This window comes from Cinclus cinclus, chromosome 3 (assembly GCF_963662255.1).
Source record: "Cinclus cinclus chromosome 3, bCinCin1.1, whole genome shotgun sequence".
Lineage (NCBI taxonomy): Eukaryota > Metazoa > Chordata > Aves > Passeriformes > Cinclidae > Cinclus > Cinclus cinclus.
The window spans coordinates 58,549,889-58,676,064 of NC_085048.1; the positions used below are offsets into that span (position 1 = coordinate 58,549,889).

Below are 126,176 nucleotides of genomic sequence, written 5' to 3' on the forward strand. Positions count from 1 at the left end.
TCGTGTTTACTCAGAATGCAACAAAAAATTAAAAGAGGGAAGTGAGGCATTAAATTAAGAAAAATAATGTATTTATAGAGGCACTAATAAACTGCTAGGTTCCCATTTCATTTTTTACTTACACTTTGTATAATTTCTCTGTAAATGACTAGGAGAATATAGTGCAGGATGTCTCTAGAAAAGGAGGTTCACCACTTGCATTTATTTCCGCAGTGCTCTGCATGAACGTGGCGATTGATGGGCAAAAGCTGAGTTCACAAGTTATGGTCCCTCGGTATGCAAAGCACACTGGGGGTGAGCACCAAAACCGAGCAAGAATTGTAGCTGAAGTGCAAATCATATACTAATAATCTGGCTTTGGTTTTGATGTGGTATATATAATTAGCATAGCATAGCGGCATGCAACTAAAGGCACTCTTTTATTAATATAGCTTGTTAGCAGAATGGTAAGGGGGGCTTTGTTTGTGTTTTAAAAATCGCTTCCACCGGTGGGAAATGGTGCCACCTCTTTTCAGGTGCGTTGTTAAAGCCAAGCTGTTGGGGAGGATGGGTTGATTTTTTTTTTTTTTTTTTTTTTGGGGGGGGGGGGTAGAGCCGGGAGTGGAGGACGGTCAGCACATGCGGGCGAGCCGGGATTCTCCTGCTTCCAGGTCTGTACTGCAAAGCGCTTGGAGCAAGCGCCGCGGGGAACCGCTGGCTCCCGGCTGCGGCCAAGCTGCCCTCAGTGGTACGCCTGAAGCGGGGGTGGTGAGCAGGGAGACAAGCAATGTGGGGCAGGGAATGAAACCGTATTTCCTTAAAAAAAAAAAAAAAAAAATAATAATAATAACAGAGAGAGAGATGCGGAGACAGCCCAGGCTGCCCGAGGGAAGGCGCTTCCCTTTTCCGCCAGGTGGCGCTGTCGCGGCGCGGTCGCGGCCCTGAGGGGCGGCGGGCCCGGCCCGGGGGCTCTGCTGCCCTGCCGGGGAAGGCGCCGGGAAATGCCGGGGCTCCGGGGCTTTGCCAGCCGGCTGGAGGCTGGAAGCACCGGGCTGAATGACCGTAATGGGACCGCCCGACGAGTGCCGCTGTCGGGGGCGCAAAAAGCTGAGCTCGCTGTTGGGGGCTGCCTCCACGGGGAGCCGGGACTGTCTTGTAGGCTTTTGGGGCAGCAAGGGAAGAAAAAAACCTTGAGGACTGTAAGTGCAGGGCGAAAGCACAATAACATCTTTGACCACCGTCTTTCCCCCCATTAGAGCAGCCCTCAGCGTTACTCAGCCGTGGCTCGGCAGCTGGATGGCCGGGGCCAGGGTCCGAGTTGAGGAAGCTGCTCCTGATGGCTCACGACGCTTTTGGCAATTGTTTCTCCTTCGTGAGGCTTTCGAACAAAAGTTTGTGTCATGTCTCTTTACCGACCAAAGTTGGGAAAAGACTACAGGCTGTGTCCCCCAAAAAGTCAGGAGCTAGAAGGGAATTTTCAGACACTCAACCTGTAAAGTGCTGCTGGTGGAGCAAATTTCCCTTTGGGGCTGCAGCTGTAAAGCTGCATGGTGGTGAACACCACCAGCATGCCCGGAAAACTGTAGCTCAGGGAAAAGTTTCATCAGAAGCAACTTTCTCGGTATCTTCTATTTGAAGGACACAAGAATAAACCATAGTACATCTTTTTATGTGGATTTTAAGACAGTTAAACTAAGACAAGACTGCATTTGAAAACTTTAAACTTGGGAAAAAATTAATACGTTAAGCTTTTTTAGTTTTTTATGCTGTTTGTCTGCTTCTTGCATTTGACTTATCTTGGTACTGTTCTCACAGTGGTTTTATACTGGGCATTCAAGAGACTGGTATTTTTGCAGGTGGCAGGTTAGTTTCTTGTCAATTTAATTGCACCTGAACAGGTTCATATGAAGCTCAATACTCAGTTTGGTCCAGGTTTCCTGGCCAGCCGGACACATACCATGTTGTATAGGTTTTAAATGATATAATCTTGTTCTGTGAATTTTGCAAGGTAAGCATAAGACTGAGAAGCCTCATCGTGCTCATAACAGCAGCTGAGCTCTTGTCTGGAGAGACAAACTTTACTATTTACTGTTGGGTGGATAGGGATTTTACATTTTGTTCTGGGAGGATTTTGGGGCGGTATTTTTAAAGCACTATCGTTAGCATCACTTTGCTGTTGAACTGGAAAGCTCCCAAACACATCTAAGGCTTATCTCTCTGCTGTGTCCTACTGTGCGTCTGAATGCCGCATTTAACATTTTTTGAATTATTTAGAATTAATGGGAGCAATTCTTTGACTAATGCATTCACATCAAGAACAGATATGATGATAACAACTGTTCTTGGATGTTCATGTTCTTGTAGTGGTACTATTACCTAGGCAAAACAGTCTTTCAGTTGAGACACAGTACAGCAATGTGAATTTCTTAAGGCTTGCCTTTAAAGACAGTGACCACTGTAAAACACATCAGACTGGATAGGATGATTTCTGCCAGAGAAGACTATTTCCTCTAAGAATCAACAGTTCATATCTTACAGCCACAAAGTCTTATGAAAGCTGATAAAGAGCTTTTGAATACTTCATCCTCTAACTTCCTACCAATGTAAGATCTACCTGTTATTGCTTGGTAAATAAAAGAATTAATACTTTATTACACTGAGAGTCTTATAACAAGTGCATATAAAAATTCTTAGTGTTTCCATCCTTGTAGCATTAATCTTCCATCTATTTATCATAGTTCTATATGGAACTTAAAGGCCATACAGGCCGCATACCTCTCATTATCTTACATATTGGCTGTAAATGCCCTTAAGAAGTCCAAATTAGAAGTCTGAAAGTTGGGTGTGCAAAGGAATATCAGTCATGGCAATGCATACCAGCAATTCCATTAGTTCAGGCGCCAGCAATCAGTGTGCTGTTCCAGCTATTATTTTATGCATTCTTGGGCTTAATGCTCACAAGCAGGTGGTTGTCAGGCTTAACCAGATAGGTGATTTCTGTACAGTTTCTGATCGGGTAAGCACAGTCTTTAGGAAACTGTAGCTCCAAAAGTGTTAAAATTAAGTATACTCAAGTGCTGAGCGTTTCCCTCCATAGATGGAGTTTACAAATAATTTTTGTTAGTTACTGTCTTGAGATAATTATAGGCCAATAAATAACAAAGAGTAAGGAGGGTGTGTCTGCAGATTCCTGAAGCTTTTGGATAGGTGAGGGATTAAGAGGTATTATTACCCACTGGACTTTAGTGGACAAAGGATTCCACCCACACAGGGGGCGTCCATATTTCTTCCTGCCAAGCTCCATGTGTGCTACACTGTCAACTGCTACACTGCAGATTCAGATTCTGCCTAGGCTTTCAAAGGAGGGAAATACATGGTTGGCCTTCATACCCTGTGATTTTCTTGTTTTGTGTATCTTCTGTGCAATTTTATTTGTTAAATGTTTATATTGTCTTTGTGAGCCTACACAGATAAGTTTCATTCTTGGAGGAGGGGGAGGAAATGGATTTGCCATAATTTCTTTTATTCAGTTCTGATTAATAAGTCTTGAAGATGGTCTAACTAATGGCTTATTTAAAGTAGTGAGCATGTGCTCATGCCTAGCTTGAAGCACACAGGTAGTGTTGCCTAATAAAATTCAAGAAGGGGGATGTTTCCTCTTGTAGACTTTGAGCATTACATTCAAGAGATCAGTTTCTTAAACTTGTTTTATCCTAACCATATACAATGATTGAATTGAGTAATTTTTTTCTAATGCATCTGGTGAGAAATCTAATCATTCTTAGAAAAACTAACTGCCATGTCAGGAACATATATTATTACAAAATAGAGTTAATAGTGTAAATAGCAAATATTGTCATTACAGTATCTATTTTCAGTCAACACATTGAAATGGGAACACACAAGTATGCAGAAAGCATAGCTATGTGAATTTCTCCTGCAACAGTTGTAAGTAGCTGATGATTTTTTTTTCTTGCCAGGGTTTTCCTTATCAGCCCGGGTAAGGTAGTGCCTATTTAAAATTCCTTGGACTTTTGTGCTGGCCCACACCTTGTGTATGTGTAATTCTCTCTTCTGCTTGTTCCCATGTAATATTTCCAGTGCAAATCTTTCATTGGTTGGACTGCTATTTTCTAGGTCACAAGCATGTTTATAGAAAGAAAACAGATTTTCTGTATAGTTTGTGCCACCATGGACTTCTGGCATCTTGCCTATTGAGGTGTAAATTGTTAATGAGCTGAGCCTCACTGTTCAAGACCTACCAGAAGAAAATGTAACAAAATAATTTCCTTTTCTAACTGCAGCTACTCTTTATTGAAATGCAAAGGATGATACAATAATTCAATGTCTTTAGACAAAAAAAAAAAAAAAGTAAATTAAATGACTGTGATGAGGTCATAACTTGACAGAAAAGAAGATATGAAACTGGAAAAATCATGCTTAGCAGCTGAATGTGATAAAAAATTCAGTGTGATGAGGAAGCATATTTCAGCTCTGTGGAATATCTTCCTTGAAAGTGTTTATCAGTGGTAAGTTAGATATTGAAGACACTTAGGTTTAATCACTATGAAATAAGCCTTAGCTACTCCTTAATTTCTGGGCTTCTGCAGACTGAGGCTTTGGTAGCTATCACAGTACATGTGCACGTGGTGAGTCTTCAGAAAAAGGTGTCCAGTTCCATATATACCTGTGGCAAAGGCCTGTGCCTAGGAGATCTGCCTACTTATTTTGTCTTTATTGTGGCATTGCATAGTCTTACTTTTGTTAGAAAAAGTGATCCTAAGTATTGGCTGAAATTTTGATTTCAAGTCTTAGCATAATTTTAAGTTAATGAATGTGACTGGTGAGATCAAAGCAAATTAAATAAGCTTGAATTAAAATTGCTCATTTTCCTATGTTATTTGCTAGTGATAGTAAAGAAATGTTATGGAAATTACTCTTAGTGTGTTGTGCTCAGTTTTGTTATCCTGAGTTAGCAGAAAGAGAGAAATAACTCTGCTTTTGCAGCCTTATTGTTTCAAGTTAGAAATTTGACCTGTATTGCAGGAGAGAAAAAGTAACAGTATGTGAAGGAATTATCCAGATTGCTGGTTAAGGTCTGCCCTCATTGCTGTTAGCCTGTATGTAAAAACCCAGCTAGTAAACACTTTTTAAAGTAAAATTGTTCCCAGTTGATCATCTCTAATATTCTTCACATTTTGGACTCTACATTTGCTTGCTCCTTTGCCAACAGCAGTACTCCAAATAAGCTTCTGCTGTTCATAATGTCTGAAATTTATCAATGAATTATCCTTGAATTACTTAAGTATGTTTTAGAAAGCTTTAGTTTTTTAGTGCTGAGAATGAATTCTTCAAGACAGTTTCAATACATATGTTTTTATAGACATATCTATTGAAAAAAGTCTTTTTCTTAATTTCAGCTTCCCTTAAACAATAAGTGGATATGTTTGTAGTTGGAATTTACTATAAAACATTTCTTGTGTCTTCTATGGTATTTGCAAGCTAAAATCATCCGGATTTTCTCTCCTTGTAGTTCTGCTGTTACATTAGAATGATGCAAGCTACTGTAAAACCATTGTCTTTTAAAAGAATTGTCTTGTTAGGAGTAGATCTAAATGTAACTATGCAGCTGTAGGAAACAATGGTTATTCTACCTTGTAGTTGTACACTTTCATCAATAAACAGGATGCCACAAAGTTCAAGCTTCAGAATTAGAACCCCACACGGAATAAGAAAACATTAGAAGCATTAGTAAATGCTTTCTGGCTAAGCATTAAGCTTTTTAGAAATGCCACGGTTGGTGTAACTTGTACTGCCAGCATACTTTAGCATTAGGTTTTCCAAACCTCCTATGGACAAGTCTGAGAAATGTTACTTGAAGGTAATTTTCAAGACTTTGTTCTCCTTTCCTGATTAAAGCAGTTTGCTTTGAAGTCAGAGATTTATAGAGTGTGCCTCTAAGAGAGGTAGCTGGCCTGTGAATTAAAGCTCCAATTACTTTTTTCAATAAAGTTGTTTTGAGGTTGTTTCTGTGGTGTTTTGCTAAGAGAGTGTGACACCATCGTGCTTGGATAGAGGCAAGAGTCAGTCAAGCTTGACCAGAAGGAACTGCTTAGTAAACTAACTGGAGTTCCAAATTATTGGACTAACATGAGTAACATGTGGTTTAAAATTATTCAAAAATTCTCTTTCAACCTCTGAAATTATTAAAACTCGAAAAGGAGCTCCTTATGTGGACATATGTCTGTGAAAAACTTAGGAAAAGTTGAACAGCAAGTTTATGTCCATATTTTTTGTTACAGTTTAAACTTTCAAAATGGTTATAGAGGTTAAAAGGACTAAAAATGTAAATGAAAGAGAAAGATGAGGTAGAGTTAGCAAAGAAGAACAGAGGGGAGAAATGAGTTACAGTTCAGTAAAAAATGTAAGATAATCCTTGAAAATGCACTGAAAAGTTAAGTAGAAATGGCCAAGGTGCATGGAAGATGACTTGTAGCTGTGCAGTCAAAATAATAATGGAGTTAATATGAGGAAAACTGAGAGACATCCTCTTACCTGAAGCTACAAGTTACTAATAACATCTATTTTCCTCTGTTCTCTGCTGACTGCAACACCAGTTCTCCCTCCAGACACTTGCCTGTAGTTTCCGCTGCTGAGAGGAAGCAGGGAACTGCTTACTTGGATGACAGCTTTTTTAAGGGCATTTGCCAGTATGACACTTGTTTGACCTATTGAGTCTCTGTTTGGACTTATCTAAGTAGGAAAAAAGCAATCATAACTATTTTACCTTTTTTATGGGGCAAAAAGAAAAGGAGACTAAATATACATTCAGTCCTGTTTTTCTCTCAGAACTGCAAACCTAGGTGTTTGCATCCACACAGGAACTGTGCCACATCATTGCAAATCCCATATATAATTCACTGACATGTTGGAAAGCAAGTGGGATTTCATCTGTAAAACTAATGTTTCTGGTATGAGTTTGATCAGTTGTGCAGAGCACTGGAACTGCAGAAAGCTTGTGCTGTGCAGGAAGCTGATGCTTACTCTGCTCTGCAGCACAATGAGAAGTCTCCCGCCTTTGGCATGTCAGGAGTGGTACCAAGTCACTGAACTAAAGAGCCTTGTGGGGCAAGGCCACCTTGCCCCAAAATGAGCTAGTGTTTCTGCACTAACATTGTTTTGATGGTACATCATTTGTGTATTTTCTGAATTAGACCAGATAAATATAATCAGAGATGTTTTACAGTATTCATTCTGTAACCTATTTCTCATTCTCACATGACAACTGGCTCCTTTTGTGATCAGGGATGTGCTGTACTGCTCTTTTTTACTGCTGGAATTAAAATGGGGTGTTAAAAAGCTTTGTTACCTCAACATTTTAAGTGGTAAAAATACTTCTCGAAATGTTTATTACAGACCTATGGAAAGCAAGCTGAAAATGTGTGTTGGGGGGAACTGCTTAGTTTCAAATTCAGACTGTGCTTTTGAGGTCAAGGCTTTTTGTATGTATCTCTAAGTGTAAATCCTAGCCCTCCTTCTTTGGTTGCTTCTTTTTTGGAATAACTTCTGTGCTTCCAGAAAAAGTATTCCTGGGAAGCAACTGAGTGGGAGTTTCTAATCACTTTGAAGCCAATTTCAAAACTTTCTTTACAAAGTTTCTGCAGTGTGGTATTCCATCCATTTTACCTTTGGAAAACTAGGGTTGCTTCAATTTCACCAATTGGAAAGGAAAAGGGAAGTTAGCAGATCCCGGAGGACTGTTTGCAACTGCAGTACTGCAGTAAGCTTTCCAGAGGAGTACAAGATAAATAGTTACAGCAGTTACTCTTCTAGTACAATGAGTAACCTGTAAAGCCTTCACAACATTTTGAACAGCGATGTCTCTTCATATTTTATTTACTCTTAATTCCCACAGGAAAAAAAGGCAAACACATGCCCCCCCCCCCCCCCCCCCCCCAAACAAAACAAAACCCAAAAGAGAAACAAAGGCTTTGTCCCTCCTGGTAAGCACAGTGTGCCTCTCCTGAATCATCTGTGAAGAGGGACTGCCAGAAGGTTGCACTGAGCTCTGCAGTTCATAGAGTATCAGTGCTGCTCAGATTAGAAGGGACCTGGGCAGCTTGTCTAGTCCAGTCTCTGGCTCGAAGCAGTGACTTCACTCAAGCTGTGAGCTCTGAGTACCTAACTAAGGTCTGTAGGCCCTGGGACTTCATAAAGGGCCAGAGACTGCACAGCCTGCCTGGAAAACCTATTCCACTGCTTGGCCAACTTTACAACCAAAAAAGCTTTTCTTGGGTTGTGTCAGAACCTCTCCTGCTTTAAGTGAAGACTACTACCTCTTGACCACCTTCTTTGTAGGTGGTCTGCAAAGAGCTTTGTTCAGTTGTTTTAAAACAATCAAATGTCACTGAGCCCTTATTCAGTCATTTTATTTTGCAGGCATTGGATGGCCTTCCTCCCCATTTTATTTTATATTTTTTTTTTCAGTCTGAACAGACACAGTTCTCTCATCCTAACAGCATATTTGCTCTTGTTTCCTGACCCTCTCGGTGGCCCGATACTGCAACAAGGACGATTGCTAGAGATGGGCTTTTTCCTTAAGTAAGCCTATTGGAGGGTAAGACAGAAGGAACTTCCAATTCCTTTTATAGAGACCTGGTAATCTCTCTTGTTTCTGTAAGAACGGAGCTGTAGGATTCCAGGTTTCCCTTCAGTGTTGGGCTTGTTTATTGAAACAATACAGTCATATCTCTACTGTATCAGTAAATTTGAAAGGACACAACCAAGCAGGGAAAAGCAGCAACTGAAGATAAACCTAAGTTTTCATCTTCAGGGCTTCCGAGATCCTTCAGGCTCTTCCTGGCTAAGGTGAGACGTGGTGGTTTTGTGTTTGGGGAAACAAAAATCTATGCCCTGGAAGTAAGTCCTCCTGGTTTGGCAGAGCCAGTCCTGCTGGGATTTCTCAGCTAAGCAAGGTGTTTGTGCTTTAGGGAGAGAGGCAAGTGCTCTGCTGGTCTGGCATGGTGCTGGGGGCACGGTGAAGTGCACCCTATCCAAAACTTAACCTGGCAGTATGCCCTGGGTAGTCAAACAGAAATGCCTTAATGCCTGGTGATAGGTTTGAACACTTTTTGAAGTGGGATTGTTGAGTTGTAATATTCATGTAGTAAGTGCACGGGGGGCTTGTGACAGATTTGCATTACGATTGTCTAGGCTTTTTCCTTTCCTCTTGGATAAATAGTACTGATTGCTTGTGAGCGTATGGAATTACTGCATTTTTTGCCCTCCTACGCCTCGCTGATTCTTTATCCCGTTGCCTTTTTTCAAGGGTGGAGGCCGTTCCCAGTTTCGCCGGCTGGCCTTGCCACGGGGAGAGGGAGGGCCGGGCGTGAGGAGGTGAACGGTTCGCGGATCCGGAAACGGTGACAACGCTGTCCCAAGAACTCCGGGCTTTGCCTCCCGGTGACGAAACGCAGCAGCGCTTAACACCTCGTTCCCGTAACCCTTTCCTTCCCGCCCGCTCCAGGAGGAGGAGGAGGAGGAGGAGCGGGAGGGCAGCGGGCGGGGCGGGCTCGGCGCCGTCCCGGCCGCTCCCGTGCGGCGGTGTGGGCGCTGCCCGGCAGGGGGCGCTGTAGCCGCCTGCGCCGCTCCGGCGCTGCGCTGTGAGGAGCCCCCGCGTGTCCGCCATATTGGCGCCCGCGCCGCAGCCGCCGCGCGTTGTTCCTCCATCTCCTGCCGGCGCAGCCGCCCGGAGCCCAGCGCGGGAGGGAGGGGAGGAGGGAGGGAAGGGAACGCCGGCGTCGCCGGGCGGGAAGCGGGGCGAGGAGGAGACGGAAACGAGCGGGGCCCGCGTCCCCCCGCGCCCGCCCCCTGCGCCACCGGCCATGGAGAGGAGGCCGGGCGGCCCCTGAGCGAGGAGCGCACGCACGCACGGACCGAGACTTGCCCCCGCCCGGCCCGGCCCGGCCCGGCCCGGCCGCCATCAGCGGACAGAAGCCGCCCGGCTCCCGCCTCCGCCGCGACATGGAGGCTGTGAAGGCCTTTAACAGCGAGGTGTGTAAGCCCCTGCCAGCGGCCTCCCCTCCTCGGGGCCGGGGAGCGGGCGGGGCCCCCGGGCCCGGCGCCTTCCCTGCCCCCTCCTGCAGCGGGGAAGCTGCGGGAACTGGGGGAGCTGCGGGGAGCCCAGGGATGCGGGGGCGCTACCGCAGGCCGGTCCGGCACTCCCCTCCCGCGTCGGGCGGGAAAGGGCCGTTGTCGCCGTCCCTTGGAAGCGGGAGGGTGGAGAGGGTAATGGAGACGTCCCCCTCCCCCCCAGCTTCTTCCGTCGTCAGGCTGGGGGCGGCTGAAGGGGAAGAATAGATCTGGCGGCGGGCTGGAAGAGGAGGAGAGGACCCGTGGGGAGGTCGAGGAAGAGGAGGAGAAAGAGGTCTCTTCCCGGCGCCTGGCCTGCGGTGGGGCGTATGATGCCCGGCCAACTTCACGCAGCGGCCGAGGCGGCTGCGCTGGGTGGGGGGGGTTGGGGTGTCCAGGCTCGCCGGGCACGGGGACTGAGCCCTTCCCTCGTCTCTCCTTCCACCCTCTTCCTCCTTGCGAATTATATGTGTATTCGAACCCCGCCAGCGCGCACTTTTAACCTCGTGCGGCTAAGCTTTAAATCTGGGGAAAGGAATACAAAGGCATTGGAGGTTCGTCTCCGTGCTTAACAGTAGTATATTCGCAGTGGTCAGGATGGAAACAGGCATTCCCTACATGCTGCTTAGAGCTCAGATCCAGCATTGAAGCAGAGAGCTGTGCAGAAAGCGGGCTATGGCACCCAAGTACACATGCATACATATAGGCTGAGGTGTTCATACTGCACCTGGCTTCTCTTTTGTGCTGGGAGCTAATGTTTACTTTATTGCGAGATGGTTCTTGTGGCAACTCTGCTTTGTTGCTCTCATTGTGAGAGTATAATTTGTATTTTGAAGTTAATGTACGAGCAAGAAAAACAAGTAATTTTTTTTTTTTTACGAAGTCCCACATTTTACAAAGTAGTTTTTAACTTATATTGACCTTAGAAAGTATCAGCTCTTGTCACAATGTATACTTCTACGGACTGCCCACATGCTGAACCTCTCAGTTGCCCTCTCAAGCCCCAGCAGGGATGTAGTACCGTTTTAATGGTTTTAAGTAATGCAGCTTCATTTGACCTGTGGTGGAACAGTGTGGCAACCATGCTGTTGTTTCTACAAGCACGGTAAGATAGATTTTTAAAATGAGCAGGTACTTTCCAGTAACTCAGCAGCAGCTGTGCAGCTCTAACTGATGTGCAATTCTGGGTGTTGTACTTCATGCAATTTGAATTATTAAGTAGAAAAAAGCACATTGTGGCCACTAGAAGAGAAATAAACACTATGAACTTTTATTCCTATTCTATTATTTGATTGGCATATGTGCTATATTGTTATGTAGGGAAAAGGAAGAATCTGGTCACAAGAACAGAAGAACATAAGTTGTTCAGAACATTTTCCTTCTATATACCTATCAGTAGGAGCAGAAGTCTTCCTCTCCATGTTGAAAAACAGCTTCTGACTGACTTGCTGAGCACTTGGGTATAAGTACTGTAACAATAAGTCTGAGACTTAAGGTGGCAGCCATGCTGAAGAGGAAAGCTTTAGATTATGCCTTAAATTTTCTAAATGGTTAAAAAATGGTAGACAGTAGGTTGTTGGAAAAGAAGATGCAGAAGATTTGGCAGTGTCATTTTAACCAACTTGTCTGCTATGATATAGACAGCATCTCTGATTTAAACTCTGTCTGTATTTGAATGCTGGGCTACAATAATGGGAAGGTTTTAAAGATGCCGTGACTAAACAAACCCCTATCCTGGAAGTAAATGGTACCACACTTGCTACAGCTGAAGAATCCCGAGTGTTATTGCTTGCCACTCTTAACATCTCTGTATCCAGTGCAGAACTGGACTTTAACTTCCTGTCATTTTCCATGATTGGACTTACCTATACACACTTTGTGGTTTAGAGCTATGAAATAGTCACTAAATATTTGAATTAGCTAAAGTGTATGAATCTATATATTGCTGTTCCTGCTGTTGGTTTTGATTAATTTACAAAACACTGGTACTTCACTTGTAAAATCCTGTACTTTGTTTATTTTATGTTTTAAGGTCATGTTAAACTCCAGAGCTGACGTCTGAGTCCTGTTTTACAGTTTTTTGGCTTAAAATAGATGTAAATTAAATTTAGCAGCAGATGGGACAGAATAAATTGTATTAAAAACTTTTACAATACTTTCTCTTATGCAGTTTGCATTCAGTTAATAATTTTACAGCAGTTTATGTAACTTACTGGTGAAAACCAGATGATGCTTTAGAAGGAACATTCTAATGCATTTAAACACTCAAGTCTGCCAGTTGAGTACTTCTGGGGTTGATTTTTTTGTTTGTTTTTTTTTTAAAGGGAGGATTTATGTTTGGATTCTGCAGTGAAGCTAAAATAAAGACAGCTATCCATCTAGGAAGTATAGCTAACTCCAGAATTGTATGTGAGCCGAGCAAGATCTTGTATTATAACTATACTATATGGCAGTCAGGACTGAAGTGCTTAGAATAGGCTTGTCATGAATTCAATTAGAAGAATTTCAAGTTTATTTGAACAGTAACTACTGGAAATAATGGTAGCTATTGCAGAAAGCTGTTCAGTGTCTAGTGATGATACGTAGTCCTGTCTGTGCTGTACCTAGTTGTATGTGTAAAATAAGCCCTAATACTTCAAGTCTTGGGAAAGATAAATTTAAAGCTGAGAAATAATCAAGCTCTTAAACAAAACATGCTCAGTATTGTTTTCATGTAATAGTTGATATTTTCCTATTTGATTGAAACTACTTGGCAACTGAAAATGGAAATAATATGCAACTGACTTAATATAGTGTTGAGGTAATTGGCAATGTTTTGTACCAGAGTTTATCATTTGCTACAGCTGGCACCATGAAGGCTTACCACTGCAGAGCCATTTTCTTCCAGGCCTCCATTCAGGCCCTGAGTTTTTTCAAAAAGTACAAAATCAGATTCAAGAAGTCTTGACAGAAGAAAATGCCTCAAGTGCTTGAAATTCTCTGTACTATAAAATATATTTTGTTAAAGAGGAACTGAAATGAACTAGAGGCAAGCATGTGTATCCTCACAGTTCCAGTGCTCAGATGGCCATGATTTAATTGCAGATGTACATAATTAAAATTCAGTATTTGTTATATAGTCAGCTCAGTGTTAAAAGTGTTGCTGTCGTCATCAACTCTAGCAGGCCATTGTCACATTGCTTTTAGGTACTGTACTTGAAGTTGGTTTTGAGTGCTGTACTCCACAGTTTCTTCTTGCAATATTTGTCCTTTTTGCCGTGGCAAGCCAAATTATTTTTCACTTTATAATGTGAAGATCAACAAGAAGACCAATGGATATTTTAATTCTAAAACACATTTAATGATTTTAAAATTTATTTCTATGTTAACATGCAGAATAAATGTAAATAATTTTGCAGTCACATAGTCACAGGATTGTAATTTATTTTAGGGGGGATGGAGATCGCAAATTCATTTTTAAGTACGACACAAACTGAACATTTGAAGTTATGCTTTGTTTAGCTATATTAACTGCATCTGTAAGAATGAAATTATAGGAATCTTGAAAAGACAGAGCAAATTCAACTTGATACTTATTTCTTTAAAACCTGCAATAGTAATTCACTGATCTGGTTCAATTAAACATAGTATTTCTAATAATTTAAAGTTTATCAGTACTTTTACTCACATACAGGCACACATCTCTTCATGTATGAGCTTCATGAAGTCTTGCTGTTTGTGATTACTGATATTTTTGTTTTTGCATTCTCTTTAAAAAGAAAGCAAAAATATCTCCTGCATAAGCTATGCATGCTTTGGTCAAATCATTGAATATTGTTTTCATTTTGAGTTGCTGAGACATCTTTGATTTACAGACATTTAGAAGGTTAGTAATGGTAAAACCTACTCAGGAGAGTTAGGTAGCATATCTAGATTTGGGATTTATGTAGTTGAATCCAATACACAATAGATGTTATCATCCAGTGCCACAAATTTCAGCTGTATGTTATGACATTGGAGAGGCAGTTGAGAAGAGGACGATTGTATATTTTAAAAAAGGTAAAATAGAATAAGGCAAAGCTGGTCCCTTGAAACTCGGGAACAAGAAAGTCATGAATCTTCTGATTCCTTTCAGAAATGCCTTTGTTCACTTGAGCATGTCTTGTATGAAAAGCTCAGTTTCTCTTGGCTGTACAGTTGGATGCTGATACTTTAATGTACAAGAGAATTGAATAGAAAACTAAGTGTCATTACGGAGACTTGGAATAGCTGACGTCTTAAAGTGAGATGCACATAAAGTGCTGTAAGGTTAAGGTAGTGATTACTGTTTGTTTAAAGAGTGATGTGGGTTCCTATGCCTTTTCTCTTTGAGGGTGTGAAAGTCATAGTTAAAACTTCTGCAGCATTGCTAGGTTGGTGTTCAGCTGTTATTGACAATGAAAATGGTTGTCTTTGCATAGTTTATCATAAGGTACACTGAGCTTTTCGTGTGCGTAATGCTTTTGAGAGAGTCAAGTAAGATGATATATAAAGTGACTGTTGCTGCTTTTGGGTTCATTCTGAAATTGACCAGTGGTAGGGACATAGCAGACGCTAATCATTTACTGGTAATGCTGTTGTTTCTGTACTTCATTTGCACTTCATTTTAGGTTGGCCACTTTTATCATGACAATTCTTTGGAAGGTGTATTTTAAGGGTCAGTGAGGAGCAGTTCATTGGTCTACAATTTCAGAAATGTAACCCTTGGAAACGACCCACATTTTAAATACTGGGTATTGGAGTATGGTTGCATAAAGTAGAGAAGGTTAAGCTAAATACTCTATTTCAGACTAGTTTATGGCATATTCTAAGTCAACGAGGCAGGTTTTTTTGTGAAAGAATGCCGGTTGACACTAAAAAACGTTAAATGGCATGCCTCATGCTAAATAGAGATTGATGCTGAATAACTGGGGAAAGCGAGGAAAAAAGGGATGCTTTATAAAATGAGCAGCCAGGGCTTTGGTTAGTGCAAGTAGGTACTAGCAGTTATGTTAAAGAACAGTGAAAAGACACGTAAGCTGCTCCCTTTCAAGATATTTTTCTTGGATTCTGCTGGATGTTTCATGCTGGCCAAAGCCAGCAAAGGGTTTTTTTGTTCCCAGCTGCTGTGACAATGACAAAACCTGTATCTGTTTTCTCTGTCACTGTATTTTATAAGTCGTAAAAAAGAGTACAACCTTCTTTCATATCCTCTGCTGTTTGAAGGACTCTGCAGCTGTGATAAGTTTAAAGCTTTCCTTTTTTTTTGTTTATCTGAAACCCCATTTATGTTCTGTTACTTGTAAACTTTATTGTGGCAAGTTGGGATGCAAATGTCTGGTTTACTTTTTTCTTTTGTCGGAAGAAAAGTGATATGTGCATCTGCATTCAGACGTTCATATATCTGATTCCTATCTCATTCACATATTTTTCTGTTTTTCATTGTTAACCTCTGGGGTGGATGTGAAAAATGTCTTCTATTTCATTTTGCTGTATAATCCTGTAGTGTTTCTCAAAAAAAGCATGAATATTTATATTAATTCCCTTAAGATGCAACAAAATATGTAAGAATTTGTTAGCTTCCTGATTACTGTCAGGATCATTAGTAGCTGTATCAGTGAAATATTTTACTTTGTTGTTTCCCAGCAAGAGTTGAACATTGCTGGCTCTCAGTGATTTTTTTAAAGAGTAGGGAAAGTCCTTTTCTCTTCAAGATGCAGTAAATATTAAATTGATGTTCACCTGGTTAAATGTCTCCATGTGTGCTGAATAAATATTTGCAGTTTTAATATCACACTTTCAGCGACTGATCTGACCTTTGATTTTCATTGGCCACAGAACTTTGACTTCTGGCCTTGTAAAGACATGCTCATGCAAGTATGTGTTTAAAGGCCCAAAATGTTAGGGTTTGGTTTTATTTTGTTGCATATCTTGCTGAAGAACCTAATTTCTTTAGTGAAATAGTATAGGACAGATATCACTAGGTTTTCAGTCTTAGACTTTAAATTTGTTCTTAAGCTGTGATCTAGACCAGATCATTGTGGGCCTGGAGCGGTTGTGTAGGTCTCCAGTTTCTGCAACCTTTCTGGAGTTGTAACTGGATAATTACAAGTATTGATCCTACTTGCTACTCATTTAGAGAGCAGTGAGCCATTTTGCAGTTTGAAACAAATGCCCTTCTGAACTCTTATAACTTCAGATCCTTTGATTGTCCCCAGCTTAACAAGATTGTACATGGGGCTACAGTCTTTGACAGAGTAATTGAAATTATCTTAACAAGTCTTGTTTGGATTTGCCACTGTTTGGGTCGTGCCCCATCCTTGGAAGTATTCCATGCCAAGTTGGATGGGACTTAGATCAACCTGGTCTAGTGAAAGGTGTTCCTGCTCATAGCAGGGAGGTAGGAGCTAGATGACCTTTAAATTCTCTTCCAACCCAAACCATTCTATGACCAAGTCTTTTTTCCTATGACAGATGTAGAAGTGGAGTCTGGTAACCCAGATGGCTTTCTTATGGGAAAAAAGCCATTCAGAACAAAAGTTTTTGATAAGGCAGGTTTAAAAATACTTAATGGTACTTAAGTTACTCCTGTAATGATGTTTTTTCACTTAAGAAAAGGGCCTCTATTTTCTTGTCTCTAAAATTGGTTCATCATTTTACCTCTGGACGGCCCCCAAAAAATTCATCCTGAGTGGCTCCTTCAGCCTTGATTCTAGCCCACATTCATGGCCCCAGCAGCAACTGGTGTTAACTCTATTGGGCCTGGGACAGAGGTGTATAACTGTCTGTTTATATGTGCATCCAGAGCTCAGTGAGCTTGGCTTTGAAAGCTCAAAAACAAAAACAACTTTTGAAAAAAGTTCAGAATAATCTTAGTCCTTGTTCCTGTTCCTAACTTTTCGTAAGTTGCGCGTGTATTTCTATCCTTCCGTTTCTTCACTTCTTTGGAGCTACTTTTCTGCAGTATTTCTCAGGGAGCACTGACAACAGCAGTAGCTAGGTAGGTAATTTTATTAACCTTATTCAGGAGCTGCTTCTACATTTTAGGGTACATGCTCTTTAAGGGAAAAACATGATGTCCAGTTAACTGCTGTACTAGTATTTTATATAAACGTAACCTCTTCTTGCCATATGTACTGATCAAAATGAGACATTTTTATAAATAGAATTTAAAATTAATTGTTAACATTTGGAGGAAATAGGAAGAAATTAGTGCATTGTCACCATAACCCTCTCTGTCAGTTTTATCCCTACCAGAAATGCGTCTTTCTTGTGATAGCCTGCTGTTTCTGCTGTTAGGCTTTTGGAAAGTGAGGTGGCATTTGCACAAAGGTCACTACTATGGATATACAACAACTTAGCATTTTGTTTCCGCTTCTTTTTGCAAGAGTTTGCCTACATAACTCAGCCGTTTTTACTAGGTACAGTTTTTGGTAGCATGAGGTTGTTCTTTTCTCCTGTTTTTGGTTATATGAGTGGGTGGCTGACGCTTTGAAATTCAGAAATATAATGCACATGTTTCATTTACTAAACTACATGTGTGGAAGGTGAGGCTTGGCGCCTTTGTTAATGTTTTTGCTATTGATGGTTTTGGGGGTTGGCAGGGAGTGTTCTGGTTCCCATTTATAATGAGGGCACAAAAGAAGATGTGCCCCAAAGAAGAGTGGTAGAGCTGAGATCCAGCAGGCAGTAGTAGCAAGGAATGGTGGTTTGGGTGGATGGTGGCTGAGCAGTAAAACCGTGAAGGGTAACAACACCTGAGAGGTTAAAGCCGCCTATTTTTGTAGCCTTTGGCTTGTTACAGATACTGTTTATAACAGTTTTGAAAGATTGAAGTAAATACTGCTTTATAAAAAATTGTAACAGCTGAACAATGTGCACTGTCTTTATTCAACGAAGTGAATAGCTTTCTTACACGTTTGAATTAAAATTTATTACTGAAATAGCATGCATTTTTCGGAAAGGTAATTTAGAAGATCCGTCATCTTGCGCGGTTCAGTCTAGGACTCAGTGTTTCCAAATTAGTTTAGAGTTGAGTGGTGAGGTTTTCCTTAACTTTTTTTTTTTTTTTTTTTTTTTTTTTGTTCTCCATCTTCAGTATTCATTAGTTACTTTCAAAAACTTAAGTAGAATTAATTATGTGTATTCTTTGGTTTCTACCCGTTATTCTATAGTTTTTCTCTAAAGTGCGAAATACTCATAATTGCTCTCACTATATAACTTTCGATTTAAGAATGTTGGCCTTGTGGCAGGACTTGATGGAGCTCTCAGTGCACAATTTAGAAATTAGTATGATAGATAAAAATACATTTCTAATACTGGGGTGTGATTGCAGTTTTAAAACGAGAAATGTCATACTTATAAATGCTTTTGGCTTTTTCAGAGGGTAAATCCAAACGAAGAGCTTAGAATATATTAACCAGATTGTTAGAAGCCAGTGGAAAGACCTGGTCAAATCAAAGTCCTTCAGAGTACTGAATATTAACAGATAACAGATTAACAAAATCTGTTATCAGATTTTTATCAGATAATTTAATCAGATAAATTATATCTGATTTAATTTTATCAGATTAACAGATAGAGATTAACAAAACAAAGCTGGTTGACTGAAAAGGAGCAGCTTCAGATAACGTTGGTCTTCAAAACTTGGTTACCAGATAGGGAGTAGTAACCACTTGCTTCTTAACTTTTCACAGGAGTGAAGTGGAGCACTTAAGCACTTAACAGGAAATAAAGACCATTTATATGACAAATATATTGGTTGAAGAAATCCAATCCAGTACAAACTGTGGTTACTTTTTTTTTTTTAATTTTGAATTCTTAAGTTTCATTGTGAATGCAGGGGTTTTACACTATATCCAAGGAGATATTTTGAAATCAACACAAGAAGACAGTTTTTGTCATGAGCTCTCAAAACAGTTGGCAGAGAAGATGTGTGAGTCTGATTTTCAAAATGTTTAAGATCTGTTCCTATATTTCATGTCTCAGAATTCTAGAGGTGTGATTATAGTTAGACTTCTTTAAGCCTTTTAACTCTGTTATGCCATGCTTTACCAGTGCATTGGAACAAGGACAGAAGGTACTTCTCCAGTGTGGGCAGCCCCCAAGCTCACATCTGGAAATCTGTGAAGACTGACATTGTGACATAAGCTGATCAGTTTTCCTCTTGGTCTAGAATTAGCTATGTAATAATGATTAAATATTGATGATGGAAATTAGCCATATGTTAGGACAGATGATGAAATTGCTTGAAGTGAAATGCTCCCATTATTTTCCTAGTTTTCTTGTGTGATACTCTTATCTGGATCTTTTGATCAATCCTTCCTTTCTGTTATTAGGAGTTCAGGCATTGGTGCTCACTCTCACCTGTGTATTTTATTTGGTCCACTTAGGTCTTTCTAAGGTTTTTGTTCCCATGCAGCAAACACCCCAAGTTACTATGAAGACAAAAAGGGGAATTGTATTTTATGACTTATAAATAGCTAAGAACTAGTGGAGTATGTTCTAGAGATTATATGATGTAGGCATCTGTTTTGCAGTTGTGTAGAGTTCAGGAAAGTGGAACCAAATCCAGGTGTTTTTTTTGAATTCCAGTTTTATGTTCATGTGTACAAAGCACACTGTAGAAAGAGAACTTAGAAGCTCTCTTTGAAAGGAGTAATGGCAGGGGTTTAAAAACAATTGTAATGGGCTGGTGGCTCAAATATGTAAAAATTAAAATGGAATTTTGTTGTTCCATCTCAAATTGTTTGGGTTCAGGAAACTTGAAAGTCATAATTGTGTTTCCTTAAAACAAAAGAAGTAGGAGAAGCGCTACACAAATGCAGTGGTGGTAACACCTGACTTTGTATGCTGATATCTGATAGGCTGGAGAGACTGCTGTATTACCTTTGCATCTTACTTCGCTTTGTTTCTTGTACAGTGGTTGGAATGAATATTTAAATGTCCTCTTTAAACATAAACAGTGGTGTCTAATGGAACTGATGTGTGAGGAGGGGCTGAGTTTTTCATGTGAGTGTCATTGGTTGCTTTAATTTTTTTTTTAATGGAACCTGCAGTTAGATATCAAGAAAATGGACTATTATTTTATATTTGTTAATTCAAACCATGTGTCATGCACTTTGATTTTGACAACAGTTGTATTAAGAAGGTTGCTGTTGTGTTGCAACCTGCTTGTTCTGTACTTTTTTTAATGTTGAATTTTGGCAACTCATCTTGGTTGATAACTGAAAGAACAGTTTTTATTTTTTCCGACCAAACTGAAATATCTTATGCTGAAGGGAGCATTTGCCATTCTGGTCATCCTGCATGCACATCTATGGTATATATTTTAACATGTATATGTAGGACTGAGGGTAACAAAGTGCTGACAGGCTTTAAATAGCAGTTCTCATAGATAGGTCCTACTAAGCATCAAGTTAAAATCTTACTCACTCAGAGATGAGGGCTTGCAATTTGAGTAACTTTCCCAAGAAATTAAATTTCAGGGAAGTGTGTAAAATGTAACCTAACAGAAATTTGTTGATAAGTGTATTTTTTTTTAAAGCAATAGATGACAGTACTCTTCTTATTAATATTTAGTAAGCAATTCAGTGATTATTTCTTTGTTTCCAATTTGATTTGATTTATTTTAATGCTATTGAAATATGAAAGAAATTAACATAATTTATGAAGATAGTATGTATTTGACTTGACTTCTAAGTATTTATTTTGTTTTTTTGCATTGGAATTGCAGATACTTGTTAGTATATATGGTGTCTGGTTAGTGCCATGTCATTATTTTATGTCTTTTTAATGTTGTGTCCTGGTAGCAGCCAGAGAAAACTTTAAAAATATTTCTGTAGGGAGATTTGTAACTGATATCCCTCACACTGGTCATAATCTCATACTTAACAGATGGGCTGAGTCCTGATGTATCAGCATCAAAATGTTTATTCCCATAGCTGCTGTATCAGTGTTACAGAGATTTGTCTGTGTGAATATCTGTTCCTTTGTATCTCATCAGACTAGGGTTGTTCACAGCTTTCAAGTCTCCTAAAATTAAATGGCAAAATTATATGAAAAATTATTCCCAGCTACTTTCCTTGTCCTTATAGGATGTGGCAGAGGTATAAAAAAGGGATATATTATTTATGAAGCTTTTAAAATTGTAATAAAGTTAGTACTTCTTTCTGGTTTTTATTCAAAATTTTGGTACAGGAGCAGCTGTCTGGCTCTTTTGCCTGTTGAATAATAGCAATGAAAGATGTTGGAATTGAGTGCTGGGCTTTGTAGAAGTGCAGTGTGCCATTGCCATTACTGCACAGATATGTGTAGTAACTTGCTCTGTAAGTGACTGCCCATCCTCGGGGGTGTAAGTTCATGTGCTTGATGTCTGGTCTGCACTTGAGAAGCTTTTGGCTGTAGCTTAGCAGCATGTAGTACTGCCTTGCAGACTACAGCTGTGTACAGCAGAGTTTGCCTTTTACAGGTAGTTACAGTAGAGTTCACTTTAAGTATTTCTTTAATTCTGATTGTAATGATAAAACTGTTGTTTGTGATAGTGGATGATGAAAATTTGAAATATGCTGATAAATTCCATGACTTTCAGTAGGCCTTCTCTTGAAGCTCAGTTTTCTTAACAGAATTAAAGAAAAAAATGCAGAGCAGAAATTCACTTCTTTACATATAGCATCAACCTGATCTTTTGCATTTCCCCCCCAATCCTGACATATAATTCATATAGTTCATTAGATCTTCAAGGAAGCCTGTATTTTTTTCCCCCTAAGTTTGGAAAGAGGACTTGGTTTATTTAAAATTATATTGGGGGAAAATTAGTATTAACAATGCTTTAACCTTTATATACACTGGAATGTTGCCTTATATGTAGTGTCTTAGCTTTCCCCATCATTACTTTTTGCTGTACAAATCATTATTCTGTTTTATCAGATAGAGGAAGATACAGAATTGTGAATATAATTAACTGGCTTTAATTGCTGGCCTGGTCCTGATACAAAGATGTACATTTCTGTAAGAAAGAGTCTTAGAAACCACTTTTAGATTATTACTTTGATCTTCTTTACAACTTCTAATGCTATATGTGTAATAATCTGTTACATGCTTTACATGGACATTTGGCTGTCATCTGATTCTTACTTTGCAAGAACATGACCCTGGGAATTGCTTTCATTGAGGCAAATTAGGGTTTGTAGCAGGTGTATCTTTGTGGACTCATTTTGTCCCTGAAGTGCCATTCACGTGCAGGTCTTTCCTGTAACGTTTTCCTGTGATTTGTATTCAGCATTTAATTAAACATGCATATTTCTCTCAAAGGTTTATTGATTGTCCCTCACCTAATTATCAAAATGCCAGTGTGGGTAGGATATGGTTGGATGGAATTGTCATACTGGAAACCAGTGAAACAATTTCCCCCTCACAAATTCACTGTAAATTTTATCTGGTGTTTTCTTTAGTTTAAATGGGTTGAGAAGATTAATGTTCATATGTATTTTGTAGTTTCCTGTATTGTTTGCAGTGTATTTGGAGCTGAGCATGTTCAGTCATCTGGAATGCTTGAGGCAGGCAGAATAGTCTTATCCAGGGCTTTCTATTATAAACTGATGGATCATTAGATGTCCATAGACGTTGAAATCAAATGTATGCTACTGTTAAGTGTGCTGTCTTGAAAAAAACACTGACATTTTGTATAGTAACTTGAAAGTATTCTCTTTTCTTCGGCTATGCTTTTTCTCTCAGAGGAGAGTAAAAATATTCCCCAAAGATCATACAGGAACCATGCATTAATGCTCTAACTTAATTATTTAACACTTTTTTTTTTTCAAAACCTGAGCTAATAGTTTGAAAATGGTTTACCTTACCAGTCAGACCCCTTGTGACTTGTCATTGATTGTGTAACTCTTACCTCATCCCCTCTGGTTCCCCCTACCCCATTCTGTAGAATTTTAGTCTTTGTTTCTTCCTTGTGCTTGTGTGATAATGCCATCTACATTTAGAGGGGAAATATTTAATTTTCTGATGTGCTGTTGTTCAAGAATGGACAGTACAAAACAAAGCTTTGTATAAATTTTTTATGTATACTTGCAGTTTTGTTGTTGATTTCTTTAATCGGGGTTTAACCTTTCAGTTTAAGTAACTCAATCTTAACTGAAGCAGCATTCTCCCAGATGTTGCATTTGTGTTGCAGTGACTGCTTAGGAGAGTCTTCATGTCAGAGTGACTCTTGGGTGGATACTGGAGCAATGGTCTTTTCTGGGCAAATATCAGGAGACTGTTTCTTCTTTTGAGTTGGTAGGATAGATGGGAGATAGATTTTGGTTTGATTGAGATCAGCATATTCTTTTTTTCTGCTGCAAAATCAGTTACTAAATGAATAGGAAAAACAAATTGATCCATTGACTTGTAAGGTGGTTTTAAAATTTGGTTTTATTATGTATGTACATCATTATCAGGTGATAGATGTGCAGTTGTTTGGAGAGAAATTCTTAGTGTACATTTTAAAAAGAGACTCCATGCATTATGGTGCTTCCACAGCAATGCTTCAGATTTCAACAGCAAATGTCTGTACTTACTGGGTTTTCGTATAAGAAATGGTGCAAATGCTTTCACTTTGCAAATCTTTACAACAGGGAACTTAGGAAGCTAACCAGAAAAAACAGTTCAAGTTGGTGGTCAAATACCTTTCAGTAGTAATCAGACATTTAAGGCTACTGATCAGTTTTTACCTTTGAGCAAATGTTTTATATGAGTTGATGTATATGCAAAAAAGCAGTAAGTGGCTAGTAAATGGAAAATTTTTTTCATAATTCAGACTCATATAGTAGCTCAGCTCTAAAGCATGGTGTTTTTTAAGTTTACATATTGGTTTCTGTGTGCTCCTTTCTTTGTTTTTAGCTTGTAAACATGAACTAGACTGTTTCAAAACCTCTGAAACTTCTGGTTTTATCTGGCACTTGAAGATGATAGTGTTTCACTTTCAACCCTCTGAAATGAACTACTATTTCTACTGTGAAAAAAAATGCAGCTGCTTGATGTGATATGGCTCGAACTTAATTTGAATAAGACCTTCTAAATGGAGAGCTACATTTTATACTAACACACACATAGCTGACTGTAATTTATACAGTTATCTGAAAGAGTGAGTGTGTTTCATTATGGTATCAGGGCATAGATTTAACAAGTTCACGGTGACAGTTTAGGTTCTGAGTTAATTCCCTCTGGCACATGCCAGAGCTGCCCTTCCAAGCTAAGGACAACCACACTGGGCAGTTTGGAAACACATTCCACCAGCCTTGCTTGCTCTCTGCTCATCTCATGTGGTGTGCTCCACAGGTGAGGAAGATCCTTCCCAGTTATCTTCACTACTGAGGTTGTACTGACATAAGCTTCTCCTTGGTAATCCTGTTGGCCAGCTGAAGAACCTTTGTTCTTCACTTGAAAGCTTCTCCACAGTTTTAGTTATCCCTGATGATTTCACACCAGCCTTGGTGATTGCGCAGTTGAGAGTGCCCTCTAGGTTAGTGCTGTTGCCTAAATAAGGTAGGTCTAAATGTCCATTTACTGCATTTACTACTGACATTTTTCTGGTTTACTCTTGAGTACCTTTAATGCAATCTCTCATGTATCAGCAGATTTCTTTGCTGAATGTTAATAGCCAGCGTCAAAGCCAGTGTCCACTACTTCCTGTGTACTTGAGCTTAATTTGTCTGCCTGATTATTACTTGGTAGTGTAACCAATGTTCCTCTTCAGCTTTTGACAGTCTGACTTTGTCCTAACCAGAATATAGGTGACAGAAGGCACAAGTGGGTTCTGTTGGCACTTCCCTTTACTGTGCACTAAATGACTGTTCATTCAGATTGTTTGCTGGCTGTATTTAAGGAGCAATTGATTGGGTGGTTTGTTATGCAAGGGCCTGTTTAAGACAGCTTAGTTTCTTAGGAGTCTTTTGTGAGAGATCTTTGGTAAATATGTCTTGGTGGTCCAGTTGGTCTTATATCAGTGATGTCTCACTGTGCTCTTGGAGTCTTTCAGAGAAGAACAGTATACTCAGATTTGGCTTTTCCTTAAAACAGCTGCATGGTATTGTCTGTGTCCCCACTCATACTTTTCTTTTGAGTAATTTATGCGATTTTTTCCTGGTACAAACATTTAACCTAACTGATCCATTGTTTCCTAATTCCCCCTTTGAACCTTTGTCAGAAATTCATGTTGCTTTTCCTGTCTTTCAGAGCTATAAGATTGAGACTGTTTTAAATGAGAGCTCATGAATCACAGCTACCAAGTCTTTCATTCTTGAGTTGTGTTCCAATACTTTGTTTTTTTGCACATTGTGAGCTTGTTATTTACCTTCTTGTAAACACACTTCAGGAGGATTCTGGTGTGGGATAAGTTTTTCCTTAGTGTGCAGATCTAAAAAAAAAGGGGGTGTCTTTTTCCATAGGGCTTTATCTCCTATGAGTCCTCCTGTAAGTGTTGATTGTCCTGCACAAGCACTTTAATAGATTTGTTATTCCTTCTGTCTTCTGAAAAGTGCTGATTTTCATGCTTTCTCCAGTTTGTTTCTCAAACTTGATCTTGATTGCACTATCTTTTGCATGTACATTACCAGCCAGTTTATGGTCACTTCCATTCCTCCCCATCTGTTTGAATATTACTACTGATTTTGTCAAGTGTATAATTTTATTTCAGAGAATTTCCTTGACTTTACTGTTTAGCCATGTTGTTGTTTTTATTTTTTTTATTTTGTTGTTTTGGGTTTGTTTTTTTTTTTGTTTGTTTGTTTTTATTCTGGTTTATTAAAAACTTATTTTATGTGAGGGCAGGCAGTTATCTTTTGCAAATGAGCACGAGTGTCTTACAAAATTAAGACACTGGTCTTAGAGAGTAAACTGGTTTAGCAAAACATCTGTAGGAAAGGGCATACAGGAAATATTAAGCTAGGATATAAGCACACTTTTTTACTTTTTTAAAATAATACATGTGTCTTTCCGAGTGTCTTAAAAGAATCATCTATGCTGGATGAAAAACATAAGTTTTCATTACAAGAGAGGCAACCTAGTATTGTTTCTCTACTCAGCCTCTCAATAAGAGAAAATGGGTTTGATGGATGGATTTTTGGGTGGATGAAGAGCTGGCTGGATGTGAGCATTGAAATAGTTGTAGTTACTGGCTACAATGTCCAAATGGAGACCAGTATGAAGTGGTGTCCTTTAGGTGTCCACACTGGGATTGATACTATTTAGTGCCTTTTTTGATGACATAGGCAGTGGGATTGAATGTAACCTCAGGATTGAGGTGGAATTGATACACTTGAGGGATGACATCCAGGTGGAACCTGACAGGCTTGAGGAGAGAGCCCATGTTAACTTCATACTGAGCAAGTGCATGATCCTTTTGTGCCTGGGCCAAGGCAATCACCAATTTTTCCAAGTGAATAAACTTTTCAGAATGAAACGTTTTGTACTAAATCAAAAGCTTCTTGAAGACAATTAAGGGAAAATATTTTTTGAGGAGTTATTTAGTTTCTTTGCTTCTTCCAGGTACTAAATTTGGGATCTGTGTGTTTTTTAAATGGCTGTTAAAATCTGTAATAGATGTATCCATTGTCCAAAAAGCCTCTCTCTACAGAAATACTGTTGTACTCTTTTTATTGATTCCCTTCAACCACCTTTTCCCCCTTGAATTATCAGTCCTTAATGTTAAATTTGCTTCTTTGCTACTTGGAATAAAGTATCAGGATGTTGGTTACAGCCCATGTTATCCTGTTGGATTTTGGCATATTCCTGATTAGTGGTGCTAAGATACCTGACTGCACACAGCTGATGTCTGAGAGTCAGTTGTGTGCAACTCTTGCTTGTTTCCCTGCACTGTGTAGTGGCTTCCTTGATGCTTTAAACTGCCCCATTAGGACCCAGATTATTCAAAGCTGATGGTCTGGTCAGGTGTGATCCCTCTGAGTATCTGTGTGAGTCAGTGGTTCTCCCTCCTTACAGCTGTGTGTGTTGTAGGTGAAGGAGCACCTGTGCCAATCTCATCTAGGACTCTTTAGACTGGCAAGATTGGATTCTTAAATCTAGGCTGATTTCATATATGCTCACGCACCTGTAAATTGCTTTTACTAAATAGTGTTTTGGGCTTGAGAATGCTGACCAGGAATATCCAAAATGACTCCGCTAAGAAACAGTATATAAACAAAAACTTTCTGGTGCTGTAGTGTTCCCAGAAGTAGTTTAGCTCTAGTTGCACAGCATCCAGCCAAACAGTAGCCAGGACGAATGATTACCTTTTGGTAATTACCTGTGAGTAACTGGAAGCTGAAGAGTGAGCTGTAAAACTCAGTCTCCCACAGCACACTTCTGGAAAAGCTGGCAGCCCACAGCTTGGACAGGAGCACTCTTTGCTGGGTTAAGAACTGGCTGGATGGCCGGGCCCAGAGAGTGGTGGTGGGTGGGGCTGCATCCAGCTGGTGACCAGTCACCACAGTGTCCCTCAGGGATCTGTGCTGGAGCCAGTTCTTTTCAATATTTTTATTGATGACGTGGATGAGGGTTTTGAGTCTTCCATTAGTAAATTCACAGACAACACCAAACTGTGGGTGTATGTCAATCTGTTGAAAGGCAGGAGGGTTCTGCAGAGAGACCTGGAATAGTTGGATGGATGGGTGGAGTCCAACAGGATGAAGTTTAATAAATCCAAGTGCTGAGTCCTGCATGTTGGCCACAATAACCCCTGCAGTGTTACAGGCTGGGGACAGTGTGGCTGGACAATGCCCAGGCAGAAAGGGACCTGGGGGTGCTGGTTGACAGCCAGCTGAACATGAGCCAGCACTGTGCCCTGGTGGCCAAGGAGGCCAAGGGCATCCTGGCCTGGATCAGGAATGGTGTGGCCAGCAGAAGCAGGGAGGTCATTCTTCCCCTGTTCTCAGCACTGGTGAGGTCACACCTTGAGTGCTGTGTCCAGTTCTGTCCCCTCAGTTTAGGAAGGACATTGAGACACTTGAGCACATCCAGAGGAGACAACCAGGCTGATGAGGGGCTTGGGACACAAACCCTGTGAGGAATGGCTGAGGGAGCTGGGGCTGTTCAGCCTGGAGAAAAGGGGACTCAGAGGTGACCTTATCACTCTCTACAGCTCTCTGAAAGGTGTTTGTAGTCAGGTGGGGCTGGTCTCTTTCTCCAGGCAGCAACTGACAGAGCCAGAGGACAAAGTCTTAAGCTGTGCCAAGGGAAATGTAGGTTGGATGTAAGGAAAAAGTTTTTTACAGAAGTAGTGATCAAGTACTGGAATTGTCTGCTGGAGGAGGTAGTGGAGTCACCATCCCTGGATGTGTTTAGAAAAAGACTGCATGTGGCACTCAGTGCCATGGTTTAGTTGAGGTGTTAGGGTGTGGGTTGGACTCGATGGTCTTGAAGGTCTCTTCCAACCTAGTCATTCTGTGATTCCCTGAAAACAGAGAAGAAACTGATTGGAGACTCTTGGGGTTTTGCCTCTCTTCTCGCTTTCCCCCATGGTGGTGAAGAGCATACATTTTAGAAATGTATTGCTTTTTGTTGTGTAAGCAGCATGTAAATAATTCAGAATATTTTGCAACAGCAATTAGCATTAGCATTAGTGAAAAGTAGTAACAGTTGTTTTAAAAGTGGATGTCTAGCTGTGAACTGGTTATAATTTCACAGTTTTAATGGAAATCCTTTCAAGCTGAGAAGACAGACACTTATGCTTGGACAAACAAATTTTTTTTCACTTTGTGTTTTGACAGCTATAGGAGGTTTTGGTTAAAACTGGTTTTCACAGGAAAGGATAGAAAAAAAGCATCTCATGTTTGTGCAGAGAGCAAATCCTTTTCTCTTGGAAACTCAAGTATGATGAAAGAATATCTACTTGTTACCTTCAGTGATAAATTATTATAAGCAACTTGGGGAGCATGACCTATATTTAAGATTGTCTAATCCTTTTCACTGTGTGATGCTGTTCACTCTTACAGTTTGCTTTATTAAATATAAACAATTCTGAATTATGTTTTCTGAGCTAGCAATTTGCCGCAAATTTCAGGAAATATTAGAAGGTAATATTAGGAAGTTAAAATAAATATTAGGAAGGTAAACATATTTTAAATATCTGGATGGGTATTAATCTCATTCATTGTATTACATTTCTCAGGCTGTGTAGGAAAGGAGAGGGGTTTTTGACTTTTTCTGTTTCAATTACTGTTTTATGGAAGACCTCCAATTCTTCCTGTCTCTAGGAAGGAAATAAAAGTTTGGTTATGAATGATTATTCCTATTATCAGAACTCCATTTTTGAGCTAATGTCTCTAAACAGATGTTGTAAACAAAAATAAAATGTAAGTTAAGAATGTCTTAAATCTGGTTTGACATTTTGTGTCTGGTCTTTTTATGTCTGAAAGTAGCAAATATCATACAGTCCATTCTCTTATAACACTTAGAGCTGAAGGAGAAAAGAAGAGCATTTCATTCAAAATAATATATTGTAGGTAATGGAGATTTTCACAGTAAGTAAATAGCCTTGGGAAGGAGTTGCTTCTAATTACAACCCCTCAGTCATAGCTGTGAATTTAGTTAGTGTAAAGTTTCACTGTGCAGCAAATTTCCAATGAATACCTGTCCTGCTGGGTTGCTTCTGCTGGGAGATGTATGTACCAGTCAAATGAACAGAGTCAATACTGCATCCAGGGAGAACACTGTTGCAAAACTACACTACCTGTGTGCTGTGGTTATTTTGCTGGTTACATACTAGTGAAGTTAAGATGCTCTACTTGAAATTGAGGACACAGCTGGATTTTTGCTTAAGCATTTGTAATACTTCTGATACCTTACTTTCCTGAGATAGTGCAGTGAATGAAGTCTATGCATTTTACAGTCTGTTTTAAGTGTCAGAATTGGTACACACTCATGCTTACTGGGCTTGATTTTGTTGTTGCTTGTTTGTTTGTTTGTTAAATGGAAAATGAAAAAGCAGTCATATAACGATGAATATACTAAGTTAAGGTTTTGTTACACTACCATAAGGATGTTCAAGTATATCAATGTCTTTGCCCTGGAAAACTTAATAAGAGCTACTGTATTTGCGTGTTGTATTTATTTTGTAGCTTCACCTGAAATGCCTCCAGTTTTTAGTGCTGGTAAAGCTAGGTGTCTGTATGTATGTATATCATTGCAAAGAAAAACCTGCTCTCCTTTAAGCATTTTGAATCTTACATTATATGTTACTGAGCTTTTAAAATTTGTTTTTCTTAAATGGGAATGTCTCTTCTTACTTAATACATAAAATCCACTGAAAATTTAAACCAGTATTTTCTTTCGGAAAAATAATGTGTTCTGCTTACAATTTCAGCTTATATTTCTGATAATTTTCTTTCTTGCAGTTGTACTCGCTAAATGATTATAAGCCACCCATTTCTAAAGCTAAAATGACACAGATCACCAAGGCAGCAATCAAGGCTATAAAGGTATGAAATCCATTAACTTCTTTTGACCTCTTTTACATTTCTTATGTCTGTCAAAACAATTTTGTGAAATAGTTTAAAGAATTTGCTTCAGAACTTTCCACCTCTCTTGTGCGTACAGTTTCCAAGTTATGATCGTATGTGATATCCGGGAATCCAGCAAAAGGCTAAAAGTGTTGTGTGACTTTCATTTGCTGGTTGTCATATGTGAGAAAGAATTATATCAATTTGACTCTGAATTCTGTCAGATCTGAAAGATGGGGTTTTTTACTCAGTTAGAAAAAGAGACACTGACATGCCTGTTAACAGATGAATAAATAGAAAACTACAGTTCACCCTTCCTTCTTCCCTCTCTCCCTTCCTCCTTCCCCAAAATTTATGCATGCCTTTGGATCAATACAACTGTTCATTTTTCTAAATTCCTAGCATACCTTTCCATGGATATTGTTCATAGATTTCAGTTTTCTTGTTGCTTGGATACAAATTGTCTTTAAGTTCTAGTCTTAGTGCACTCATTGAAGCTTATTCCTGCCACAGAGTAAAACTAATTGCTAAATAACAGCACAGCAGAAAAAGTCACTGAAAAATGGTGAAGGAAAGAAGTCTGCCACTAGTGTTAAGCATAAAAACAAGTGGAAACTCAGTGTGAAAGCTGGAGAGATAAAAAAGAAGGCAGACCAAATTTATGTTCTTACTATCTACATTCCTTTGCTGACAATGCAGATACGTTTTCAAATAATGAAATCCATACTGGTATTTTGTGTAATTGGGAAAGAGTAATTTGATGACTGAAGAGTGAAATTCAGTGGCTTCAAGTATCTCTTTAAGTTAAAGCCTGTGTGTTGCAGTATAATGGAAATGCTGAAAACTTATATTGAACTTAAACAAGTAGTAAATCATACTAGATGGTTCTACTAATTAAGCAATTAAATTATACCAAAATATTTTATCATGTACTCAGCTTGGAAATCCTACTTCCACTCTTACCATTTCAATGACAGCATTTAATTGTGTGGTTATCTCAATTATTGACAATTTAGAGCCACTGTGATTATAGGTGAGATTTAAAAAAACAACACCATAGAAGACAGGCCAACTTTAAAGAAAAGTGTGCAGTAGATGCTATTAATTAATGAAATGCAGAGATTAAATTATATGATAAGTAATATTAGGTGAACATCTTCAGTCATGTACAGTGAAATAACCATGTGTTTTGGTGGAACAACTATATTATTCTCCTTTATTGTATTGTTCTCTTTTATGTGCTAATTATATATTTTTATTATTTTAATTATTCATATGCTAATTAAGTGTTTTAAGGAAGATTGTGTATTCAGCTCTAAGTATTGGATCGCTGTTTAATACTCCGAAGTTTCTGTTTCTGGTTTTGCTATCAATATATCAACATACTTGAACAAGTATATGCATCTTTAGATTTTCTCTATTGAAATACTATTGTGTTTTTCAGTTCTACAAGCATGTTGTACAGAGTGTTGAGAAATTCATTCAAAAGGTAAGTCAGTTGAGTGGGGGTTTAGGTACACATATGGATTAATATTTTTAGCACATATTAGTTTCTTTCCATTTTTAGTCACATTCAATTTCTGCTGATAATAGTCAGCAGATCCATAACCCATGGTGCAGAATGACAAATACTTCGTTCTCATTTTGTTCTTTGATCTGAATTGCTGTGGATACTGTTTTCAGACCACTTCTACATTATTTAATGTTAAAAGAGACTGTCAGTGAACAGCTAACAGCAAAACAATTGACAGTTGTTTGGCTAGTGATAGTTGCTTTTGCTTTTCTGCCAGATTTTCCCATCGATTTTAAAGCTGAAGGGAAGATGACCTCATCTTTTTTATAGCAGAAGATGCAGCATTTCAGTTGGTGGTTCTTGCAAGTAAATTGAAACAAAAATTATATGACTAGACTAGAATTACTTTTTGGGAATATGGTATTATTAATTTAAAGATTATTCCTAGCAAAGAAATTTATAGCACTTTCTTTTCTTGCAACAGTTAATTATTCTTGGGTAAAACTACATTTTGCTTCCAGTTGGAAATGCATAGATTCAAATTTGTGAGTCTTCCCTGCTTATCTGTGTTGTACCTGATTGTTTAGGTGATCGTTTTGGTACTGAATTTCTTCTGTCTTTGTACATAGCAGTAAATTATGATCAAATTGCAATTTAGTTTTAACAAACAAGCTAGAGAAGTTGGGCTGTTGATGTTGCAATATTGGATACAATTTTCCTTCTGTTACTCTTTTTACAAAGCAGTCTGGATTGCTCTGTATTAGTGGCCTGTTTTGCTCATTAACTTTTATTCCTTGTTGCCTAGTTTACTCAGATGTGCCTTTTGCCAGTGGCTGGACTGTGTAAATATGTTTCAGTTTCAGCCTGGTATCTTTATCTGTCTTGGAACTATTTATAAATGAAATATTTAGGTACTAGTATATCACTCCTGTGTGAAAAGTGTAATGCATGTGTTTCAAAGCAGTAGTAGAGACTAGTAGTATACTTTACTAACACTGCTAGTTTTTTGTCAAGTAGTTGTCTTTTGGGTCCTTGACTCTGACCTCTTCCATATCTGAGAAAGGGATCGCTATCCTCTGGTCCCTGTTCAGTGCTGCAGGTGAACACAAGGGTAGGAGAGCAGGTATATATCTTATCCATCTCTGACCAGTAGCACTTTGCAGTTTCACATCCTGAAATTAGCTTGGAATTGTCGGAGCTCCAAGCAAATGCTTTTTAGTTGCAGTGGATGGATGTGTTTAGCAGTTCAGTATTCATAGGCACAAGAGAAGTTTTATCCTCTGCATGAATGAATGGCAATTTGTGAGGGATGGGACTGGTTGTTCATGACCCTTCTACAAACTACTTTGAGTTACCTTTACACATTTGCCTCCATTGTCCAATACTGGTTGATGAAGAAGTTCTGCACTGTTCATTTCTGGTTAGAGAAGGCAGGTGTATGTTCTTATTGACAAACTTGTTAAATATTACCCTGGATTAGATGATTCCCTTTGGTGGTCTTGCCGAGGGGGTTTTAATTATTTCATGAGCAATTTAGTGAAATATCCAACTTACTAATAACTTTAAATAATAACCTTTTGCTTTAGAAGAATGAGAGATAAGCAGATGAAAGCTAAGTATTTGATGTTAAAGGGATTAAACTGTATGTCTGGATGTTTTTCTGCAAGCAGTCACTTCAAGTTTAAGCTTAAGATGACAGAATCTTCCATTAAAATCTTCTGTAGACCTGACCAGAGTAATGTCAGTGCCATCTCAGTTAGTTTGCTCTTCATCATTTACAGCTTCAATATTTTCTTTCATAATTTTGTGAGGTTACTGAAAATTCAGATAAAATAATTGTCTGTGGCATTCTTCATTTTGTGACACTTAACTCACTGGTCTATTGTTATTTTGATTGACTGTTGTATTCTTCGGCAAAAGATCACTTCAGGGGGTCAAATGATCACATTTCATATATGTGAGGTTATTCCATTGGAGAGCCACACTTAATTTCTTTGAGTAATCAAATTACCTTATTTATTATTAACTCAGAAAATAAGTAAATATTTGTGTGTGAAGCATGTTCCAGCTGAGATTAGGGATATGCAGTTTCGCTGCCCTGGTTTTAATATTTATTTAATTTTTTACTTGTATTTTATTGCCTTTTCAGTATATTCTGTATTATTACATCATTATAATATCTGTAATTATTATCATCATTATAATTTCTTTATGTGCCGTATTTTAAAATACTTCACCTAATGTATGTCCTGAGTTTTCTTTTTTAATATCTGTGAGCATTATTAATTTGAATATTATGAAAAGTTTTTCTGTATGCAGAATGTTGGCTGTTTTGTATGCAGAATACTCTTGTTTAATAATTTAAATAAAATTTCAGAAGCTACAATACATTGAAGTGATTTTCTGAAGACAGTGTATTACATCCAATTTAATCTTAATGATACTCATGTATTCCTAAAAGGATGCCACACACATTCTAAAACTAAAGAATACCATACTTAAATGCTTTGAACCATGTTTAGAACTTAAAGAAAGGCTTGCAAGTATTAGCAAATCAACACTTCTCAAAACATTTGTTATCTAGGGCATAGTAAAACTAATATTCTGAAGTGTTTGTTTGGCACCTTATTAAAGATTATTAACTTAGTCTGTTGCATAATGTGTCTGCAGGACCAGAGAGGAAAAGGGTGTCCTTTCCCATGTTTTCCATAACACTTGTGTGATATACACCCAATATTTATTAAGTGAATCCATAACATAATGTATTCTGATTATGACTTAATTATTTTGGACCATGTTTCATTCTGTCTTAAAACTGATTGCAGTAATGTGGTGTAATTACTTTGCAATTGAAAGACAAAAATTTTAGCATTAGCTGTTAAGAAAGTAAAATTACATAAGTAATTAGTATTTTAGTTAGCTGACGTGCCCTACAAATATCATGCTGTTTGTAAATTATGCAAGTTTTCCAGAGTTGTTAAATAAGTATCATTGGTATATTCTCAACCAAACAGAAGTCCCCATAAATATGTTTTTCTTCTGCTGGAGAGGATATACCACACCCTAATTACAGCAAAGTAAAATAAACAAATTTTAACTTTAATGTTTACTTTGATCATAAAGAGGGACAAAAATATCCTGAGTTACATTTACAGCTAGTGCAAATTTACTTTTAAGAATTGGGTCATGCTTTATGCAGTTCTTTTAAAATAGGTTGTACGTTTTAAAAGGATATGTGGTTTGTGTGTAATTTTTTTTTAATAGATAGATTTTTAAAATTAATTCTTTAACAGTAAGAAATTGATTTTACACCATTTACATATCTTCAGAATACATATAGATGTGATAATTTAAACATTAGGAGTAAGATGTTTTTTGAAAAATTTTCATTTTCCAGGACAATTTATTAAATAAAGACTATTTTTGTATACTTGGACCCACTTAAAAATTTGAGAGGATTGTTTGTATTTACTCTGCTGTTAGTGGTTTTGGTTATGTTTTACATATGCTCCTTCTAAATTACTATTCTTTGTAGTGCAAACCAGAGTACAAGGTGCCTGGTCTTTATGTCATTGACTCAATTGTGAGACAGTCCCGGCATCAGTTTGGACAAGAAAAGGATGTATTTGCGCCAAGATTCAGCAATAACATCATCAGCACTTTCCAGAACTTGTACCGTTGTCCTGGTGATGACAAGGTAAACCACTTACAGATCTTCCAAGTTAAAACAATCTTTAGAATATCACCTATAAAGAATAAAGAGTTTAATCTCACTTTCTACTTGCTGGAGGGTATCTACTTGTAAACTTGCCCTATATATGTATTTCTTGATGTTGCTTCTCTTAGTGTAGGTAGGGATTGGAAAGATACATCCAATGAGATTAATTAGAATTTTGTAAAGGTCATCTTCCCTTTGATTCTGTGATTATCCAGCAGCTAAATAAGGTTTAACTTGAATAGTCTGAATCACTAGTTCAGCTGTTCCCTTGGATCACAGTAGTTGAGATAGCCACCAAATTCTGTTTCTAAAAGATTGGCTGGAAATAGCAGAGTGCAGGCAGTTTTAATTTCCTTCATATCTGTCACTAGTTGTAGAATAGGTAATGTTTCTTCTTATTGAATAACTGCAAAAAGTTGGGAGTGCTAATGGCTTTGTCTTCACAGAAATTTGTGTAGTAGAGTCATTAGGTAAAGTAGTAAGTGGATGCTTACTGGATGCTACAGGAGGAGTTATATTTAGAATACATGCATTCCTACAGCTGTATTTTTCAACCTGATATATGAAAACCCAAGGCACCCATGCAAGGTGATTAAGGCACGTTCAGCCTTTGTGTTGTCTTAGGATTCCTGCCTTTTTAGAGTAGTTAGGACCTCTGCAGGAAAATGTGTCGGGACCTGCAAATTTTACGTGGTTTGATAAACTTGGGTAAGGATATCTGTCTTCTCTTCTGCAACTGAGTTCTGAGGTGTTGCTTAATAGGTTATTTAGGTTAAATGACATTTTTCTGGTCTGGTTTTAGGTTATCTATGTGTTTAACTTGTGCTGCTTCAATTCCACAGTGTTTTACTGTGTTTTTTATAAATAGGCGTGTTTTTTAACTTATATTTTTATTCATTTAGTTGTATTCCTTTAGCAGTATTAGTGTGTTTTGTAAACTCATTTATCTTGCTACTTTGGGAAATATACTAATACAGAAATAGCCTGGTATATTGAAGAATGAGAGGTTGGAACAAGGATGGATGCAAGTACTCAGTTTGTGTCTGGTTTTAAAAAATATATAGTAAATTTATTGTAGGCTAAGAAATAGCATTACTTGTTCTGTGATATTTCAATGCATGGCAATTAATGTAGTGCATTAGAGGCATTTGATATGAAGAGAGATAGTAAAATCTAGTCTATTTAGGGTCCACAAAAGTCCTGTCAGGTTTATTTCAAGGATATTTTTCACCTCAGTGTAAAACTGTGCTTTTCAATCCCTAGTCTTGCTGCTGTGCTGCATATGGATTCAATATTATAGGAAGGTCTTTTTGTTATGGAAGTAGTTATCCTATATATATTACCTAGCAAAAAACTGAGCTGTCAGAGACCTAGATGTGTACCCGGTTTTGTAGCATTTTGATGTTTAATCTGATAGAAAGGCATATAATGGTTAAACACAGCAGTTATCTTTATATGAGCAGATGTAGAATTTGTTTTTCAATCAAGCAGAAATGCAGTAACATTTTATTTAAAGTTACAACAAAAACACCTCATTAATTCCTTTGTCAGGCCCAGAGAAAGTGCAGGGTATGGGTAGATACTGAGCTGCAGAAACAGTTTTATATTCCTGTTCTGGAGAAATGAGGGAAGTTGGAGCCTCCAGTGGACTTGACAAGAATGGCTTATAATACGGACTTCAAAGAAGAAGGGCTCAGATACTGAAATACTGAGTGGAAGCCTTCAGAGATTTCTTTAAGGGAGCTCTAAATTGCATCTTCCATGCAGTCAAAGTTCAGCACTTCTCTCTATTATAGTTAAGTATCCTCTTGTAGTTCTGGGCGAACAGACTTCTTTTTCTTTGTTTTGAACACTGTGGCTAAGTGCCCTATCTTCTTGTTTTATAAAACTCAAGTAACTAAACCACTTTGTGACAGCAAATGCCAGATCCTATGAAGAATTTCCTGCTCTTTGTAATGCAACTGATTTTTTTCCCCAAAAAAGCAAAATCTTTCCTTTTGGTGGAAGTAAAGCTTATTGGCAAAAAGTCTGGAAGCAGATCAAAATGATGATGTGTTTGTGATGTAATAGAATGCTTCTTTTGTAATAGAAAAAAATGTAATAGAAATGTAAGCTGAGCATTGAGTTACAGCTAATAGAATTGTATGAAGTCTTAATTTTGGGGGTTTTTTTTGCTCCCCATGATCCACCTTTTTCAATATTACTATGTATTTTTAAGCTTTTCAATTCCTCACTTCATCAAGAGAGTTTGCAAAATATGAAGCTGCTTTTCTAATAAAAATAATTACCAGTATTAGTAGTAGTATATGCCCATTTTTCAGTGCACATAAATGATTTTGGTTCATAGGCAGAACAGAATTGCATTTAGGTATGTTAACTATAAAAAATTAGGAGACTAATAATTCATTATTTTAATTATTAGTAATGCTTTAAAAATGCTTCATTAAAATAATTTTCCTTCCATGTCATCTTCCAAGAATAAAGGCACATTTTTGGTTGAGACAACATTGTCATCTTTGCCATTGCCTAAGATCAGTCCTTAGTTTAGACATCAGTTCATAGTTTAGACATCTTTGGTGTGACCCAGTATAACAGTCCTTACTGTATGCAGAAGTCCTTCAATCTAGACAGATTAAGTTGCTAGCTAAGAATTCCATAATCAATAACAACAACAAAAAGCATGACTCAGATTTTTTGTTGTCTTTTTTTCATTTTAGAGTAAAATTGTTAGAGTGCTAAATTTATGGCAGAAGAATAATGTGTTCAAGAGTGAAATTATTCAGCCTCTCTTGGATATGGCGGCAGGAATTCCTCCTCCCGTTGTGACCCCTGTCTTGCCCAGCACTACAGCTGCTATGAGCAACAATACGCCAGGTAAACAAAACCAGATGGAGGTCATACTTCGAATCAAAACACTTCTGTCAGCTTTGGTATGTTGCCTGTTAACATGCTGAAATATCTCAGACAAATGAATGCTAGAAAGAACGCCATCAAGATCAGGGAAACAGGAAAACATTATTATAAATACAGGCTTGATTGTTTTTGCTCTGAGTATCTGCCTTTCTTATGTAGGTAGATGGCAGGAAAATGGATTTTTAACTTTTTACTTTGTCAGAAATTTTTCTTTCAAGGTTAGGATGTATGGGAAATTGGCCAGATAGGAATGGCTTTTGGCACCTGCTTTTGTAACCCACCTTTTGCTGCCCCATGCTGAAAAGCAATTGATATTGACAAATTCACCTTAGTTTTCATTGGCAAAGCAAATTTGTGAGATTTTCGGATCTTGGAGCGCCTTTTCTGCATCTTCCAGCTCAGTATTTTTTATTTTTATATAGTATGACTGCATTAAATTGTTGGACTCATAAGTCTTAAGTTCTGATACAAATTGACTTTTAAAACAGTAATCTAGTAATATTTAACATTTACTGTTGTATCTCTACTTCTGAGCTATAAATGCAAAAGTATTTGCAGGTATGGAGGATTCTTGTGGATTATGGCATGAAACTAATCATCAGAGTGCTTATTTAGCCTCAGTATTTCTCATGAGAAAAAAAACCAATAAAACAAGCAATCTGCATGAATCCAGCAGGTTGAAATTTTTAGTTGAATCTTTAAGACTCCTCCTGGGGATGAAGTGCAAGTACAGTGAGATTTGGACTAGCAGACAAGCAGATTACTAACAGTTATCTTTTGGTATATGTCATTTCCTCTGAATATTTTGGAATACCGTGTGAAACCTATTTATTTTGCCTTCATCGGTGTTTTTGTTAGTAGTCCCAGTAGGTCAGTAATGAAGAGAACTGTGAACTACACTAACACAAAGTAATTCTGCTACTCGAGGAATGTTTATGTCAGTCTGTGTTGTTTCTGTGTGCTCTCCGTGTGTGTCAGAAAAGTAGTTTCAATTGGTGTGCTTTCTCAGTGTTCAATAACAGCAGGTTTTCTTCTTCTCTAACACTATTTTTAGTTTCTGTGTTAAAATATTTTGGCATATTTATTTTTCTCTTTTTTAGGTACACCTGTGACTCCAGTTACCCCAGCCAATGTGGCACAGAGTTTACCTGATCCTTGGGTATCTCAGATTGCTAACACAGACACCCTTGCTGCTGTTGCACAGATTTTACAGAGTCCTCAAGGCCAACAGGTAACTATTTTGTAGACAGTTACACTGTAGACACTGTAGACTGATACTTTGTGTCTTTAAGGTACAGGTAAGGAATGCTTTTATGAGTATCTCTTATATTTATGTCCAGTATCCATGTGAACTTTCCCATAAGGTTGTTAATCACAAAAAAGTTCCAGGTCATTTAAAACTCTGTGTTGCCTATTGTAGCCAGGCCTGTTAAAATCCAGCACCTCTAAACCCTAAAAGTGTCTCAGAAGGTGATTTCAGATAATATGGTGTGTAATGCATACTTGTCTCTGTAGGTGACAAGTACAGATCTATTGAAGATGACTAAATCAAGAGCAGATACAAGATTTCATGGATACAGAAATAAAATAGAATACGAGTTAAAGCAAATGTCTCTGTTGGATGCCTGAAGGAGAGCTAAACAATGTACAGAATTACAGAATGGTAGAAAACTTGTTAAGGAAGCGTACTGTGTATTGATTCTATTTTTTATCTTTCTATCAGCTAAACATAGATTTTGTTTTGCAACATTCAAAAACTAAGATTTTTGGAAGTTATTATGTTCTTCAGTTTTTAAATGCTCAACTCCAAAAGTGTCTTGATGTCCAGCATCACAAAAACTGCTTGTCCTCATAATCTGCAGTTACATAAGTTAAGCACACACAATTGTCTTTCTGTAAAAATGTAGATAATTTTTCAGTCTGTGCTAGAGCTATGGCACCTGCATAACTTTGGCATTATGATTTTTATTTGGACTGAGGTTGTTTTACCGGCTGGCATACTAAATAAAAATCTCATCCGTATGAATAAGAAGCAGTAGCCAGTGAAAGCTCTGGTGCTGGAAATAACTTACTGAGAATGTATTTTGCAGTATTTAGCTAATTAGAGTTGTCTGTAATAGTTCATAAGTCAAGTGGAGGGAATATTTTTATCTGATTACACTGGAAGAAACAAAATTACTGAAAAGCAAAGCAAACTGAGTTTGCGGGATACTTTGTGAAATACGAAGGAAAAGTAGTGGAGTAGCTCTTAAACAAGGGAAAGATAGGAAATGAGAATGGTAAGTATGTGGAAAGTCAGTGAGGTGATTTTAAAGATTGTTCTTAGAGAATATAAAAAAAGAAAATGAAGCATGAGAAAAATATGAAGATGAGAAGGGAATTAAAATTTTAAACATACCAGATCGCAAAGAAATAACATTTGGATATTTAGCTCAAAATAGTCTTAAGCAAAAGAGAAGAGACAGACTGGGTACACAATAAATATGTACATGCAGATGGCTAGGACTGGTAGAGGATCTATGATATTTGTTTATATCCTATCCATTTCTTTTCTTCTTGTTCTCCAAACCATTCCATGTGCCACAGCCTCTCCCTGGCTCCCCAGCTCCAAAGACCTTGATTTAATCCTACGTTTGTGTTTTATGGGTGAGAATGCATGCAGGTAAATTGAGAGTCAAGACATAAGTGAGGGCTGACTAAGAAAGATGTGACCAACAAGAATGTGAAAACAGCAAGAATGGTGCCCACCCAGGATTTTTCCACTCTAAGGCCTCCATCTCTGCCTCTTCGGTTTGATTCCTTCCTCCTGAGAGCAATGCACAGGCTGGACCAACTGTATCAGACAAAAGGGGGCGAGGGGGGAACTCTTCAGCTTTGCCTACTGCAGTACTCAGGGAAAGCTGTTGCTGAGGTAGAAAAACAAATGAAGCCTTTTGAAAGGCTCTGCTGTATAAAAAGTCTATATAACTGTTCTTAAAAGAATAGGGAAAATTGTTTCACGTTATCAGAAAGTAACTCTAAAACAGTCTTGAAAAAGGGTTGCACACTTTTAATGCATTGTGGAAAAGAAATCCAACCTAAATCAGTTTGTGAAGTTTCTAGTGAGGTTTAATATCAAGGGAGGGATTGAACCCTTTAAGAGTTCAGTGGAGAAACTTACAAGGAGTTGGAATATTGGAGGTAAGAGTAATCAGGGACTTGTGTCAGCAAGTTTAAGCTACCTGAATTTGCTCAACCTTTTTTCCACAAATATCTAAAGATAAGGCTCTAGGGATTTATCTTGAGGAATGTCAAAAAACTGCTTCCTCTAATGCCACTGTCATTTAGGAGAGCTTCTTTCCATAGGGCCAACATTTTTTCTTACGGCAAATCTGCACAGTTCTGTGGAAGCATCCCTGTTCAACAGATAAATTGATCTCCACATGAAAAAGCCTTTTATTTCCTCATTAGGACAGCTTCTCTAGAAGATTATATATAGATAGGAATTTGAAATAAGGAAATCAAGATAGACCAAGTGATTAGCTTGTACATTTGCTTTTTATGTTTAGTTAACATAGCAAGATAATTGTATCCTATCAACCCACACCTGGGTTTCACCATGATATTTCACTTGTGACTTGTGCAGAGACACTGATGCTAGCTCTCCCTACGGACAGGTTGCATTGGCGTGAAGTGGAGCTTGCCATAGTGCAGTTTTTTTTCTGTGTACAGTTGTTGTTGCAGGATTCAGATTATCCTAATATAGGTGGGCCCTTAGGAAGCTGGAGTAGGCTAACAGATTTTTTTCAGGTCAAAAGGAATCAAACTGGAGAAACAGAAGAGGGGGAACCCTAGAAAGCAGGAAATCCTGAGTGGTGACTGGCATCATCATGCAACCTGTCACAGCAAGTTAGGAAGAAGAAGCATCTGCCTATCTAATCAGCCCCAGAAAACAAATTAGCCAGTAAGTGGGAACAAAATATGCTGTAAGTGAAAACAAATTAAGACAAAATAATAGCCATAGGTTAGATGATACTTCATTCCTGGGAGTTTTTTTACTGAGTGGAAGGGGAAAAGTCTATATTACACCTTTTTTTTTTTTTTTTTGCTTTAAAAAAATCTTGTTCAATGTATTTGTTACCTTTTCTCTTTTAGCTTCAGCAGTTGATACAGACACTGCAGATACAGCAGCAGAAACCTCAGCCTTCGCTACTTCAAGCCCTGGATGCCGGTCTTGTCGTCCAGTTACAGGCCCTCACAGCACAGCTCACAGCTGCAGCTGCTGCTGCTAACACACTTAATCCACTGGAACAGAGTGTCTCTTTTAATAAGGTAGAAGTAGAATTATAGAAATTTGAAGAAATATTTACTTTTAAAATATATGTGAGAAATTATTTTGGATTTTATTGTTTGACTTCGGACGTTTAAAAAATACATTAGTATACTATAAAGTGCTACAGCTTGAAAATACAAAAAAAAGTGTCTAGACAGTAGTGTAAATGAAAAGATTAGTTTTATATGAGTATAAAATAGGGCTAAATAGCACATTGTAGAATATCTAGAGTTGGAAGGGACCCACAATGGCTGTTGAATACGGTAAAGGATTTGATTTATGATTTAGGAAAGTTAAGCCATTACTACATATTTTTCCTCACCCTTTGTAACACAGCATTGAGAATTGTTTCTTACAAGGTAATAAATGGAAAATACGCAGGAATTAATATACATTGTTTCCTCAGAAGAGTAAAAAGTTGGTTTGTAATTTTCTTGCATTATAAAGTATGTGTCAAGAAAACTTCAATCTTGGCCACAAAGTTATGTAAGTGAATAAATTAGCCTGTAGGTAAAGAAACTTTTGTTGCAAAAAAACTCCAAACCAACCAACCACCAACAACCCCCCTCCAAAAAAAATCAAAACAAAACAACTCTAAACCAAACTACAAACAAAACCAGAGTGTAGGAATTTAAGAATACTAGTATAATGGCATGCCAGGTAGCAACAACCATGCAGGTAATTACAGTCATAGTAGTGTAATACCTATAAAAATGAAAAGGATAAGCTTCTGCTTAAAGAATTATAACTAACTAACTAACTAAAGAAAGAAATAAATAAGCATTGTTCTATTACATTTGCGAGAAACAGTTTGTATATAATCTCTGTAGGGTTGTCCTGGAGTGAATAAATACTAAGAATAAGGAACTTGGAGAAGCAAAAATCCCTTTTTTATTATTCACTCAGATAATCTCTTTTTATTGAAAGTAATGCAACTGTAAAAATAAGTCAGGAAAAGAATGGCCTGTACTCCTGCTATACCACAGCTGTAACCATCCACTTGAGAAGGGTGTAATCCCAGGGAATGAACACATCAGTTAATAGGGACTGCTGTAGTATTTACATACAGAAAGTATTTTTTAGTATGCATTATTCTGCAGACTTTAATTCCAGCACTTCCATGGATTGGTATATTCATAGGTGTGGTTGTCTTGAATTTTGGACAGCTTAAATGAAGCAAATTGAAGGAATTAAAATTCTGATGAGATGTTTGTAGACAGACATAAAAGAAAGGGCATCTTATGATAAAAAAACCCACATTTATTAGTATTGTGATCCAAAGGAAACTGCTAAGCATAGTTTTCATTCCATCACATAATGTTTGTGAACTGGATAACAAATAAATAGTGCAAGAAAATAATTTTGATGTATGCGTAAGTATCTATGTTTTTAAAAAAAACCCAATTTTCAGTCTTCCAATCCTTTGTTTTCAATCTCTTCAGTCTGTAGTATCTTGTGTTACTTAATTGTGCAAATTAATCTGCATTATATGAAAAAATCTTTTGGCAACATCAAATGTGCATGTTTTCTGATCTTGCTACAGAACCAAATGCTTGTCTTATAGTAAAACAAAATTTGATCAACATTTCCTATGCGTTTATGCTACTCCCTTTATTTTAATTTCCAAAGAGACTATCCTGATTCTTACGAAAAAAGGTTTCCTTTCTAATAAAAAGCTTTTTTTCATGTCTTTAATCCTTTCTGTTGCTTTTTTTGAATGTATTTGCTTCTTAGTTAATTAAAGTAATATATGTAGCATAAAGGGAAGGTTCTGTGCCTTTTATATGTATGTGTTAAACTTGGCATCCTTGTATTTAATTTGGTTTAATTTTTATTACTTCACTGTAGAGAGTGTTCTACAAACTGTGTGAACATAAAGATCTTTCAATTCAGATTTTTTTGTTTTCAATATGTACAATGTTACTTAAACCAAGTGTAAACAAAAATCATGCTGCATGTTTACCTGTCTTGGCTTAAAGTTCTCTTGTTTTCTCTGGCCTTGGTTAATCTAAACATTTGTGTCATTTGTCATGAACTGGTGACTAGTTTCTATTTCTTTTCTCAGCCATATAAATAGTGTGTATTCTGTTACTTTCCTTCCTACTTTGTCATGATGGAAGATACATGATGATTAATAATATTTTAAGTTTGAGGTTGTTTTTCTAAAATGCACAATGTTTTTCAGAGCAGTAGCATTTTTTAAGTGCCTCACTGGAAAATATTCTACCAATACAAAAAAAAAGGCAGTCACCTTCCTGTAAACAGATCAGATTTATAGTGAAACTTGTTCTGGGTTTTAACATTGCATCTCACATAAGCTTGATGATCTGTTTCTGCTGTGTTTTCTCAAAGGCATATTCAGTCCTGCTTTCATAAATACTATGTTGGGAAAAGTCGTTCTGAAAATTCTTGATTGATCAGTGATTGATCCATCTTCTGTTAGCTTTTCCTTTGTTCTTCATGCTAGACTTCAGTATTGAGAGTAAATAGAGCGTCCTGAGAGAGAAAATGGGCTACTGAATCATTGTGGCTTGTTGCTAAAGATGTTTTTGCCCTTAATATTTTAAAATGACTGCTGTATGTTCTCATCCTCTTGTTTTTTTTGGTTTTTTTTTTTTCTGAGATTAAGGTTTGAGAGGACGTTATGGTGGTTGGTGGTATAGGATTAGCTCTGCTTTTTCAGAAAACTTCCAGGGTGTGTAAAGATGCATGGGCATGGTTTTAATAGCACAGCTCTATCATTAAATAGTGAAAAAAACTCAATTTCACTGACAACATCTGTTGTGTTTCTTCATGCTTGTTCGTTAGTATTTCTCGTCAAGAAAATAAAGTGCTACTAAAATGCTTCTGAACTTTTTAAAATTAATTGACAAAATTTTTTACTTAAGCAGAACTCCAGTGTAGACATTTTCACGGATAACACAAGAAGTTTATCCAAGTTCTTCTGCTTATCAGATACCTTTCTTTTTATCCATTAGAAGGATTATTCCTCTTACATGATAACTGCTTGCTTTGATTTTTTTTTTGCAGACTATGTGAGAAGTTGTTTTCAAGGAGCAGTATATTTGAAGGAATTCAGGTTGTCTAAATGACACGTGTGTTTGAAAATACAGTAATTCTTTGTGAAGTAATCAAGCTGTAGGTCTTCTCTTGATATGAGCAGAGCAGTTTGATGATTACCAAAGGATTGAATAGTTGACCTCTTCGTAGTAATTTCTTCTAATTAAAGGTACTATTACATAAAATTAATCTTTCTTTAAGCTTTGCTCCAAAGTAGCTCTTAGTTACTGTGGAAGGAACATGTGGTTGTACTTGTTGCAGCAGAGCTCAGGAAAGCTGGGCCAAGATTTGATGCGCTCAGGAGTTTGGTAGCAATAGCAGTATGACATTTAATTTTCTATTCAGGTTATTTGCCAATTTTTTTAAATTGAGAAATAAGAGCATCTTCCTATTGAAAAGGAAATGTACATAAAGGTACATATAAGGAGTGTTCAGTAATTTTTATTTTGTTTCCTTCTAGAAGCTGATGGACAGGTTTGACTTTGGGGAAGAATCTGAACAAAATGAAGAGCCTAAAAAGGAAACTCCCTCTTCCCAATTGTAAGACCAAGCTATGTTTCTTATGGAAAATGCAAAAATTGCCTAATGCTACTTGAAGATTAGGATGAAATAAGGAAAATACTTATTTCAGAGCATAAGTACACTAAAACAGTAGGAAAAGAATTTTCTAAATTAACGTACACATTTTACTTTAAGTCTGTGTGCCAGAGTATTTTTTGACTTTAGTATAAAGTTAGCATGTTCTTTGCTTTTTATAGATACATTAATACAGTTGATGGGATAGTGATGATATTAGAAGGTGGAACTAGCTCCATTGCCCACATTATTTTACATTTTAGTTAAACCAGTTTGAAGACCTATTTACTAACCATTTAAACAAAAACGGTAGGCTTTTTTTTTTAATTTAAGTTATTTCATTTTAGGCCATTAGTACCAGAATCTGTGAACAACTCACTTTTTCACCAGCTAGCTGAACAGCTACAACAGCAAAATTTAGAACATCTCAGACAACAGCTTCTGGAGCAGCAGCAGCCTCAAAAGGTAAGAACTCCATCTTGTGGCTGTTGTAGTAATTTATGTTCTCCACTGATTAAAAAAAGCATATTCCAGGACAAAAAAAAATGTGTTCTTACTGACAGTTTTCCTATAATTTAAGTCTTTGTCACTAGCTGACCATGTAACAGAGGCTTGCAAAGTGGGATAAGTGGAAAAAAGTGCTTAAAGCAGAAGAAACCCACAACCCAGTGTGTGGGGAATACATTTTGCTTCTCTTAGGAAAGAGTACTCATTAGCTAAGTTAGACTTGACTGTGCTTTGGTTGTTCAGCTCTTTATATGGGAAGAAAAAAGCTTTCCCATGCTTGCAGAAGGAATAAGGTGAGCAATGAAGTGATTATGCTCCTTTCTCTGAAGGGAGGATAGAATAGATACTGTTGGTAACTTGATTTCCCCAGGTTTTATGTCTTGAGTAATAATTGATTAAATAATTCTGTTGAAGAATCTGAGCTAAAGAATCGAGTCACATACTTCCTGAGAAATTATTCATTAAAAACTGGTGCTTGAGATAACCCAGTGTTCCTTCTTAACCATATGAATTGTGTCTTCTTCTATATGAACTGTGCGCTGAAGTAACTTGGCTTATTTCTACTGAGATTAGTCCACAGTACTTAACAGTACTTTTCTCCTCCTAATCCCAATTAAAAAAAACAAAACAAAAAAAACCACAAAAAAACCAAAACAAACAAAAGTATTTTGTCTTGTTCCTGCCCAGTTATGAAGTGGACTTCATTTGGAGTATTTGGATCTGGTCTCACAGGAAAATAGAAATCTCAGATTGAAAGAAAAGACAAGGGATCACAAACTTAACAAACATCTGTTGGAGATTTTAGTTCAAGCTTTGTGAAGGTGAAGTCATAGAACCATTGAGTAGTCAGGGTTGGAGGAGACCTTAAGATCATCGAGTCCAGCTATCAAACAGCACGGCCACTGTACCCCCTGAACCACTAAACTGCATCACCCAGCCCAGATCCAGATACCTCTTAAACTCCACCAGGGACGGTGACCCCACCACCTCCCTGAACAAACTATTCCACTGCCTGAGTCAAGTGGCTCAGCTTTCAATCAAGAATGCCATTTAAGCTTTGAATTTGTGACTTTAATAATTTAATTTTTACTAGATATTGCTTCTTTACTGCTTTGTTTTACTGTTGTATTTTCATGTCTCATTTAAGTGTAGTAAATGAAAAACAATAGCAACGTCGCTACAGACTAAATAGTTTTGCATCTTGGTGATTATCTGGCAATTTCTGTCTTTAAACACTAAAAATGTTGTAAAGGAATAAAACACTGAAGAATGATCTGTTTGAGGAGCTTTTGATGTGTCATATCAAAAAGTAACTGTCTAATTTGGAAGTAAAAACACTGAATGCCTACCTTATTGTAAAATTAGCAAAATCAATGTTTACAATACATTTATGGGTAGAATGTTTACTTGACTCTCCCCTCACTCTTTAATTTTCTATTACAAGAGCTGATGAATTTTCCCTTCAGATCCAGTCTGCTTGTCTAGCCAGTATGGAGAGCAAGTTTTATTTTCACCTTGAAAACAGCTAAAAGATACAAACTGCTGCTGGAACTACTTTGTAGTGGCTGCAGTATGTTGTGGGTAATATTTTCTTTCATTCCCTGTGTAAGTTTCATTGCGAAAGATCAAAGGGAAAGAGAAGGAAAGATAAGGAAGAAAACAAAATCATTATGCATCTGGTGAGGAGGAGAGGACAAGATAAAAACAGAAGGAGCAACAAGAATTGTAGGCATTGATATCAAGAAACAAATGGTTGAAGAATAATCAAATATAAGGAAAATGAAACAAAACATTCTGTGAGAAAGCAAATAGATTAACTGAATTACGGTAGAATTTTTTTACAAACTTGTTAATAAGATGTTTAAAAATATATAAAGATAAGATTGTTACTTCTAGTCATTCTGCTAACTTCCTCTCATTCTCTGATCAGATAGAACATGTAGGATTTGTTTAATTAGAAGTTAAAATATAGTGAGGATAAATGTTTACCTGCAGTAATGGATTATAGATTTTAAATTACTTTTCAAAATTCATATAATTTCTGAGTATTTTAATTCAACTTATTCTAGTTGTTGAATTTATCTTCTTAGAGATTTTTTTTTTCCAAATCTGTACTTTCAGGCAACACACAGGCTGTTACAGCTTTTTCTGTACCAAATCGTCAATACCTTGAGTATTCTACATTCATTAATTTTGGTGTTTTTTCAGAACTGCTTATTTTGTTAGACCTCTTGAAATTGCCATGTTGACATAAAGGACATAACTGCCTCACTTATCTTTCAGTAAATGCTTGTCTGAAATAATGCAGTGTAAAAAAGTTCAGACTAGTGTAAATTTTTTGGTGTTTTTAGCCTAGTGTAAATTTTAGTTCAATGGGTATTGCAAATATTTTATTATGTTGGTATCAAACTAACATTTATTAATACATATGCATGGGGAACAAGTGGGTGTCTTTCAGGGTCACTGGACATATGGCTATGTTTATCCTGTGAATTCCTGTTTTGAAGCAGCCAAATTAAGCAGTAAATTGTGTACTTTGCATGTACTGTAGTCTTTTTATTTAGCACGTAGATACTAATCTTTTGTAATCAGGAATATTAATTATTTCAAAGTTTTGTGTTTAAGGATGATACCATAAAAGAAAAGGAATGGATTGATACCCAATTTTCATATTAATGAGAATTGGGAATATTATTTCATATAGTATTACACTTGTAATTGCCAGGGGCTTTATGGTACATTATTAACTGTTATTTAGGCAAGCCCTGAGGAGAATCCAGAAGGAAATTTTGGTTCAGAGCACTCTGCATCACCATCACAAGGGAGTAGTCAACAGCAGTTTTTGGAAGTGGAAGCAAATGTAGATGATTCAATGGATATTCAACAACAGGTAAAACTTTAAAATTTTATTACAGAAATTGAAATGAAAACACATACTAACATTATTTCAAGTCATATATTGTATATTTATTAAGTGTTATTGAACATCTTTTATGTCTAACCTCAGGACATGGATATAGATGAAGGTCAGGATATTGCTGAAGAAGAGATTTTTGACCAAGAAGAAAAGAAATCAGCTGTTCGTTCAAGATCAAGAACTCGTTCAAGATCTCGTTCAAGGTTTTTGTAATTACTTTGTATTAAGGAAATGAAGTTTTTCTGAAAAAAAAGTTGCAATTTGTGATTGTCAGTCTTAATTCTGTATTTTCCAAAATTGTCATAAGCAATTTTTGACAATGAGAAGACATGTTCGTTAAATGTTTGTGTGTTAGATGGAGACTTTTTGGTAAGACAGTTCATTTGCCATATCTGTGGTTTAACTTAAATTTTTTTAAGACCTGTCCAGGTTACAGAAATAACTAGTTAACACAAGCCAGCTGGACAGGCTTTCTGTGCCAGAGAATTGGGTGCTGTAGATACAAATAATTTTCAATGTATTTTGTTTTAAGATACATATTCTATTCCTCACCCAAATAGCATTGCATTTGTTTCCTAAAGCAGTTCTAGTGAATATAATGGAAATATCTGTGTAGTGCCTAAAGTTTGTAGTTAAAAGACAACTAAGTCAGAGTGTTTAATTCAGCATACTAAAGTGAAGTATTTTTTAGGTCACCAAGAAAACGAAGGTCTAGATCACGGTCTGGTTCTCGTAAGCGGAAACACAGAAAGCGTTCGCGCTCGAGATCAAGAGAAAGGAAGAGAAAGTCATCTCGGTCATACTCCAGTGAAAGAAGGGCTAGGGAAAGGGAAAAAGAACGTCAGAAAAAGGGATTGCCTCCTATACGGTCCAAAACACTAAGTGGTAAGTGGCACCTGCTTAGTGTTTTAATAATGTAGGATTAAATGGATAAAAGGCTTTGTTTTCATTGACAGAACAATATTTATCTTGACTACTTATAGAAGTTTAATTCTTGATGTTTCTTGCAACTTAGGTACATCATGTCGTCTTAGGAAAAAGTATCACACTGTTCTACTTATGGTTTTACTCATGCTTGCACTACTGATTTTGCTTCTAAACAGAGAGCAGCAAGGACTGTCTCTAAGTTGCAGTCTTCTTTCTCTTTAATGTTGTCTTTAACTTGACATTTGAATGCGTCTGGCAGTTGGTCTGAAAATTATTAAAATATTAAAGTGTGTGGTGCATTCTTTGAACACTCTGATGGATATCTTAGAGGCCTGGGTTTTAAAATATCTACATGTTTTTTTAAATAGATTTTCAGAGGAACATAGTGCCAAAGTACATGGAATTTGCTGGTGTAAGACAGACCATAATGGCGGTATCTTAAGAAAGTATTCAAAAGTCAAGTAGATTTCAGCCTCTGCAGTGTTGCTGTGCATTGCTTTCATTTCTATGGAGAATTTACATACTAAAAAAGAGGAAGCTAATAACTGTCCTCCACACAGTTGCTAAAATCAAAGGGAATATGTTTTGAGAATTTAATTTTGTTTAGATAGGTTATAAACTGTTTCTAATACAGTTTTGCATTTATCTTGAGTCTTAGAACTGTACTATTCATCTCACAAGATAGGCAGCTCACAACTCATTTTTGTAAAGGAATGAGTGTTCTGTTCTTTTCACATTAATATTTCATATCATTCCAAGGTGACTTTAAACTGGGAACTGTACTACAGTTTAGATGTGCTTTATTTTTTCCCCTCTTCTCTGGTTTTTCACATGAAAAGAGACAAATTGGTTTTATGGTGTAGCTTTCTCCCAGCAGTCCACAAGGCAGGGAGCTATAATCAGAATGGCTGGGAGCTGAGAGACAGAGATCTTAAGTAACATAATGAACAGCAGCAGCATTTGAGGTCCTGTGAAGTTTAAAGGAGATATTAAGGAAGTTAAGTGAAGAGTGGAAACTTTGGCAGGGAGTGGAAACTTTGGGGGGAGCTGATTAAATAAGTGATTCACCTGACAAGCGTTCTACTTCATGAAATTTGTTCAGTAACAGCCACTATTGCTGCTTGCTGAGATCTGAAGAATTCTTTCATAGAGCTTAACACCATGAGATATGAAAGGGATATCTACAAGCATGTGCAGAACAATTTTTGTCAAATTGCTGGTCATTCTCAGCACTGCAGAGTACTGATGTCAATTGAAAATGTCAATTGACAGAATGCAGAGCTCTGGTTTCCATTTTGGTGCACCAGGATTGGTACAGAAAGGAGATGTGTCAAGATAATGATGAAGAAATAATGTTATTGTTTTGTTTTTTCCTGAAGTAATTTATAATTCAGTTTACCTTAGCTGATAATCTGCAGAATTTTACAGTTTTATTTCTATGAAAACAGCTATTTTGTTTAAAAGAAAATGAAACAAGAAGAATGAACATTTGTGGTGAATATGTTTGGTGTTGTTTAACCCTTTGTCTTTTTTGTTAATATATTTAATCTCTATATAGTAGGTAATAGATTTACTATTCTTGGGTTTTTATCAGTGATTCCTGGGTAGTTTACAACTTTTACATTCTTTTTATAGAATATTTCATAAGCTGACGTTCAGTATTTTGATTTTTTTGATGTCAATGTTTTTTTTGACAGTTTGCAGTACTACTCTTTGGGTAGGTCAAGTAGACAAGAAGGCTACACAACAAGATTTAACAAACTTGTTTGAAGAATTTGGACAAATAGAGTCAATTAATGTAAGTAAGCATGTTGCTATGCTTTTTCAGGAATTTTAGACTAGAAATGTAAGCATGCTTACGCCTCTGAAGTCCTTATAGCTGCTTAAACTTGAATTTAGGAGACTTTTCTATCACAGTTAAAAATTGTGGCCGTGGTATTTGCCACCTAGTTTTGATCTACTCTGTTTTGAAGCACTAAAGACAGTACACTTTAAGGTTAAAAGGCTATTCCTAAGCTCTAGCACTTGATGCAGTTTTTAAACCAGTGTTTAACCAAAAGGTTATGGTTTTTGTTTTAGCGATATGTCATGGAGCAGGTGTCATTTTTCCATGGCCTAAGAACACCTATAGATATGTATATCCACATTGTTCTTGGTTACTTTCCAAACAGAGGATTCCTTAAGTAGAATCCTTCTCGATAAAACATGTAGAAGAAAATAAATTGCACTGTAAACAAATGTTTATTCTAAAAGGTGACAGTTAAAATGTGCTTGTAAGTGGGAGATACAGTTGTCATTAGAGTAATTTGGAGTCAGGTGTTTAGAATAATACCTCAGTTGCCTATAATTCAGCTTCAAAAGTAAGTATTTTTCTCCTAAAACAGCACATTTTCCTCTTGCTTCAGCTGTTTTAAAATGCTTCTTGTGTAATTTCCTTTATTTCAGATAATACTTCTACTGTTTTCCTGTCATGTTAATATATTTGAATCTGTAATTAATTAGGAATATTTTTTGTGACTTCACAGAATCTTCTGTTAAGTTTCACAAGTGAAAAAACCAGCCCAGTAGCCAGACATTTAAACCCCATTTTGATTTGCAAGGACTATTAATTAAAGAAAGTAATGTAACAACCATGCATATCCCACTATATTTCAAAGGCAAACCATATTGTAGATAAGTTCATCCTATGCATTCCACAAAGCCTAAGTATCTCGAATAGCAATATGCATCTTAATGCAATTCTTATAAAATATGTGTACAGTCTGTCATCTTACATGTTGGTTATGTGCATTTAAACTGTGTAAATGCACACCAAGATTTTTGACTAAAACTGGTGTAAGCAATTGTCATACATAATATATCTAAGCTTGCAAAGATTGCATGCTATGTCATCCAATAAATAAAACATACTATGTATACAAAAATACGGTAAAACATGAGAAAAAAAGTCACATTCAGGGATGAGGAGTCTGCCCTTCAAAAATGCAGTAAACTTCTAATCACTGTTTTTCTCCTCTGTGAGAGGTTATAGCTCAGCTCATAGAGAATTTGGACTTTAAGGAGAGGTAGCAACCTCTGCTTGTCTGAAGTTGTCATAATATAGCTCCCAGTCTTTGTCTGCTCCTTGTTCAAATCTTTTAATGTCATTTGTGACGCTCATTCTTTAGCTTGCTGCTGCTTCTTGAAAATGTTGTAACTAAAGTAGCCTGCCTGTATCACTCTTAAGTTTTCTCAATGCCCAAACTTGTTTATATGGCCATTTAAGGTAACGGTTGTTTGTAGTGCAAGCCTTTCCTTCTATAGTATTAGTGTTCAATTAGTGTCATTACATAATCTGAAGTACTGATTTTCCTACTTTTTAAGACCACTGCTGTTTTTCCATAGATGATTCCCCCAAGAGGATGTGCTTATGTCTGTATGGTGCATAGGCAAGATGCATATCGTGCTCTTCAGAAACTTAGTTCTGGGTCATATAAAATTGGATCTAAAATTATTAAGGTAAGGTGATTTTAATCTTAAGGATTCTGTTAATTTCAAACAGAGTACAATTCTACTATGATGATTTGTCTTTTATCAGCTGTTCATTCAAATGTAAACTGTGGAGAACAATAACGAAGCAGTGAGGTGTAAACTGCTTTCTCTCTGTGTAAAATGCAGCTTTTAACAGGCAGTATGAAAGATAGAAAAATGACATTATGACTTGATATTTAGGAAACACTTGGACAATGGTTTATGTACATAAACCCTAAGTCCTGTACCTGTCCATTTAGGTCACTTAATATTAGATTTTATGGTGGTCTTAGAGTAAAGTATTTTATTAAATGTTATGGGGGTTTCTTCTACCTGCTTGATACTTTAGGGTAAGTCCTTGAAATACCGTATTTTTAATATCCCCATATATGTTAGGATTAATGTAGAACAAATTTAGGCTTTCTGATGTAATTAATCATACGGGTACCTGTTGTAGAGGCCAGGTAAACTTCTTGCAGGTTCATTTAAAATCCAAACATTGTTAAAACTTGTAATTAATAGATGCTGAGGGTTGACGTGCAGTGACAGAAATTTTCAGGAAATAATCTGAAATATTCTGTTCCCAAGTTGTATGATTTAACCAGATTGTTTGATTGGGTTTTATTTTCAGATTGCTTGGGCTTTGAATAAAGGTGTGAAAACAGAATACAAGCAATTCTGGGATGTGGATCTGGGAGTTTCCTATATTCCATGGGAGAAAGTGAAACTGGATGATTTGGAGGGCTTTGCTGAAGGTGGCATGATTGACCAGGAAACAGTTAATACAGGTACAGGCATTAACAATTCTGATAGTTAGACAATGTGTTTATTTGGGGAATTGCAAATTCTCAGAAAATCTATTGTTTAGGAAATGCATGCTCTTTTTTTCATTTATGTAGATTTTTCTAGCTCTTTGTTTACAATATAAATGGCACTGTAATGATGAAATCTAGTTTGTATTTTTGGATAATAACTTGTTGATTGTCATGACAATGAGGAACTGGTGACAGAGGGTAATTAGTTTAGGCCAATTAATAAAGGTTAGCATATTTTAAGAGTTAGGAACTTTTTGTGCACTGGTGTGTGAAATATTAATTTGTGTAGAAATTGTTATCTGCTTATGATTAGGAAAATCTTATATTCAGGTATAAAATATAAATTGAAATTAGAACTTGTCCAGATAGGCACAGCTTAGCAGAACCTTATGGTATTTTTTCCATGAAGTCAGAGAGACAGGAAAACAAGTAGTGTTAGACCTTATTCTGAAACCCAGTTGAACACTATATTAGGTTTATGAAAGATTTACTTGTACTGTATTTTCTTGAAACAGAGCTAAACAAAAATAAATAGCAGATGAAGACTTTTACAGTAGTGGCAGTGATTCTTCAGGTCAAAATACAGTCTTGGTTTGAGTGAAAATTGAGTATAAATGACAAAAATTTAAACATGTAGCATTACTGAAATACATTCAGTATATTACACTTAAAGTAAAAAATTGTTGAAGAAATGGAGGTTGTGGTGAGGTTTGCTTAACATCAGGATTCTTTCTCATTGTACAGTTGCCGAGTGATGACATACATATATTGGCTACAGGAGTTTTTAGAAAACAGGAGCATACTCTATATTGCAAATTACTAACGCAATGACTGGTGAAAAAACTTGTGAAGTTTTGAAAAATCAGTTTGTACACAGGCAAAATTAAACAGCATTGCAGGTAGATAAAGATATATAACGTTCTTTAAAATACACAATAATAAATAATTGCACTTGTTCTTTTCATGACAAGTTTGAGGGCTATTTGTAATGAATCTATGTAGATACTAGATTAAAATTTATTGTTTAAGAAGGAAGAGGACTTTATAATATCCAAACAAAAATAACACATTAATTATCTTTTTATAATAAAATACATCACTTTTAAAGAGTGGGAAACAGCCAGAAGCTCAGAAGCTGCTAAAGAAAATACTCAAACGACGCAGAGTGCTACAGTTGATAAGAGTACCGTTATTACAACACAGACAGAAGCTTACACACAGCCAGTCACTATGCTGCAGGTTGGTATTGTCTGAGTTTTCAAAAGCCCCTTAGAAGCAGTGGGCAAACTTTTTTATTCAATACAGTTAAATTTTAATGTTGAGTTTAAGTTATAAAATAATTTTGTTTTAAGTCCTGCATCCATTAGTGTTCGTCTCTGAAATATTTTAGAATAGAATAGTTGCTGTGGTTGAGTATAATCTCTAGTTTCATGCAGTTGCTTAATACAAAAGTTTTTATACTTGTTATTAGGTTTTATCTTTCCAAATGCATATAGACGTTTCCAGTTGATGAACTGACATAAAATTGTATGAAGGTTAATATATTTGCATTTACTTGAATTGAATTTTGAGCTTTTTCCTCTTCACAAAAACTGTCTTCAGTCTTCTTATCTCAGCTGTCTCCTAATGTACACTGTGATCAGTATATATTTAAATATACATGTATGTATTGCATTTATACAGCTTCTAATTATGTCATCGTAAATATTACGCACTGTAACGAAATGTATAGCTCAAACAGAAATTCAAGAGATACTAAATAATTTCCAGGATTTCATTTGGTTTATTAGCCTTATAATTACACACACTAAACTTAATCTTCCAGTGCTGTTCTAAAATATGTGAGTGTTTCTAGGCACTAGAATCACTGTTCTCAAAATGCTGCCAAATTTCTACCTATCTGCATTTTTCTTCCTTTTCTCTCTCTGATTTTCTGCATTCACCCCTCTGCAATAGGTATATTTTTATTTTTTAATAGACGTAGTGTTAAACTGTATTTTTGGCTGTCTGAGAATAAAGTAAAGGTAACATAGGATTCTTGCAGTGGCCTTGTTCGCCCATAGTGTACCATTTCAGAATGCAGTCTAATTCTTCAGTGTTTGAAATATATACAAAGGCTTTGGTACATTTAGTGCTTGATGTGAGTTGCAGTTAAATCAGTTTTTCCCTTTTAATGTCCTTGAATACTGTTAAGTATTGAAGCTGCTTGTTTTTCTTTCCATGAAAAAAGATTCCAGTAGCTCCTGCTGTGCCTGCTGTTAGCTTGGTTCCACCTGCGTTTCCTGTCACAATGTCTGTCCCTCCTCCTGGTTATAGCCCAATTCCTCCTCCACCCTTCTTGAGAGCAAGTTTCAACCCTTCACAGCCACCTCCAGGTATGTCAGTAAAAACAAAATGCAGTGTGAAATGGGCATAGGCAGTTCTTGTGCCTCTGTGTACCTCTGAGTTTTTTCTCAGCTATTGGTTACTGTCTGAGCGAGTTGGCCTTTGACTCCTAAATTTCATACTAGATTAAAATTGCTTACATCTAACTTGGTATTGCTTTTATCAATGTATTCTATTGAGAATAAGAATCCCATCTTTTTACCTCTGCAAGGAATTAAAATTTAAAGGTACTTAAAATAAATCTTGTTTTTGAAAAGTAGAAACTCTTGATTTTCTTCTATGGATACTACTTAAAGATGCGCCTGCAGATCATCTGTAGTGAAGATGGAGTTGTTTTGAAAACAATAACAACTGTTGCCTCTTCCTACTAATTTGTTGTTTGCTAGTGTACAATGACACATCTTTTTTTGGGTTAAATAACGTAGGCAGTCTTTTACTGCAAGAGTTTATTTGCTTTTCATGTAATCATTTGTCATTTCTTCCATATAGGTTATATGCCTCCTCCAGTTCCACCTGTTGTCCCACCACCTGTTGTCCCACCACCTGTTGTCCCACCAGTTGTTCCAACACGTAAGTTTGATTGCTCTAACAATTGTTTGTGTGTAATGAAAAGTTTACTTTGTTTACATACTCCTTCTTATTTAATCAAAAGCAAGCTAATCCTGTCTAATGGGAAATAGCAACACAGAAGTTGTTGTTTAGCTGGTTTAAGTAGGTATTGAGAAAAAGACTTACAGAGCTTATAATGTAGACTGAAATATTTTACCAAACATAGACTTACTAAGAAAAGTTACAGAAAATTTTTAATTATTTGTATGCATAGTTCAGTATTTGGACCTTTCTAACACATGTAGCTGTTACTGGGATTATTTGGTTTTAGTGACTGAATAATATATAACAATTTATTTTAGTTTAGCATTCTAACTGTATTCATTTAACATTTAAAGATATGTTAGACTACTGATTGCATAGGTTTACCTGAAGCTCATGATCTCTAGGAAAAAAAACATAAACATTACGTTGCTCATTGAGGACAAGAAATCTATTACCAAAAACGTACCAGTGAGGGTAATTAATTTCACTTCTTTTGATTTATCAGCTTGACTTCTACTAAACTAAATTTGAAGGTTTTACTAGTACTGTGATGCACTTCTGTTATTTCTCTACAGCTTTAGTACAGCCTCCATTACCAATTGCACAGGACACAATGAAGGATGTTCCTTTTACTGGCCTTGTTCTACCAGTTGGCACAGTTACTAGCAATCTAGCTACTCCAACATTATCTGCTGGAAGTGTTTTTAATCCCCTGCCAATGAGCAAATCAGAATCAGATGACAAAGGATCACATCTTACAGACCTTCAGATTTCTTCCAGTGAAAACAACAGATCTGGTAAGAAATGTTTTCATTATATGATATGATCATGTACAGGAAGCATCACATTGTGATTTTTGCAAATCGTAGTCGATTGAGCTAGTAACTACAGAATAGGAAGTTATGGGCTGGGTAGGGTGTCATTCTGAATTTAATTTGGGGAAGTGGTGAGAACCGTCTTTGTCACCATCTGATCATTCACTTCTAGCAGCTTATGCTCAAAATATGTTTTACTCATAGTCTCAAGAAATAAAGCTGAGCCTGGAAACCCTTTAGGAAACTTCTTAAAAATGCAGTTTGATTACACCAGTAGCAATGGAAAGGAGCAAGAGAGGGTTGGCTAGTATAACATCTATAGAATTTTATCAAAAATTTTAATAGTTCCGTTGCATAAATTGGGTGATGGGTTTGGGGTTAGTCAATTTTAAGCTGCTGTACAGTCTTTACTTTGTAGAGTCGTTTATTTCTGTGGCATAATGTCTATGTATTACCAATGTGGTTGGAGTAATACATATTAATTATAGAAACTAGGACAGACCTTGTCAGCAGTATCATAACTGTATGCATTACTTGAACATGGATTAAGCTGCATTTTGTTTTGAATGCTGTGTGTTACACTGGTATTTTTTGTTAACTGTTTTTCTTGTTGCTGCATTTCAGTGCAAAGTGATGTCTCGAGTAGCTCTGGACTTGTTGGAGGAGTGCAGCCACCCAGTGTCTCAAGCAGTTCTGGGCTTACTGGAGAAGGGCCCTCACCCACTGTCTCAAGTAGCTCTGGACTTGCAGGGGGAGTACAGCCACCCAGTGTTTCAAGCAGCTCTGGACTTGTAGGAGGAGTGCAACCACCAACTGTTTCCAGCAATTCTGGTCTTGCAGGAGGAATGCAGCTACCTGCTGTCTCCAGTAGCTCTTCTCTTGCTGGCGGGATTCAGCCAACTAATGCCTCAAGTAGCTCTGGACTTATGGCTGGAGTGCCACCACCAAATGTCTCAAGTAGCTCAGGGCTTCTAGCTGGAGTTCATCCACCCAGTGTCTCAAGTAGCCCTGGCCTTCTGACAGGAATGCAGCCACCTAGTGTGTCCAGCAGCTCAGGAGTTCTGGCAGGTGTACAGCCACCGAGTGTTTCAAGCAATTCTGGGCTTCTCTTAATGCCACCACCCAATGTTTCAACTAGTTCTGGACTTATGGGAGTGCCACCACCAAATATTTCAAGTAATTCTGGACTTCTGGCAATGCAGCATCCAGCTGCAGTTCCAAATATGCCTCATTTAAATATCAGTAATCAAAGAATGCCAGGAATGCCTCTTATAGATATCCGCCCAGGCCTAATGCCCCATTCACCTGGACCAAGGTTTCCATTAATGCAGCCAGGAATGCCACCACAGCGTACTCTTCCTCCTCCTGCAATCCTTGATCCATCTCTTCACCCACCACCACCTCGAGGTCCTTTTCCTCCAGGAGATATTTTTAATCAAACAGAAAGACCTTTTGGAACACCAGGAAGACAAAATATTGATAGCATTTCTAATGCAGAGAAAAGGCTACCACTTGGAGGTGATAACATTCAACAGGAGGGAGACAGAGATTATCGCTTTCCTCCAGTGGAAAACCGAGATAATCTTAACAGACCATCTCCAGTGGACGTCAGAGATTCTGTTGGACGACCACCAGTTGATCCAAGAGAGGGTTTAGGAAGGCCACCAGTAGATGGAAGAGAACATTTTGCAAGACCACATATAGACATGAGAGAAAATTTTGGAAGACCAAGTATAGATAACCTTGGCCGAAGAGAGCATTTTGGTTTCAATTCAGACAAGCACTGGGGACAGAGAGGAGATTATGATGAAAGAGAGCACCATGCCTTCCCTATTTATGGTGGTCCTAAAGGCTTCCATGAAGACAGAGAGAGGTTTCGGCATGTAAACTATAGGTTTGATAGTAGAAGTGGTCCCAGTTGGAATAGAGGATTTGAACAAGATGCTCACAGAGATTTTGATGACCGCAGAAGACCCTGGGAAAGACAGAGGGATAGGGATGACAGAGATTTTAATTTTTGCAGAGAAATTAATGGAAACAGGTTTGGAAGAGACAGAATGCCAAACAACTGGATCCCGCCTCCACATCCACGGGTTTTTGAATATTTTGATGGGGCCACTTCTCAACGCAAAGCTGATAATATGCCCCAGGTAAATGGTGAAAATACAGAGACAGAAAGTCAGCCGCCAACTGCACAGATGCAGGATGATCCAGAACTTTATGAAAAACTGACATCTTCCGTCGAGATAAACAAAGAGAAGAGTGACACAGAAGCTGATATAGAGAGTGAACCAGTGGTAGAAAGCACAGAAACTGAGGGGACATAATCATCACTCAGTAGGTAAAAGATACCTTTTGTAAAGTTGTCATCTCTCTGTAATAGATAAATGGCTGACTGGACCATAGCAGTTCACTTTTGTCTGCCAGAATTAAGTTAATCTGATGTTCATGTTCATCTTTCACTTAAATAACTGTACAACTGACTTGTATAGAACACTGTTCTTAATTTGAACATGGTAGGTAAACGTTTTTTGTTTTGGTTTGGTTTTTTTAAATTTTATTTTATTTCTTTGGTAAAGCATAAAATTGCCCCCAGATGCTTTTAAGTTCACAATGATAAATTAACAGCTTGTCAAACAAAGACTTCCTATGGAAGAAAATGGAATTTTTAGATTACCCTTAGTTTGGCTATCGAAATTGTTATACTTGAAAACAGGTGCTGGTGTATCTTGTCTGTGTTTTTAGGCTGCTGCAGAATTTTAAAGTATAGATAAAGCTGTGATATTTTATGTTCCTACAATTCGGCAGAAAAAAAGATGGCCCATGTTACTCAAGGAGCATAACACAGAGATTAAAAGTGATTTTGTAAAATCTACACTATAGTCTCTGTTTTCTCTAAAGTAAGTGTTTGTGATTTGTTCCTCGTACTGCAGTGGGTTTAAAAAATGAAAAAGTACATTTTAATGTTGGGTGCATTTTGTTTTTAGATGCCAATAAAGCATATTTGTTTGATAACAGTGTTTTAGGTATTGTATTTTTTTAAAAAACCTGCAAGCTCTAAAAACTTGGAATCAGCTATGATATGTGCTTAGTCAGTTGTTGCAGAAGGTTTATATTACTTTTGTAAAACCAATGCAACAGTTATATGTGCAAGAAGCATATGGTTTTTACAACAAAGATCATGCAGTCATATTAGTTTATGTAAATAACATGTATGTAAATATCCGTGTAAACTGTTTGTAGATACCACCTTTTCTGTGCGTGCCTGTGTATGTGCAAGCACTCACAGAATGCTGTAGGCACTTCAATAAAACTGAAATGAAACTAGGTTGTGAAAATTTGCCTTTCACCTTCTTTAGGTAGCAAGATAAAACATTGCACTGCAGTAATGTCAAGCTTGTATTTATCTGCTCGTACTCATTGTTACAATATTCTTACTACTTCTAGAAGGTGGAACACGTATACTGTAAGAATATGCAGTAGGATTCTAGCTTTTTAAAATGCAGATATGCATGAAGCCAAAACTTAAGTGAATATTTGCATTTTCTTATTTTGTAATATATTTGGTGTTCTGGATAGATAGTGTTAGTGTTTGAGTACTTTGTGGTTAATTGATTTTAATGACTCAAAGTTCAGAAATGTTGCATGAAAAGTAAAAAGCTGATGTTGATCTAAAGACCCTACATGTTTTTAACAGAAATAAGAGTTGGGGGGTTGTGTTTTGATGGAATAACATTAAAGATGAACCTCTCTCTAAATTGTTTAGATGAATTGGCTGCTTAGGTAAATTAGTAGTGCCATTCTCTCCTGTTTCACCTACTTCACTGCTTTGTGTATCCCTTCAATTGGTGGTGAAAGATTAAGCTGTTAGGATGATGTCAGATTTTCAGTTTGTTCCATTCAAGTGCATTTCACCAACTTCTTTCAAAATAAGTTTTGTTAAAATTCTGTGCCTGAAAGCATATTTTCACTCAGTTTTAAGAAAGTTGTTTTCCTCTTGCATAATAAGATAATAAGGGTAGATTCTGTTACATTAATGCCCCTTCGGTAAAAGAAACATTTTAGTTTTAGATTATACTTTTGATCTTTAATACTAAAGCATTAACATGTAAGTTTTATTTGCCCTTCTGCTTCCCTCAAAGGGATGAAAGTATGAAAACATCACATGAGTGTAAAGCATTAGCATGCCTTTGAACCTAGAAGCAAGTTACTCGTGTGTGTGTGTGTAGTCCTCTTCCTCTGGAAGGTGGGGTATTTTGTCATGCTGTGTGATGGTTCAGTTTTTCAGTACCAGGGACTTTTATTCTGGATAGTAAACAGCTTAATGAAGATAGCCCTTGGAAAGAGTGGACTTGAATGAATTATTATCTATTGTGCCAAGTAGTAGTCATCAGGTATGCATTAAATAACCACTGCTTTGTAATAGACCTTGCTGATGTGTTTATTACCAGAACGAGTCTTGGGAGTTGAGATGAACAATGTTTAAGGTAAATGTATTGTCACAGGCAGTCTCTGGCTCAAAGAGCTTGACTGATGCTGCTGCACCACCTACTCATAGTGTTCTGGTCAGGCAGGTTAGATTGTGTGAAAGCCCAAAAGCACAAAATAGCTCTAAGGACATTTTATTTTATGAACATAAGGGGTTTTCTTTCATTTTAGTATGTTCCGTTTGAAAAGTCTTAAGTCATAGACCACAGAAATAAATACTCAAAATCGAACACATATTGGCAGTGGCTTTACTTTCTACACATTTTGTTAAAAACCTTCTGAAAACTGAAATTAATCTGTTGTTCTTCTAACTAGGACTGGCAGTGTGCCAAGTTGTTCATAGTATGAAGATTTAAGGAAATTACCAGGTGAAAGTTGTTGAACAGTTTGGTTGGTAGTGGTATAGAACAATGCATTTAATTAATCTATTATCTTTGTTAATATCTCTTCAAATATTAATAAATTGGCTACTGTACATACATGTTACACCATCAATTTCTAAACACTGTTTTTTGTAGAATAAAGGCTTGTTGCACAGTCTTCAGTTACATCATGTTTACAGCTAGAACTGTTCTATTTCTTAGTTAAATAATGTAGCTTGCAGATATGGATTACCAAAAAATAGCTATATTTAGAAACTTAAAGGGAGTTTATATCAGTGAAACAGTCTGGTTTCTTTGTCTTGCCAGTAGGAACTTTTAAATGTTTCAGAGCTGGAGTGAAGACTTTCCTTTTTTATTGTAGATTAAGCCATCATAAGCCAACATGTGCACTAAAAAGAACTGTCCTGACATGCAGACCAGTTCTCTGATGTGATTAATGGGAGTGACTTAATTTTTGCTTTTGCAAAGAAGATCAGGCCCAGGTATTGGGGTGGCAGTTCTGGCTTACGCCTGTTTAAAACTTACTGTAGTGATGAAAGGTTGTAGGCTCTAGCAACTGAAGAAACTGATGCATGATTCACATTAGCAACTGATATGTTGAAAAATATTTCAGGTAGCTTTGCAGGCAACACATTGTATTTAGGCACGCACATTTACTTGAAAACTGTATGCATCAGTAAGTTGTTTGATATATTTACCTTTTTAAACAGGCTGTGGTTCTTTCACTGTAGTGCATTTGAGTAGAACACTATATCCATAAAAATGAAACTTTGCTATAAGAACATGAATTCTTTGCTGGAGCCTTTTCTTGTGAAGTACTGGTATGCTTTCTTTTTATGTGTGGTACTTCCTTTTGTTACAAACTCAGGGGAATATATACTGTTAGATTCCTTTGCTTCAGTAGAGCTTTATAACATACTTAGAGCCACTTCAGTGGTTTAAATGACTTCATGAGCTTAAGGAACTTTTAGCCTGAGTAAGTCAAGATGAGAGTACGGTAATCAAGCCTGTAGTGAGGCATGCACAGGCATTACTTAAGCAGAATTGGAAAATTATAAAATAAACTTATGTATAGAAGGTGATTATAAGGTAAGCTACTTTATTACAGAAGTCTCTGAATATACAGTTTGAGCAGTTTTGACCATGTGCAAGGATATTTTCTGCTGGTCAAACTGAAAGTACTCTTGACTTTTTGTCCTAACTCACATCTTTGAGTAAGTTGATTTGAAACTGATAGAAATGGATCCTAAAGTTCATTCTCTGTCTTTTCAGTAATGGTGACTTTTTGTTACTTGATAATGGGAGAGCTGAACAGTCAGAATCTTCAAATGATTTGGATTGAAAGGGACCTTAAAGATCACATAGTTCCAACTCCCATGCCATGGATGGGGACACCTTCCACTAGACCAGGTTGTTCAAAACTGCATCCAACCTGGCCTTGAATACTTCCAGGGATGGGGCATCCATAGCTTCTCTGAGCAACCTGTTCCAGTGCCTCACCACTTAAAGAATTTCTATCTAATCTAAGTCTGCTGTACATCAATTTAAAACCATTGCCCTTTGTTCTATCACTGCATACTCTTGTAAAGTCCAGCTTTATAATTTTAAAACCTATTCAAAGTATCAGGAGTCATCAAGAGTAACAGGACAAATTTTTGCACTTAATTCATGTTATTAAAGACTCTTTATCTTTTTTATTATTGTTAATCCTAGTAATTAAAGGATCTCTCCTTCACTGTTGTGACATCTACTGCTGATTCTTTTGAATGTTGCAGTAGTTAGATTTTACTTTCAACTTCCTTTCCACAAGTAGGTATGCACTGTGAAGCCATTTACTGGTGTAGATGAGAGATTGTTTTAAAAGGCGTAAAGGCAGGATGTTCTTTTTTGATTTGAAGCTGTTTATTTGAACAAGAATGGTAAAAGCATCTTTCCTTAATTGTAACTAGTCTTACATTTTTCCTTGAAGGGCTGTTGCAGTGATGTTGTTCACTCCACTTATTTGGTACAGGTTCTTTGGGTCCACAATAAACATAATTCAATTAGTGTATGTACATGATATTTCATAGTCAAGAAAAGTCAAGTAGAGCTACTAAAAAGAATATTAATTATATCTCTTTGAGTAATAACTTATATATAGGATCTGAAAAGTGATTCTTGTCAGTGACAAGAGTCTGTTAGTAGGGTTTTTGTTGAAGTTGGTAAGCTGTAATATTGTATTTGCCATTGTTCTTTTATTCCTATCTTGCATGAACTTGATGAAAAAGGGTTGTCTCATTAAATATCCTACTCTTAATATCTTTTAGATGCTCTGCTACCAAAGATTAGAGGAGGCAGTTCTAGCAGTCTAAGCACTCTTACAAATGAAGAGGTTGTTAAGATATATTGTACAGTTGCAGGCAAATGTTTTCTCTCTCAAGGAGTTTTAAGTGCACATTTCAGCACTTGCATAGTAACAGTGATATTAATTATATCACTGGTTTTACTAATCTCATTCTGTATTCTGTCATTTTTCTTTTAAAGTTAAATCACTAATGCTAATTTTAAATTCCCTTATCTAATTAAATCATACTAAAGCCCTCAGACAAGAGACAGTTTTGTGCTTTGAAAAAAAAAATATATGGTCAGAGAGCATTGTAACTTCTAAATAGGCTAGTTGAAGATTTTTTTGCTTTGTTTTAATGTTTTAATGCTGCAAAATTCCTCTTGAATGATTTTCTGTATGTGTATCTGTGTCACAATGGATGTGTTCACATTAGCATGTGTTAAGGTTTCTGTTGAAATGCAGAAAAACAGATTCTTTAAAGCAGATGACTTGATGTGTTTCTCAAACACTTCAAGTAACTTCACAGCCATATTGATTTCTATGCAAGAACATTACAATTGTGTTGGAGCCAATGCTAGAAATCTTTGCTAGGTGAATAGGTGAAGAGTGTTCAATGGATATAGAACTGTTAACTCAAATGTAGGTTGGTAGGATTCACCTAAGCCATAGTCGCAGGGGCTTTGGATCTGAATGTCACTTCCACATAAATAGAGATCATATTATAAATAATGTAGCTTTTTCTTGATAACAGCAGGAATTAAGTAGAAATAAAGTGTATCTCAGTGTATAAAATCCTTTCTAAAAATGCATTCACTGTCATCTAGTCAAAGGGAGTTCTGTCACTGCCACCTCAGTTGATCAAGGGAAAACAAATATTTTGGATTTATGCTGTTTCTGAGGTAATCACATCTCATGCAGCAATGTAGTGAAACACAGTTTAAGTGTGCCTTAAGTTTGTCCTTTTGAAAAGGACCACCTATTTCAAACTTCAGACTAAAATGCAGCGAAAATAATAAATTCTTGTCTGTAGAATTTGAAATGTAATTTTGGGTTCAGTGATTTTCTTCCAGAAAATCTTTGTAATTTCTCTTGTGTAAATACATAAATAGTAAGTGTACATTCAACTTTAAAAATGTTTACTGAAGGTTGTGCTAGTTTGTTCAGTTCATTTTCATTTTCATTTTTTTTAACATGCTTGCATTAGATTTTGTCAAGCAGTTCTATCACAGAATTCCTCTTACAATAAGTTAGAAATACCTTTGAATTATGTCATTCAGTTGCATAACTGAGGTGTTTAAATCTAGGACAACCATAATTCTTTATTTGGAATCTCATGGATTTTTTTTGTGCAGTATGACTACCAATGCAGGTAATTCACTGTTGAGGACCCTAGTGGTAAAGCTGTCTGTGATTAAAAGTAAAATACTGACAGCAAATTAAAATGCTTGCTGATTGTTTTGGAACTTTGCTATTTATTAAAAGCAAAATAATGACACCTCTCAAATACCATGTTGATTAAAAAATGCCATATTAAAACTATGAATTTGTGGGGCTGAAGTTCTGTGAATTGATAAAATGAGTGAGGAACCCATTATTTTTGTTAGATTGTAAAACTTTGAAGTGATTAGGATAAAATGTTATTTTTACAAAATATTGAAGTGTAATTTTTAAATTTTGTGTGCATATGCCTGTAGTTTCTGTGTGTACATTTCATACGTGTTTTGCTCCTGCAATCCTCATTTCATGATCAGAAGCACTGTAGAAAACAGGAAGGTGGCATGAAATAGCATATTCTAGCAGACACCAAAAATACTGTATAGAGTGGATTTGTATGTAAACCAGTGGACAGACAATGGTTCTTTCAGCAGCAATAACTTGTTAGCCTAATTTGAAATGAGAAAAATTGCAATTAGAAAGCATGAATAAACCTTTATTTTTTGAGATTTAATTGAAGTTAATGTGTGCATTCTGATTAAATATTTACTAATTGACAAGCAAGCAAGCATCCAAAGATTTTAAGTATTCCTGAGCATTTTTCTTAGTATTGCTCATACATCAGTTAAAAATGAACACCTCCTCACCCTGTCCAAACAACAACAAACAAACAAACAAAAACAACAAAAAAACCCACAAACCTCAGGTAGGTGTAAATATTTGTGAGCTTACGAGGTTCTTGGAGGTACAGGATGACACAGATGTTAATATACCTGTTTGCTACCTTTAAGTAGCAAATACTTTGGAACCCAGCCAGCCAAAAGCATGATGAAGAACTATTTCACTTGTAGGGAATGTGCTAAACTGAAGTGTTGGTGTAAAATCCAATATTATTTTTTTCCTTGTTTGTGTTATCTCCTAGTCCAAATACTGTCCTTGTTCAGGGTTGCACTCTGAGTGCTGTTTAGAGGATGTTCTGACAAATGCCTGTGTAACCTGTTCAATGAGTAATAAATCCCATGTATTGCATCACTGTAATAGAGACACAACTGAGAAGTTGGGAGTGATGCTGTTTAAGGCAAAAGTATCACAGAAATCAAAAGGGGAGTTTGCCAAATTGTGTGAATCACCAATCCAAACATTGCTATTGAGGAATGTCTACTGTTGATTACTTTTAATTAGATTAGTAGGTAAAAGGGTGCATTTCACAATAGTATCCCAGTTTAACAAGTGCTGACTGCAGCATCTCTTGCTTTCAACTATCGGCAGAAAAAAACAGTTTCATGATTAAAGTTGTTGCATTTTTTCATGTTATTGCTAGACAATTTAAAATAATGTTGCTTTAGTATAAAGCAGTATGTGCTTTACAGCCTCACTTGTTTCCCAGTGGGATGTGACTGTTTCATTAGGTCCAGGATTTCAAAGTATGTTTTGGGTGTCTGAGTTTCTTTCTCAGGGGCCTTTAGAAGAGCAGGTGATAAAAGATTATATGGTTCTAGTTTCCTCGATTTTTCTACTGCTTTTCACACAAAGCCTTCTAGGGGATAACTTTTTTCCCTTTCAAATTCTCTTTCCTGTGCAAGTAATTATGAGCAGGCAGCCCTAATAAAGATTTTATTTGGATTCTAAGAATATGAAGAAATAGATTATATAAAATGTCTGAAAAAAACTGCAAGCACTATACTTGTCTAGTCCCTGTGCTAGCAAATTCATGGAGTTATAGAGAAAGAAAGCAAGCAAATTAAAGCTACTTAAATGCATTGGTCTTGTCCTCTGACGATCCCAAAACATTTTTACTTTCTAAGCAGATCTTTTGTAGTACATAGAGCAGCCCTTTAATATGTGGCCACTGTTTGTTCAAAATCCCTGAGCTCTAGCTTTCTTTTCTTCATCTGCATTCTGCTTTTTTTGAAAGCTTATGTTTTATTTAAATAGCATTTTTTTCTTCAAAGGATTTTAAAAACTGAATGCACTAGGTTAATAAACTTTTCTTATTTAAATTTAGTATGTGCTCCTTAACTCTCCTCAATAAATTTCCTTCTCCATGGTTCTTATATTTCTGTATTAACCAGAATAGAAGTAATGAATGACATGTAAAAAAAAAAAGATAAAAATAAAAATTTTATTCAAAATTATATATATTTGTCATGATAGTCTGGTTCTAGCATGTTCAAGAATGTAACTAGAATGGCATTTTTCACACATCCTAGCAGATTATCCTGTCTCTAATACGCAACTTGAAAAATTGTCCACAAGCTAGAGCAGCTTCAGGAGTTGTCCCATGCAGTTTGTACATAGTAGTAAATACCGAAGTCTTGATTTTTCCTTTTCCATTCCTCTTCTTGTCACCAGATATCCTAATTATTCTTATTCAGGATGAAGAAATTTAACCAACCAACAGATTGGCTAAAAGCTATGAAAAATTTCACTTTTCCCAGCTTGGAGAATTAATTTGTTCCAAATGTCTCTCATCTTGATACATTAAGGTAGACAAACATAAATCCAAAATGAACAAATCTGTGAAAGCAATTCTGTAAATACTTCTAGTATTTTTAGGGTTAAAAAACAAGCTACTTAAAAATTACATTTTCTTAGTGGCCTTTCTCAAGAAATTTCATCATTGTTCTTTTGTCTCACTTTTTTTTTTCCTTTCAAAACAGGGTCCTATTAAGTGTCTTAGAATACAGCTTTGAAGTTCTATGTCATGTATTACAGATACAATCTAGCATTGAATTGAGCTACGTACTCCAAAACACGCAATACATGAAATTTATTATTGTGGAATTATCAGTATGTGTTTATATAGAGATTTTACAGAAGCTTATGGAAAGCTTAGCTGGAGAATTTACACTAGGAAAGGAAACACAGACTTCAGTATTCACTTTTCCTTTTGCCATGCATGCTACACTTAAGAGTCTTCCTGCAGCTGACATGGACTTGTTTTGTTTTCCATCTTTGCTGTGTCAAAGGAGTCAGAGTTAGACATGAGAGTTCTCACATACAGATTTAAGTGCACATCATCTCTGAAAATCAGTTGAATATTTAAAAACCTAAATATTTAGTTGGGGTTCTAAATCTTGCCTGCTATGAAACATTTGGTTGGTTACACCACATTTTTTACACTATTTGGTAATACATTTTTTTGAAAGTAAAGTGAAACAAAATATTGTTGCATGTATGAGAAAGGTTCAGTCTTGTTGGTGGTTGATTTTGTTATGAAAGAATACAAGGTTCCCAGTCTTATACTATAGAAAATGATGTGCTGGTGAACTGTGACAGGCAAAACCTTAAGTACCCTGACACTTGGCTAGAAAAAACACCAATCACAACCTTTCATCTCAGGCTGTGAGGTAGCACAGGGAGTGCAAATATGTCCAGACAAACTGCTGTGTCTTGCCAGGTGCACAGGCTTGAGAGTAGAATACTATTGAGCCATATAGACACAAGGCCCCTGCTCATCCAGGGATCAAGATTATCTTTTCTACCTGAGCCACAACAGTGGTATTACTGCAGCAGTCAGCAAAGTAGTCTTTTTATACTGAACTTTCTGACATATTTTATATTTATAAATAGGAGAAGTATTTAAGGCTAATATGTTTTTCAAAGTAATAATTGCTGCCAAATCAGATTTGTGAACCAGGTGCTCTACTTGAAGGGAACCCAGTTACAAGCAAGAAAGGTGAAAGATGATTAAACCACTGTAGATACTTGTTTGGATTGTTCTGGAACAGAATTGTATCTCAAGATGCAGGTGGTTCCTACTTCGAGGTCTCTCTGGGAAAAGGCCAAAAGTTAATCCTGAAACATTTTGTGGTTCTGACCTTCCAGAATGCTCTCAGTAGGGTGATACCTCAAATACACCTTACATCTGCATTTTTTCCCCATTCTTCGTGTAATTTTGGCCATGCTAGGTAACTGCCAGCACAAATCTGCTACGTCTCCTTGTCATCACTGTTCCTAACAAGGATGTTCTTGAGTCTCCTCCACTGCCTTTTTGTATCCTTCAGATGCCATTTTTGTCCATTTCTAAAGATGTTGAAATAGGAAATTTAGTGGTTTTCTTTAGGCACAAACCCTCTATTGGCATGATGAAATACTTCCCTGATTTTTATTTTCACCCTGATTTCTTTGGCAAAAGCATTTGAAGTGAACATTTTAAAGCTGGTTATTATAATATGGTTCCCAGTGTCTTCAGTCTGAAAGTGAAGTTTTGATGTGTTTTGAAGGAACAGTTTCTCTGTATTCTTACTGTTCCTCTATACTTTTCCTGCCTGCATAGAGCAGTGGTGTCTAGCCAGCCACTGCAGCCTATTTCCTCGCCTTCTTAAGAGAGAAAGTCCAGTGTGTTCCCAAAACATGCTGACATATTTCCAAAAAGCACCTTCTCAGGCTGTGTACAGCAAGAGACAATAAGCCTGCCTTTCCAGGATACCTTATCCAATTTTTTAACCCTTCTTTGCAGCAAGTCTCTGGATTTAGGAAGATGAGAATAGCAGCTGGATGAGTTGCTCCCCTTGTTAATTATCATCTGTCATGGTGCTCAGGGACCTTAGATAAGTTGCAAAGTCAACAGCTGGTTGTGCCTTTTGTGAAGGGTGCTCACTTCTGCCATGTTTGTTCTGTACGCTTGAAATACCAAGCAAAGCCCTAACTCTACTGGCATCTGTGCAGTACAGGAATTGCTAGGTCTTGTCTGTGACACGTGGAAAACTCTCCCTTTCACCCGTGCCTTTTTCTGTTGCTTCTTTGAGAGCAACATTATTGTTTTTCCACTGTTTAATTCCCTCCTGCATAAAATAGAGCTTCATGAATGCAAAAGTGGTAAGAGGAGTTCCCACCCCCCTGCTCATGGATTTGGTGAGGATCTTATACTCTGCATCAGAGTGCCATTAAATTTGTTGTTTTCTAGTGGTGAAAACTTTAACAAATTTAACAAATAATCCAAATTTCTTCGATCATGGTATTTCTATAGAAGAACATATATTTTTCTGGCTGTATAGACTGCAGAAAAAGAAATTTGAATTAGTGTCTTTTTATCCTTTTACCTTATATCTTTATACTTTGTGTTCTGTACATTGATTCTGTGTACAGTCTGCTCCTTGACAAAATGCATTAGTACTTTATTAACTTTCTTCTCTCAAAAAATATGTTTTCTGCCTGTATTTTCATCTGAATGTATCACAGCCTAATGGACTTAGAGGAGGGTGCAAAAATGAGCAGCCAAACAGCACAGGAACTTGGAAATCTCTTCTAATAGGACTGAGGAGTGGATTGTGGGCAAGACAAGGAGAGATCTTTGAAGCTCAGTCACTTTACCTGTGCTTGTTGATATAATATTTTATTTTGCATTCTAAAATGATGAACACTTTTGTAACCAAATCTATAGGAAGTAGCAAGTTGTCAAGTGTCAGTGTATCGTAGGATTTTTCTTTTGAGAGAACCTCTTTTTTTGAAAATTAAACTGTATGGCAACTCCTCTCAGAAAGGTGCATATATTGCATTTGGAAAATTTCCTAAGCATTTGCTGATTTTGTTACTGATGGAACAAACCTGAGAATTTATATTCCTTACTATAATGCTTAGGAACTAGTAGAAAATGTTTTTAGAAGTTTCAGCAGTGACCAAGGGGAAATTACTGTGGTTTTGAAGAACTGTGAAACTAAAGGATTTGTGAGGGATGTTAAGTGAATTTACTGGGATTTATATATGTCTTCACTTGCTTATAATGTAGAATTGGTGCCTAACTAGCTGGCTGCTGCTGAAAGTTAACACTTGTATTTTGGTATTTTGTCTTGCTTTTGGTAATTTTAAATGTACAAGAGTTTGTTTATGTCAGCTTTGCAGACCATGAAGAGTCACATGTAACCCTGTCAACACTCAGGAGGAGTCTTGTAAACTAACAAAAAATTACTGCTAACCGTGATGTTGATAAAAGTTATGTTAAAGGGGAAAAAAGTGATTTTCAATGCAAGAAATGCTTAATGCTTTGTTTATGAGAGTACAATGTCTTTCTTAGTTTGATAGAAACTATAAGGAGAAAAACTGAGCTAAAATCTAAAGCATTTTGCAAGTATTTATTTATTTTATGTTTTGAAAGACATTTGATCCCTCTTTTTTTACTCTTGCTTGTAGTTAAGATATTTTTTCTGCCCTGGATTTCGTTTGCACTTAATTATATTCATTTTCCTAGCCTGGTGACTTGCTGCTGTGAAACCAGCAGAGGGTGCCCAGCACATGCATAGTCGTGGCTGTTTCTTCCTAGCCCACTGTGGTGCAGCTCTGTGGAAACCAGAGAGCTGCTGCCTTAAGCCCTGTACAAGGTGAGGTGCTGTACATCTTCAGTGCAATTCTCAGAATCATTCACTGTTGTGCCTCAGTGCACTGCCTTCTGTACAATTACTGTGTGTACATGCTCAATGGAATAGTTTTCACCCTCTGTTGTACACTAGTTGGATTTTTTATTTGTTTTTTCATGTTGATAGGTACTCAATGCATTAAGAGGAAGCCAGAGGTTTAGTCTTACAATGTTGAAATGTGAAAGGAAGTCCCATAAAGCTAGAGATTTTCATGTGATAACCTTCTTTATGTATGACTAATTTCTTACTCATCTCTTTATTAAGATCTTTCCTGCTTTTCCTCTGAAGTTTTCATTTGCTTTTTTTTTCTCCCCATTCTACAGTGAGTATCTTTTCCCTCTGTTCAAGAACAATGTGATTGTAGTATTCTCTGCAGGTACAGAGTATGGATTAAATTATGTTCTTTACTGTGAATTAAAGGAAGGAAGTAAAGGTGAATTGGTTTTACTTTGGGCCTTTTACAGAATAAATAGCCTTTCAGTTTTTACATGGACATGAGATTTTTCAAACACAGATTCAATAACCTGTTTTTAAAAACTGCTGCTTAAAAAGAAATCAAGCTAATAAATTTTTTTCATTGAATCTGATAACAGAAGTCCTAATTTGTCCCAAACAGTAGGAAAGAGGCTTTTTTCCCAGTTTTAGTTATATCATCAAAGAAAGAAAGAAAGTTCTGTTAGTCCTTTTTCTCTTGTTAGAATTGTTTGTGTGAAGAAGAGTCAAAGAATGGTTTTCACATAGCAATACTGAGATTTGATCCATAGAAGTTAAGCTGTTTGGTTGCTGCTTGAATTACCTTTCTTGGGGTAGCGCAGTAAGTCCAGCACAAATCTCTGGACAGGTCTCCCTGTGTGTGGAGTCAAGGGCAGCATGTGTCATTCATAATCTCATGTTGTCACTTGTCTGTCTTGGATTCTGTCACTCCTTTATCAGCTGGCCACCATCTTACAGAGGGCATGTCAATATCTCATGTCATCCCTCCACCTGTAAAGAGTTCCACTTCTGGATTCTTCTTGCAGCAGAGAAAAGGAAAAGTCTCCTAGCTTCCAGATTTCTAGCTCAGGCTATCCAGCTCCTGGTGAGATGAAAGAGAAGCTTCATTTGAATGTTCAGTGAATAGTAACTGGCAAGAGGGATGGCTTGGGTGGAGAAACACAGCAGGCATGTTCGTAATGGGAGCATAAAGGCTGCTCTCCAAGGCAGAGTCAGGGCAATAAGGACATCGATGGGCTTTTGTAGAGTCACTCTGTTCACATGGCAGATGAATGAATACTTGTGGTATACCAAAGAAAATCACATTGCATATATAAAGCAAAAGACAAAATTCATTGCATAAGTTACTGCAAAGGAAAGGGAAATTTGATGAGGTCTTCAAATTGTTTGCAAATTATGACTGCCTATAGACTCAAAAGGGTGAGAATTGAAGACAACTAAAAATCGTCACTTTGAAAATAAGATACATAATATCTGTAATTCTCTTTATAAGAAATCAAGATCTGAATATATATTAAACTACATCATTGCTAAACAAATTGATGTTGATATACTGTATTTTCTCATAAAAAATATAATGGTCCTATTTGATTCTAGATCAGAATGTTTAGGTGGTCATTTTAGTAAGAGTAAACCTAGCTACAAGGAGGAAAAAACAAAAATTACAAATAGAAAACCAGATTAAATTATCATAGTACTCTCTTTTTTTTTCTGATTTAAACAACTTGAAAATAAAAATTAGAATAATTTTGACTTAAACAATCCTTCTAAAGGTAATTTTAATGCTTTATGCTGTCACTGTGAATGCTGGGCAGGTTCCCTGCCAGGTTTCCAGACCCCTATGTCAGGCCACAGTGCCAGGAGGAGCACCTGTGCTCCATGTGCCCATGCTGTGGATGTAGCTGCCCAGCAGCTGTCGCCCTTGTTTGGTACATGCACTGTTCTGTGAGAAGGCAGTTGGTTGGAACATGGTGCTGGTAACACTAAGGTTATGGATTCAATCTCTCTGTTGGCCATTTACTTTAGAGTTGGACTCAGTGATCCTTGTGGGTCCCTTCCAACTTTGAATATTCTTTGAATCTGTGTGAAAGTTGCTGTAGCAATGAGGCGAGAAGGAACAAGGAAGTCTTCTGTTCGCCCCTTTGGTGGCCAAGTAAATGCAGGTGCAGAAAGCTCTCATTCCTGTCAGAGCAAAGTACAGGCCTTCCTTGGGATCTTCTAGGGGAGGATACACTGCTGGGTGAATAGTATCTGTTTCCAAAGGTCAGCTTTATTCGATGTACTTCAAGTATCAAGGAAATAGGTGTTGTTTTTTTGTTTGTTTGTTTGGTTGGTTGGTTTTTTTACATGCTTATGTGCTTAGGTTTGGGCCACCCACCCTACTGCTGCTCATCACCAAGTGGGTGTGCCTGTTACAAGGCAAGGTAATGTCTCCCAAAGGAGTTACTTGACACAAAACCTCATTCTGCCAACAAACAGAAGTAAGTTGCTTTGGGCAACTTAGCAAACCTTGAAAAAACTGCTGCTTCTCATTTTATTTTATTTTATAGCTCTCCTAGCTTTGTTTTAAGACACTCATAAAAGTCTGAGGGACCCCAGAGAAATCGTAGTATCATTTGGAAGTAGTCAACAGAATTACTCATTGTATCCAATTCTCAACCTCCAACATGGCAAACCTTTCACAGCCTAAAAATGGGATGAGATTTTGAGAGCAGGAGCTCTGTATGTCTTCTAGAATGTTCCTAATTTTCACTGTTATTCTGAAAATTTGTGCTTGCATGTGAAAGTGTGAAAGGAATCGACACAGAAAAGGGTCTGCATTACTCAGGTTTTTACAGGAATCAGGGCACTGCGGTTCCCCATTTTGCTCCAGACTTGTTCTATATCCCTGAAAAAATGTTATTGTTCTAAAACATATCTTAAATATTCAATGCTGACACAGCTAGAGATACTAGCTTACATTAACTCAGGGACCACTGTGGAGTTATGACAGAATCTGTCCCTAGACTGGTGAAATGTCTACCTCACCTGTTTCCCAAATTCCTGCTGGATGTCAAATGGAGCAGTTGGTGATTTCCTCTGACACATGGGACCATCAACTATGGTGTTGGGAGCAGATGCTCATCCTGCTCAGCAGCTCCCTGAGAGGGTGAGGAAGGCATCCTTCAAATTGACCAGAGAGTCAAGTCCCAGCGATCACCTCTGACTCACAATCAGTACCCATCCATACTCATTTCAAGAGAGTATAAAGTTAGTTTTGATAATAAGAAAGAAGTATGCTGCCCAAGCATATAAGGAAGTAGATAAGAAAATAACCTCATGGTAGAATTTAGTCAAAATTCAGTATTTGCATTTAGATTAGGCTCTCCTCTAGTAAAGGTAAATTCAAAAGTATTATCATTCCTTGTCAGAGGGCAGGTCAATTTAAGCATCCTTATGACCAGTTCCTGACAGTTCAAATTATGCTACTATTATACTATTACAGAGCAGATAGCCTGTTTTCTTCCTTTTGTCTCCTGTGTAAGTGGATGAGATGGATGCTGCTTTGGTAGCTATTGATTGCACATTTGCTTTGTGCATCTAAGGTCTCAATAGTGACCATCTGAAAGCAATAATTAAACATACTTGAATGTAGTACATATGTGGTATGTAATTTAAAGCTCTCCTGCCTTCTTTTCTACCCCTTTATTTCATCCTTGACAGTCTTCAGGATCAAAACACATTTGAAGAGCTTGAAGGGCAGCGCTGCCAAAAAGAGAAAGCATAAAAATAATCTGCTGGAATGTATCTGTTGGAAACAGATGAGATGAGCACAGTTGGTCAGAGTATGATGCTAATTACACCAACATGGACATCAAATGGGTTTGATCCTTGTACAGACTATTCACTTAAGAGTTGGACTCACTGGTCCTTGTGGGTCCCTTCACAACTCTGATAATCTCTGTGAAGCTGTGAGAGCTCATTTACACACTCAGCAGTGCTTTAACTGCTATAATAATAAATGCTTTTGATTTCTCATCAATACTTTGAAAAGTGGATTGAATTGCTTCCCCCATTGATTTACCACTTTTTAAAATGATTATTATGAAATTTTAAAATCTAGTTACTAATCCAGCAAAGCATATAAAATATGATTAGTGTCTTTAGAGTAACCTGATGTGCTTACATTTAAAGCACGATGTGGGAGCATCATTGCATTAGTGCCTAAAGGAAAAGGAACAAATAAGGCAAAAATGGAGAAACAGAAAATAATATAACAACACTTATATAAACTTGACCATTTGCTTACTTGATTGTAAGCATAATTGATAAAGCAGTGACAAGTTTTAAAGTCTAATAGGTTAAAACACACCTTTGTCCTTTTGTTCAGTTCATGTTTCTGTTTCCTAGTTTTTTAATTTCCTTTGTGGTTCAAGGTGGATGAGCTTGTGAGATTATTCTGTTTTTTTTTTTTTTTTTTTTTTTCCTAATGAAACTGTTTTGGTTTTTTAATCCTAGAATGTGAAATGTCAGTCAAATATTTTTAAAAACCTGATATTTCTTGAAACTGGTCTGATTTCCCAAAGTTTCATATTAGAAGTTAGGGAAATATTACAGAGAAACTACCCTTCTTGCAAGCTTCTGCTTGATGGCGTTAATTACCTTTTATGAATTTCAAAAATAATTCATGTAAAGGAGTTTAATTCTCTGAAATATTCTGTGTGATATCTTTCACAAATAATTTATTGAGAATCTCCTTCCTCCCATCTGCTTTCAGTGGCACTTCACATTTTTATATCATCTGATTGAAGCAGACGATAGTAGCACTGTGAGATATGATACCTTCTTTGGCTTTTAATTAGATTTTCAAGAAGCAAATGTTTCCCCAGCTGCAAGATTTTAACTGAGACACATTTTAGTGACATTTCACTGATTAGTAAACCTTATTTTCATAACTACAAATGATGTCCATAAGCTCAGATATAAATAAATATCTTGTCACCAAGATCGTTGGAGTTTCAATTGCAGTCTTTCTGGTACCTGGCTGCTTTTAGTCCAGTATGATATTTAGCTTGATTCTTTTAAACAGACTAAAATTTACAGCACTATTAAGTTCCTGTTGGACAGTCAGGATATAAATGTAGATGCATCCTTTATTTGTCTCCTTATCTGCTTTTATTTTATATGGACATCGAAACTGTATTAATAAATCATTTGCACTGTTTAAACATAAGGCTCAAACAAAAATACATTTTGTATGGAAGTTGCCATACAAAATAAGGCTGTCTTGTAGTTGCATCCAAAAATTGATGTATCATCACATTAAAAGAGGTCTTCTCTCCCATAATGGTTTATTTTTGTTTTGCAGGAAATGAGAGTTACAGCTTGTGAATTTTTTTTTTCATCACAGGAAACAAATGCATCTAACTTTACTGGTTCTCTTTAGCTTATAATTGAATAACTATAGAAACTAATCAATTACAGGACACAGCAATCTGCCCTTGGTACTAAAAGTAAAATAATAATTTTAGTCTCAGAGGTTACCCAAGTCCTTTGGGTTCCCTTCCTTTGAGGCATCTGTTCATCCTGAGTGTGATACAGTGCACTGCATAAAAGCACAAGCTCTTGAAGACACAAATATTGTTCCCCAGCAGATTGGTATAAATCCTGATGCAATTGCTCGTGGAAAGTAAAGTACATTTTTATCAAAATGTTTGATGGTTCTTGGTAATTGTGCTGAAATCAACCTACCTAGGATTAGATTAACACAGAATAATTATTCTGTGGGTGGTTATAAATATGCGCTTCCCTAGTCTTTCACGTTGGATTCTCCTGTCTCTTCCCATTCGGTGTAGTATCTCTTATGTGCAAGCTTCCCTTTTTTCTAGAATTGCCCAGCTCTTGCCCACATCATCACCTTATTTCTCAAGGTACTTAAGCCAGGACATAACTTTGTGTCCAAAGATTTTCACTTGGCATAGTTAAGTACAATACTGAAAAAGACTGTATTCTTTTTGAATCATGATCATTTGAAAAATTATGCTACTTTATTCTTCAAGCTCTCATGCTAGGATATTTGTAAAATAAACAAATAAAGTCACGAAATATGGAATTTTATAGTGACAATTATTGTGCCTGTAGATTGTCTGTAAATTCTTTCTTCTGTTTGTTTTGTGGAGATCAGAGGAAAGTACCATATTAATTTTCATAAACCTTCATCTCTCATTGCAGCTTATTCTCTTTCTTATTGTATCAAATCACCTGAGCATTTTGACTGGAATGCTCCTGTTTCCATGCTATGCATTCCTTGTTCCAGATGAGAAGTGCCCTCGCTTTATTACTTGTTGGAGAGGATCTGGAGCTCTCATACAAGCACATCAATGATACAATTTCAGAAAAGTCAGGGGAATCAGGAATTTCTGTCTGTGTTAACATCCTGTCTTACATAAACAACTAATTCACAGGAATATGATCCATTATATGAATTACAGTTTTATGAAAGTTGGATTGAGTGCTCTAAAGTAAAGATCTCATATGGCTTACTGCAGGCTTTATGTGATAGTGGGATAGTGCTTTATGTCTCAGCATTTTGGTTTTTGTAATTTTTGATAAAGGGATGATGACAGGATTTATCTTTTTTTTTTTTTTTTCCTAATTCATTGTTTTACTTGTTTGGAGAGTGACCTATTAGCTGAGGAGCATTCTTGCCTGTGTGTGTTAGGTTTCATAATAGAAGTGCTAGGGACAGATTTGGGCCCTGCTGCTACTACTGGTAATGGGAAGTTTCGTGATGCCTTTAATAACCTGTATGCTTTCAGGGAGATTTTGTCTGAACTGTTTAACAAAGACGAGCATGTTTTCATGTAATTAGAAAGTTACAGACAGCTCTTCTGTCCTTGGAGGCTCACTATTATTTTCTGTATACTCAGTCCCTACTCGGCATAGTTTCTTCAGAGTTTATGCTGCCATAAATGTCTGTGATAGTTGTTCAACATGCAGCAACCTAAAGATGGCATGATGGCATAGCAAAAAGAGGAGTATCTATTACTTTCATAGCACTTAGCTGGTGCTGCCATTCCATGGTGGGACTGAATTAGATTCCCAATAGGGGAATCTTACAAAATGAAGGAAAGCAAGTATTTTTTGGGAATTGATGATATCCCACTTAGTTACATCATTTTATACAGAAGTCACCTTCAGATTTATTTTACTTCATAAGTTATCCTTACTCATGCACATATGGTCTGCAGAGGCTCTGGAGTGACCAAGGAATCAAAGGAGGAAATAAGTCTTTTGAGTGTTGCTTTCTTGATAATTTCTATAATTATAGGTGCTACCTTCTATTCCCCTCGCCCCCTCCCAAAGCCGTTAGAGGTGCAAACAGCTGTTAAATTTAAATTAATTTCAAATTTCAATTTTTCATTGCATTAGGCAATGAAATGTTAATGTTACCTCAGTATATTTGGAAAATAAAAAAGGAGTAATCAGAATGTTGCATTGCAAGCATTTCTGTGTCAGTATTGTACTATTTCTTTTACTTTTTTTTCCCTATAGGGACCATTAAAAATTCAAATCTGGATGTCTATAAATTGTACAGTCTCACTAATTGTCTACATTTATAGTTACAAGCTAGTGTAATATGCAGCAATTTTGACATCATACCAGGGAAATCATGGAAATCATCATTAAAATGGTTGAAACATAATCTTTAGTTTACTCTAACCTGAGGAAGTTTTTCAGGAAAGCTATAAGGCTTAACAGAAAAGTAGAAAGAGCAACTGAGTAATTGACAGGATCTGTTTAATCTCATTTATCATTGATTTTGATTTTGCCAAAACACTAGTTACCATCTGTATTGTCATGTAAGAAGTACATGACAATATACAACAACAACACACACAGTATATTATCCAATCTTTACATGTGATTGAGCATAAGAGCAGACTTTTGGCTATGTTTGCCTTGTTCTCAATTTTATTATTTTAACAGAGAGTAGTTTGTTTTTATAGGTAATTTTGTTAAAGGCTAAGAGAAGAGAAGTGGAAATGTTTTGCTCTGCACTCCATGCCTGCTGTAGTTTGGAAAATGGATTTGCTCCATTAGAAGGAGCACCTTCAAGTAGAGGCAGGGCACCTCTTGCCAGGGTTGCTGTAGTCAAGCACAGGTTGTTTGACTGTAGTACAGGGGAAAACCCACAGAGGGGACTGACAGCAGTGTGCAAGACCCAGCACACCCAAACTGCTCCTGCTTCTCACTCTGCCGCTTCTTACTCTGTCAATCAATGAGCCTTGCTTGCCAGTTTACAATGAGGATTTTGTTTTTGAAAATTCCAGTTGATGTCAATTAAATTCTATGCTTCTTAACAGCAACAAAAAAAAGACCTGTTGTGAATCCACCAGTGTACAGTTGAAAGCCACTTGAGAGTCTGCACACTCAGGCTTGCCCTTCTGTGAGGGATAGGACCTTTCACAATCTTTTTGCCTAGTCTCTACTCCTCTTCTAAAAGCAGGAAAACTTGCAGGCCTCACTCTGGACATTCCCACAATGAAGCCTGTCTTTCCCTCTGGCTGTCATACTGGGGTTTTGGATCCTATTTTCTCAGCCAGCAGCCCTGTTGGTGGCTGGGATGACTGGCCCCTGCAATGCAGTGGCCTTGCACATCTTGTCCTCCCTGGCAGAGATTTGGCACTGGTGGCTGCCAGCTGTGCACCCATAGTGGGATTGTCTACAGTGCAAGCTCTTGGTGTGTCACCCTGTATGCCATTTGCCTTGTCTAGGTACAGCCTTGGTGACCAGCCTGGTCCTGACCAGGCATCACTGCAGCCTCACCGCTACCTATTGCTTTTAAAGCCTGTTCAGCTCATTCCAATGCACTCACTAACTCATTCCTCCAGTGGCCCCACAGCATTGTATACCTGAATCCTCTGGATAAACTGCTCCTATGATACTCCTGTAAACAACTGGAAAGGGCTATTGACAGCAAAGCTGGAGTGAAGGTACAACTGAACATGAGCATGTTAAACAAGTAGAAGAGCATCCAGCGGTGACTGGGCGAGTGCTCTCTGCTACTTCCAGCCAATTGAATTAACCAGCTATATGGATTTGAGAGATTCATCCCTTGTCCTGCAGGCTCCATACTCCATGGCAAGCATCTTGAGACAAATGGCTGTTGTTTGTTTCATAGTATTCAGTCTCTCTTTGATGGAAAGCTCTGATCTGTGCATGGTTTCTGTGGATGAGCATGAGGCTGGACAGTTTCTCACACGAGATCACCTGGGCTTTTCACCTGCTTTCAGGGAGAGCCAAGCACACTTCTTCCCTCCACATGGGTTTGTCTCAGCCACTGCTGTCGCTTCCTGTGACACCATTACGTGCAATATCTGTAGATGACCTCCTGCCTGACTGACTGGCCTCATGTTAGAAAGCTTTTCTCCACAGCTGCATACTGTCTTGTCTTCTGCATGATGAACATGGAGAACAATTAGTTATCATCCTCTTCTCATAGCAAACCTTTACATATTTTAAACATGTTATCACATCTTTCATTAGTCTTCACTCTTTCTAGACTAAACAATCTATTTATTTCAACCTTCCATTCTTCTACATCTGTTATCAATTTTTTGTGGCTTTTACCTGGACTCCCTCCAAACTGTCTTTCTTTCAACAGCCTAGTAGGCAGAGCTGGATATAGTAATGCATTCAGAGCCTTGCTACTGCTGGTAGGGGAAAAATAATTGCTTGATTTGCTTACATTATTACTCTGACTATATATCAGGCTCCCTTTTTCTGCAAGTGGATAGCGTTCTGACTTAGGGTTTGCTTATAGCCTGCTGCAACTCCCTTCAGACCTTTCTATGGTAATTTGGCCTTCTCATTGTGGATCTAATGCATTAATATCAGAACATTTATTCAAATTACTGCAATTACGGTGAGTTCTAATCCAGTCTTGTAAACTGCATGCAGCCTCACTCAGTTTAAAATATCAGATATTACAAATCTCCTTTATCACCAAAGTGTGAGATTGTCAAATATACAAGGCATCAGATTTACAGCTACATCAGATTGTTTTGAGAAACCTCTTGGAGAACCTTTCTGTGATTGATAACAAGCAAAAGTTATTTAGTACGATGGAGTCAGACTTTGCCTGTTACTGTCACAGATTAAGATGACCTCAGGTGACTGATATTTCAGCCACCAAAGGCAATGCTCAGGTGCTGAATTGATCTCTGTTGAGCTGCAGTTGATGGCAGCAGTATTCTCACTGTCAAAGTTTATTTTCAACTGGCAAGGTTGTTCAATACTGCATTTCTTTTTCTAACACGTTTGCAGGATTTTTCTTATGTTTCTCTATCTTCCTTTTCCCTGCCTGTTTGCATGGTGAATTCTTGTAGTTCTCCCAGCTTATGTACCTACTGATACCTCTTAAATTACTCCTTTGGAGCTCTAAGGTAATTAATTATCTCCTGGTATAGTATACTGCTCACTTACTGTGCACTGGGTTAATTTGCTGCTGTGCTTTATTGCTGCCCTTCTGTAAACTAGTCCTCTCTTTTGAACTCTTTCCCCCTCTGGATTGCCTTTGCCTGGGGGTGTTCTTGATTAGTCTCTAAAGCTGGCTGTGGCTGCATTCCCTGTGCTTCTCTAGCATTGGTCTGCTTTTTCCTTCCTAGGAATGTTGAAATCTCTCACTTTATAATCACTTTGGTTTGATTTCCTTTTCATCACTAAATTCTAAAAAGTTGTACAAAACTAAAGTTAAAACTAGAACACCCTCCCACATCTTTTATGGCCTGCCAAATTATTTCTTCAGCAAATACTTGAGTATCTTTTTCTCCAGGAGAAATAGAAGTGGTGTTTAATACAAACTTTGTCCATATTCTAATTTTGAAAGTCTTCTGTATTTTTGTATGCTTTCATGGAGGAGTTCTCTCATCCAGGAAGCCAGCAGAAGACTGTTTCAAAGGTTGTGTTCACTCCTTTAAGTAACCAGGGGAATATTTTTATGATCTACAATCTAATCCTTTCTGCAAAGCAATTGCAGCTGAAAAATACAGCATGAACTCAGAAGCTGAACATTGTTTTAAAACATATTCTGTAGCTTTTTAAAATACATGTGGAAGATACTTCCTAAAGAGACTGCAGGGCATTCTGTGCCTCCTCAATATAATGGCAACCACAGAGCAATGAGATAGAGCCAGCTGTTGTATTGTGTATATATATATATATATATATATATGTATATATATATATATATATATCACACTACCCTTGGTATAAGGGTTGTCAACGTGCAGCATAATGCATATAATCTCTTCTGAGCAGTGAACAAAGCAGAGTTAAGACTGGTGGGAACTTTTACAACCTATATAAATATTAAAAAAGAGGTGAACAAGATAAATGTTATATTGGTACAACACCAAATGAGAGCGTTAGTCTCAGAGTGGAGACCTTATGGTTATTTTGTCTCTTGTGGGGCAGATTGAAACCCTACATCTGCAGCCCTTTTTTCCTTTAGGGAAGGATCTCTGTGGTGCAGCTATTTGAGCGTGTTTCTTATTTTCTTTGTTTAAAAAATATTCTGTAATAGTTATTTCAGACCTCTACAAATGGATGACAAATAGATACGTTTTAGTTAAACCAGAATTTTCTTTAAAACTATTTCTTACCCTGCTTTTAGTGCTATTTTTGTAGCTCTGTGGATAACAACAGCATATTTATTTCTTTGGAGATTCCAAATACTAGAAATACTTTAGGGGAGTGATTTTGGGTTCAGTTTGTATTCATACAGATAGGTTATATATCATGGGTGTTATATAATGCCTGTAATTTAAGACCCCGCAATGAAAACAAAACATTTATTATATTCTGAGGCATTTCCAGGGAGTGAATAACTGTGATTAACTGAATAGACCATTAGCTACCACTATTACTGCTCAAATGCAGCTGAAATAGCATTTATTTAGTGTTAGAAAATATTTGGCAGCTCTGCACTTGAAGAAAAAAAACCCAAAACCTTACATTTGTAAAGTCTTCTACATTCCTAGGAATCTCCAAAGAAATGGTATTTAAAGGAACCAGACTCAATTTTCTGAGGCTGCAACTGTACAATAAATATACTAAGTATATATTTTAGGTGAATATTGCATTTTGACAATCTTATACTAACATATGTAAGAATCCAATAATCAATGTAACTGTGAGCATGAAGTTTTCTATGGATTGATTAAGACTTCTCACATCTCCATTTTATTGTACTTATTTACTTCCAGTCAGATGCATTTGTTCTCTGCAGTACATACCTTTTCCCAAGTGTTTGGATCATTGAGTAAAAATGTTCTGCAATTAGAAAAAAATATATATACCTGTTCATTTTAGCAGAATTTCTAATGAAATAATGATAGCAAGATTTTTCTGTTAGTGATATGAGCCAAAGCGCCCAACCTAGCAGATAGTAGGTTACTTACAAGATTTTACTTATATTTGGGTTTTTTTTAATGCTGTCTTGGTATTGAAATAGGTTGGGGTTTTTTTGTGTATCTTAAAAACCTATTGCAATACTATTGCAATGCCTACTGAAAGCTTTGATTGCAGTCAAAGAATTTTCCTCTGTGATGAATTTTTGTTCAAAACAAGGAACAGAATATTTCTTCAAGGTAGCATTAAGAATCTTCAGATTACTTTTTAACATAATGTTCTTGGCAGTTGAATCTGATCAGAAAACAACTATCCTCTAAAGTTTCTCTATATTCTCTGTCTCAAACAACTTGCTAATTTATTTCATGATTTCTGTAATGCCAGATCTTTTCAGAAATGCTGGTGGTAGTTACAGTAAGAAAATATTATAGTAATTTGCAAGAATATTTCTGGTTTAAATCCTTCAATGAACAGGAATTGCATGAATTTGGCTGTGTTGCACTCTGGAGATCCTTGGCATCCAGAGCAGGCTGCATTCCCCAGCTGGCTGATTCTGATGGATAACTTTCTGTGGATTGGGTGGTCTGTGGAGGAGCTGAGGAGCAGACTCTAGCTCTGGTGATCATCTTTTTTTAGAAAAAAATACTGTCTCTTCACAATTGAAGTTGATTTTTTTCCCCTATTTATTGGAAAAAATAGTGTCTATTGACAATCATACACTTGAAAAAACTAAACATTTTGAAGGACCAAATATTGAATGCCTGATAACTGTGGAACTTCACAAGATTTTAGAAGTCAACCTGTGCAAAAGAGATAATTTTAAAAGATATCAAGAGAATACAACTACCAGTGTTTAAAAACATATCATCTTTGTCAGAGTTAATGGAGAATAATGGTGATGGAGACGTTTCTTGATATGGAGAGTTCAGAAAGATAGGATCAGGAGCTGGTAAAATAATAAGTTTCTGCTGATTGTGATAATTATTTATATAGAGCAATTCCCATTGTTTTTTTGTTAAGATGCACATTACAATTGTTTTTTTAAGAGACAGATTTAAGCACGCCAAAAAGTCTAAAAGGTAATATGAGAGAAAATTAAAAAAAAAAAAATCTATTTAACAGTTCATCCAGTTAACCTGCCAGGATGGATTTAATCGTTAGTCATTGGGAGACCATAGCTGGCATCATAGCAACCTGTAGTCAACAGGTGAAGAGCCTTGGCAGTGCTCTAGAGCTCTGTCCCATAATGATTATATGAGGTATTTTTTATATCTTGTGGCATTTGATTGCAGCAACTGAAATGAATGAGCAGTAACACCAGTGTAGATTGAATCAATGTTTTTAGAAATTGCAGAGAGGCAGCTGACTAGAAAATGGAGCTAATGATCTGAAACAAAATGATCTACAGGAAGATTATCTTCTGCTTATTTATTGCTGGACTGATCTACCATCAATAGAGTCATTTGTAGAATGAGTATGGAAGTCAGAAGCATTCTGTTTACATAATCCATTAATTTTAATTAAATTGCCAAAATATTTTTAGTTCCAGGCCCAACAAGACAGAATCAGACTGGAATTACTGACTTTCTGATCAATAGCAGCTGAGATCACAGAGAAACCACAAGTAATGACAAATCCTAATTTGGACCTAAAATAAGATTATTTAAGTCATTAATTAAAGCTAGATATAAATAATTGCATTTAAATGTAGACTGATACTTTCAGTCTATTTTTAGCGTCTGTAAGAGAAGCTCCATGTTGTAAGGTTCACCTTTCCTGGCTATTCATGCATTTCTAATTCACCAGAGACACAATCCCTGCGCGGCAGCAATTGGAAATGGTATTTCCACTGCAAAGTGTGCACTGTGAAGGGCATGTGGGGAAGCAGGCTAATGGTCTCCAGTACAGGGCTGAAACCAGGCAGAAGATACAATTGTTAGACAGCAGAGTGCACAGAGGAAACACATTCATTCTGCAGACTGACAAAACCCTAGCAAGGCAACTAGATGGGTGCAGGTGGGTGGGTACCTTTGATCCAAAGGAGATTCTTAAAGATCAGGATAAAATTTAGTAGTACAAATATGAAGTCAACCATTCAAACAAGTAAATAAAGTTTCTACAATTACTTTTTGGAGACAGCAAAACAAGGGAGAATAAAAAAGTTTGTTTATTAGTTGTGAGGTATGTCTGAGCCATTGGTGCAGTTGTGTTAAAAAAAAAAATAAAAAAGGTAAAATCTTAAGACATATCAAGCAAGGTAATTCCAGCAGAGAAAGTGAAGTTATCAGTGTCTTAGTCATAGAATCACTTAGGTTGGAAAAAGGCCTTCAAGTTCATCAAGTCCAACCATTAACCCAGCACTGCCAAGTCCACCACTAAATCACATCCCCAAGGACCAGTTCTACGAGTCTTTTAAATGCCTTCAGGAATGAGGACTCAACCACTTCACTGGGAAGCTTGTTTCAGTGCTTGACAACCCTTTTCATAAAGAAAATTTTCCTAAGATCTAATCTAAACCTTCCCAGGTACAACTTGAGGCCATTTCCTTTTGTCCTGTCACTTGTTACTTGGATGCAGGGGCTCACCCTACCTGGCTACAACCTCCTTTCAAGAAGTTGAAGAGAGTGATGAGGTCCCCTCTGCGCCTCCTTTTCTCCAGGCTGAGCACCCCCAGCTCCCTCAGCCACTCCTCACAGGACTCTCTCTCCAGACCCTTCACCAGCTCTGTTGCCCTTCTCTGGACACGCTCCAGCCCCTCAGTGTGTTTCTTTATATTGAGGGATCCAAAACTGAGCACAGCACTCCAGGTGTGACCTCACCAGTGCTGAGCACAGGGGACAATCCCTGCCCTGCTCCTGCTGGCCACACCATTGCTGATCCAGGCCAGGATGCCATTGGCCTTCTTGGCCACCTGGGCACAGCTGGCTCATGGTCAGCTGCTGTTGACCAGCACCCACAGGTCCTTTTCTGCCAGGACACTTTCCAGCTACTCTTCCCCAAACCTGAAGCACTGCCTGGGGTTGTTGTGACCCAAGTGCAAAACTCACTTGGCTTTGTTGAACCTCATACCACTGGCCTCAGCCTACTGGTCCAGCCTGTCCAGATCCCTCTGCAGAGTCTTTCCTGCCCTCCAGCAGATCAACACTCCCACCAAGCGTGGTGTCATGTACAAACTGACTGAGGATGTGCTTGATGCTCTCCTCCAGAACATCAATAAAGATGTTTAACTGGACTGGCTCCAACACTGAATCCTGAGGAATCCCAAGACTTGTGACCAGCCACCAGCTGGATGAACTCCATTCACCACCACTCTAGGCCCAGCCATCCAGCCAGTTTTTAACCCAGTGAATGGTGCAGAAACTCCTGTCCAAGCCAGAAGCAGACAGTTTCTCCAGGAGAATGCTGTGAGAAATAGCATCAAAGTCCATTTCCTCATCCACTAAGCAGGCCATCTTGCCATGGAAGGAAAGTGAATCAGTCAAGCAAGACCTGCCTTTTACAAAGCCCCAGTGTCTGGGTCTAATCCCCTAGTTGTTCTGTACATGCCATATGGCATGTACAGGCACTCAAGATGACTTGGTCCATGACCTGCCCTGGCACCAAGGTCAGGCTGACAAGCCTCTAGGCCCCTGGATTCTCCTTTCAATCCTTCTTGCAGATGGACATCACATTTGCCAACTTCCAGCCATCTGGGACCTCACTGGTAAACCAGGACTGGTGAAAAATTACGGAAAGTGGCTTGATGAGCACTTCTGCTAGCACTTTCAGTATCCTTGTATGGATCTCATCCAGCTCATAGACTTGGGTCTGTCTAAGGGGTGTAGTAGATCACTAACAATTTCCCCTTGGATCGTAGAGGCTTCATTCTGCTCCCTATCCCTGTCTTGCAGCTCACCAGTCTGGGTACCCTGAGAACCACTGGTCTTTCTATTAAAGACTGAGGCAAAGACATTAGGTACTTCAGCCTCATACTTTGTGGCTATATTTTACCCCACATCCAGTAAAAGATGGAGCTTCTCCTTAAGAAGTATTTTTATTGTCTTTTATAGCTGTAGCCAGATTAAGTTTAGTTGTGTTTGGGCCCTTCTAATTTTCTGTCTGCATAACCTCACAAGATCCCTGTAGTGATCTGCCCCTTCTTCTAAGGATTATAAATGTTTCATTTTCTCCTGAATGCCAGTTGAAGCTCTGTGTTCAGCCAAGCTGGTCTTTCCCAACAGCTTATCTTTTGACACATGGGGATGGCCTGCTCCTGCACCTTTAAGGTGTTTTTTTTTCTGAAGAATGTCCAGCTTTCCTGGATTCCTTTGCCTTTCACGACTGCCTTCCAAGGGATTCTGTTAACCAGTCTCCTAAACAGAACTTCGTAGGATGAAGTCTCATCACTCACGTTCCAGTAAGATTAAATCAAACAATAGAAGACACTGAGAGGCAAGCTAGGGAAAGAACAGGAAAGCCAAGAGGCAAGAGGATGCTAACAGATGTTGACTTAACCTAAAAAAAAGAAGTTTGGGAAAGAGATTATGAACCCAGTCTCTCTAACTACCTCTAAGAAGTGTACACCCAAAAAAAAGAGAAAATACCCATATTGTAAACACAAACCTCAGGGTTATATATTGAACGTGAAAATGCAGGCTTCAAATTGGGAAAAAATATTCTAGTCATTAGAGCAATGAAATTCTGGAAGAGCAAGCAAAAAAATGTTTTAAAAAAGTAGGATTGAGCTTGGCCAGTTATTGCAGTTAATGGAAAGGAATGGGAGAGGTCTGCATGCTGAGACCTTTCAAAGTAGTACCCCTGTTTTGTACCCCTCCTATTCCACTTAGTAAAGAGCTATGGGCTGTTTTGTATGCTCCGGATTTCGCTGTCAGGAACCAGATGCTCATAAGTATTCAGTAAAAAATTAAGAGGCTTCAGTTGTGAGAGAAGAAGAATCCTGGGAGTTTGGGTTGTCTCAGGATTGCCACAGGCCATCAGTGTGTTACAGGCCTGACAAACACCCAGAGAGGTGTAAGAGCTTCCAATGCATTTCAGGGTAGGGGTACCGATTTGGGCTTCAGCTCACTTCCTCCATGCTGCTGGAGGCCCAGACAGGAGTTACTGCTGCTTTGAGACAGTACAGGAAGCTGCTGTGTCCTGCTGGCATACAATTTGTTAGTCAATTCCAGCTGATATTCAGTGATTGTGGAATGGTTTTTTCTTTGCTTTGTCCCAGTGTGCCCATTTTTAGGAACACACCAGCCCCACCACTGGGAGGCAGCGACATCCAACCTATCTCTTGGGTGAAGAGAAGTGCTGGTGCCGAGTGCTCTCCTCCCAGTGGCTCACACCAGGGCAAATATCACTTCAGGATAAATTCTGTTCTCTGGGACCCTGGCAGCAAACAGCTCCCTGAAAAAGTCACAGGCACCTGCAGGCTGGCCCAGGTCCTGCAAGCTGAAGAGGTCCAGGTTATTTTAAGGCTTCTCCTGCAGGAGTGATGCAGCATGGCAGCAGTTGCACTGTCGGCTCCCAGCTCTCCCATGGAACCTGTAGCTGTTGTGGGGATGCTCTCACCATGCCTGCCAGCTCTCGGCACCAGCCCACCCTGAGCTTGTCCTCACAGCTTCACAGCTTCAGCACATACCAAAAGGGTTCTCTTGAACTGCCCCTGCTGTGTTTATGGATGTGCCTTTGCCTTGAAGCAAACCAGAGGCATTCCTGCAGTCCAGCTCAGCTGCAGAGAGATTGAGGCTGTTCTTCATTAACGCCTTGAAGTGTTGTTTGCAGTTCCCAGCTCACACTGTCTGCCATTCCGTAGCCACACCAATGAGCACTGTTTGGCTTGAATGTAGATGAAGTGTTCTAGTAAGTATGTCAAGAGTTGGCTCATGATCAAGTTTCAGTCGTGGAAGTGTGTAGGCATACCCCCAAACAAGCTTAAATCTTTCTTTCCATCATGGCAAGGCAGAGCAGGACAACTGCATCAGCCACCAAAGCTGGAAGACTGTATATTTGGATGTTTCTTGTCATGCAAATGCCAAATATTCAAAAATTGTGCCTTCCAAAATTATGAGACTGGCTTCAAAATACTGTAATCTTAAAATAAAAGCTCTAGAAACCTTTTATCTCCTGCTTTTCTCAGATTCTTCTGAGCCTATCAGCACATTTCCCACCTTTTCGTTTCATCTATGAGCATAGAAAAATGAACTAAAATATGAAAACTCCTATTCATGCATGAACAACTCTCTTGAGAAGGAGAAGCTTTACAGAAAAACATCACATCGTGGAGCTCAATGAGGTACTCTGGAGCTGATAACACTGGATTTGATAAAGCCAGGGGCTGAATTGTCCAAAGTTTGTGCAGCTGTAAGAATGATACAGTTCAGATTACAGAATTCTTGCTGACAGCAGATACATATGGATTGAAAAACACCAGGTATAGATTACCTGAAAGGAAGGGAAGGAAGCAAAAAGGTCAGCGGGGGCTACAGTTGTTATCTTGTGCAGTGCAATACAAGCATTCTCAGTCTCACAACGGGCTTCAAGGCTGTGAAATTCTTTCTTCAGCCACTCCTATAAACTTCAGAATTCACCCACTCCCATAAAAAGTTACTTGATACCAGCCTGTGTTTTGGAAGACTAGCAACTAGATTATCATTTGTTATCCTAATCAGGTTTTACCTAGAGAATGCAGTGTGCCCCTGGACTGTTTATTTCTAACTGATATCACATACACCAACATATTCATTGCAGAAAAGCTTTGAAAGTTCTTCAGATTTTTAAATCATGTTACATAGGATTTTTTCTAATGGTTTTATTTTTTTTTTAAATTATGCACTGCTTGTGTTTAAAGTATGCACTACTTTTTAAAAGTTTCATGTGGTTGTTAAACTAGCAGATTCTTGTTAATTTTAAAATACGCTTCTAAATAAATTTTCTAAAGGTTTGGAGACTTTGTTATCCATTGTAAACTAAGTATAAATTTAGCACATTGTAACTTCTCTTTAGTCTTATATCCCAAATAACTTTATGATATCAAGACTCTTAGAAATATTCTAATAGTTAATATTTGCCTTTTAATTTGTTTTAAAAATGAAGTATATAAGAATCTTTTTGTATCCAGATGCAGAAATAATATAGCAGTTCCAATATGGGAACATTACATTCCAACATTACTGCATTTTTTTTCCCCCAAGACCCCTTAGGTCACAGAAAACACCCTCATGATTTTCAAATTTCCTACTGTCTCTTCGTTTATGACAGCACAATATATATAAAACATCATATGATGTTCCAAACATTATTATTATCTTGATAGAGGCTTCTCTAACATCAGGGACAAGTGTTTCATAATTTAATTCAAGTATTGCAATGATCAGCATTCCCATAGTGTAAAGCTTAATGGAACAAACAGATTGAGGTATGTTATTATCAGCAATCTAGTCTTTACCCACAAACTGTCACTGGAATTTAAAGTCAGTTTAATTATGTAGGTTTTATGCTGCTTGCTAAAATGAGGAAGTTTTGCACTTTCTGTTGCTCTCTATTTGAAAACTGCAGTCTCAATAACACTTTTACACTTAATTCCCCCACCCTCCCCCCCCATCAGCCAACACACACACGAACATTGCACTATTTAAATACAGACTCCTGTTTCTCCTTCTGAAAGGAAGGCGTGGGATTCATCTCACTTCACTCTTGCAGTAAATTTACACTGCAAAGCTGAGTGCTCTGTCTCTGTAGCACAGAGTGAGCTCTGTGACAGCCACACACCTCTCATGGCTGCTCCTGCCACTTGTGTTAGGCACTTGGGCAAGCATGGCACAAATTCTCCTGCCATCACTGACTGGCTCCAGATAACTCTGGTTGGATACTGGCATTTATCACAGGTTTGCTTGCCATGGATTGTAAAAAGATCAGTGATGATTTTTTAAGGCAGGAGTCACCATGACACGTCTTTCCATGTCAACAAGCTATCAGCTCTTCTGGTCCTGAGCTAGCTGCTGCCTGGACTTCCACTTATGCTTCTGACTGAACAGTTTGTCTCTCTTCCCCTGTCACTGTTAGTAAAATCTTGACTCTCAGAAATCCTAGCCCTTTTGACAAAAATACAAAAGTAATTTTGCTATCTGTATGTCTAAAATTCTTGATAAAATCTCCTAAATCTTTATAATCCCTAGAGGTGTTCTCAGCAAGGGCTAGACATCTGCTTTGTCTCAGCTTCAGGACTTTTGACTTCCTGTAAAAAGTAGGGTTTTTGTGGGATTTCCTCTCTGCTTTGGCAGCCAGACAGCAATCTGTACATCATAAGCAATCAGGCTGGCTCACCTGTCCTTTATCCTATTTCCTTCTTTTCCACTGGAGAAAGCTGGGAGTACTTGTGCATGCTCTTTATGTTGCTATCTCTCTGTCACCATGTATTTTTCAGAGGAAGTCAGTCTCACTTTTCTTTCACTGGAAATCCAGTGGGATATATCCCTATATATCAAATCAAATTTTGTATAATTGGAGGTGGGCTTTGTGTTTTATTTCAGTTTCTGCTGGCCTCCAGTTCCTCCAGTCCAGAAGGAACTGGGGACTCTGTTTCCATCTTGGGGAGCAAGTTATTTCACTTTTCTGAGTAGCGCAGATGGTACAGAAAAAATATATCACAGAGTGAAAAGTAGAAAAGATCTGCTAATAATCCAAATGAGGTTAAGAAGAGTGATCTGTGCCTCCTGTGTTTGGGGAATTGGCTTGTGTCTCCATAAAGTTTAATGTAAATGGTAACCTTTTTTAGCAAAGCTCAATATGACTGGTCCTGTTGGTCTTAGCATTCTTGTTCAGTATGTTTCTGTTCAAGATATCTTTTGCAAGATAAACAGTAAACAGTAATTTTGTGGTCTAGAGTTTTGTGAAGTTGTGCAACTGATTTGTTTCTAAACTGTAGTGGTATGTGTTTGCTGTTTTCTCAGTGGAACGTTTCATTGAACAAAACACAAGTTTAAAAGGCTGTGAAACAATTCCATTAGTCTAAATTTCTAATATTCCAGTAAAGCACATACTTCATAAAAGTAGCTATATAGATGTGAAATCAATTGGTAGCAAGACTGTTATCACTTGGAATCTTCTGTGGATAATAGTTCTATTTTCAAAGTCTGTATAATTCTTCTTAAAAGTATATGCTAGTATTAGCAGCTTTATTTGAACAAGGCTGTATGGCAAAATATTTCAGTTGTTATATTCTAGTCTGCTAGGGAAACTGAGCTAGAATAAATTATCATTATGTGAGTGCATAAATTATTTGGAAACCATATACAAAGAGTAGTTCTCAATGATACACCATTTAGTAGAGCTCTTCAAGTGGTTTTTTCCTTGTTCCAGTGATATTCAGTATTCTCACTGATGGCTTGGATGAAAGGTTAGAATGTGCATTTAATAAATTCATAGAACAAAACAAGCATTTTGGAACCAAGGCTGGGGAAAATAACGAAGTAAAGATAAAGTATGCCGATGTTTAAAACTAGGTTAGACAAACATCAGCAGGTATCGCATCAGTCAGGGGTGAGCAAAGAGATCTCTTACCTCTCCTACTATCTCTGTTCCTTTAGTGATTTCTATTTATGTGATGATTATAAGAATAATAATTATACATAAAATAAGTATTTTTGTAGCTCCAAAAAATTGCAGGATATGTAACCAAAAACTTAGCATTGGTTCTGGAATTTATTGCATGGCTTTTGTATTTACCTTAGATTGAGGCAATTCTATTTCTTATCATTTTGCCCATGTTGCTGCATGTCCATGATGTTTGCTGCATCAGTCCTGCAGGAGAAGCAGTACTGATTAATCAGCAGTACTGATTGAAAATTACTAGGGTCTGGTGGCTTTGTGAATGCTCTTTTTGAAATAAATAATGTGAACATAGTCAAATGTCTGTGGTAGGATATAATGCATTAATACTCATAAGAAATTTTGGTCTTCAACCTACTTACAGTCCATGGAAAAAGATGGAAACCTTGATCAGGTTACCTTGGGAGTGGGGTAATCACCCTCCAGAGGTACCTCTTCCTCTCCTTCTACATATTCTGCAGTGAATATATATTGGAGGCATAGTCTTAGTCTTTCCTTTCTTAGTCTGCGATACTAAAAGTTTGATGATCTTTGGACTTCACTGAGGAGTATCTGGAAAAATTGTAATTGGCAGAAAATCAGAATAGATAATGTAGAGGTCTGTTTTGACCCTTGGTTCTGTGAAGCCCATTCAATGAGTCATTTCTGAAGGTTTTATAGTTGTTATCAATACATAATGAACATGACCAATTTGTGTTAGAGATAGTTCTACAACAAACTCATAGAAGCCACTTATTAATCTTTTGGATTCTTGCTCATTGCTTGTTAATCCTCTGGACTGTTTACTCTGTATCTTGTGTACAGTGTGTGAGAGAGACAATACAGGACTTTAATCCAGAAAATCTTCTATACAAGATTAATTTTTACAGGGATAATATTATATTGATTTTTTGAAGTGGTAAGGTACTGGGCATTTATTTTTTAAATAATGGTGTATTTAATCCTGGATAAAGTTTTGGGAACCATATGGTAAAAGGCCTTTCTCCTTCATAAGCATTGTGTAGCTAACAGAGAGACTGTAAAATTTATCCCAAATCTTTTCTTAATGAAGCATTTGCTATTGCATGGCTAAAAAAAAAAACAAACAAAAAACAAAACAAAACAAAAAAAAAAAACAAAGTGTCATTTATAGGGCTTTTTAAAAATTGGAATTAAACTCCAGCAACCAGTGATGACTAGTTATTGTTCCTTTTGTCAACAGGCAAGATGAAGGAAGTTCTGGCAGCTTACCATGTCCCGGGCTCTGCAGAGCTAAGTGAGAAGTGCGCCCATGTTCTAGCACGCATCACCTCACATCACATCGACCTTGGGTCTGGAGTGCCAGAAGGATCCCAGCGCTGCGCTCTGAGACGGCTCTGAGCACCTCAGTACCCCGTTTTTGACAGAACCCAGGGATGGCAATATTACACACCAGTATTACCTGTCTGGGGCAGGTTTAATTTTATAAATTAAAACAATAAACTCTATGAGTTTCTAGACCATATTTGTGCTGTTGAGGATGATCTGCTCAGATGAACAGTTTTGCATCCATCGAAGAGACAGGTTCTTCTGCTGGACCAGAAGATGACAGTGGACTGTATATTGTAACTAATACCATTTGTAGCATCTCCTAGTGCAAATAATTGGAGAACAAGTTGCAAGAAAATCCTGTAGGGAATAAGACATACTTTGTTTTGATCTACAGATTTTTTTAAAGAGTTTTGTTTTTTTAAAGATAACCACTTTTAGGTAACACTATGTGTGCAGTCTATGTGCAGCTCCTCACCGTGGCTATCTGTATTCCAGAGGTGATGAATTCCTTGTAAGACACCTCAACCTTTTAAAATTTGTGATTAAATTATGAGATTATGATGAAAAACTAGAAGGGAAAACTTCTAGGGCTTTTATTTGACTGGATGTCTCCAATTACTTCCTGTTAGTGTCCTAAAAGGAGAAGGAAAAGACAGGAAGTAGAAATTAAATATAAACCCCCCCCACACTGCATTTCTTTTTCTGGCATATGCACCTATCTAAATGTGTGTTTGATCTAATATCCAAGGAGAGAGAAACAGCTAAAAGTTAGCTGAGACATGACACAAAAGGAATATGTTCTTTGGCAGTATTTGCTAATTTTGTCTCTTAAATAGCTATAGAAAAGAAGGAATATGTATATGCCCCACCATATGTGAAAAGGACATACTTGCCATTCCTTTATTTATTTTTGCTCTTTCAAAAATTAAAGTGTCAGTTATTTGGAATGCTGTAGTCTGTGGTCTCTTTATGTTTGTTTAGTGAGAGCCTTTCAACAAAATCATTCCCATTACAGTGTAACTGCATGGTGACCACAGCTTTGGGCCTGTATAATAAAGATCTAAATTCAAAATTTTTTCTCATGATTTTCTCTGTTTTTATGTTGTATCTTCAAGTTTTTGTTTGGAGTTCTGCTCATTGCTGTGCTTACATGATTTGGCAAAATTTTTAGGAAGGAAGGTATTTGTATGGTTGAACCTTGTTCTTCTTTGTATTATTATTTACAACAGATTAGAAGGCAGATACAAAATGTTAATAGCTCAAAAGAGATGCTTAAATTCAATTCGCATGGGAGCCCCTGGGACAATAATGACATCAGGCTCTTTGCATCCTAGATTTAAGGTCATGCTCAAGTATTTGGCATCTGGTCTCTATTAATTAGCAATCCAGCAAAGGTATTGGAGGAAAAAGCTGCAGAAAAGTTGGCTGGCTTTGATTTGCTGTGTGTGATATATTGTGCTAAACACACAGCTGTGTTGTACAGCAGAGTTTAAAAGCCAATCAGATTCTTTTTACTTCCTCCTTATTTTCTTCTCCAAAGACAAAATTTTAATTGATAAAAATGTTCTACATGTAGCAATTAAGTTTGTGTGAGCAAAAACTGCTCATGGCATTTCAAAAATAAATGTGGTCCTGACAAGGCTATCTGAGCCATGCTGCATTGTAGCAGGGGGTTTGTCCCACTATGGTTAGCTCATAGCAAATACCTGAATTCATATCAAAAGAACACCTCTGACCTTTGAAATATTTTAGTTGGGCATCACTATTATCCTGCATCTGATGTATGGATGGTGGAGTGCTCACTGCAGGCACATCCATACCAGTGCATTTAAACACAAATAGGAGCAGACAGCAGCTTCTCAGAGGAGTTCCCTGATCAATTTCAGCTAATCTAAGGCTGAGCTCCTGCTCACCTTCTGCCCTGCTCACACCTTCACAGGACCTCCCTCAAAGAACTGCACACCTAAGAGGCTTCCTGGTGTGACTGAAAACATCCTTGTGTAAGAGTTTAGCTTGAGTGCCAGCTCTGAAACCGGGGAGAGGGTGGGAAGGAACACCTTTTTATGTCAGCAGTTTAGTTTCAGGTTGGCTTACACTGATAGAGGACCCATGTCCTCAGGGACCTCTGTGAATTAACTGATCTTAGTACCTAAACTCACTGTTTCAGGATATCGGTTTCCTATTGCTTTCCTAACTAAATCCTTAGAAAAATTATATTAATGGCATCTTTAAAACTACTTGTGCAGTGGCAGTATTTGGGGCACCAGAAAAATACAATGCCGTGAAATGAATATATTCTTCCATCCAAATTTCTCTGAATATCAAAAATGTTTTCAGAAAAACAGAAGAAAAAGCTGTGGGATTTTTAGGTATGAGGGCAGCACAAGCCTGCTGTGCTAGCAGACCCCTGGCTATCAATGGGGTTTATGCTCAGTATGCTGGACCCACCAAAACTGTACATGCTTGAGCTTGACCGTGGCAGCATTTGAATATGAATGACAAGAATGAATTGCCCCAAGAACAGGGCCTTATTTTGGAGAAATGGCTTTTTGTCTGTACTGAAGGCTGTTGAAGTTTGACAGTCCTGTTGGGTGAACTTTTCTGATGAGACAGGAGACTGTTGCCCATCTGTTGAAGGAGTGATCAAAAAACCAAAACACAACAAAACAGGCAAACCTCTTGGCACTCCAGTAAGGGCAAAGGTTGAAGCTTTTTGTTCTTTGGATGAATCCCCCTTTGAGATGCCTCTCCCTTGGCATCTGGACAAACTCTTCTTTGTGAAGGGACATGAATATGGAGAGACCTGCAGTCCACTGGTCTCTCCAGTCTGCTTCAAAAGAAAGTTTCAAAAGTCATTATTTTCTGGCAACTTTAAACATCTGAATGGCTGCAGTGCTGGCTTTACAAAGAGTATTAGCTGATTTTGATGACTTGAGCAATTCAGTATTTGCTCAGTTAGAACAGATACTTAATGTGGACTGTGCATTTTAGTAGGCAAGATTGTTGGTTTTGCTGACTAAATGTAGTGTGTGAATATGGACTTGACATTCAAATAAGATGGTCTTAAGTAATTTCCTTAGCAGACAGTAATCCATTCAAAGAGTAAGAACATCTGTTCAGGGCCCAGACCTGAAATAAATTGTAGGTTTAGAGACAGGTCTTTTGTCCAGCATTGATTGGGTACTAGACATGCAAGAGCAGCTGACTGTCCAGGTCACATCTGGGGTTTCAGTGACGTCTCTGCTACAGCTGAGCGCACCAAATCTTACCTGTGGCTTCAGTTCTGTTCCTGCTGCCAGTCTGCACTGCTGTGGTAGCACAGGCTTTTACAAACATCAGCTTGCTTTAGATTGCTTACAGTTGCATTCCCTTGGGTTTGAAGTATGTGTGTGTATATATGCCACTGTTGATTCAGCCTATACATAGACAGAAATCCGCACCAGTAGTCATCAAATAGTTATATTTGTTAGCTGTCACTAAAAAAAGCCCAAGTTTTTTAGAAACTATGATCATGTTTCATAGGCAATTATGTACCTTACTTTTCTAAATTCTCTGTTTCAACTTTCATCTAGGAATCTGGGTTTAGCTTGGATATTAGGAGAATGTTCGTTACTCTGAGGGAGGTGAGGCACAGGAACAGGTTGCCCAGGGAGGCTGTGGATGTTCGATCCCTGGAAGTGTTCAAAGTCAGGTTGGATGGAGATCTGAGCAACCTGGTCCAGTGAAAAATATCCTTGCCCATGACAGGAGATTGGAAGTAGATGATCTTCAAGATCCCTTCCAACCCAGGCCATTCCATGATTCTGTGAAATCTTGTCAAATATTAACTATGGGAGTCTCAAAGAAGTTTGCAGGCAGAGTATCATTTATTCTAATGTGTAAGTAGATAAAGCAAGTCACCAGAGAGCTGAGCAACTTCATGGATATTTCACAAGAAGTTGCTTCACTGCAATCAACAAAAAAACCCCTAATGATCGTGTAAGGAAGCCAACATTTTAAGAAGTTATCACATTTTTTTTTTCTCGGCTGTGTTTGCCTTCTATGTGAAGAGAGCTCCTCTGTCAGCAGCTTCACTTCACCTCAGCTGCTCTAAGAGTTCTGCGCCCATCCCCTCTACATCTTGCAAGAAACAATTGCTTTGCATTACTCTATAAGGTAACCTGAACAGCCCTCCAGGAATCGCTGTGAGGGGCCAGATCTTATCACAGTTTTCTTAAACTCCATCTCAGAGCTGGAAGTTCTACTTTTCACCAAGGGACCCTATTGCTAGCACAGAGCTTTAAAATATTTTTTACCTTTTACTTATTACCACTAGAAATAAACAGAAAAATGTTTGATCAACTTCAATGAAAAACCAGTCTGAAAAAAATTGCCACTTCCAGCTCAGAGGGAAACGGGTCAAACTGTTCAATGAAATGTTCCTGGATGTAGAAGCAGTAAGCAGTGGTTGCAGAGGGCTGTGGGAGCTGTGCCCTGCCTGACCTGCCTTCAGGGACCTGCTGCCAGAGTTGCTGGGAGGCAGAAGGCACTGTCCTCCCATGGCCCCACAAGGCCATTTCATGGCAGATAAGCTTTGGCAGGAGAAGGGAAGATTTTCCTAGCTCATCGTTACTCCTGGGGACATCACAGCCATCACAGTGATAGCAGGCACTGAATGGGAACTGGGCTGAAGCTGTCTGCATTGGCAATATACTGCATTTTCAAAGCAATAATTAATTATTGTCCTGAGTTCCCAAGGCATGTGGTGGATTCACTGTCAGTGGGAATATTTAAGTCAAGCTTCTTGACCCTTCGAAGGGTGGTGATGTCCTGGTGCAGGCAGAAAGGATGTGCTTGATGTGGGAACTTTGTTGCTGACCTGTGCTCTGCGGAGGATCATAAGGACCTCAAAGCTGGTGATCAAATGACCTGGAGTTCTCTGTTATCTAATCCCAGACTCCTTTCATGGCTGCCACTCTCTTTTGACAACAATATTCACTTTGCCTTCAAACTAGAGAGTTTTTGCTCTGTCTCCATGGGGATCTGGCAATGCAGTTCTCTAACCATCAGCGGTGTCAGAAAAATAGCAATTTCAGTTGTATCTTGTAAAAGTCAGCCAAATAATGATGTTTCCTTTAAAATCTCAACTGTGTAAGTTCATACTGAGCAACAACAACAAAAAAAAGTCCTTACTCTTACTTAGGCACAAAGCTTCCTGTTAAATCCATTTTAAACTGGAAAATTAGTAACTACATATTCAAAACTGCTGAAACGTATTGCCTTCAGTGGAATTCCGGAAACCATCAAAAACCAGGAGAGTGTTTGCTTGTTTGTTTACAAGAAGTTTTGTTTTGAGAAATGGCCAAAATTACATGTGATACCTAGATCAGATTCCTACCCTAGAAGACTTGCTTTTGCTGTGACACTGAAGTGTCATGCACAATACAGATTTGGACAGTTTCAGGAATTCTTTCTCCAAAGCCTTTCATATAGCAGATTTTGTCAAGTGGATTTCTTATGAAAAGCCTTCACGAGGCCCAGGTTCTGCTGTCTGGTTTATTTTGGTTTTGGTTTTATTGCTGGTCTACAAAAGAGCTGCAAAATAAATGTCAGAATGTAAAAGTGAGTCCAGGTAAGCTAAGGCAGAGAGCTGCATGCTTTCCAGCTGGGACACCCTGTCTGATGTCACACACCCCCTCCCACTCCCCAGCACTGGGTGTAATCAGCAACTCTTAAGTGCTGTTCTGAAGTTTGTCTGATGAAAGCCCTGCCCAAAATTGTGCTTGGTTCTCCATGGCTGATGTGAGGTGCAAATGCCTTGGCTTTCTGAAGCTTGGGTAAGAACTGAAGCCCTAGCAGACCTGGAGAACAGGCTTTCTGAAGAAGTCAAGCCACAAATTGACAGAGATGGGACCTGTCATGTTTGTTTCCTGAAATCACTCCTTTCCACAGCAGGGGAAGCCGGAATGGCTTCTAGTGTAAGTAAAACCATCCCTGCAGAGCTTGAACAATAACTGCCGTCTCTATCTGGGAGACACTCAAAGGAATCTTTTTTGTTGTTGTTGGGGATTTTTTATTCTTTTTTTGGAGTGTGTATCGTGTACATCGGCCAGTTCTTTTTCCATAGGCGTTCTCACAGCCTCCCTGTGTTTACCAGTGACACAGGAAGAGAAAGGCTTGTTAGCATACCTTTGAAACTGTCATCATCTCTTCACTCACTAATGCATCTTAACTTCACATAGCCGATTTCAAGTGCTGTTACAATAAGAAAAGCATGACATTTACTTAGCTGTTAATGTAATGTCCGAAGAGAAGTGTATTCATTGCTATTCCAGCTCCACTTCTCAGGCAGTTTTACAGTCAGCTTCTGCAGGGAATACCAGAGCAGTGATTCATCATTAAGGGCAGTCCATCCCACCTCCAGGCCAGAACACTGGATTTCCCAAATGTCACAGTTTATAAAATACAGTCAGTGTTGAGGCTCCATCTTCTGCACTGCCAGTGTTCTGTGTTTGCTTTTAAGGGTTTCCAACCCAGAGATGGTGATTATTTTTTTTTTCTTTATTCATAAGCATAAATTCAGGAGCTCCAGAAGCACTAAACAACATATATTAGGTGATAAATCAAAGCAGTCTTGGAGAGCATCATGTGCCATGGCAGACACAATCAATAGGAGAACATGTACATAGCAAATTAGTTCTGTGATGAATTACATTCCAGGCCCTGGGCCCTTCTTGTGTGTAATCACTGTGTTATCTCTTCCTGTAACAGTACAGAATATGTGCCTGCACTGATCTGTAGGATATGTGTGTGCCGAGAATTATTCACTGAATTCTTGTAGTTCAATTGCCTCTTGAAGTTCATGGCAAAGCTCACATAAACTGCAGTGGGACAATGATTTAGGATGATAAATATGTAACAGTGCACACCAGATGCACAAACTGCTATGCAGAAAATCAGATATTTGCCACATATGGAAACTCTCATCTCATCATGATGATGTCCCCATGTAACTGAACTTGCTGTGAGCCAGTGTAAATATTGAAATTCAAGGGAGAAAACAGTGTCCTGGATGATGATGTCCTGTGTGTACAGTCACATAACAGGTTCTTTCCCTAATAAAGTCAGTGGGAATCAGTTAGTCCTAAATGTGCAAGGCTATCAACAACTGAACCCAAAAGACACAAGAAGCAAACACAGAGATACGGAATGACTCTATTCAGTTTTTCTGCAATGATGGTATTTCTAATCTTTCTGAATCCCAAAAGGAAAATTCAGTTGCTACCTTAAATAAGATTCTAGCAGTTCCTGGGGCCACATCAACCTTTTAGACCAAACAAAAGCTCTCTTGCCCCTAAGATTCCTGGTCTTTACTCAAGAACAATGCAAAATAATAGAAACACAAGGAGGCCATTTGAAAGATGAAGCCTCTTCAGCAGTGGTAGCACTTCAGATGATGAATGCTGCCATTCAAGTTTGGAAAGGCATCTTCAAAATCAATGACTACCTGGCTTGGTGCCCTGTAGGTTTTCCCTCCCGTCCCTGCTGTGTTTCTGTGCACAGGAAAAGTAAAACCATGCTCTGAGTCATGACAATGCTATGAAGTTGAAGTCAGTGACCAGTTCTGCGTCATTAAAACTATAATGAGTGTTGCTGGCCCTGGAAGTGTTGGTCAGTGCTCTGTGGCAAAGCTGTGTCAGTTCTTTTGGGGCAATTGGCCACAGCAGGGCCAATGTGAGTATGTGGATACCTCTGGTCCTCTGATGCCCATTCCTAGCAAAGCATCTGCCATGTTCCAGGGTAGATCAAAGAGGAACTTCTGAGGTCAGAGCTCCAGCAGCACAGAAAAGCATTCTGATGCAGACCTGCTGCAGTGGAGAAGTGTGGGTTATATAACTTCCAAATGCAAAGGAGAAGGGTCTTCTAATGAAGTTCAACTTCACTCTTGGGCTTTTCAGATAATTATGCTATATAAAAAATACAGATTATTTTCTGTTCCCTTTACTACCACATGTTCCAGTTAGCCTAAACCTTTGTTCTTGTTCTTAAAAAGACCAGGTTGTTAGGAATGATTTCATACTATGCATTTATTTCAGAACATCTTTTTAAGTGCTATACATGCTTTCGGAGTGTGCTTTTCAATGGCAGCTCTATGTTCTTGTGGATGAGGACTGTCACCTAGTGAGCTTAAAAGCAGTTCTCTGCCACATCTGGCACTTTGCATCTACAAGGTCTTTCCAGGGCAGTCAGGGGCAGGATGGTGGAGCTTCCCTTCCTTTCTGAGCTCCAGCACTTGCTACCGTTCCCACTGAGACCCATGGGCTGTGGTGGCAGGTACCCCTGCCAGGAGGGCCAGGAGCAGACAGTATGTCCCGATGGACTTGCCAAAAGTTAAACAGCTAAAGCAGACCCTGGGAGTTGGGTTGCTGCCACTGTGGACTCCCGTCGGGAGAGACCTTTGGCAGCATTCCCGGGTCTCTGAATAAGGGCAAAGGGAGCCAATTAGTAGCTAAATGAAATTATGTATTCAGTCAAAGTTTAGACAAGACAGATTGCATTCATTGGGAGATTTGAATAAAAGCACCGCTCAAAAGAGCTCTTGCTCCGAAGCAAGGGCTGTTTGCCCAAGAATATTTTCCTTCTAGCCGATGTAAATCTACCACTTTCTTTCTTAACTTTTTTCTCCCTTGTTTTCTTTTTCCTTTCTTTCTTTTTCTGTCAACTGGCACTGTTGAATCTTTTCATGCTGTCCCGGTTCCCGGCCGTGCCGGGCAGTCCCAGGCTCAGGCTCCTGCAGGAGCGGCTGGAGCGATCCTGCCTGTTGTTCCCCGCGGCCGCCACGGGAGGGCGCTCCCGGCCAGCCCAGCTGGTTCCTGCCCGGCCTCCCCGACCGGCGCCGTCCCCTCCGAGCCATCTCAAACAATTCCAAGGAAAGGGAAAAATACAGTCTGGGGAAGCCAGGGCTCAGGGAGGAAAGAGGGGTTTTGAGCAGCTTTTGCGCTTCTGAGGCGGTCTCAAGGCCTTCGTGCTCCAGTCACATCATCCCTTTCGCCATTCCTCCTTTCACGCAGCCACGTGGAGGGAAAGAAAAACATTGAAGAAATAAACAGAAAAATGTCATTTTGAATCTGGCTCTGTATTTTACAGCCCATTCTGTCATTACTTCCATGGGAAGTGACATATTCTCCTGCAATTGCCATTAGCGGTTTTATTGCAGAAATTTTCAGCATTCCTCAGGATTCCGCTGCAGCTGAGCCCATGTGCAGGCTGCCCAGAGAAAAGCAAACACCCGCACATGTCTCTGTGCTCCAAAGCTGGGCCTGGGGATTAGCAGCTAGTGAAGAGATTAGCTTTTGTGCCTGGGCACTGGGGTCTTCTGAGCACTTGCCACTTGAGCCAGCCTGTGTGGCTGGCCGTGGAGGAATGGCTTCATGCAGACGCCAAGGCAAACAGCAGGTGAAGGAGCCCCCAGCTCCCCACAGCAATTCCTGGGAGCCCTGACTAAGCTGACTTCAGGCTCTGCCTCTACCCGAGCAGACAAACCCCACGTGGGAGCTTCCTGGTGTGAGCCGGGTGACAAAGGTGCTTTCCTGCAGGATGGCTCAGCCCAAGAAGAGATGTGCATTAACTCCCTGCTACCATTCTTGCTGTCCTTGGTCAGAACTGGCTTAGCCTCATGCTGTGCAGATGTATCTTGAAAGGAGAGCCTATTTTGACCAGTTCTTCATATGACAAGAAACTGAAATGTTTCTTGAAATGGCCAATGAAGAGTTGAAATGAACTTTGAAGTGTCTGGCAAAGGAAGACTGGGAGGGAATGTGAAGCCAAATCTTCCACCCATCATCAGCTCTCTGAGATGCCACAATGTTTAACAGTTGCCGAGCACACAAACATTTATGGGGCATTTGAGAATGAGCAAAGTTGTTTCCTGAAGCAGGAGCTATGGATCTGTATAGAGAACTTTTAATGTCCCCTTGCTGTGTGAAGAACGGGAGGTGGAGAACTGAGAGAGGAGTTACTCAGCTGTTCCCAGTGGAAAAAAAAGAAACTTGCCCAAAAGAGAAACTTCATTTTATCTTATGTGCTGTGCTTCATGTAGAGAACCATCTCTTTCCTCAGTGAAAACACAGCCCCTGTGCCTGACAGGCTGGCTCCATGGCTTTTATTGCCTGTCACAGGAGAGGGATGGCTGCAAGCACATAGCCCTGCAGGCAGGTCAAATGAAAATACATTTGCTGTCTCCCCAAACACTGAAAGACTGAGTGCAGCCACAGAGCAAGTTCCCTTCATGTAGGTAAAACCCCTCGAGCCTCCCAGAGCTCAGTCTTCCAATGCAGGAGCACTGTAGGCATCTCCTTCACCCAGCCCACATCTATTTTTGCAGTCCCACTGCTGGTCTGCCTCCAGTGGCCCCAGTACAGCTGTGCTTTACCAAACCCCACATGAACCTTCTCTAAATGTTGCCAGAAGGTGCCTGCAGCCACCTTTCCAGCAAAAGGAAAGGGTTACATGCATCATTAGCAGGCCATGTTTACACAGAAAAACCAAAACCCCTCACAGAATGTGACGTATGCACACAGGGAAGCCAGTTACCTTTTTTGAAAACAGTGACAAACTTGAAGTCTGCCAGATTCTGCAACTCTTTCATGGTGTGCAGATGGTGAAGCTTTTCAACAGACTGAGAAACCTAGGGAAGAAAAAGTAAAAATTAAAAAAAAGAAAAGAAACAAGAATTAGGAATTACAAAACCAAACAGAAATCCTCTGACAATTGTCGCTGCTTGGAGTTACAACACATGCAGAGGATGGCAAAGCCACTGTCAGTGAGTCACCATAGGATGTGTTGATTTGCTCAATTCCTCGTGAGTCGTGACACGACTTATTCCCAACCTGAAGACCAAAGGAAGATTTTGAAGGAAAAGTGTTGGATAAAGCAGACTCTTTGCAGAAGAACGAGGACAGTTTTAATCCCAGCCATTGATATAATTTCATTAATGGTCTGTGATGTGATGTGGTGTGATGTGATTGCAAAGAAAGGCCATCCCTGTTTGCTAAGATCAGGCACTCATCTTTAGTGGAGCAAATTTGCTACATGTGGGATGGACAATGCTGAGCAAGACTTCACTTGTTTCACTGACAAGTGTTGTCTGATGTTCTGATGTGTTCTTTAAATGCAGTTTTGTAATTGGTGTGCTTACTTTGCAGGCAGGGCCCTAAAGAAGTGAGGTGCTGTAAAAATAATACTCAAAAGACGACATCCTTCTTTTTCCGTGGGGATATGTCAAACCTTGCATCTGATTCACATGGGAAAAGAAATTTTGATTGTATGAGTCATTTCAGCCTTTGGATACTTAACAAAATGTACAGTGTGATCTGATGCATGACTAATGTGTTTGTGTATTTAAGAGTCTGTGGGTGCTAATGGAAGTTACAGAGGCATATCTAGAAAAGAAGACTCTTCTGAGAATATTGTTTCATTACTTTTCATCTATACATAATCAGCTTCTGTTTTATAGATCTAAAAAAAATTCCTCAATGTTTTGTGTTTTAGGACTGCACTTCAAAAAGTCCCCTGCATCAAGTCTTTGTTTAAACATCCCACTCATCTACCATTAACCATCTCATTGTGTTTCATTTCTGTTCATTTGCAAAGCCTGCGCACTATCTAATTAACACAAATTTTGTTGCTTGCTGCAAGCTTCCCTTCTCCAAGCTGTCACTCCCAAATATGTTCACCAGAAATTTCAGCCTTTGTTAATTGCATTTGCAAAGTGACCTTTATTCTCTCTGGATGCCTTCATTATTCACAGGTAGTTACTAAGTAACCTGTAGGAATGCTGCAGGCGTGTCATCTCTTACCAAGAGTTCTGCTCCCTGGCTATTCAGCATTGGTGCTGTGGGACTGAGGGCCTGAACCCTCTGGTTTTGGCTCTGCCCTCCATTCTGAAAGGGTCTTCATGAACTAAACTTCTTCAGACTTTTTAATTAGCAGGGATTTTTCTCATGACAAATTGAGCTTGAAATAGCAGGAAAAAAAATGTTCTGATATTTGTCATTCTTTTTAACCAGCGGATTGCATATAATAATTAATACAAAATAATTGGTTACATTTTTAATTAATACAACCATGAAAATTAATATTAAATAACTTCTATTCACCCTAGTTGTGGATTTCTGTGGTAAGGATTCATTCTAAGAACTGCTCACCTCGAACTTAGTGAAATAGTTTCATTTATAACTGGCAGCACCCTGAAGCGCGTTGCTGTTGAATCTTCGCATTTAGATATTTTCATTCTTTGAATTAGTGTTTATAATAGAATCACAGAATGGTCTGGGTTGGGAGTGACCATAAAGATCATCTTCTTCCAAACCCTCTGCCAGGAGTGGAGAAAGTTTTCACTAGACCAGGTTGCTCAGAGCCCCATCCAATCTGACCTGAAACACTTTCAGGGATGGGGCATCCACAGCTTCTCTGGGCAACCTGTTCCAGTGCCTCACCATTCTGACAGGGAAGAATTTCTTTTTAATATCCAATCTTAAACTTATTCTTTTCCAGTTTGAAGCCATTCCCCCTTGTCCTATCACTACATGCCTCCATAAAAAGTCTCTTTCTATCTTTCTTATAGACTCCCTTCAGTTGCTGGAAGGCCACAGTTAGGTTACTCCAAAGCCTTCTCTTCTCCATGACTAGTTAAGATTTACATTACACACATACATTTTTCAGTTCTTGCATGAGTATCTTGTTGACCCATCTCCTTTTCTTTCCTGCTTTCAGCTGTGTTTTGCACAGGCACTACCATGATATTTGAACACCTATCATATTGCTCTGGCACCACACTGTTATGAGGTATGTAGGCAGAATGGACAAAAAATTAATTTTAGGCTTAGTGTCCAAGCCCATCTCAATTGAAATAGGTAATATTATCTCTGTTTCATCCTTCTGCTGTTAGTACTGAGCAGGATTGTCACAGCATGAAGGATCCAGGACAACCAAAAATACCTTCTGAGTCCTCTCTCAGGTCAAATATAGTGTCACCCCAGTCCTGTACTGAATTTAAAGCAGTTCCAGTAGTGATGCCAGACAGTGACTCCAGTACCTAATTCTGCATCTAACAGAGAAATGACATAACACAAGAAGAAAAAGAAACTTTAAACTTGTCTGCCCCAGGACAGTAGGACCCAGGACAGAAAGCATTTTCAATGATCACACCGCTGGCTTTAGACCCAAAAGAAAGGAATGAGGCCTCTCTGTCAAGCTTGCAGATCTATGTCCAAGTGTTCTCAGCCAGTGGCAACTCCTTTAGGTGGTCAGCATTAAAATCATTAGTGGGAGGATTTGATAGCCACTATCACTTGAGCCAGTTAAAAACTTTTGCTTCCCTCTCTGAAAGTGTTTTAGGACAGTTTGGTTGAGGATTTGAGCCATCAGGTCTAGTAAAAGATGTTCCTGCCCATGGCAGGAGGGATGGAACTAGACAGTCTCTAAGGTCCCTCCCAACTGTGATTCTCTCATCTGTCTCCTTTGAACAAAAACAAAGGCCAAATGCATGTAGCAAAGGAGACACAGAACTCATGCTCTTCTGAAAATGCACATTCTATGAACAATGACCTCTGTGTCAGCCCACAGCATTGTCCTAGCACTGAACTGTCCTTAGTAACATTACAAAACACCTGCCTCTTTCATATTATTTTCGTCATGCTGTTATAATCATTGCTCCACAGAACAGCAGAAGAACATTGCCCTTCCTTTCCCAGAAACTGTACAGATGTGTATACTCGTGTTGCAACTGCACCACTCATAAATTGGCTGCTCAGCAGTATTACAAATGCCAGGTGTATTGCAGAATTTTCACTTTCAAGGCAGTGCATTTATCAAACATTGTTTTTGGGATTACTCTGTTTCCCCATAGTAGGTGACATTTACGTGACTTGCAGAGTTGTGACATTACCTTGGCTTTTGCACGCAGCTGCCTGGTGCCATTCCTTGCAATCCCACTGATTCCTGCAGCAGGCATGGGAGGATTGGCAATCCCTGCAGACTTTTTGAGGGTCAGACTCTGTAACAGTGATGTCCAGCTTCTGAACCCAACTGAAGGGGAAGATGTGTTGATACAGAAACAGTTCAGGCAGTGTTGCATTTCTGAGGAGCTGCTAAGTGCTTATTCCTTTGGGAGCCAGCTGTGGAGCTGTGGTCTGGATACAGGCCCTGGCATACAGCAGACATTGAATAGGAATAGGTTTACTCCATACTTACATCTGTCTAATCCTGGTAAAAAGTTCCAGTAGATTTTTGTTTCCTTTTGATTTTGTTGCAAATGTATTTTGGGAAAACAAATTTATTAATGTGTCCATGCTGTGGCTTTATTTAGCAACTTGAGTATCATTTTTCATTTTGCTTATGCTGTCTCCGCCTGTTGCGTTGTTTGAACTAAATGGACGAAGAAAAGGGAGATGTGTGTGTGCTGGGAAAAGAGTAGCGAAATTGTGTCTGGTTTGATGAGGTGATTCCCTGTGTGAGACAAAGGGAATCTCTTACTGTAGTGCCAGTGCTGCTGGAAACTCACAATAGCATTTGATATCAAGAAGTCTTGTGTGCAACTTTGAGTTAGCAGACTATAGACTCACTGGCAACAGGGTTGTTTTTTTTCAAAGAGCAGTCTGGTGTCTGATATCTGCAAACAGATGTTGTGACAGTACTCTGTCCTGCTTCTGCCACTTGCCAGCAGTGGTACCAGGGACAGGAGCTAATGATGCCCACAGCATGCACTGAGATTGGACTGGATGCTCACCCCAGGTGCTCAGGGGAGGCTGCTGTTTCCATGAACGTTAATTTCTTTGCAGTGCCCCAGCCTGCCCGGTCACAGGGAATGTCACTGCAATAGTGCAATTGCAGGAGGGATTTCTCTGGGCTGTGCTTCACCTTGGTTAAAAAGAAGGTCAACTTTCTGCCAAAGGATACAACTGCAGTTGACACCAGGTGTCTGAGTACCTATAGCAGAGTAACACACGGTGAACAGAGTTAAAGTCCAGATCACAGTGGTGAGCTTTCCATCTTGAAGAATAAACCTCGCTGGGCTTCCCTTTCACTATAGGCTGACTACTTGTCATGACAGGTTTCTGTTTCTACGGCAAAAGTATTAAAGAAAATTTTATGTCCTTACTGTGGAGTGATATAAAAGCAGTAGTCCTTCCCTTGCATGTAATCCTAAAGCATGCCATTTTGTGATACCGCCCCATAATAAATCAGAGCTTGCAATTGTCCAGGTTTAAAATGCAGAGTCAAAAGGCACTGCCAGTGGTGAAAGACTGTATTTGTGTCATCATGCCAGTATGCTGATCCGTCAGTGCTGGAGCATGTGGGATACCTCTGTGACAGCTTTCACAAAGTCATACATCAAATTACAGGCATACATCAGTGCCTTTGGAAAAATGGCTTTTGTAAAACTCATTTCTCCTTGACTACACATTCAAATTCTGTGAATGAATCACTGTAGATAGAAAATAGATAAAGAAAACAGAGTGGAGTAGCGTAAAATTGGAAAAGTACTTCAAAGGGTATTAAGTGTGATGGTTTGTAGTGAAGCAGGTAAACAAACATCTCTCTCCAATCTCTTCCTCTTCCTCCATTCACTATTACAGTGCTGCACTGGTGAGAAGCTAGTGTAACAACCTGGTCATTTCTAAAATGTCTTCAAAATAATACAGCTGTACTTGTCAGGAAAAGCAAGTCAGCCAAGGAGAATTTTGCCAAAAAGAAAATGTTTGGGGAAAGAGATTGGATTTGGCTTTGAATTTGGCTCTAGGACTTAATGAGGAGCAAAAGGCAGTGTTCACTTTTGTATTCTGCCACATTCACCCCAAAAGGATGCTGAGGACCATGGATAACTGTGTGCGTCCCAGGGCAGTGATCCCAAAGGGATCTCCTGAGCTCCTGTTTGGCAGATATAAACAGCCAAGGCAGGGGACAATGTATGTACATCACACCAGTGACATATATGAGAATGGACAATACCAGAAAGACCTGAGGTCATTCTGGCCAGCTTTGTGTTTACTGGCTTCCAGCTCCTGTTTTAAATTATGTTACTGAGAATATGGATTTAAAGTGTGTTCAAAAATCAAGAGAGATGAGCAATAAAAAGATTGCATGTAGCAAGTTCAAAGTGAGAAGTCCGCAGTTTGATTAATGAAATGGTCTCACCACAAACCCAAAGCTAGCCCCTTGCTAGCTGAGCTTGAAGAGTTTCTCCAGAGAGCACTGATACATGTACCTGGGCCACCAAGGGTCATCAGATACAATGTTTTAGCAGTACCAGTTTCTTACATACCCTGAGCTACAAAAACTGCTCCTTTACAACAAGGACTGGAAAGTAGAAAGTGAGGGTGGACATCTGTTCCTCACAGTGTACAGAAATGAGTATGCATAAAGCTTAGAAACTATTTTTATCTCCTGCTGGGAGACTTCAGGAGGTTCTGACACTGTGAACCCTGATGTAGATCTTTTCCTGAAACAGAAACAATGAGTAGAGTATTGATCATTATTCTCACAAATACTGCAAGGTCAGTGTTTGGGAATGGGTCTAATTTCCTGCATATCCTGTAGCAACAACCAGACTGTCCCAGTAATCCAGATTCATGGAGGGGCATTAATTTCCACTTCCTGAGGATGCATGCCACCCAGAAATAGGAATGCCAGATTTTTTTTCAATTCAATATATAACAGAGGAAGATAATTGCTTCAGATAAGAGATAGCTGGGCTAAAATAGCAGTACACCTGGTGTGAAACTGCACCATAGAGGCTTTCCCTCGTAATTTACTGGTGTTGAAAACAACAAATGGTCTTCAGACTTAACATGATAATACTTGGTAAAGACTCTGTATCAGTGAAGGATTACTAAACTGCATAATCATAACAGTTTCTCTTTCTCACATTCTGTTGACTCTTCTCTACCCTTTGCTAATCCATCACTACTCTTTACATCCAGTCCTTTTCCTTGCTGCAAATGATCCCTGTTGAAAAATGTAAGAAGAGGCAAAGATAATGTTATTCTTCATTTCATTGCTACTCTTCTTCATGTGATTTTTCTCTCTGAGTGGCTGCTCTGTAGCACCAAATTCATGCTGGTGAAATGTGCACACACATAACACCCCAGCTCATTCATGGTGGAAGGACCCAGAGCCTTAGCAGGACCATATCTAGGTCACCAGTGTGCAAATAAATAGGTCAGTAAGGAGTGGAAGTAGGTTATCCAATTGTTATGAGGGGTGAGGGCTGCCCATTCACTTCTAGGGTACATTTCCAGAACACAATAAGGCAGCATCACAACTGACATTGACATTGAGTGGTGTCGCCCCTGGGGATATCCAAGGACATGCCAGGAAATAAATGGACAAGGAAACAAAACTACCCTGTCACATGGGAGAGGGCACACCCAGGTCTCCATGCAGGCGTATTGGGAGAACAGCATGTTGCCTGGCTGGTGAACCTTTTGCTTTCCCTTCCATTCTGTGCCTGATTAATGGACAGAAAAAGGACTTCACTTTCCAGGGCTTTATTCTGACACATTTCATCAGCTCTATCACTTGAGAGTACATAGAAGACAAATAGTTTTATCCTATTATGTCAGAACAAATTGCAGCCTGCAGGCCTGATTCTCTGCACCATTATGCCAGTTTTACGCTGGTGCAATTTTACTGAGCACTGATGAGCTCCACCAGACTAAAACTAGCATGACAGAATGAAGATGCACGTTCTTCATCTTCCAGAGGATGGAAGATAGAGCTCCAATGCCCTGCTGCATTAATTGCAGTGCTCCCAAGTGCAGTCTTGATGAAAAGTAGAGTCAGACACTACACTCTGAAGCATGGTTATTTCCAGGGCAAGGAACAGAGAGATTTAGTCAAAGTATTGTGCAGTAGTAGTGTTATGGCACTGGTCCTGGTTTGGCTTTCAGTTTTCTGTGGGAGGCACAGGTTACAAGAGGAGTGGATGGCATGTTCCCAGTGGCTGGTGGCTGGAGATGTCTCCCCTCAGGTCTGTGTCCATTCACCTTTCAGCCTTGGATAAAAGTGTTTCACAAAGCATTTGAAAATAGGTGCTTCTGCAATATCTGTTCTGTGGTTTTCCTGTAAAGGAACAGCTGCTCCGAGTGAGGTGGAGAGGGGATGCAAAGCAGATGTTATGTGGTAATTTGTAAGAGCAAAGACCCTTGTAGGCTACTCCTAGTTGTTTTTTCATTAGGGTCCCCCAAAGCACCTGAGGGTGAGGAATGTCTTGTCCAGAGTGTGTCCTGATTTCTTAAGTTTTTCTAGGCTGGCGCCATGCAGGCAGAGAGCTAGAAGAAGGAGGAGGAAAGGGTCAGATAATTTCCCACCCACCTGGTTTTATATAGTTTCTTTGCTCATCTTTCAGAGTTCTACCTTCCTATCAAGGCTGGTTTAGATGTAAAAACAAATTGAAGGCAGGAGGGAAGGGAGTGAAGCCTAATATTAATCCGAATAAATCTGACAAATTATGTGTGCTCCCTTTGCGTCTCTCCAAAAATGAAGTCTGTGTCCATGCTCTAGTTTTCAACTAAATTATTTTGAAGTACAAAAGTGTGTGAACTCTAAGCCTTTCAACACCTGCAATGAGCTCCAGCTCACCCTTGGTGTCTTCTCTGATAGTTTGACAAGAGTAACTGAACAACACATGCAGAATAGGGGAATGACAGATGCTGTGTTAAACAAAGACAAAATACAAATTACTACAGTGATCTCAGCTGTATAAAAAATATGCTGACAGGAGACTAGGGTGCTTTTTGGCATAATTTTTTAATGAGAATTTCTTTAGTACCCACCCCTGTAATATCTGGTTGCTCCATTCAGTGGTCTTCCCCTTGCTCCCTCTGCTTTGTCCTAGCCTTATCTCAGGGCTGCAGAGGCCTTACAAGTATCAGGAGCACTACTATTATCTGCAGTTTCCTGGGTGCAGCATAGCATGTGATCCAAGAACATCCCTCCTCTCCACTTCCCATCTCTCTAAATAACAGCACTCTGCAGAATTCAGTTACTATTCACTGCTTCCAAAAACCCTACTTTTTGCTTTGCTGGGAGCTGGAAACTGATGATATGTGTGACTTAGTATGTTTCCCTTTGAGTTTATGAATTACCCGTAGGCTTTGTTCTTGCATGGTTAAAAAAAAAAAAAAAAAAAAAAAAAAAGGAAGAACTCACTTAAATGTAAGATAAGCAAGTAACTGAACATGCCTGCTTGGAAATGGCTGGATTTTTATCAGGAAATGAAGTATTCACAGAAACCTTACTTAAATAGCAGCATGTGTCACTCTCCTTAAGTTTTTTACTTAGGAATTGATACTATATTCTCTAATATATGTATGTGAAATAGATTTGAGGACAAATAGTTGCTATTTAATTCCTGATAGAAAATTTTAGAACACTTGAATAGATTAAGTCCCAAATTCACTGTAAGCTACGTAAGCAACATAAATCTCACCACAGAATCACAGAATTAGCTGAATTGGAAGGAACCCAATCGAGTCCAACTCCTGGCCCTGCACAGGACCATCCCCAAGAGTCCCACCTGAGAGCATTGTCCAAATGCTCCTTGAACTCTGTCAGGCTGGTGCTGTGACCACTGCCCTGCGGAGTCTGTTTCAGTGCCCAACCACCTTTTTACTCTTTATCTCCTCACTGGTTCAGGGGGCATGGGCTACAGCTATACTAGTAAATTAAATCCCAGGACTATTCTCTGGACTGAAGCCAATCATGTCCCTGGTCTTAAATTATCCTGCTCCTAAAAACAGGATGCTGGACTGAAACTGCCTATGGTGAGTGGTACTTGGCCTATCCTACATGTGCCCAAAGATGGTTTGGGAGCCAAACTGTGCTGGTCATGACTCAAGTGACCTAATAAAGTTAAGCTCAAGCCCCACCAGCCAACTGCAGTGGAGAGTTTCCTGTGTTTGTTTAACTTAGCCATGTAGATACAACCAGAGACAGTGTGTGCCATGACAGAGCACAGCTCCTGAATCCCAGATCTTCTTTCCATGGCCCGAGACCTCAGGTCCATCGTAAATTTTAGGATATCATTGCTGTACTCTGCACACCCTGGTGTCTATTCAGAGCAAAGGATGCATACATTAGGTAAATAAACCAAACTATGGTGCTGTATAACCTTACAAGATGCATGTATGTGGCTTTAGGCTAGATTATTCTTGTACTTGAGCAGCTAAGTTCACCATCAATAATGTATAAAAAAGGCATTGTGCTGACACAGTTGCGGAAAAAGTCCAAGTGTGACTGTGAGTCACATTTCACTTACACTTACTTTTCTATACACTCCTTTCACAGTGTTCCTGCTCTAGGCAGATCTCCCTACAATTAGTCATCTAATTCAAACTAATTATCGTGGCAGGAGAAGATTTCTGAGTGCTTGAAGAGAAGGCATTGATTTTTTGTGGTCTGTCTGCTGTCATGACATTTCAGAAGAGACAATAAAACATGCAAAAGAGGAACAAGGAACAGAGTGTAAAGAAAAAAAACTAGGGAAATATTTTGATTGCAGAGGAAGTCAGCTAGTCAAGGAGTCCCTATGTGTGCATGATGCTGTTTATTTTCTGGTTAATTTTAGATCCTGGGTATTGGACAGCAAGACAGTTGTGAAGGCTTCCTAGCAGGTGGGACTGGTTTTATGGCCCATTAAGCTATTGCAGAATAACCATAAAGAGTGCATTAAATCAGTACCTTCAGCAAAGGTAGGCAGAGTTGCATGCTCACATGTACATATTTCATACACTTACACTCTGCCCTTTTGCATTGAAGGTATTTGTGCATTTCCTGGTGCTGAAGGCAGAGTGTGTATCAAGGATTCTCAAGCCAAGGGAAGGGCAGCAGTAATGCAAGTCAGCACAGGGGAACTTCAGTAGGCAAGGGAGACTTAGTGCTTCCTTTCAAGCTATTTCAAGAATTATGAGAAGAAAAATAGCTTTGAACACTTTATGCAATTTTACAGGGTGAGAGAATTGGAAATGTGTCTGGTATACACAAAAACAGGCCTACACATTTTTCTGTCACCATTAATAAATTCACTGGAAATCCACAGATTATTATTTTTTAATTGTTTTACGCTTTGGGAATAATAACAAGTGGGTTTGGGAATAATAATAAGTGACCAAAAATAACAGTGCTACTGACCCAACATCTGCATACCAGAACAACAGAAAAAAAAAATTCCAAGCTAAGCAAAGAAATTTTTGATTAGTTTTTCATTAAAGTCAGAGGCTTTTTCATCCATCTTGTGGCCTTTACAACATAGTGCTTGTACAAAGCAAGGAACTGTTCCCAACCCTACAAGGTAAGCAATGCTAGATATCAGTTTCTTTTCCCATCATTTCTGAGTTGGATCCATGTCTGTCCAATCATATATTGGCATGGTTTTTTTAATGTCAGTTATGGGGGTAAATGATACAGCTAGGAAGGACCTTTCCTGTTACTTACATCGCAAAGCCCCTCCTCAGAAATCCACTGTGTGATCACAAATTGCATACAAATCTTGGAGGTCTTTATTTGTAGGTACTCTGGACCTTAGATATCACTTTGCAACATCATCTACTTGAGGCTTGGAACAATCCCAGTCACATAGGTTGATTGTATTCCCCTGTAGCTTGTTATTCAGTGTTTGCAAAGGGATCTCATAACAAATATGCTTCAGGCTGCTTGTGTCCTGTGTATAAAGCATTAGATTTTCTTAATGCAAAATTAAAAGGCTGCCTATCTCCAGGGACTGTTCCCCCTAGATACATGCACACCTATAAAACGAAAGCACAGGAGGTACAATTGCACTCCATTGTTTTTAAAACTCCCTTAAATAGCACAAAGACACCTCCTCCAGTGAGAAGAAGCAAAGGCTCACAGAAATAGGGAGGAGTGTTTTGTGCTTGTTTCCTACTTCTCTTACCATTAATGTTTTATCTCCAGAAATACTCGAAAGGCTGTGGCTGGGGTTTTCTGGAGACAAAACTCATCAGCCTTTGCTGTTCTTAATGCAGAGACTGTACCCTTGAGGAGGCCAGTGCTGACACACTTGGTGTTTCAGTCTTTGCTTCAAGCTGTAAAACCAAACCTCACTCATGGATGGAAAATGTGTGCAAACCAGTTCTCTCCTGAAACCATTCAGAGCCATATGGAGGGGTGCTCTTGAAAAAAAACTCAACCAGTACCCTACCTATCTCTAATATTTATATACTTATATTAATATTTATATATTTATCTGCACATGAAATTATTAACAATCTTGAGACCTGAACAGAACTTTTATGGCAAAGTAAGTAGCATATACTTATTTGGCAGATAGTTTATTTTCACTGCATGAGTCTGAGAGAGTGGGGGAAGAAAAGGCAAAAAACCCGAAGGGCCTAAACTTCTCCTGGGTTTTGAACTCCAGCCAACATACAATATTTAAGGCTGATGCTTTTCAAGAACTTCCAAAGCACATACAAGATGCAAAATTGAATATGCAGTTAAACCCTGAAAGTATTTTTTTTCAACTGTAGTTCCTACCAGTTGTTGTGATGAAGCCACGGTATGCAGATAGGAGTGTTTTTGTGGAATTCTGCAAGGTAATGAATCTGAGGCAGGTAGAGAGAGATGATCTGTTCTAGGGGTTTATTTTCTGTGTCTCTGCTATATCTTCTGTATAAACTTACATCATATTTTCCTATGTTCAACTCACCTCCAAAAAGAGCATGACCAGCTCATTTTGTGTCCCTGTCATGTCCACATCCTCGCATCATCAACAGCTTTCTCGGGCCAATTCCCCACTAGCTTTCTTGACCAGCCCCTTTGCAGGTCTTTTACCTTTACTTATCCCAGCAACTGAGCAAAAAAGGAGTGTTTTGTGGCTTTTTCAGAAGCCATACAGAAATTGCTGTGTAGGCAGCCGCCTGTATTGCTGCTCATCGGCCAACTGCTCCTCCTAAATCCCTTCAGAGCAAACAAAAAGAAGAGGTGATGTCTGCCTTTCCATTACTAGAAGCATTAATGTGGCCACTTCTCCAAAAAAACTCTTCTTAAGAGTTTTACATTAAATGTGGGCAGGTTTTAAATATCTTTCACTACATTTGATTGAAATTGGTTAAAAAGGTCAAAAGGTGTTGAAAGTAGCAGCAAGAATGATGAGGAAAGCTGATGGACGGGTAGATAGATATCAGTTCACATAAGCCTTGTTTCCTTAGGAACCAGACTGAAAGCAAGTTAGAAATGTTTAAAAAATGATTCCTGATTGCGCTTTGTGGTTAACAGATCTGGGGTTTGTGCTGTTGTTGCTATGGGTACATTGTTATTGTGTATCATAATATAATAGCACCAAAGAGGGTTAGTGCCAAGAGATAAGATGTAGGTCTGTTGTCACATCAGCTTCCATGCAGTCCAGGGGATTTGATGCTGTGCTCTAATTAATGCTGACTTCAAATGCCTCAATCTCAAATTAACATGCTCAACTGACTTGTGGTTAAGAGAAAGACAAGGAATGTGTTCCGATCAACCCTGGCCCATGAGAAACACCAGTGCAATCCAGTCCAGCTAAACCCAGAATTTTTTTTACTTATCTTCCCTTCATTCATTCTTCCTCCCTGCTCCCAAGAAGGAGCAAAAAGGAGGTCAAGTCCTCCTGTCATTCACACTGTCCAGACCCCCATTCTCTGTCCAGACATTGTACTTGTCTAGTGTCCCTCTGGGCGAGCTGGTGCTCACTGAGCCCTGGGTGGAGCAGAGCAGCAGTGACCTGCCTGCTCACAGGAAAGCCCTCAAAGGAGCCTGGGAAGCTCGCCCAGCCTTGGGGTACTTCTGCTGGAATGTCACAGGCGTGGTAGCGATGCTCGTTCCTACCACATCAGGAAGACAAGCAAACTGTGCCTTTCTGGCAATGCTGATCTCTCCAGAAAGCAGAGAAAAATTCACCTGTCCCAAAGAAAATGCTTTAAAACCCTTCTCTCTTAGGAGCCATATGTTTTTGTCTGTGAATATGTGAGAAGGAAAAGACTAGAAAGGAAATTTAATCTAGAATATATCACAGTCAAAAAGAGATAAATACTGATAATGAATGCCTGTAACCTTGTTATTTAAGGGTTCCAATTGACAGAAGAATGAAGTAATGAATGATTAGAACAGCAGAGGAGACAAAAACCTGGTAAATTAAGCTCAGTGAACATAAAAGGAAGATAAAAGGCAGTTGCCTACCAAAAGCCTGTGTCTGATGACCTAGCAGCACCTTCCCTCCTACACTCCTGGGGACAGCTATCACATCAACTCCTCCTCCTCCTGGCCCAGACACTGAAGGTGCAATTAGCTGGCAGTTGTGGGTTGTGAGTCATTCCAAGAAAAACTACCCCCTTCATCCAGAGACTAGTGAATAAAAAGCCTCATGGGTCACCTAATACAAATGGTCAGTGCCATGGAGTGTCACCTGTTCCATGTTGACAGGACCTTCATTTGTGGCCGTAAGTGCTATCCACCACTGCTGCTCAGGATGTGCTTTAATTATAGTATTGCCTGTCCCTTGCAGCTTGCCCCTAGCTTCCTATCAAATGCTCTTCTCTGAACCCACTGTCAGCACTTGTCTCCCATCAGCTTCTTCCTCTAGGAGCTCCTTGTGCTGACAAGGACTCCATCCAATTTCCTACCAGAATTATACATATGTCCCTCTCTTCCTCTGAAAGTCAAAAAGGAAATAGGTACTCAGATTTTGTGGTGATGAAAACCCCTAAAAATCCATAAGAAGGAGGGGAAACAAACAAACCATCCAGTCTGCCTTTTGCCAGCCCTCGAAAGGACTAAAATGACAACTGGAATGGAAGACCAGGAAAATTGGGTGTCTGCCTTATTTCTGGATCACCTTGTTGTGATTGGCAGCTCACCAGAGTCATCAGTCATGAACAACTAGACCCTTATTGTTGTGCTCCATGATTGTCTGCAAAGCAACTGCACAGAGTAGCACAACATTTTTAAAGGTTCTGTTCCTCATCAGGACTAAATTGTGAAAAATCTGCCTTCTGCAGAAACTTGCGTTCTGGGATTCAGTGGCACAGGCTTATTATGTAAAAGATTACCACCCTGCTCAAAAGCACATAATGCTGACCCTTTTCTCTAGCACCTTCTGGAGCAACTGCTGGCAAATGGAAGAAATAAGTCACCGCTGGGCAGCTCTAGGAGTCCAAATGCTAGAAGTACATAGGAAAGAGCAATAGCATAATTTTCCTGTTCCAGGAAAAAGTTCAGTCATGTACAGTAGGTTAGGCTAGGACACATGGCATATCTAGAGCTCCTCTAATATGTGCAGTCTTGCATCTCTCAACCCATGTCTGTATCTGGCTGGTTTCGGTTGGTTGGATTTTTTCAAACTTTTCCAAGCAACCATTAACTTTTGAGATGCCCACAGCCTTCTACTTTACATATATAAGTGGTCAGAATTTGTTCAACACTTTTCCTACTTTTTTCATTTCACATGCTAATAAGGTTCAGGGACAGTTACTGCTTAGATTAAGAGGCCTTCAAAGAAGCTCTCTGTGTGTTGGAAGTTTAGGGCTGGACTGCAGACGACATCTTGGTTCAGGACAACATGTAGGCACATGCTTCTGTTTATTAAAATCTGGAACCTAATTAGAGCACACCCCTTTTTTGTTTGAGCCAGCAGTGAATTAATGTAAAAACCAAGTCACAGCTGTTTGACTGTGAATGCTGGGACAGACAGGAACAGGGAATGAAAACCATGGAAATGAGTAAACTGTGCCTAAAAGCTCATGACAAAAATCTTGACCAGATAGTATTGATTGTATGAAGAAGTGAGACCTTGTTCTAGTCACTTTACAAAGCCATGTCTATGTGAAGAAAGATACATTCAAGCAAGCATTGTTTATCCATTTAAAATAATATTTTAAACACACTTAGGCAATATTGAGGACTCAAAGGAATATTATCAAGAACATTACTCATATAACATTGCTTATATATTTTCTTTACAGATAAATACAGATGTGAAATTGCAAGGAAGAAAGTACCTTTACAAAATTCCTTTAAACACATTTTTGTTTTATAAAGTTAATGTGTAAAAAAATGCCATATTTCTGTATAATAAATCTGACCCTTCATGCCATTTGCAGTCATGTCTGCTGGTAGCAAGGGAGAGAGCAGAAACTACTCTTTTCTTTCTCGTAGCAATAAGGGGCTAATAATTTCCAGGGGAACTGGATTTATACACTGGCAATGTAACAACAGGAATCAATGGAAGTAGAAGAAGAAAAGACCAGAATGAACACACAAACTAAATGCTGACACCTAAATGAAGTGATAGAAAGCACAGTCACTTTTAGGAGCTGTCTTGCAGGTTGGCATGTGCTAATACAATAAGGCAAGCGAAGAGACTGTAAACACCCTGCCCTGGAAGATAAGATGATGTGACTGACTGTGGTGTCCTTTGTACCAGGGATGGTATCAGCACCAACTGGTTAGGAGACAGGGGGTTGGGTCAGCCCTTCTGGTGGTTCTACCACTTCTGACTTGAAAAATGATAATGTCCAAACATGATAAAAGTTTGTGAAAGACTTTGATACGAACTCTCACCAGTCATCTAGCCAATGTTTTGAGAATGTGCTTAAACTCAAAGTTTTGTTATCCTAAACTGAAATTAGTATCTTGAAGTGAAATTAACATTTTGAATGAGCTGAGGGGTCCAGCTTTGCATTGCACACAGGGAGCTTTGAAGCAGACCCTTTGGAAACTGTGAAATTAAGGATGACTTCGTTTTTTCCAGAGGCTGTCATTTCCAAACAGGGCAAGCAGTCTTCACCAGAGGATGCACTCACGTTAACAGTCATTTTTGAAATGTTGTTCCTCTCTGGACTTGAGATGAACGTGACAATTCAGCATTAAACTGCACTGGCTTTACAAGGCTTCAGGCAAGGGCTTCTGAGGGGGATTTGCTATGCCAGAAAGATGCTAGCACCCCAGATTGGCCTCAGAGAACTGGTTTGTTGAACACTTTGACCAGGGCATTTTCTGTGTGGGTGATGGGGTTTTGAGGAGAGAAGGACCTGACAGGCTTGGCAAGCGTCTCCTGCCCGGGGGAGGACACATGAACTTGGAGGTGTGCAGGGGGGTTCTCTGAGAGACTCCACACACACCTGCAGTGCACTACTCCCTGACTGCCCTGGCTGGTGCAGTGGCTAGAGGATGGAAAAAAAAACCATTTTTGTTCTTGTATTATTTGCATGAGTTATCAGCAAGGGGTTCTGAAATAATACCAGACTGGTGATGAGCTGAGCCATGTATGCTGCAGGGTGAGTGCAGGGGAAGAGGGGTTGCGCTTGCAGGAACTGCAAGAGACTTTTAGTCAAGTTCAGCAGAATTAGCCCGTGTATTGCTTATTTTAAAGACCACAGCATCATTGCTTTCATTTGCATTATCAGTGCAAAGAAGTGGCTTTATCTTGCAGTAATAGAGTCTTGGGTACCTAGTCATGTGGAAAACATTTCCTGAGAATATTGTCATGGCCATGAGCCTTGTCTGCAGTAAGTCTCACATGAGGGCATGAACAAGAGGGGTTTAGACAGGTCACGCATATTCCCTTCAAGGTCACTTGCTTTCTACTTTACTTCTAATTTTTTCTGCTGTTTTTAAAATTATAAAACTGCAGAATAGCTACCTCCATTTAAATACATTTTTCAAGAAAGACACCTTTTGTCCTTGACATGCAACATCTTGAATTAAACTGTACTTCATCTACTTGAACAATGCACATCTTCTCTTTCAGAAGTCAAAGAACATACTTGGTGAGTGGGACAATCTACTTTTTTTCTCTCAAATGTCCCAGCTCAAGCTTTTAGAAGATCTGCAGATGTTAGTCTCCAGTCCTTTCAGCCCCGCAGATAGGTCATCTCTGGTCCACATCCTCAGTGGAACTAGTGGGTCTGCAGGGGTTTGGACATCCTTGAATGGCTTTGCCTTCCTGTTCAAATCTGCCTGCTACAGCCCAGTCTCACTGATGTCAGTAAGACTCATGCTGGTTTCAGTGCAGGTCTTTAAGATGCTAAGCATGGCTCTAGTGGAACTGTTATCTAAGTTTTATGCCTTCATCTGTTTCCCTCTGTACATGCTTTTGCCTATATAAAATATTTAATTTTATCTCTCTGGATTTTTTAATCATTTATCTTTGAATATACGTATGTGTATATGTAAGAATATACATATGTGCATATTTGGATGTATGAAGCATACAGTCATTAATAAATTTACATAATTTGTTTTTGATTGGGAAAAGTACAAAAAGAGGAAGTTTTTACATTGAAAAGTTGTAAATTACAAAGAAAATTGGTGCAACCTCCCATCCACACACATCCATGTCTTGAAGATGCTCTTATCTTTAGGAGATTTTGTAGGGCTCTGTCAGCCATCTCTTACCTTAACATTTTGAAATTGAGTGTGACTATTTATTTGGAACAAATAATTATGAATTACCATTTTGCAGGATTGGTAGGGAAACATTCTTTGCAATACTTCTATTAGTGTGGCCAATTTTTTTAATGCTCCAGCATCATCAATAATTTCAATATATTTTTTTGAAGTATGTTTGTTAATACAGATACATAAAGGGGCCAGCCAGTAGAGGGGGCACAGAAGCCAAAATGCTGTTTGGGTGATGTATCAGAGATGAGCATTTTCCCCTACGTGTTTTTGCGTGTGTTGTGTGTGTGTGTGCACAGAGAATAGAAGAGAAACATTTTCATATTCCTTCA

The 126,176-nt window shown here is 38.4% G+C and overlaps 1 protein-coding gene across 3 annotated transcripts; it reads left to right on the forward strand.

The window, feature by feature from the left end:
- The first annotated feature begins 9,951 nt into the window (after positions 1 to 9,951).
- On the forward strand, positions 9,952 to 98,440 carry SCAF8 (SR-related CTD associated factor 8). Of its 3 annotated transcripts, XM_062490046.1 has the most exons (21): positions 9,952 to 10,032; positions 30,489 to 30,572; positions 32,038 to 32,082; positions 35,642 to 35,803; positions 38,542 to 38,698; positions 39,838 to 39,968; positions 42,872 to 43,048; positions 46,570 to 46,649; positions 47,033 to 47,150; positions 49,951 to 50,082; positions 50,200 to 50,312; positions 50,801 to 50,994; positions 52,734 to 52,834; positions 54,421 to 54,534; positions 55,178 to 55,334; positions 56,470 to 56,600; positions 57,592 to 57,736; positions 58,236 to 58,316; positions 58,916 to 59,137; positions 59,780 to 61,496; positions 97,325 to 98,440. In XM_062490046.1, exons 1-20 carry the CDS (start codon positions 10,003 to 10,005, stop codon positions 61,480 to 61,482), a joined length of 4,077 nt encoding a protein of 1,358 aa, XP_062346030.1. In that variant the 5' UTR covers positions 9,952 to 10,002; the 3' UTR covers positions 61,483 to 61,496; positions 97,325 to 98,440. The 3 variants fall into 3 exon arrangements, with proteins under 3 accessions (XP_062346030.1, XP_062346029.1, XP_062346031.1); XM_062490045.1 differs by lacking the exon at positions 97,325 to 98,440 and having other exon boundaries at positions 59,780 to 62,170; XM_062490047.1 differs by lacking the exons at positions 9,952 to 10,032; positions 30,489 to 30,572; positions 32,038 to 32,082; ... (3 more) ...; positions 42,872 to 43,048; positions 97,325 to 98,440 and adding an exon at positions 45,273 to 46,278 and having other exon boundaries at positions 46,573 to 46,649; positions 59,780 to 62,170.
- Positions 98,441 to 126,176: the final 27,736 nt, after the last annotated feature.

Bases quoted from the DNA above. Each gene is read 5' to 3' on its own strand.
- SCAF8 (XM_062490046.1), top strand. From the start codon at position 10,003: ATGGAGGCTGTGAAGGCCTTTAACAGCGAG. The intron at 30,573-32,037 runs GTATGAAATCCA...TGTGTTTTTCAG, and splicing joins CAGCAATCAAGGCTATAAAG to TTCTACAAGCATGTTGTACA. The intron at 50,083-50,199 runs GTAAAACTTTAA...GTCTAACCTCAG, and splicing joins CAATGGATATTCAACAACAG to GACATGGATATAGATGAAGG.